This window comes from Moschus berezovskii, chromosome 16 (assembly GCF_049115385.1).
Source record: "Moschus berezovskii isolate FMDL1 chromosome 16, NW_MosBer_1.0, whole genome shotgun sequence".
In the NCBI taxonomy this organism is placed as follows: Eukaryota; Metazoa; Chordata; class Mammalia; order Artiodactyla; family Moschidae; genus Moschus; species Moschus berezovskii.
Genome location: NC_142475.1, coordinates 36,505,693 through 36,649,871, shown reverse-complemented (window position 1 = coordinate 36,649,871; position 144,179 = coordinate 36,505,693). Strand labels below are relative to the sequence as shown.

General features: G+C 40.7%; 1 protein-coding gene and 1 long non-coding RNA gene across 3 annotated transcripts; one reads left to right on the top strand and one right to left on the bottom strand.

The window, feature by feature from the left end:
• Positions 1-31,253: 31,253 nt before the first annotated feature.
• On the bottom strand, positions 31,254-62,763 carry MAL2 (mal, T cell differentiation protein 2). Its single transcript, XM_055431838.2, has 4 exons — positions 62,526-62,763; positions 47,586-47,756; positions 36,170-36,325; positions 31,254-33,535 (listed from the first exon to the last, which is right to left on the bottom strand). Exons 1-4 carry the CDS (start codon positions 62,655-62,657, stop codon positions 33,464-33,466), a joined length of 531 nt encoding a protein of 176 aa, XP_055287813.1. The 5' UTR covers positions 62,658-62,763; the 3' UTR covers positions 31,254-33,463.
• Positions 62,764-62,979: 216 nt separating this feature from the next.
• LOC129559918 (uncharacterized) lies at positions 62,980-97,771 on the top strand. Of its 2 annotated transcripts, XR_016039345.1 has the most exons (4): positions 62,980-63,113; positions 66,852-67,050; positions 83,616-83,670; positions 95,533-97,771. It is a non-coding gene; the product is annotated as an uncharacterized LOC129559918 (long non-coding RNA). The 2 variants fall into 2 exon arrangements; XR_008686683.2 differs by lacking the exons at positions 83,616-83,670; positions 95,533-97,771 and adding an exon at positions 67,265-69,529.
• The last annotated feature ends 46,408 nt before the right edge of the window (positions 97,772-144,179 follow it).

Here is a 144,179-nt window from a genome sequence, read left to right as displayed (position 1 = left end):
GCTTATGGGTATTTCTCACAGCAATCTTGATTCCAGCTTGTGCTTCATCCAGCCCGGCATATTGCATGATGTACTCTGCATATAAGTTAAATAAGCAGGATGACAATATTCAGCCTTGATGTATTCCTTTCCCAATTTGGAACCAACCTGTTGTTCCATGTCCAGTTCTAACTATTGTTTCTTGACTTGCATACAGATTTCTCAGGAGGCAGGTTAGGTAGTTTGGTCTTCCCATCTCTTTAAGAATTTCCCACAGTTTGTTATGATCCACACAAAGACTTTGGCATGGTCAATAAAGCAGAAGTAGATGTTTTTCTGGAACTCTCTCATTTTTATGATGATCCAGCGGATGTTGGCAATTTGATCTCTGGTTCTTCTGCTTTTTCTAAATCCTGCTTGAATATCTGGAAGTTCTTGGTTCATGTACTATTGAAGCCTGACTTGGAGAATTTTAAGCATTACTTTGCTAGCCTGTGAGATGAGTGTAATTGTGCGGTAGCTTGAGCATTCTTTGGCATTGCCTTTCTTTGTTAATATACAATATTTGTTTTTCTCTTTCTGACTTATTTCACCCTGTATGACAGAGTTTAGATTCATCCTCATCTCTAGCAATGACCCAATCTCATTCCTTTTTATGACTGAGTAATATTCCATTGTATACATGTACCACATCTTTTTTATCCATTCTGCTTTAGTATCCTTTGTAACCCAGTTCCTCTCCACCAAGGTAGACTTTTGCCCAAGTCAGTCCCTTTCCTGCAGAATGACACAATTTCCCCCTTTCACTGTGTTTATACTGAGACTTTACCCCTTAAACTTTTGTGTCTGAGTTGACTCTGTTGAGTTTAATATCTATCTTCTCCATGAAATGCTTTCATTTCCTACTCTAGCCTGGAGTTAGCACCCTATCATTCCCACCTCCTCCCAATTCCTTTAACACCAATGATTCAACTCCTTTGCTATAGTACACAATTATGTTTTATACTGCTATAAAATTTTGCTATGCATGCATCCCTGATCTTACCAACTAGGCTGTCAGTTCCTGGTCACGAAATTATTGTCTTAACATGTTCTTATATCACTCACCAAAGCCAGCATAAACTTTATACACAAAAATTACAAATTTTTAATTATATGAGAAATAGAAAGAATAACTCTTTTAGATTTTTCTTTTCAGTTGTCTTCCAGATATCATTAATATTATTAATTCCAGATATCATTAATATTCTGGCCTCTTAGCAATAAGCTTTTGTCATTTAGTCACTAAGTCATGTCCGACTCTCTGCAACCCAAGGACTATAGCCCACCAGGTTCCCCTGTCCATGGGATTTCCCAGGCAAGAGTACTGGACTGGGTTGCCGTTTCCTTCTCTAGTGGATTTTCCTAACCCAGGGATGGAACCTGTGTCTCCTGCTTGGCAGGTGGATTCTTTACCACTGAGCCACCTGGTAGCCCAGTCACTGTGGTATAAATCATGAGAATTCCTGGTTATACCTTGAGGTATTTGTTGTTGCTATTGCTCAGTCACTGAGTCATGTCCCACTCTTTGTGACCCCGTGGACTGCATTATACCCGGCTTCCCTGTCCTTCACCATCTCCCAGAGCTTGCTCACACTCAAGTCCATGGAGTTGGTGATGCCATCCAACCATCTTGTCCTCTGTCATCCCCTTCTCCTCCTGCCTCCAATCTTTCCCAACATCAGGTTCTTTTCTAATGAGTAATCTCTTCCCATCAGGTGGCCAAAGTACTGGAGCTTCAGCTTTAGCATCAGTTCTTCCAATGAATAGTCACGATTGATTTCCTTTAGGATTGACTGGTGTGATCTCTTTGCAGTCCAAGGGACTCTCAAGAGTCTTCTCCAACACCACAGTTCAAAAGCATCAATTCTTTGGTGCTCAGCTTTCTTTAGGGTCCAACTCTAACATCAATACATGACTACTGGAAAAACCATAGCTTTGACAATACGGACATTTGTTGGTAAAGACATGTCTCTGCTTTTTAATACACTGTCTAAGTTTGCCATAGTTTTTCTTCCAAGGAACAAGTATCTTTCAATTTCATGGCTGCAGCCATCATCTGCAGTGATTTGGGAACCCAAAAAAATAAAGTCTGTCACTGTTTCCATTGCTGTTTCCATTATACCTAGTGGTATAAGTCATCAGAATTCCTGGTTTGGGACCCTGGGAGAGGTTAGTTTCTCCCATAGAAAATGGGGATATGAAATATTATTACACCTGTCCTTTGAATTGTCAGAAAGTCAAATGAAACAATATATTGTGGTTTACACTGAATTTATTTTGTAAGTACATATAGATGGAGAAGTCACTTAATATGTTTTTTTTTTTTTAAATAATTGACTTCATCATGGACAATATCCAATCTGATACCCTTCCTGTTTTCCATTGCTACTGGGTCACTTTTCCTCTCGGCAATAGATATTTGTCCTTAAACCTGGGGTAACTTATACAACTGGTTCATCCCTAAATGAAAGTCCCAGGGAAAAATCATAGAACTCATTCCAGTAGAACTCTAGATACTAGAGTTTCCCTCATTTGTAGAGGTAATTGAAAAGTAAATGGTCATTGGTGAAACAATTCATTGTGATGTATTAATCTTTTTAGATTAAGCTGTGAGACACAAGTTCATGGTAGGTGCTGTGTTTCTTAATGGAACTTAGTGGAACTTAATAGAAGCTTAATAAGTAAAGAAATGTCTTCTTCCTTCTACTCTATATATGTTAGCTAATATTTAAGCACATTAACCTTCCCTCTCTACAAACAAGTCTTTAGGTGAAGGGGAAGTCTTCACCTAAAAGAGGCATATTTGTTCTATTTCATCTTTCGGTGAAGGGGAAGTCTTCACCTAAAAGAGGCATATTTGTTCTATTTCATCTTTCATTCCTTTACCCTGTCATTCACCCCACAAATATTTATTGTTTGTACATTACATGGAAGGCAATATTTGAGGCTTTGGAGATACAAAAGTGAACAAAAAGAAAATTATTTCTGCATTTTAGGTGTTTAAACTCTAAAAGCAGAGACAGTAAAACAAATAAATAAAATAGTACAATGGTTATAATAGCTATGTAGGATGTTAACAGGGTGATGTAAGAGAGAGAATAAACGGGTATGGGCTACATGAGATGGGATGAGCAGAGGTCATTCTGAGAATAGCATATGGACTAATTTGCAAAGAGTTGGGAAAAGAATCTTTGGGGGCAGAGAGAATGGTTAGTGCAAAGGCCCTAAGGTATGAGAGAGCTTGACAAGTTCAAGATACAGAAAGGGGGATGATATATAAGTAAATAGGAGTGAAAAGGTAGAGAGTGGCATGGATTCAAGTTGAAGAAGTAAGTGGCCAAAACCAGGAATGAGAACAGAAATGAGCAGGCAACTGATGAAAGAAGTAAAGTCCCTAAGTAACCCATGTCTTAGTCTCCAAAGCCTGAAACCAGCTTGGAACCTTTGGCTCACCTCATCTGAGCAGTGATATATGAATTGTCTTCTCTAATTCGGACTTTATTCTGTTGATTTTACTCAGGAAAACTCCTGGTTGGGCGGTCACGGGGAGACACTTTCCATATGCAAATAAAATAATTATTCAAGAAAAAATGGCCTAATGTAGTATAGACAAATAAGTGAAATATTATCCATCCTCCTACGGGGTTTCTTAGAAATCAACATGTTTCCCTTTGATTTATAAACTCACGGATTTGAAAGCAAGTTTAATTTGGAAAGTTCTCATTCATTTACATTCAGCATAATATTTGCTTACAGTGGTTTGAAGTTTAAAAGAAACCCCTTGAGACTTATTTATTTTAAAAAGCAGCCATTTAAATTTTAAAAGCCCTTTTAGCTCTCTTCATTCTTAAGAACAGGAAATTATGATTTTTATAAACACAAATAAACAGAAAAGTCTGATGCTAGAGTTCAGCTTGCAACATAAAAAATAATGGTGCCGGTGTCAGTTTCAAATTAGGCAAATAGATTCACACTTCCATGGTTTGATGAGAAAAATCAGACTTTGGTAAAATGAGGAATGGGTGTCTTTTATGTAGAGTAGCAAACTATAGCAGGATATCGAGAGTTTAACTCTGCTTATTTTCTCACTTCACCTCAGCTCAGTGAGTTACTGAATTTCAGAGATTCCAGAAATACCAAACCTTTAGGAAAAAATTATTCATAAATAAACTGACAGTATTTGAAGAGACTTTATAAAAGGTCATTTTATTGGTTAAGGCATTCTGAGTTGCTAGTGACAGATAGTCCACCCACACTGGGCTTAAACAAAAGAAGAAATTATCTTACGTGACTGAAGAAGTCAGAGGTAAAGGGGGTTTCAAGCAGGGGAGAAATTAAGAGAGAAACAATGTCATCAGAACTCCGGGTCCTTCTGCCTCTAAGCTTTGGCTTCCGCTTTCGGCTTCATGTAATAGCAAGGTGGCTTTAAGTAACCTGAATTCAGATATTCATTCTTGGTTTCCATTGAAATCCCATGGAGGATTGCCGAGACACTCTGGCGGGTTTCTCAGTAACCGTTTTAAGACTCCCCACATCTCGGATTGGGTCAGGAGTTCATTTCTGAGCCAATCACTGCGCTTGAGGAGTCTGATTCTCTGATTGGCCTGGCTCCAGAATTACGAGTTACCGATAGATCTAGGGATTTGAGTGAATTTTGCTTAAACCACAGGGATAGAGGTAGACAGGCGATATTCCAGAGGAAAAACTGGAGAGTCAAACAAATCATCCAACAGAGCCAAACAAAAATGTCCACCCTAGAACCTTCTGCACCCGTTCATCCGATGTTTGAGTCCCTTGAATTGGGAAGGTGGAATAGCAGCCTGGATCCAAGCCCTAGCTTTGCTGTAACTTACCTGGCTGATGGGGCTCCGTTGCTTCACTTCTCTGCACCTCAGGATCCTTGCTTCTAAAAGGCAGGGTTTGAACTTGATGCTGTCTCCGAGTTCTCTTCCAGCTCTGAAATGGTAATGATCCCAAGCTTGCCAAATGAGAATGGGAAGATTCTTTTGGCCTAAGATTTCATGGAAAAGCAAACGGAAGCAGCCCCAGGTGCAGGGCAGAAAAAGGAGCCAGCAGACCCCGAGCCATGGAGCGAAGGAAGCAAAGAGAATGCCCTGGGGAGCGGGGTCAACTCTGGGACAGGACATCTCTCTGCAAGCTAAGGAGCACCCTCCAGTCTCTGCTGAGTACTCTGGGAGTGAGTGTACTGGAGCAGCGGAGATAGTTGCCATAGAGAGGGATAAATAGACTGTTGTTTGGTGCAATAACTTGGTTTCTGCCAGGAAGTTTCACACTCAAAATAAATATTATATATGGCTCCCATCGGCAGTGCCTAATCCGGAAAGGAAAAAAAATGTATATTTTAGGAGGTGTTTTAATAAAGTGCTATGATTCTAGATGTTCATGACTTCCCATATAAAATCCTTGAAGTCATATATGTTTTGGAATCCAATTTTTTAGCTTTTGAAAAACAAATATGGAACATGTACCATATATTAGCAAAAGTGGGATATACTGTAGCAGCCTCTAGTCACCAAGTCAGTATTTCTACAGTAAAACTTACTAATATTCACATTGAGAGGTAAATAAAGACTAAAAATAGTCTCCTATTAGGTCAGGTCAGATGCCTGAGAAACAACAACACTGTTGTAAGGTTTCTTTGGATTTCAGAGTTATGGATAAAGCACTGCGGACTTATAAGTGCCAGAGCTGAGTAAGATTATTTTGGAAAAGATAAAAAGAGATGGAATACGGAATATTAGTTTAAAAATGAAATTGCTTTTATTTATTAATCAGGGACATAGAATTTACATCCTTGTCTTTTTCATCTGTGTTAGTCTCTAGTAGGTGTTCAGTAACTCTTTGTGAAATGAATATTGGCTGTGTTCTCACCATTACCCCAAATTCTCCACTGAATGTGTGTGTGCTCAGTCATGTCTGACTCTCAGGGGCCCTGTGGACTGTAGCCTGCCAGGCTCCTCTGTCCATGGGGATTTCCAGGCAAGAATACTGGGGGTGGGTTGCCATGCCCTACTTCAGGGGATCTTTCCGACCCTGGGATCAAATCCTCCTCTCTTGAATCTTCTGCTTTGGCAGGTGGATTCTGTACCATTGCCACCCGGGAAGCCCCACCCCAAACCTAGGAACTATTTATAGTTCTCCCAACATGCTCAAGCCATCGTACCTTGTTCCTTTGCCCATGGTGTCCTCACTCTTTAAAGTTGCCCATCCCCTCAAATGCCTCACTAACTTATTTGTGATTCAGATTCAGTTCAGACCCCTGCTCCTTTAGGAAGGTGTTCCGATCATGCCCAGCTGGGCCCTCCTCTGTACACCTATAGTGAGTACTCTGTTTATGATCCTATTACAACATAACTTTATAATGTCTATATTCTTGCATGGGATTGTTAGATTTCTATGAGCAGAGACCAAGAAATTCGTATCCTATTACCTAGAAAAACTCATAATATCCCGTAATAAATTTTTGGTGAAAGAATATACACCCACACACACATACACACAAACTCACACATCCCACATATTAAGGGATGAATATTGCTGAAGGAATACACACACACACATATATACACACACTCACATCCCACATAAAATTCAGTATGTCCTTTCACTTTTCCAAAATGTAAAATATTGGCCCTTGAAATCTAGGAAATGTTTTTTTGCTTTTTCATGACTCAGATGACTAGTATATCATTCAGCGTAGGCAGGGTTATCCTTCAGTAAAAACCAAACTGGAATCTTGGAGGCCACCTGGGCCCTAAGCACCTCAACCCCCTCATATGCGCAAGTCATGAAACATCTGGAATATGCGAGGACCAGCAGAATTTCAGCTATGAAGACGTTTAGTTTGCTGTCGACACTTAGAACCAGATTTATGAGTAAAAGCACACAGTTTATTATCACATGTTGATTTTTAAAAAGCAACTTCTAGATCAATATCAATTTGTTTTATTCTATTTCTTATACGTCAGCTTCTAAAGCCCTGATTCTCTCAGTCTTTACATCTTTTTTAAAAAATTTTATTTTATATAGGAGTGTTCTTGCCTGGAGAATCCCAGGGACGGGGGAGCCTGGTGGGGTGCCATCTCTGGGGTCTCATAGAGTCGGACATGACTGAAGCAATTTAGCAGCAGCAGCAGCAGAGTTGATTAATGATGTTGTACGAATTTCAGGTGTACAGTAAAGTGATTCAGTTTATACATATATATGTATCTTTTATTTATCAGATTCCTTTCCCATTTAGCTTGTTACAGAATTCTGAGCAAAGTTCCCTATGCTATACAGTAGGCTCTTGTTGATTACCTACTGTATGCTATATTTAAAATGGATAACCAACAAGGACCTACTGTATAGCACGGGGAACTCTGCTCAATGTTATGTGGCAGTTTGGATGGGAAGGGGGTTTGGAGGAGAATGGAAACATGTATATGTACGACTGAGTCTCTTTGCTGTTCACCTGGAACTATTGCAGCATTGTTAATGGACTATATCCCAGTACAAAACAGAAAGTTCAAAAGAAAAAAAGAATAAATAAATATAGCAGTGTGTGCATGTCCATCCCAGATCCCAATCTGTTGCTTCCTGGACAACCACATACCCAATCATCTAAGGAGTCCTTCCCTCCTTCCTCTTCCTACTCTTAACACCCTAACCATCACCTCTGTGTGTCGGGTTACAGCACTAGCTTCCTGAGTATCCTGTGTCTCCTACTTCAACACGTCTCTACCCCTTACAGCTAGAATAATCCTATTAGTACCTTCTTATGTGTGTCAGTGTTTCTCCAGAGTTTACAGAGTAAAATATTAGAGCTATAGCTTAGTATTCAAGGCCTGTTATCATTTGTCCCTGACCGCCACTATGACCTCATTTTCTCATTATCTCCTCTGAAAGCCTTTGGCTCATGTGCAGGGGCCCTCCTTGAGTCTCTGTGTCTTATCTAGCCTGGCTTAATGACAGTTCTTATCTTTTAGGGTTGTCATTAAGATTGAATGAAACAATGCATTATAAAGCTCCTAGCACACTGCCCTATGGTATGGTTGGCTCTTGATATTACTGTGGCATATGGTTAAAAATATAAATGACAGGGACTTCTCTGGCAGTCCAGTAGTTAAGACTTTGCCTTTGATTGCAGGGGCATTGGATTTGGTTCCTGGTTGGGGAGCTAAGATCCCCCATGACTTGTGTCCAGAAAACCAAAACAGAAACAATATTGTACCAAGTTAAAGACTTTAAAAACAGTCCACATCAAAAAACACTCTTTAAAAATACACGACACCTTTGTGACACTCATCTGCAATACCTTTTTAATTACCAGTGTCTGTGTCATGTGCCAGGGCATCCCTTACTCATTATTACCCTGAGCATAGAGAGCATTCTAACCAACACACACATGCCAATCATTCACATCTGAAAACCAGATAAACAGTTCTAACTTAGTGCTTTGTGGTGAATAATTCCAGTTCCCATCATTCAAATGATGGCATGACACTATAGTCCTCAGTCTTACGGAGTTTCACTGTGACTGCCAACAGTTAAGCAGCCACTCAAAAGAGTTATCATTTTGAAGATCAAAGAATTTGCTTTTTTAGCTGCCAGGGATGGAGTGTTATAAATCCACGACGCTGTGTAGTTTTTTTTTTAATTGAAGTATAGTTGATTCAATGTTTCAGGTACAGCAAAGTAATTCAGTTATACATATTAATATGCATATGTATATATTTATATATATATTAGTTTCTTTTCTATTACAGGTTATGAGAAGATATTGTGTATAGTTCTCTGTGCTAAACAGTAGGAACTGTTGTTTGTCTATTTTATATATAGTGATATTTATCTGTTAATACCAGACTCCTAATTTATGTCTACCCCTCCTTCCCACTTTGGTAACCGTAAGTTTGTTCTTTATGTCTGTGGGTCTGTTTTATAAATTAGTTCATTTGTATCATTTGTTTTAGATTCCACCTATAAGTTATATCATATGATATTCATCTTTGTCATACTTACTTCACTCTTCACTTAATATGATAATCTCTAGGTCCATCCATGTTGCTGCAAGTGATGTTATTTCATTCTTTTTCATAACTGAGCAATATTCATATATATATATATGAATTAAATATATATATAATATATAGTTATATATTTTATAATTATAAAATATATCTTCCCTGGTGGCTCAGATGGTAAAGAATCTGCCTGCAATGTGGGAGACCTGGGTTTGATTCCTGGGTTGGGAAGATCCCCTGGAGAAGAGCATGGCAACCCACTCCAGTATTCTTGTATGGAGAATCCCCATGGACAGAAGAGCCTGGTGGGCTACAGTACATGGGGTCACAAAGAGTCAGACATGATGGAGCGACTGAGCACAGCATATATATATATATATATATATATATATAGTACATGTCTTCTTTATATATATGTATATATGTATACATATATATCAGTTCAGTCACTCAGTCATGTCTGACTCTCTGTGACCCCATGGACTGCACCATGCCAGGCTTCCCTGTCCATTGCCAACTCCTGGAGCTTGCTCAAACTTATGTCCATTGAGTTGGTGATGCCATCCAACTATCTTGTCCTCTGTCGTCCCCTTCTCCTCCTGCCTTCAATCTTTCCCAGCATCAGGGTCTTTTCTAATGAATCAGTTTTTCACACCAGGTGGCCAAAGTACTGGAGCATTAATCCTTCCAATGAATATTCAGGATTGATTTCCTTGAGGATTGACTGGTTTGATCGATCTCCTTGCAGTCCAAGGGACTCTCAAGAGTCTTCTCCAACACCACAGTTCAAAAGCATCAATTCTTTGGTGCTCAGCTTTGTTTATAGACCAACTCTCACATCCATACATGACTACTGGAAAAACCATAGCTTTGACTAAAAGCTATATATGTATATATTATTATATATATATACCATCAGTCAGTCAGTTCAGTCGCTCAGTCGTGTCCGACTCTTTGCGACCCCATGAATCACAGCACTCCAGGCCTCCCTGTCCATCACCAACTCCCGGAGTTCACTCAGACTCATGTCCATCGAATCGGTGATGCCATCCAGCCATCTCATTCTCTGTCTTCCCCGTCTCCTCCCGCCCCCAATCCCTCCCAGCATCAGAGTCTTTTCCAGTGAGTCAACTCGTCGCATGAGGTGGCCAAAGTATTGGAGTTTCAGCTTTAGCATCAGTCCTTCCAATGAACACCCAGGATTGATCTCCTCTAGAATGGACTGGTTGGATCTCCTTGCAGTCCAAGGGACTCTCAAGAGTCTTCTCCAGCACCACAGTTCAAAAGCATCAATTCTTCGGCGATCAGATTACTTCACATATATATATATAAATTATATATATCTTCTGTGTCCATTTATCTGCTGATGGACACAGATTATTTCCATGTCTTGGTTATTGTAACTAGTGCTGCTATGAACATTGAGGTGCATGTATCTTTTCAAGTTAAAGTTTTCGTCTTTTCTAGATATATGCCCAGGAGTGGGATGGCTGGAGTACGCTGTATAGTATTAAGGTTGTCGAGGTTGTCATACCAGCCACTGGTTTACTTGTTGAGAACAGGGATCAGTCACTTGTTGGCTGTTTATAAATGTTCCCTTATTTAAATTGCCTGAAATCAGACTATAAAAAAAATGCTGTACTGAAGCAAGACTGCTGGACTAGAAATCTGAAAATCTGTCTACTGAGACCTATTTAGAACTAATGGTGTAATCCATTAGCATCCGTTTATTTCTCAGTAGAATGTGAATAATATCTGTCTTCTTAGAAGACTGTTGTGAATAACAAATTACACTTTTGAAAATGTCTTGTTTAAATTGATAGTTTGATTTCTGTCTGCAATTTGCATCTATAAAACATAGTGTAATATTCAAAGCATGTAAGAAAAGATTTTCATTAACTCTCTGGTATTTGCTGAAATCATTGTTTCTTTAGGACCAAATTTGGTTCCTTTCTCAGAGGTAAGTAACTATAACACTGAGTCAACTGCAAGTAAGTCTTGAGAAAGTTTCTCATTATTATTTCTTATGACTTTTGCTGTTGGTTTTCCTGAAGGGAAAGAAGGCATATGGAGGAAAGGAACTTAATAGAGGATAGGAAATTTGAGAAATATGATTATTTGGGAATGAATGAAAAGAAAATTTTCTCCTTAATATTGAAAACTGAGTTGTTTGATTAAAAAGAAAATGATTTATTTGGGCTAATATCTGTGTTACTAGAATAACGCAAAGACTCCACTACCCCCTGAAGGAATGTCATGGGTCAGTTCATAACAGCAACAAAAACAGCAGCAGCAGCAGCAGTTCCTGCTCCAATTCTTGCTATTGTTCAGTCGCCAAGTTGTGTCCAACTCTCTCTGACCCCATGAACTGCAGCACACCAGGCTTCCCTGTCCTTCACTATCTCCTGGAGCTTGCTCAAACTTGTGTCCATTGAGTCAGTGATACTATCCAGTCACCTCGCATCCTCTGAAACCCTTTTCTCCCCCGCCCTCAGTCTTTCCTAGCATCAGGGTCTTTTCCATTACCAGACTAGCCTTCAATCTCCCAGTTGAGTCAAAATATAAAACAAGTTCTACCTGGCTCTCAACTCTGTATTTCTTTTATGGCACCACCCCACCAAGCTTGTTGTGAAAATAACTGTGACTTCAATCACAGAGGCCAAAGACTGAAAAAGAGGTGACTACAAGATGTAGCATTTTTTTTTCTTTTTACTTTGATTATTACATGACAAGCATGATGGCCTTAAGTGCGTTGCTATTAACAATTCAATCACCGCTAAGGTTGTAAGTGAAGGCCGAGAGCAGTGCCCATCTTCAGTAGAAGGAGCTACCAAGTTTTGCAAACAGGGAGACCCGGGACTATGTTCCCAAATTGTATTTTGATTAACAGCAAAATATATTGAAAGGTGTTTGAAAAAATGACTTTTAATTGTAATGTAATGAATGTCTCAAGGACATGAAAGTGCTGATGTTTTTCGAGTCTCCCCTCACTCCTCCTGGTGGCTCAGACTGTAAAGAAACCGTCTACAATTCAGGGGACCCCAGTTCAATCCCTGGGTTGGGAGGAGTCCATGGAGAAGGGCATGGCAACCCACTCCAGTATTCTTGCTTGGGAAATTCCATGGACAGAGGAGCCTGGCAGGCTATAATCTATGGGGTCCCAAGGAGTCAGACATGACTGAGCACCTAACACTCTCACCCACCCACCCCCACCAAGTGGAAACAGGCATTATGATTACATTTATTGCTATCTGTGTTCTTAATGATTAAGTTTTGTCTTAGTGACTTAAAAGGAGCCAAACTCTCAGCCCTTACTTAGGACAGAATGTTACATACGGCCTTAAACTGTGAGTTTACACATAACCCTGAGGCAAGGGACTCAAGAGCAGATCATGTTAAAAAGGAAAACCTTTCTGTTGTTTCCTACTCTTGAACAGCTACCTATCAAGTCTCTAAACTGTGCTCATACTGCCCTCTCCTGGTTGGATGGAAGAACAGCTAAAAGAAAAGTGAATGTGGGTTTCAGCTTCCAATGCTCTTCGATTAATCTGAATTTAATAGAAATGGAAATTACCAAGTGGGCAAGAGAGAAAAACAATGGGACAGAAAAAGGATTCTCACTTGTGACTTTTCAGTGTGAGTACAAACCCAGACTAAACATATTTCATGAAAAAACACCCCAACCAAAGTCTAGCTTTAGGGTCATTTGATCAGTAGGGTTGTCCCACAGCTATCAACCGTGAGTGACCAGAGCTCGTCTGAGTTCCGGAGAGATTTGCCTCGGGTGCACTAAATTGTTGGACAGGATGCAGTGGAGACATGCAACCCATGTTGCGTTTGTTTTCATACACTTCATAGCTTGGTGCCCTTTGTTGAACCCTGATGGCAGATGAAAAGACTGATACCAGGCTGGCGTGCAAAAACAGAGGTAGCTGGAAATCTGTGGGAAATGTCTGTATCTTGTAAAACACTCTAGCATTTCTCCAGTGTTTATCAACCAAGCACATGGCCATGATAAAACCTAAAAGTATAAATTCACCTAACGCTTTGCACTTGGTTCAGAATTGTGAACTGTGTTAGTACTTCCTAGCTTCTTGGGCCATATCACTTGGGTTGGAAATGTCACATGACATTAAACAAATCCTCACATATCAATGACCTTAGTTTTCACATCTGGAAAATGGTGATCATAAGGTATGTCTGGGGGTTTGGGGAGGGTGTGATACATCTAACGTTCTTGGATCAGTAACTGTGTGTGCTCATTTGCTAAGTCGTATCTGACTTTTTTGTGACCTCATGGACTATAGCTTGCCAGGCTCCTCTGTCTATGGAATTTTCCAGGCAAGAATATTGGAGCAAGTTGCCATTTTCTACTCCAGGGGATCTTGCTGACCCAGGGATCAAACCTGTGTCTCTTGTGTTTCCTCCATTGGCAGGCAGATTCTTTACCACTGCACCACCTGGGAAGCCTGGATCAGTGACTAGCACCTAGTAAATGTTTAATAAATGTTAGGTGTCTGACTCTTTGCAACCCCATGGACTGCAGCATGTCAAGCCTCCCTGTACATCCCGGAGTTTACTCAAATGCATGTCCATTGAGTCAGTGATGCCATCCAACCGTCTCATCCTTTGTCGTCCCCTTCTCCTCCAGCCTTCAATCTTTCCCAGCATCAGGGTCTTTTCAAATGAGTCAGTTCTTCACATCAGGTGGCTGAAGTATTGGAGTTTCAGCTTCAACATCAGTCCTTCCAGTGAATATTCAGGACTGATTTTCTTTAGGATGGACTGGTTGGATCTCCTTGCTGTCCAAGGGACTCTCAAGAGTCTTCCCCAATACCACAGTTCAAAAGCATCAATTCTTTGGCACTCAGTTTTCTTTTCAGTCCAACTCTCACATCCATACATGACTACTGGAAAAACCATAGTTTTGACTAGACGGACCTTTGTTGGCAAGATAATGTCTCTGCTTTTTAATATGCTGCCTAGTTGGTCATAACTTTTCTTCCAAGGAGTAAGCTTGTAGTAAGGAGTGGTTTTAGAAAAGGTGGAGGAACCAGAGATCAAATTGCCAACATCCGCTGGATCACTGAAAAAGCAAGAGAGTTCCAGAAAAACGTCTATTTCTGCTTTATTGACTATGCCAAAGCCTTTCACTGTGTGGATCACAACAAACTGTGGAAAATTCTGAAAGAGATGGGAATCCCAGACCACCTGACCTGGCTTTTAAGAAATCTATATGCAGGTCAGAAAGCAACAGTTAGAACTGGACATGGAAAAACAGACTGGTTCCAAATAGGAAAAAGAGTACATCAAGGCTGTGTATTGTCACCCTGCTTATTTAACTTATATGCAGAGTACATCATGAGGAATGCTGGGCTGGAAGAAGCACAAGCTGGAATCAAGATTGCCGGGAGAAATATCAATAACCTCAGATATGGAGATGACACCACACTTATGGCAGAACAAGAAGAAGAACTAAAGAGCCCCTTAATGAAAGTGAAAAAGGAGAATGAAAAAGTTGGCTTAGAGTTCAACATTCAGAAAACTAGGATCATGGCATCTGGTCCCATCATTTCATGGCAAATAGATGGGGAAACAGTGGAAACAGTGGCAGACTTTATTTTAGGGGGCTCCAAAATCACTGCAGATAGTGTCTGCAGTCATGAAATTAAAAGACCCTTACTCCCTGAGATTAACATATCTAATATTCAGAAAATTTTAAAAAAGGAAAAATGCACATTCAAAATGGCCAGGCAATGATGAGTATACCTCAAGGGCTCTGCTCACTGCCTATGGACAGGAAGTCAACCTGTATTTGCTTCCCTTTCATTTTAACATCATTCCAGTAGTTTAAATTATAGAAGACTTGGTACCTGATTATACCACATGTCAGATGTACACCTTGATTCTTGAATCTTTTAGCAAAAATTGAAAAGGGAGAGAGATTCCTGGTCATTCTTCATTTCAGAAACAATATAAAGGATCTTTGTGGACTGAGGTTGCCACGTTAGAATACCAGGCCACCAGAAGCCAGCCACTGATCAGAGGGTTATGAGAGTGACTTGGTAGAAAGAGAAAAGGAGGTGGATTTTAAAAATAGGACCCATGTCTCTGATTGCAGGGGATGCACTGCTGTATGTTCCTGAAAGGAAACACTAAAATCTTCAGACTAAAGTGGTACAGCCAAGACTTTGGGACAAACTCACCAAGGGCAACTGGGAAAACTTCAAAGCTTGCTTGAGGCAGAAAAAAATTCTAGGGGTAAAGAAAGAGAAATTATGAGACGTTAGCTGGGCAGGTGCAATTTTTTGAGTGGACGTAAGCCTCTTGGGACAAAGCCCAAACTCCTTAGAGTGACACAGAAGGACCATCACAATGAGAGACTAAACCTAGACAGCGTATTAGAAAGCAGAGACATCACTTTGCTGACAAAGGTCCATTTAGTCAAAGTTTTGGTTTCAGTAGTCATGTACAGATTTGAGAGTTGGACCATAAAGAAGTCTGAGCACTGTATAATTGATGCTTTTGAAATGTGGTGTTGGAGAAGGCTCTTGAGAGTCCCTTGGACAGCAAGGAGATCAAAGTAGTCAGTCCTAAAGGAAATCAACCCTGAATTGGAAGGAAGAATGCTGAAACTGAAGTTCCAATACTTCAGCCACCTGATGCTCCACCAACTCATTAGAAAAGACCTTGATGCTGGGAAAGGTTGAAGGTAGGAAGAGAAGGGGATGGAAGACGATGAAATGGTTGAATGGCATCACCGACTGAATGGACATGAGTTTGAGCAAGCTTTGGGAGATAGTGATGGACAGGGAAGCCTGCCATGCTGCAGTCCATGGGGTCACAGAGAGTCAGACATGATTTAGTGACTGAACAATGAATACTAACAACTCCAGCAACATCCCTGAATCTGTCACCATCACACACTCCAAGTTGTCATCATCACACATTTCAAGCTGTTTCCACACAGAACCACTTTGCTTCCTGAACACAGCATCTCTTTTTCTGGGCCTTTACACAAGTGGGTCTGATACTGAGCAGTACCCTGTGGGGCTCCTGGGCACAAAAGCCTTTCTGTGTCCCCCATTTCTTAATGACAGGAAATAGGCTTCATTCAGCCTTCATGACCTTCCCTGAGTTCCAATGGGCAGGTTCAAACAGTTGTTAATTAGGGAAGGGAGGGGATGCAAAGACAAGAGAGGAACAGCCAAGGAACAATAGTGCAGCCTTGGGGCAGGGTCCTGGTTCCCCCTCAAGCAATATACATAACAATATCTTTGAGGTGTTTTGCAGATACTGAATCCTCCATCAGGTAATGGAAACCCACTCCAGTACTCTTGCCTGGAAAATCCCATGGACGGCAAGCCTGGTAGGCTACAGTCCATGGGGTCACAAAGAGTCGGACATGACTGAGCAACTTCACTTTCCTTTTCCTTTCCACCAGGTAGGAGAAGCTAAGGTTGTGCTGCCTACTAGCGCATAGATCCTAGCTACCAGGCTACCAGGAGGTTGATGATGCTGACTCACTTACCTCACCACCAACCAATCAGAAGACTGTTCCTGAGCTGATCATGCCCTCTTTGAACCATTACTATATCATTTCTCACTACCCTCTCCAGGGACATACAATTTTTGAGGGCATTAGCCCACTGTGACCCTCTTTGCCTGGCAAGGCAATAAAGCTATTCCTTTCTACTTCACTCGAAACTCTGTCTCTGAGATTTAGCTCAGTGTTGGGGTACAGAGCCTAGATTCAGTTTCAGGCCCCTCGGCCTGGAATGCCCGTCTCCTTACTGTCTTGATACTTTCTTGTGTGTGTGTTAATCGCTAAGTCCTGTCCAACTCTGTGACCCAACGGACTGTAGCCCGTCAGGCTCCTCTGTGCATGGAATTATCCAGGCAAGAATACTGGAATGGGTAGCCTTTTCCTTCTCCAGGGGATCTTCCCAACTGGCTCTAATTCATCCTGTAGATCCCTTATATATATCGTTCTACCAAGAAGCACACTTCTCCCCTCTACAACCTTCCCTCATGCTTCTATAGCACTCTAGGCTTATCTCTAAAATCAGCTTTTTCTATCTTTATTAGCTCAGTCAGTAAAGAATCTGCCTGCAATGCAGGAGACTCGGGTTCAATTACTGGGTCAGGAAGATCCCCTGGAGAAGGAAAGGGAAACCCACTCCAGTGTTATTGCCCGGAGAATCCCATGGACAGAGGAGCTTGGCAGGCTACAGTCCATGGGGTCACAACAGTCGGACACGACTTAGCAACTAAGAGAGAGAAAGAGAGAGAATTGTACATTAACTTACAGATCCCCTCCTTATGGACAGTTACTGCGTCTTATTCATCACCATGGTTTCATCTCTTCCACAATTCTTGTCCTAAAACAGGTTATCAGTACATATTTTGAATAATTAAAAAGACTCTCTTACTTTCCTTAGGAACAATCCAGAATTTCTACTTGAGAAGTTCTCACTCAGTTTCAGTTCAGTTCAGTCGCTCAGTCGTGTCCGACTCTCTGCGACCCCATGAATCACAGCACGCCAGGCCTCCCTGTCCATCACCAACTCCTGGAGTTCACTCAAACTCATGTCCACAGAGTTGGTGATGCCATCCAGCCATCTCATTGTCATCCCCGTCTCCTCCCACCCCCAATTCCTCCCAGCATCAGACTCTTTTCCAGTGAGTCAACTCATCGCATGAGGTAGTCAAAGTATTGGAGTTCCAGCTTTAGGATCAGTACTTCCAATGAACACCCAGGATCGATCTCCTCTAGAATAGACTGGTTGGATCTCCTTGCAGTCCAAGGGACTCTCAAGAGTCTTCTCCAGCACCACAATTCAAAAGCATCAATTCTTCGGCGATCAGCTTTCTTCACAGTCCAATCTCACATCCATACATGACCATGGGAAAAACCATAGCCTTGACTAGACGGACCTTTGTTGGCAAAGTAATGTCTCTGCTTTTTAATATGCTATCTAGGCTGGTCATAACTTTCCTTCCAAGGAGTAAGCGTCTTTTAATTTCATGGCTGCAGTCAGTATCTGCAGTGATTTTGGAGCCCAAAAAAATAAAGTCTGACACTGTTTCCACTGTTTCCCCATCTATTTCCCATGAAGTGATGGGACCAGATGCCATGATCTTCGTTTTCTGAATGTTGAGCTTCAAGCCAACATTTTCACTCTCCTCTTTCACTTTCATCAAGAGGCTTTTGAGTTCCTCTTCACGTTCTGCCATAAGGGTGGTGTCATATGCATATCTGAGGTTATTGATATTTTTCCCGGCAATCTTGATTCCAGCTGGTGCTTCTTCCAGCCCAGCGTTCCTCATGATGTACTCTGCATATAAGTTAAATAACCAGGGGGACAATATACAACCTTGACGTACACCTTTTCCTATTTGGAACCAGTCTGTTGTTCCATGTCCAGTTCTAACTGTTGCTTCCTGACCTGCATACAGGTTTCTCAAGAGGCAGGTCAGGTGGTCTGGGATTCCCATCTCTTTCAGAATGTTCCACAGTTTCTTGTGATCCACACAGTCAAAGGCTTTGGCATAGTCAATGAAGCAGAAATAGATGTTTTTCTGGAACTCTCTTGCTTTCTCCATGATCCAGCAGATGTTGGCAATTTGATCTCTGGTGCCTCTGCCTTTTCTAAAATCTGCTAGTTCACGGTTCACATATTGCTGAAGCCTGGCTTGGAGAATTTTGAGCATGACTTTACTAGCGTGTGAGATGAGTGCAATTGTGCGGTAGTTTGAGCATTCTTTGGCATTGCCTTTCTGTGGGATTGGAATGAAGACTGACCTTTTCCAGTCCTGTGGCCACTGCTGAGTTTTCCAAATTTGCTGGCATATTGAGTGCAGCACTTTCACAGCATCATCTTTCAGGATTTGAAATAGCTCAATTGGAATTCCATCACCTCCACTAGCTTTGTTTGTAGTGATGCTAAGGCCCACTTGACTTCACATTCCAAGATGTCTGGCTCCAGGTGAGTGATCACGCCATCGTGATTATCTTGGTTGTGAAGATCTTTTTTGTACAGTTCTTCTGTGTATTCTTGCCACCTCTTCTTAATATCTTCTGCTTCTGTTAGGTCCATACCATTTCTGTCCTTTATCGAGCTCATCTTTGCATGAAATGTTCCCTTGGAATCTCTAATTTTCTTGAAGGGATCTCTTGTTTTTCCTATTCTGTTGTTTTCCTCTATTTCTTTGCATTGATCACTGAGGAAGGCTTTCTTATCTCTCCTTGCTATTCTTTGGAACTCTGCATTCAGATGCTTATATCTTTCCTTTTCTCCTTTGATTTTCGCTTCTCTTCTTTTCACAGCTATTTATAAGGCCTCCTCAGACAGCCATTTTGCTTTTTTGCATTTCTTTTCCATGGGGATGGTCTTGGTCCTTGTCTCCTGTACAATGTCACGAACCTCCGTCCAGAGTTCATCAGGCATTCCATCTATCAGATCTAGTCCCTTAAATCTGTTTCTAACTTCCACTGTATAATCATAAGCTATTTGATTTAGGTCATATCTGAATGGTCTAGTGGTTTTCCCTACTTTCTTCAATTTAAGTCTGAATTTAGCAATAAGGAGTTCATGGTCTACGCCACAGCTCCTGGTCTTGTTTTTGCTGACTGTATAGAGCTTCTCCATCTTTGGCTGTAAAGAATATAATCAATCTGATTTCGGTGTTGACCATCTGGTGATGTCCATGTGTAGAGTCTTGTCTTGTGTTGTTGGAAAAGGGTGTTTGCTATGACCAGTGCGTTCTCTTGGCAAAACTCTATTAGCCTTTGCCCTGCTTCATTCCGTGCTCCAAGGCCAAATTTGCCTGTTACTCCAGGTGTTTCTTGACTTCCTACTTTTGCATTCCAGTCCCCTATTTGAAAAGGACATCTTTTTTGGGTGTTAGTGGGGCTGATTTTACCTTACTGGTAAGGTCACCCTTAGGGCACTGCTTAAGGGTATGGCAAGACTTTAAAAGCCCTGAAGTCAGCAACCACTCTAGAATTCTTTTATTTATTTTTTTCAGGTAATTAATTTATTTTTTATTGGAGGCAAATTATTTTACAATATTATATTGGTTGGTTTTGCCATACATTGATATGAATTTGCCCCGGGTTTACTTAAGTTCCCCCTCCTGAACCGCCCTCCCACCTCCCTCCTCCCTTTTTCCTCCCTCTGGGTCATCCCCGCATGCCAGCCCCGAGCATCCTATAACATGCATTGACCCTGAACTAGTGATTCGTTTCACATATGACAACATACGTGTTTCAATGCCATTCTCCCAAATCATCCCACCCTCACCCTCTCCCATAGAGTCCCAAAGACTGTTCTATACATCTGTGTCTCTTTTGCTGTCTCGTATACAGGGTTATTATTTGCATCTTTCTAAATTCCATATATATGTGTTAGTATACTGTATTGGTGTTTTTCTTTCTGGCTTACTTCACTCTGTATAATCGGCTCCAGTTTCATCCACCTCATTAGAACTGATTCAAATGTATTCTTTTTAATGGCTGAATAATACTCCATTGTGTATATGTACCAAAGCTTTCTTATCCATTCGTCTGCAGATGGACTTCTAGGTTGCTTCCATGTCCTGGCTATTATAAACAGTGCTGCAATGAACATTGGAGTACACGTGTCTCTTTCAATTCTGGTTTCCTCGGTGTGTATGCCCAGGAGTGCGATAGAGACTCTACCAGAAAACTACTAGAGCTAATCAATGATTATAGTAACGTTGCAGGATATAAAATCAACACACAGAAATCCCTTGCATTCCTATACACTAATAATGAGAAAATAGAAAGAGAAATTAAGGAAACTATTCCATTCACTGTTGCAACGAAAAGAATTAAATACTTAGGAATATATCTACCTAAGGAAACAAAAGACTTGTACATAGAATTCTTTTAAGAATCTCCACCAATGTATAATTTATCGTTATTTGTGTACAACAACTGCCCTGCAGCAAGCTGACATTTTAGCTTTAAATGCAACCAGCGATATAATAAAGCATGTTATATTCTGAAAATACGTGGTCTAAATACATGACAACCAAATGCAGAACTATCCGCCACATGAAGGCCTTTGAACGCTTTGCCTGGTGGTGCTTAAAACATCGTGGAGGTCTTCACACTCATTGTCCAACTAGACTCTCACAACAGTCCTTTACAGGCCAAGACTGTAATTTCCAGTCTTATAGAGAAAGAAATTATGATTGCTGTATAGTTTTCCCAGGTTTATTCAGTAAACAGGTGGATGCCAGAGTTCACAGTCCTACAATTTCTAACTTGGAGCTTGCATCTGAACTCTAGATTTGTACATACAATCGGTTCTCAACATGGACATGTAAGGAATCTTAACCTTAAAAACAAATTTGAAGAACTTTCCTTGGTGATGATTAAGATTCCATACTTCCAATGCAAGGGACCTAGGTTCGATCCCTGGTTGGGGAGGTAGATCCCATGTGCCGCAACTAAGAGTTTGTATACTGCACCTAAAGATCCCAAGTGCTGCAACTAAGGCCCAGTGCAGTCAAACTAATTAAAATTTAAAAAACAAAACAAAGTTCACATGTCTGTATGCATTGTGTCCCCTCACCCAAAAAAATTATGTTCAAGTTCTAACCTCCAGTACCTTGAATGTGACCTTATCACATTCAAGACTATTTGCAGATGCAATCACTGAAGCAAGGTCATTAAAGTGGGTCCTAATCTAATGTGATTGTGTCTTTTTAAGAGACAGACTCAGAGAGAATGCCATGAGATGACAGACGCAGAGACTGGAGTGATGCAGTTGTAAGGCAAGGAAACTCAAGGATTGCCAGTCACCGCCAGAAACTAGGGAGAGGCAAGAAAGAACTCTATCAGAGTCTCAGAGAGAGCAGGTTCCTGCCAACACCTTGATATCAAGTTTCTAGCCTCCAGAATGTGAGCAAATACATTTCTGCCGTTTTAAGCCACCACTTTGTGGTACTCTAATACAACAGCCTTAAAAAACGAATACAATATCTAAAGCCTAACTTTAGAATCTTTTCTAAACCACTTCCTCCCATCAGTTCAGTTCAGTTCAGCCACTCAGTCATGTCTGACTCTTTGCGACCCCATAGACTGCAGCACGCCAGGCTTCCCTGTCCATTGCCAACTCCTGAAGCCTACTCAAACTCATGTCCATCATGTCAGTGATGCCATGCAACCATCTCATCCTCTGACGTCCCTTTCTCCTTCCCCCTTCAATCTTTCCCAGCATCAGGGTCTTTTCCATTGAGTCAGTTCTTTGCATCAGGAGGCCAAAGTATTGGAGTTTCAGCTTCAACATCGGTCCTTCCAATGAATATTCAAGACTGATTTTTTTTAGGATGGACTGGTTGGACCTCCTTGCTGTCCAAGGGACTGTCAAGAGTCTTCCCCAAAACCACAGTTCAAAAGCATCAGTTCTTTGGCACTCAGCTTTCTTTATAGTCCAACTTCCTCCCACAGTGTCTTGTAAAGCAGTAAATGGCAACTCCATCCTTTATCTCAGCTTTTTTCCTCTTGCTCACACTCCAAACACAGTCCATCCACACACTCTGCTGTCTTTACCTTCACAGCATGCCTAGAGTCCAACCACTTATCACCACCTCCACTGCTGCCCTTCTGATCTGACCACCAGCATCTCTCTCACCTGGTTTATTGCAATAGCCTCTTAACAAGTACACATGCTTCTACCTTTGTTCCTCTACAGCTTGTTCTCAGCCCAGCAACCACCTTGATCTTGCTAAAACCTAAGTTAAATCATACCACCTTCTGCTCACGACCCTTCAATGGCTTCCCAACAAACACAGAAAAAGGTAGAGTCCTTTCATGTAAATACAAGACCCTACATGAGCTGCATCTGCCAGCACTGCTTCCTGCTTCATGTCACCAGACTCCTCCTGTTCACTTCTCTCTGGCTCTACTAGCCACTAGTTTGATCCTGGATCACACCAGGCATGTTCTGAACTCAGTCCTTTGGAGAGATTGTCCAAGTCCCTAAAGGCTTTTCTCTTAGCCACCTGCTTGCATCCATCCCCCAACTTCAGGATTCGGCTCCTTGCCTCTAAGCTCCCCTACCCAATTTATTTAAAATAACTCTACATCCAATGACTGTCCTATACCCTTTACCTTGTTTCCTTTATCTCATTAGCACTGACAAATATCTAACCTTTCATAAATGTGCTTTGCATCTGATTACGGCCTCTCTGCTCACATTACGATGTAAACCCTATGAGGATAACAGCATTGCTTTCTTCCTTGTCTCTGTAGCATCTAGAATCATAGCTGACATGTAAAGGAATTCAATAAATGTTTGTTGAATAAATGGATAATAAAGTCTCTTAAGTCAGTCTGCTACTTTTCCCATTTATTCAAATGACAGAAAAAGAAATCCAGTGTCAGTGACATAAATGACTAGATTGGCTTTTTAAAAAACTAGTGAATATACTCAACACACTAACAATTTATTTGCATTCCCCTGAATTAACCACCAGAAAATATTTAAACAATTTAAATACCTTGTCAGACTTACCTGAAATGACCAATAGATTGAAAAATGGAGGAGGAGAAAGAAAAGAGATAAGAAAGAGGCAGGGGGAGGACGTTCATAGGTTATCAAGATAAGAGTGTTCACTGCCAAAACAAAAAGAATGAATACTATTAGTAGATTTAAAACTGAATGGTTTCAGTGACATAGAATTGGCTGAAGGAGATCGATGCTAATTAAGGGAAGCCCTTACATCTTTCTGGGCTTCCCTGATAGCTCAGTTGGTAAAGAATCCTCCTGCAATGCAGGAGACCCCGGTTCAATTCCTGGGTTGGGAAGATCCCCTGGAGAAGGGATAGGCTACACACTCTAGTATTCTTGGGCTTCCCTGGTGGCTCAGCTGGTAGAGAATCTACCTGTAATGTGGGAGACCTGGGTTCGATCCCTGGGTTGAGAAAATCCACTGGAGAAGGGATAGGCTACCCACTCCAGTATTCTGGCCTAGAGAATTCCCAAAGAGAATGACTGAGCGACTTTCACTTTCCCTTTCCATCTTTCCTCTACTCTGTTTTACTGAGTCATCTGGATTTCTGTTCTGTTTGGAAACCAGATCTATTCAAATCTTTGGATAAAAAACATACTATGACTAGTTACTGGAATCTAAACAAATTTGGCAGTGATACTTCAGAGTGAAATAGTGCCTTTTTTTGGATTAGTGGCAAGCACATATTATATTTTATAAGAATAGTAACTGGTGCCAATAAAATTAAAATCATAGATTCCTTATTAGGAAGATATAATCTCCCTAACATAGGCGAATGTCTCCATGGAGACGAATACTCTGGGTGATGTGATAACTCAGGCCTTTGAAAACACAGAGAAAATAACATATGAAATTATAAACATCGTGAGAATAACACAACTAAAGAGCACACTCAAGATCTGACGGGTTTACTGAATTGCAAAGGATTCTCTACTAAGGCAAATCTGTAATGCTAAATTCAGCATCCAGGGGAGGAAAGCCTGGGCCCGTGAAACTTGGAATGGGGATGTTTGAATATGTGTGCATGCGTAGTTATGTCCAACTTTTTGCAAACCCGTGGACTGTAACCCATGAGTCTCCTCTGTCCACAGGGATTCTCAAGGCAAGAATCCTGGAGTAGGTTGCCATTTCCTACTTCAGGGGATCTTCCTGACTCAGGTATCAAACCCGGTATCCAGCTTCTCCTGCACTGACAGGAGGATTCTTTACCACTGTGCCACCTGGGAAGCCCAGATACTGCCAAAGACTGTGGCTCTCCAGAATGCCCTGAAACACTTGGAGCTTCAGAGACAGTTCATCGCTCATCCCTCCTTATTAAAAGTTAGTACTTTCCCCTGCAGAAAGGAAAGAGAGGGGAAATAAACTCTTCCCCAGGACATGTCTCCACCTTTCTACTGAACACCTCCCTCAGAATAGCCCTGCTGAATTCATGTTGGGTCTGATAAAAAAAAAAAAAAAGAGAGATCATACTCCAAGACAGTTGCAAAAATTGACTAGCATGTTATTCGCAGGAGCAGGGGGGTACCAATGGAATTGGATCTTAGGGATGCTTGATCAAGAAAAGAAGGACATAAGAGCGAATAAGAAAGAATTCCCTAACCCCAGGGGACAGTGCAGACCCCCTCAGAGATGAGGGTTTGGGTCACAACACCGGAGATGTGAAAGACCTGGAAAGGAAGGTGCAGAACTCAGGACAGATAATCCCAGAGAGATTACGAGTGTCAGTTATGGTTTCAAGTCCACCTGCAGTAATGAGGCTAGTAGTTTGGTATAACATCCCTGTTCTAATTCTTCTCTTAGAACCAGAGGCCACAGGAACCCTGGAGGAGTGGCGCCCATGACACACATGGAGAAGAGGATTTATATATACAGAGCAGCAAGTGGCAGTAACCAAGAGTGCTGTTCAGAACTCCAACAAAGAACCATCCATCGGGAGTGCAGCTACCTGACAACCTCCAGGTGCAGGTGCCTTCAATCTTCCTTTAGCTTTTCAGCCAGCAAGCTGAGGTCATAGTCTTTCTGGGCAACCCACAGCCAGTGATTGAGCATGGTGTAGGTACAAGGGCTCATCTCTTCTAGCTAGTGTGGGATACCTCTATGGTGCTGGAGCTCCCTGCTGAGTTGGTTGAGTCTTTCTCAGAGCTAGAACACAGTCTGGAACTCTTCCTGCCTAATTTTTCCCCCTTTCCTCTTGACCTTTCATAGGCACTCAGTTCACTTCAGTCGCTCAGTTGTGTCCGACTCTTTGCGACCCCATGAATCACAGCACGCCAGGCCTCCCTGTCCATCATCAACTCCCGGAGTTCACCCAAACTCATGTGCATCGGCTCCTGCCCCAAATCCCTCCCAGCATCAGGGTCTTTTCCAATGAGTCAACTCTTTGCATGAGGTGGCCAAAGTATTGGAGTTTCAGCCTCAGCATCAGTCCTTCCAATGAACACCCAGGACTGGTCTTCTTTAGGATGGGCTGGTTGGATCTCCTTGCAGTCCAAGGGACTCTCAACAGTCTTCTCCAACAACACAGTTCAAAAGCATCAATTCTTTGGCGATCAGCTTTCTTCACAGTCCAACTCTCACATCCATACATGACCACTGGAAAAATCATAGCCTTGACTAGACGGACCTTTGTTGACAAAGTAATGTCTCTGCTTTTTAATATGTTATCTAGGTTGGTCATAACTTTCCTTCCAAGGAGAAAGTGTCTTTCAATTTCCTGGCTGCAATCACCATCTGCAGTGATTTTGGAGCCCCCGAAATAAAGTCTGCCACTGTTTCCACTGTTTCCCCATCTACTTCCCATGAAGTGATGGGACCAGATGCTATGATCTTAGATTTCTGAATGTTGAGCTCTAAGCCAACTTTTTCACTCTCCTCTTTCACTTTCACCAAGAGGCTCTTTAGTTCCTCTTCACTTTCTGCCATAAGGGTGGTGTCATCTGCATATCTGAGGTTATTGATATTTCTCCCAGCAATCTTGATTCCAGTTTGTGTTTCCTCCAGCCCAGCGTTTCTCATGATGTACTCTGCATATAAGTTAAATAAGCAGGGTGACAATATACAGCCTTGACGTACTCCTTTTCCTATTTGGAACCAGCCTGTTGTTCCATGTCCAGTTCTAACTGTTGCTTCCTGACTTGCATATAGATTTCTCAAGAGGCAGGTCAGGTGGTCTGGTATTCCATCTCTTTCAGAATTTTCCACAGTTTTCCAATAAATTGCTTGAACTTTTAACTCTATCTTGGGTTCGTTTCCCAAGGAGCTACTGCCACAGGTTTGTAACTATGCTCACCATTGACAGATAAGGATATAGGTTTGGATAAATGGACTCACCTCAAATCATACAGCTCTTAATGGAATGTTATTTCTTATTTAAATGTTTATTTAGTTTCATGCTGAATAATCTCCATGAAACCATACCTTTTATATGCAAATTATACTTTCCTAATTCACACTGAGGGCTTCCCTGGTGGCTCAACTTCTGCTTGTGATACAGGAAACATAAGAGATGTGGGTTTGATCCCTGGGTTGGGAAGATCCCCTGGAGAAGGGAATGGCTATCCACTCCAGTATTCTTGCCTGGAGAATCTCCTGGACAGAGGAGCCTGGTGGGCTACAGTCCATGGGGTCTCAGAGTCCGACACAACTGAAGCAACTTAGGGCGCATGCATAATCCATGTTGAAAGTATACCTATATATTAGAAAAAAAACTGAGGCAACTCTTACTCATCTTACATTGGAAAAGAGCCTAATATATCCACATGCTGAGAATTTATTTGTTCTTAAAAGTTTGTTTGGCCAAGAGTTGATTTCTGAGATTTAGACAACATTTTTACTCAAAAGAAATGGAGGAGTTATCATCTCACCAGGAATCCAAAGCCAAGGTATTGTTAAAGTCAATGCCTGTGGCCACCAGACCCTAAAATAGACATCTTCTCTTACCAAAATGTGTGTCTAAATAAGACATTAACACTTCTGTCAAACAAAAGATAATATTTTAACTATTTTTTTTTAATTTAAAATTAAAATCCTTTGGGAATTTCCTGGGGGTCCAGTGATTAGGATTCTGTGCTTTCACTGCTGATGGCCAGTGTTTGATCTCTCTGGTCAGATCTCAGAAGTCACGAGGCAGCCAAAAAAAGAAAAAGATTAAAATGCTTTCAGTCAGTTCAGTTCAGTTCAGTCGCTCAGTCGTGTCTGACTCTCTGCGACCGCATGAATCACAGCACGCCAGGCCTCCCTGTCCATCACCAACTCCCGGAGTTCACTCAAACTCATGTCCACAGAGTTGGTGATGCCATCCAGCCATCTCATTCTCCGTCGTCCCCTTCTCCTCCCGCCCCCAACCTTTCCCAGCATCAGAGTCTTTTCCAGTGAGTCAACTCGTCGCATGAGGTGGCCAAAGTATTGCAGTCTCAGCTTTAGCATCAGTCCTTCCAATGAACACCCACACTAGTTCATACATTTTATATGCTAAATAGGGTATGTATGTTCAAAAATTGAGATAACTGTTAAACAGCCTAAAAGTATCAAATCTTTATTCAATTGCTGTTAAATACTTTATATACTTACGTATATAAATAAATGAGTTTACTCCACTTTAAAAAATTTCCATACAAAAACTGCAGTGTATTCAGCAAGATGGCATACTTAAAAATCAATAGCGAGTAGAATTTCATAAAAAGGCAACGCGGCCCAGGATACTGATGCATCAGAATATTATTGTGTCAGCTAAACTGTACCTTGACTCAGGATATCAGGCCTACTTATGATGGCACATTAAACTGAATACAGGCAATTCAACAACATCCTTCATATAGAATACCTCTCATAAATACATACCAAAGAATAAAGCCTGGAGTTGGGAGACATGAAAAATCAAAATGCCACATTATAGATATCTCCACCTCTTGTAAGGTTTACAACAGTAACTCTCATAATTTCTGGCCAAAACTACTAGTCAGAGCCCTCCACTCCAATCATTTATAGAAAAATGACAGTTTTTAACAATTAATTCTTAGTTCTCATGATGCTTTCAGGATTATCTAAGTCAGTTGAATGTACAGTTATATCTTTAGTCATGAAAATGTTGGAATAAGAATCTAATGAGCTTACATAAAATGCTAAATGTTTATTATTACAGTTTCTCTGCTATAGAAGACTGATTATACAACATTTTGGTAATATACATACATTTAATTAGTAGATGACCTGGGGGTTAGGCTTCACCTGAAATATATCAGAACTAGGTGAAAAACATACCAGAAATTTTCAAGTGCTGGTAAGATCAATTTTTATAGAACATATTGATAGAATACAAGAGTAAGTTGTTGTCATTAATATTCATTCTCTAACTCAGCATATAATTACCAAGTACCTGCTCTTTGCTATGCTCTATTCTAGGCACCAGAGATAAAGCTCTAAACAAAAATATTCCTCTCCATAAGTCTTACATTCCAGTGGAGAAGAGGACAAACAAAATAAACAAAATATGTGCTGTATATTGAAAGTCTATATCATAAGTGCCATGGAGAAAATGCAGGAAAGAACAGGAGTGCTGGTGTGAGACTCAAGCTTAAACTCATTTTTCAGGGAGGGCCTACAAAGGTGACAACTGACTTGAGACCCAAAGAGGGTGAGAAAGCAAGCCATGGAAGACTTGACAAAAGAAGGCTCCAGAGAGAGGAATTTTTATTTACCTGTTGCTCAGGGTACAGCCTAATACATGTTCACTCAAAAAAGCTGAACTTTCGAAATATTATATATAGATAATCACCTCTCTCCAAAACCCTGGACCCTTCTCCCAAGAATACATTAAGCTGCCACCTGAAAAGTTGGATTACTTAGTGACAAACTTGAAGCATGATGTTGAGGATAGAACCTTCCATGATGATGACTTAGAATTCCAGATTCTGGCATATGCTGCTGCTGCTGCTGCTGCTGCTAAGTCACTTCAGTCGTGTCCGACTCTGTGTGACCCCATAGACGGAAGCCCACCAGGCTCCTCCGTCCCTGGGATTCTCCAGGCAAGAACACTGGAGTGGGTTGCCATTGCCTTCTCCAATGTGTGAAAATGAAAAGTGAAAGTGAAGTCGCTCAGTCGTGTCCGACCCTTAGCGACCCCACGGACCGCAGCCTACCAGGCTGCTCCATCCATGGGATTTTCTAGGCAACAGTACTGGAGTGGCTTGCCATTGCCTTCTCCGGTCTGGCATATGCAGAGGTGCATATTCATACTTCCTGTGTAAAGGTTGAATGGTGTTATCTCAGACTAGAAAGCCTTTCTAATGTCAGTTCCAGGGGTGAGCAAAAAGCCAGGTCAATTTAGGACTTGATGAATGAAGGCTAAATCGATGTAAGGCAATGGAGTGACAGAAGCCCCTAGTCCAGAACCAGAATGAATGGACCAGAGCAATATTCAGGCAGTCTGGAGAACTTTGCAGACCACAGTCGCTTCACTTTTTCCCCATTATGCAAATTTGATCTAAGTTCTTACAGCTAAACTCATGAGCCCTTGGTTGTGACAAAAAAAAAAAGTTCTAGAAGGTATAATCTATCATAAGCAGTTTTGTGTGTTAAGCATCCTTCTAAAATCTTTGAAAGGCTGCTGCTACTGCTGCTAAGTTGCTTCAGTCGTGTCTGACTCTGTGCGACCCCATAGATGGCAGCCCACCAGGCTCCCCTGTTCCTGGGATTCTCCAGGCAAGAACACTGCATTTCGTTCTCCAATGCATGAAAGTGAAGAGTGAAAGTGAAGTCGCTCAGTCGTGTCCAACTTGCAGCAACCCCAGGGACTGCAGCCTACCAGGCTCCTCTGTCCATGGAATTTTCCAGGCAAGAGTACTGGAGTGGGGTGCCATTGCCTTCTCCGACATTTTGATATACTGGGTATTAGAACATATGAATCTGAGGGGAAAGAGCTATATTTTTGGTTATACAAAATTTGTAAAATCTGGGAGGACTAAGGGATCCACAACCATGATGAACCTGGACTTTGCAGCCAGACTGAGGTTTACATACCAGCTTTTCCACTTGATAGGGAAATGACCCTGGGTGTTTCTTATGGTCTGTGTTGTGGCTCCCTTGTCTTCGAAATGTGACAATAATATCTACTCCATAGAGTTGTTACAATGAGGATTAAATTAGTTAATATTTGAAAAAAAAGTTCAGAACACTGCCTGGCACATATTACGCCTATATAAATCCTTTTAAAATAAAATAAAGTATAATTTAAGCTTCCTTTATAATACTTCCCTAGTGGCTCAGACAGTAATGCATCTGCCTACAATGCAGGAGACCTGGGTTCAATCCCTGGGTCGGGAAGATCCCCTGGAGAAGGAAATGGCAACCCACTCCAGTACTCTTGCTTGGAAAATGCCATGGATGGAAGAGCCTGGTAGGCTACAGTCCACAGGGTCGTGAAGAGTCGGACATGACTGAGCAACTTCACTTCACTTATAATACTTTCAAAGAGTTACCTCTTAAATCTTCACCAAAAATAAAAATAAAAAAGACTTGCTGGCAAGGACTGTCTTTTACTTAGAAATGTTTAAAGCAGAACGATGATATATTATGAGTCTAGAAGCTCCAAATCTGTCAAGTTTATATCAAATCTTTAACTGAATTTCAAAGTGAATTGTATAAAAAATAGATGATCCCCAAAGATTATCAAATGAATACTTTATTAGAGTCATAACACTTATAAAATAAATTTATTTTCATCATGGACTTACCAGATTTTAAGACCAACCAACACTTTCTCATTTTTACAGCTAAGGTATACAAAGAAATTCTCAAATGCTATAATTTTTGTTCAGTGCTTTGTCAGTCAACTCCCAAATCTAGATCATGATTAATCTACAATTCTAAGTATTCACAGTTAAATGACTTCTAGGCTTGGTTCTTTATGATCGAGAAGCAATCCATTTATAAAGGTGCCACCAAGGCAGTTTCATGAAATCATTTAATTTAATGCCACCAAGCAGCATGGACCTGTTATACCATGGAAATAAAAATATAACCTCACGACTAAATCTAGCAGACTTTTAACAATTCCAGCTGGAATGGATGATATATCCTTATGGCACATTTATGACTTTGTAATAGACCATTTATAATACAGGTTTAAGTGTGTAGTATGGAACTGGAAAAACCAAGGAAGTTGGATTTTTATAGAAAAGCTATGATAAGTCATAAGACTGGTTTCCTCTTGCCACATATTAAATATACCTTTTATCTTTACAGTTACATCACAAACCAAACCCTAATAAGATTCTTCTTCCTAAGGGATTATTACATAAACAGCATTTGATCACTGAGCATTGATTATGCTGCTCATTCAGGATTGTTCCATGTTCCATGAAATCTAGCTGCTCAACTTATACATGGCACTTGTAGGGGATGATTCAACCAAAATACAAAGGGCTGAAAAGTATAAAATAATCAAAAGCCCTCTTTTCCCAGAAGTAGCCCTCTTGGGGCAAGAGATAAGTATCTCATTTGGACAGGCGGTGTGAGCTGGGGCCTAACTCTAACTTGTTCTCAAGCCATTTTGGCACTTTGCCATGACCAGGGTCTCCGAGGTGGGTTAAAATACTTTTCTGTGCTATTCACAGAGATAGCTTTTGTGACCACTGTTGCTTAAAAACTGATTCTATGTATTTCTCACCAGTGCAAAACAACATAGGACTATTCTCTAGATGAGAATCTACAACTTTAAGTTACATCTCATGTTCTGTTTGAATTTAACTTAGAGTCATGTAAAAGAATTAGAAGTAAAAAGTTTACCCTTTGGAGAGCTCTATTGGGTAAAGTCGAAGATATCCACATAAAAATACTTATCTATTCATGCACAGGACAAACAGCTGCTATTTGAAGCATAAATAAACCCAAAGTAAAACATTAGGCACTAGATACCCATTTCAGGAGTGGCTTAGGGGTCTCTGGGGCTCTCGTTTTAAGAATGCCAGGTAAGCATTTTGCTCAGTTGTTAGGAAAACACTTAGGTGGATTAAGCCACTAGGGTTCACTTCATAAATTACTTTTTCTTGTACTCAAGAGTCTGCTTGAATTAGCTTCAGAATCTATAGCTGCTTCAAGGGTACATGTTTGACCATTAACCCAAAGGCAATGTGATTATTGAATGAGACTAAATATTATGTGGCTTGTCAAATTCACTTTAGACCTTTGAGGATCAGTTCAATAAAATACAAAACCCATAACTAAGGTTTTAAACCAGAGGTCAGCAACGATAGCCTGTAGCCCACAGGTCAAGTTCAGCCTGCTGCTGGTTTTTGTAAATAAAGATTTATTGGAACACACAGCTACACTCACTCATTTCATATTGTCTGTGGCTGTTTTCATGGTAACAGCAGAGGTGAGTACTTCTGACAGAGACTGTGTGGCTCTCAAAACCTAAAATATTTACTATATCTGTTCCTTCAGAGAAAAAGAATGCTGATCTCTATTTTACACTCAGACACAGAGTTCAGTGGGAACCTTATTTTAAATTTGTTTTTCTTCGAGAGTTTTAGTTACCTATTAAAATTAAGGTTCAGGTGATTTGGCAACTAAACACAAGAGATACCCCTTTTTCATGAATGATATCTATATGTTTCATGGATGTAAAGGGAAATTTTCTTTAAAATGAGAAAAAAAAGAGACAGATAAATGTAAAACTAAAGGCCATTTCTCTGTTTAACATCATAATAAAATTTCCATCCATGAAATGAACCAAATTTATAGATTCTCTCCATATACCAAACAAATTACTTTGGGGATATTGTTACATCTGAACAAAACAGTACCCAAATTGATCAAGACATAAAAAGTACACAAATTAAACTAACACACAAGCACTTAGTTTTTAAGGAGTGTTACGGCCGCCATCTTCGTAAAGCCAGACCCAGACTGCAACCATAACAAGCTGTCGTCACAAAGGCAAAAATCTAAGAAAGAAGAAACAAAAATTCTTATCAGATTTATAACACTGACTTCAAGAAATCATTCGTCCAAAGGAACAACTGTCTGAAAACTGATCAGCCTACTTAAAGACACTTCAACACTTAAGAAAACTAAATCACTAAGATGATTTAGATTCATCTTTTTTTTTTTTTTGGATGATTTTATCCCCTCATACCATTAACCCCTTCTTTTAAACATTCTAGCCCCTAATAATGGGACATCATTTGTGGACAGCCTTAGGTTGAGCCTTTGTTCACACACTGGACTCACTTGTTAGGCACTGGTGAGACCCTTAACATGGTGCATATTCAAAACTTCATGATGAGATGTCTACCTGCACTGTGATCTCACAGCCACACAGAGTGCAGCTCTCAGGGCCCAAGGATGGAGCATATTATTTCTGTGACAATGGGAGTGACAACTTAGAGCTAAACAGAGAAAACCCACAGGAATGAATCATCACGTTGGTGTGGGAGATAGTTCTCAAATGTGCATGAGTTCTGAATCACTGTCCTTCATATTCAAAAAGGATTTTTTTTTAGCATCAACTATGTGTGCATCAGTACATTTGGTACATATAAACAAGTAACAGGTATTGTCCTCACCCTTCTGGGGTTTATAATCCATAGAAAACTCCCCAAATCATTCAATATGTGAAAACATTACGATGTTGCACAGGAATCCTTTTACCAGGAAACCAGAGCACTGAAAAGTAATATCAGATCCCCCTACAGAACATTTTTACAGTGTAATTACCGAGCTGCTACTTTCCCCACCCTTCTTCTGCTGGTTGTCTCTCAGGTACATCTCTCTTTTAAGAAAACTTTACTAGCGTACAGTTGCTTTCCCATGTTATGTTAGTTTCTAGAGCACAGCAAAGTGAATCAGGTATACATTTACATGTTTATCTTACATCTCTGATCTAGGCATTTCTTTTCTGTTGAAAGAGAATGACCACTTTATTTTAAAGTACAAACGTGAATATTTAATCAGAACATGAAAATAAATCACAACCCCCGCAAATTCTGAAAAGCTGACAAATGTCACAAATATTCCCAAATCTAAAACAACAGTTTTGTTTTACTACCTGCCTGTTAACATCTTACTTCTGAGGACCCACTTTCTCTGCTATCCTTTCACAAGACTATTTCAGGAGACAATAGCATGAGAGAGATTTTGTAATCTTGGATAAAATCCACTGTTGCTTCTTTGATGGTTGATTAAAATTTGTTTTGTTTCATTTCAATAACAAACAAAGTTTCTTTCGGCTTTATATGTATTTGTAGTAACATTCAAACTGTGCAGGTTTGTCAAATTTGGGAGACTCTCTATCATGTTTCATACATGATTTATAAAATTTCAGGATATTTCGAAATTTCTTGAGGAACGATACTCTTAAACCACAAATCTCAAAGTGTAAATCTTACCGCACTTTGAGTTGCTCACATGTAGTTACAATTGCCCTCCATGTCTTCCTTGTACTGGCAGATGATGAAATTTACATTCTCCCCATTGAATTCTGGGGGCCTTTATGCATGTGGCTCCCTTAGTTCTATTTATAATACTGCTCTAATGTTTGCACAGAATTTCTGATAAGTTCTATCTCAAGTGATTCTCATAAAAAAAGAAAGCCTGGTGCATTTTTTATTTTATGTCAAAGTTTACATCTGCCAGGAGGGAGTTTCTGCTTTGACCAGGAGTCCACTTACATTTTTGTGCATCATTTGATCTGATCTGCAAGGTGGTTCCCCGTGTTGTGAGTCAGTTCATCAGCTCAGCGGATTTCACTCACCACTCTGGGCTGACTGGTCCCTGCATGAATGATGACTTTTGATATCTATTACTAGTGAAAAGGAGTTCTCTCTCTGAGGCAGAGGTCGCCAACCTCCGGGATTTAATGCCTGATGATCTGAAGTGGAACTGATGTAATCATAATAGAAATAAACTGCACAATAAATGTAATGTGCTTGAGTCATCCTGAAACCATTCCCCTGCACCCCTGGTCTGTGAAAAAATTGTCTTCCACAGAACTAGTCCCTGGTGCCAGAAAGATTGGAGACCGACTGCTGCTCTAAGGTATACTGAAATGTAAAATGAGGGACTCAACAGAACATCACAAATGAATGGCTCATGCATTTAAGTGTTATTAAAACTCAGAAACTAAAGATTTACTTCTTTCAGAGTGTGTGGGTAAAATGGGGGTTAATGCAGAACTTAAAGCATGGAGAAGTTTACTAAGGCAGCTTCACTTAGGCAGAAAAAGGCAAAGACAAATCTGTGTCTGTGACAGAGACCATGTCTGAAGCTGCACGGAGTAGAAAGCACAATTCATTCTTTTCACAAGGTAGACTTTGCTGTGCAAGGCCCATCACTAGCACGCATGTAGGCATGGTCTTATATGAATGCCAGCCTCCCGGAGCTTCAGTGTCATCATCCACAGCACCAGGGTACTGACTGCACTTGGCTCAGCTCATAAGGTTAACTGTACAGATAAACAGCTATTATATGTCTAATGCTGATGGCTATTATTAAAGAAAACTACTGTTGCTGGAGGAGTTTCTTAGAGACCTTGATGGGGGAGGGGAAGCGTGGGTAAACAGTGTTCATCCCGCACTTACTGTGGCTGCCACGTTTATGTTATACTGGTTATCACTCAGGAGTAACTCCACAGTCGTGGTTCTATTGCAGCGGAGGTCGTGCAGCGACGTGGTGGCTGCCTCCAGCAAAAAGGCTCCAAAGTAGAATACAAAGACTGTAAAATGGTAAGCGAAGTCCTGAAAGAGGATGGAAAAGAGAGACATCTACCAGTAAAGAGAATAAGCTTTTCCAAGTGTTTCTTATTTCGAACCAAGTTTAGGTTCAGGAAAAACAGAACCTTTAATCAAACAGTCTTTAACCACATTGGCCATTTCTTTTGGCTCCCTTAGCAATGTCAAGCTGTTAGAATCCCAAGGAAAATCAACCAACTTGTTGTAATTGGCACAGTGGCAAACCTTTGGATAGACTGAATTTTATAAAATACATAATTCAGTTTAGATAAGGCACCATAGAATTCCTGTCCTTAAAATTCAAGTAAAACAGCATTTTAATTTTATCTTGTTAGAGTAATTATATAACTATATATAATAACATATACACAGATTTCATACATTATATAATAACATATATACAGAGTTCATAATTAAGCATTTTATTTTTGAGCAGTTTTTATTTTTATTCATTAGATTGTCATTCCATACACTGAAAAACATAGAATATCTATGAAATCATTGAATTCAATACCATATCTCTAGACATTTTAAAAAACAAAGTAAATATATAGTTCTACAAAAAGTAGAGGAAATTTTCATGCAAAACAACATTTATTAAGTTATTTTATCTGTCACTGGCATTAATGTGACACATAACTATTAAAATTCACATTGTCTAACCTGACTCAATGTACCATCAACACACTGCTATGTATTTTTGTTAACAATTTCTATAGCAGGCACTTCACATTTATTATTAATCACCCTTCCAACCACCATTTATTATTTCCATTTAACTAACAAGGAATTTCTTCTTTTTTTTTTTTGTGAAGTGATGAAATGACTGTCCTAAAGCCCAACAAAGCTGAACTTCTGAAGGGAGACCTCAAACCTACACCAGTCTGTCTGATTCCAAAGTCCACTTGCTTTCTTCTCTATGAAACTGCTCCTGAGACAGCTATAGTACAAAATAAAAAAAAAAAAAAGGAACACTGCATGGCTTTTGTGTAAATGCCCATTCAGCAAGCAAAACTGTCTAGGGAAATTGTTTTTATTCTCCCTAGAACAAAAAGGACAAAGTTAACTAACTAGGAATGAGAATTACCAATGGTACAGTGCTAAAAATGCTTTCTACTTAATGCTTCTAATTTATAAATGACCCACCAATGCCTCCAAAAGATGTAAGAAAAAAGTTATATACTAGTCACATGTCTAATCTATAGGAGAAATGCTTAAACATTTACATGTGGTTAGTCAATAAATGTTCATTGCTGAAGGTCACAAAATCCAGTGCCACTACTTTGAGAGATAAAATGCAAGAGTTGGGCCTTACTTAAGGTAGTAATAAAGACTGAGAGAAAAACATGTTTCAGACCATTCAGACTCATCTAATTTACCAAAGGAGACTCTCAGAAATGGCTCATTTCACCCCAGAAGGAATGGGACGAGGTGGGTGACAAGGCCTGAAACTCTTGGGATGATGTGGTCTTTGCTTGCTTTGCCAGCCTCATCTGATGTCACCTTCTTTCCTCTTTGAACAACAGCCACGCTGGTCTCATTTTGGTCCCAAGGAATCACTCTATTCCTCAAGATTGGTACTCTTTACACGTGGCGATCTCTCTGACTGAAAGAGTCTTCCCACAACCAATGCCATGTGCACCTACCCTCCAGCCCTCTACACACACACCCCCAAATACCACCGTTCCATTCCTGCCTAATTTTGCCTCCTCCCTCCTTGGGCTTCCCTGATGGCTCAGCAAGTAAAGAATTCACCTGCAATGTAAGAGGCACAGGAGACAGATTCATTCCCTGGGGTGGGAAGATCCCCTGGAGAAGGGTATGGTAACCCACTCCAATATTCTTGTCTGGAAAATTCCATGAACAGAGGAGCCTTGCAGTCTACAGTCCATGGGGTTTGCAAATAGTCCGACACAACTGAGCACATGGCACATACGCTCCTTTACAGGAGCATCAGAACTGAGCTGTGGCAAAGGCTTTCAGATCCAATCCTGTTTCCTCCCCCTGCATCTTTCATAGGCGTTACCATCCAATAAACTTCCTGCACGTTCAGCTTTGTGTGGCCTGGGTCATCCCATCCCATCCTTCACATTAGCCTTAGGGTCCCATGTACCACAAAGTATGGGTTTCCCAGGTGGTGCTAATGATAAAGAACCTGCCTGCCAATGCAGGAGACTTAAGAGACGTGGGTCCAACCCCTGGGTGGGGAAGATCCCCTGGAGAAGGAAATGGCAACCCATTCCAGGATTCTTGCTTAGAGAATCCCATGGACAGAGGAACCTAGTGGGCTACAATCCATGGGGTCACAAAGAGCTGGACACGACTGAAGAGATTCAGCATGAAAGCACCCTAAAATGTAAGAGGAACTCATGGTAACTGTGGTGAGAAAATCACTGTCAGCTCCTGGAGTTACAGAATCAGGCATATTACCTGTATTGGGGAATTACACATGTTGGAAAAGCATCTCCTGGTGTCCCCCTGGGCCCTTGTAGGGAAGGGACACTTGATCTTGAGATAAGAAAGGATGAAGTATCCAGAACTGCCCATGATGAATGGTATTCTCTCAAAGCCACCAAACTCATACAGTCACAACACTGCTTCTTTAGGTGGGAAGGGGGCATCAGAGTTCAAGCTGAGCTGGGATAGTGGGCCTGAGTCTGTTCTGTGAGCAGGTGGCCCAGGCCCCCAAGTCATCCACCAGGATGCCCTCCTTCCTCAGCCCAAGCCTATAGCCACGTGGGGGAGGAGATCCCCAGGGTCCAGATGAAGGGGAAGAAAAACACCTGAGCTTGTTTCTCGTGGCGTGATGGGCTGTCACAAGGTGAAAAGGGACAGCAGCTGTATTACACATGCTTTAGAGACACATTCAGAGCTGGCTGTGAAAGAGCAGTTAGGGAATATCTTCCTAATGGATGGAACTCTGAGTGGTGCAGCATGTCATACACTTTGTTAAGAAAGCAAAGTGGCCCAAGGTGAGAACACACAGAGTCTCATCCGCAGTGGGGAAAGGTCTGGCAAGCTGGTCAGGGCCCTGGAAAATAAAAGTTCAGAGACAAGGAAGTATGGAGCAGGGAGATGAACATATGGGATTAGGCATGAAATGTGAAGTGTGACCTTTCTTTTATGTGGTCATGCCCACTAGGAGATGGACATGGCACCCCACTCCAGTACTCTTGCCTGGAAAATCCCATGAATGGAGGGGACTAGTAGGCTATAGTCCATGGGGTTGCGAAGAGTTGGACATGACTGAGCGACTTTGCTTTCACTTTTCACTTTCATGCATTGGAGAAGGAAATGGCAACCCACTCCAGTGTTCTTGCCTGGAGAATCCCAGGGACGGAGGAGCCTGGTGGGCTGCCATCTATGGGGTCTCACAGAGTCAGACACAACTGAAGCGACTTAGCAGTAGCAGCAGCAGCCCACTAGAGTCATCCACATGGAAGATGACCTGGCCAGTTGATGCAGCCAATTAAACAGCAGAGACATTACTTAGCCAACCAACGTCCATCTAGTCAAAGCTATGGTTTTCTAGTAGTCACATATGGATGTGAGAGTTGAACTATAAAGAAAGCTGAGTGCCAAAGAACTGACGCTTTTGAACTGTGGTGTTGGAGAAGGCTCTTGAGAATCCCTTGGACTGCAAGGAGATCAAACCAGTCAATCCTCAAGGAAATTAATCCTGAACATTCTGTGGAAGGACTGATGTTGAAGCTGAAATTCCCATACTCTGGCCACCTGATGGGAAGAACTGACTCCTTAGAAATGACCCTGATGCTGGGGAAGCCTGAAGGCAGGAGAAGGGGATGATAGAGGATGAGATGGTTGGATGGCATCACCAACTCGATGGTAATGAGTTTGAACAAGCTCGAGGAGTTGGTAGCCCTAGCGTGCTGCAGTCTGTGGGATCGCAAGGAGTCAGACACGACTGAGCGACTGAACTCACTGATCTGGTTCCTGGCATGATGGGCACATGAACACAGTGGCCATGGCTGGGGAGGTGAGTCTACGTCACGGCCCAATAGTGCAGAATCCCAACAGCCAAAGCTGACAAGCCTCTTACCCGTATACATCAGAGGCCAGACGGAATGAAAACCACAATCACAGAAAACTAACCACACTGATCACGAGGATCACAGCCTTGTCTAACTCAATGAAACTATGAGCTATGCCATGTAGGGCCACCCAAGACAAATAGGTCACAGTGGAGAGTTCTGACAAAGCGTGGTCCACTGGAGAAGGGAATGGAAAACCACTTCAGCATTCTTTCCTTGAGAACCCCATGAACAGTGTGAAAAGCTGACCTACCTCTTGCCTTTTCTGAATGTTGGATGTGCCAGCAACAGAGACTGATTTTGAGACCCTGACACGGTGCCTTTCTCACCTGGTATCAAACTCAGTTCCCATCTTCCTGGGAGGCATAAAGGTTCATTCTCACAAAATGGACACTCACTGTGAATACGGATTTGCTTTACCTCTCTGCAGAACCTCTGCCACTACCACTGTCCAGGGACTTACAGAATATACCTGATTTATCAGCATCCACTCAATACATCTGACCAAGGGATTAACTTCTCAGCAGAGGATGAGTGGGAATGGGCCCACAACCCTGAGTTGTCTCCTATCCTGCACCATCTGGGAACCACTGGCTGGCCTGACAGCATGCTGGGATGGCTGGCTGAAGGCACGGCCTGGATGAACCACCCTGTGAGGATGTGTGGCCATACTTCAGGATCCAGTAGATAGAATGAAGAAGAGTTTTCAACCTGGCGTTGTGTCCCCATTGGAAGAGTGGGAACCAAGTGTGGAAGGAGTTTCTCCTCTTACTATCCTCACTCCCAGTGACCTCATGAAAGACTTTTTAACTGCTGTCCCTGCACTCTGGACTCTGCATGATCAGAGGTCCCACCCCGGGGGGTGTACTCTTGCTAGAGGATCCAGCAAGCAGCCCATTGACTGCAAGCTATGACTGCTACCTGTGTGCTTTGATTCTTTGAGCTCAGGGATCAAAAGGTGAGAGGAGGGGGTCACCATCTTGACAAGAGAAGGTGTGGCTGCTGATACCCAGGAGGGCGGGAAGGAGTTTATGTGGAACTTGGGTGCTCTACTCGGGGTCCTGTTAGAACCCTCTTGCCCAACTGTGAGTAAAATGGAGCAACACTGGCGTGAAAAGGATATAGTTACCAGAGGGCTTACAGTCCTTCAGGCGGAAGGGATTGGATTATACCACCAGGTAAACCGCAGAGACCAGCAGATGTGAAGTGCTCAGTAAGAGGAGTTTAAAATGGTCAGTGGAGCTGGGGAGGTGATCGAGACCTTGTGGCTCTGAGACCAGCTCCAGTCAGAGGGGCTGCAGTTTGTCTCTGTAGCTTCTCTAAGTTCTGCTTCAGGAAGAGAGGTACCCTGGGACCTTGGAGGAGCAATGCCCCCCACATATATGGCGGAGTGGATCCATGGCGTGCTGGAAGAAGTCTGGGGTGTCTTCAGATGCATGAGTGTCCCTTCTAGACATAACCTGACATTCCACTGTGAGGACCACAGTCAGCTGACAGCTTTGGCTTCAGTGGATTTGGAATCTGCTGCTGAGACTGGGCTAAGCCCCTGTTCTCCTCTGGCAGCCCACAGCCAGTGATGGTGCAGCGTGGACACTGGTACCTGGCCACTTTCACCCAACACAAGAGTCTGAAAGGGAAGGCTGTGCTCTGAAGCTTCATACTAGGCTGGCCAAGACTTTGTCACACTCTAAGACTTCTTTGCTTTATCTTACCTCTTCCTTCTTTTAAAGGTGTTGCCTCCTTCCCTTTCCCTCAAAAAAAAAAAACACAAAAAAACTTTTGTACTTCAAAATCCATCTTAGAATCCACATCCCAGTGGCCTGGAGATGACATATATATATATGCTATCCTCATTCCGTTCTTGGCCACTGACATAATTATAATTATTGCATCAGGCTTCCCAGGTGGCTCAGTGGTAAAGAATCCACTTGCCAATGCAAGAGATGCAGGTTTGATCCCTGGATTGGGAAGATCCTCTGGAACAGGAAACAGCACCCACTCCAATATTCTTGGGCTTCCCTGGTAGCTCAGCTGGTAAAGAATCCTCCTGCAATGCAGGAGACCAGGGTTTGATCCCTGGGTTGGGAAGATCCCCTGGAGAAGGGAAAGGCTACCCACTCCAGTATTCTATCCTGCAGAGTTCCATGGACTGTACAGTCCCTAGGGTCGCAAAGAGTTGGACACGACTGAATGACTTTCATTTTCCAGTATTATCACCAGGAAAATTTCATGGACAGAGGAGCCTGGCAGGCTGCAGTCTATGGGGTCGCAAAGGAGTTGGACATGACTGAGCAACTGAATACAGACCCAATTCTTACATCCGTTGTATAATCATTTCCTCCCTGATACTGTCCACTCCAACAAACTCTTGAGAGCCTCTGCCAGTCCTACCTTGCTCACCATCGTATTTCGAGAGCCTTAGGAAGGATCAGTCACATACTAGGTGCTCAGTATATCTCCCTCCACCCTTGTCTGCAGAGCCACACCCGTGTTTATATTTGGCCACTCTGGAGATCTTATTTCAGTTCCTGCTCTGTGTGGGATGTGTGCACGAAGGTCTTCCACAATTTCACTCATTGTTTTGGACAATGAAGGTTATTTATTCTAAGCCAGAGGGTCTCAAAGGTGCATGTACATCAGAAACACTTGAAAAGTTTGTTAAAACACAGACTACTGGGCCCCAGCCCCAGAATTTCTGACTTAGATGTCTGGGTGGAACCTGAGAATCTGTATTCCTAACAAGTTCCCAGGTAATGACAGTGCTGCGGGGCAGGGACCACCCTTTGTGGACCACCTGCTTGAAGCCCTTGGCACTCCTCCATTAGCAGAGGAGCCCATCTTCTTTCTGAGTTTTCTTCACACACTTTTGCTTCTCTGCCAATCTTCCCAACACTCACACACCCCAGAGTGTAGCTCATCTGCCTTCACCACCAGTAAACTCAGCCTCAACTACCTGAATCTTTTCAGCAGCAAGTTACTCTCTCCCACAGTCTTACCTCCAGACCAGTCATGTTTTGCTTCTTGGCTCAGGATCAAAGTTTCACTAACTATTAAAAAAGAAAAAAACTGCACTGTATATAGAGGGATCTTCTTTTACACAATGGCAGCATGAAAAAAGGATAATAGTCACTCTGAGCTTTAATTTTCTCATTTGTAAAAATGAGGACAACACTAGTTTCCCATAAGGTCAAAGAGGCAAATGAATGTGACAACAGAAAACAAAGCTCAGGACATTTTAAGATATCAAGTGATTTCCACACTAGGCAAACGATCACATGTGTTCCAGCTACATATTGAAGAATAAAGGGAAACCTCTTGAAAACTGTACAGGACCTTTCTTTTGGGGCATATCTTTTATTTCTCTAACATACATCTTTCCTTACCACTCCACTTCTCAAAAAAGGGAAATAAATGTGAGATCTCCTGTTTAAAGTTAGGTGAAATGATACCACCCTTATGGCAGAAAGTGAAGAGGAACTAAAGAGCCACTTGATGAAAGTGAAAGAGGAGAGAGAAAAACCTGGCTTAAAACACAACATTCAGAAAACTAAGATCATGGCATCTGGTCCCATCACTTCACGACAAATAGATGGGAAAACAATGGAAGCAGTGAGAGACTTTATTTTCTTGGGCTCCAAAATCATGGCAGATGGTGACTGCAGCCATGAAATTAAGACATTTGCTCCTTGGAAGAAAAGCTATGACCAACCTAGACAGCATGTTAAAAAGCAGAGACATGACTTTACCAACAAATGTCCGTCTAGTCAAAGCTATGATTTTTCCAGTAGTCATGTATGGATATGAGAGTTGGACTATAAAGAAAGCTGAGTGCTGAAGAATTTATGCTTTTGAACTATGGTGTTGGAGAAGACTCTGGAGAGTCCCTTGGACTGCAAAGAGATCTAACCAGTCAATCCTCAAGGAAATCAGTCCTGAATATTCATTGGAAGGACTGATGCTGAAGCTGAAGCTCCAATATTTTGGCCACCTGACACAAAGAACTGACTCCTTGGAAAAGACCCTGATGCTGGGAAAGATTGAAGGCAGGAGGAAAAGGGGATGACAGAGGATGAGAAGGTTGGATGGCATCACCAACTTGATGGACATGAGTTTGAGCAAGTTTGGGGAGTTGGTGATGGACAAAGAAGCCTGGTGTGCTGCAGTCCACAGGGTCGCAAAGGGTCGGATACGACTGAGCAACTGATCTGAACTGAACTGAAATGGTATTATTACTTCTGCATCATACACAATAAGAAAAACCATCTCAAAATTAAAATCTGCTTCCTTCCCCAAGTTAGTTTTTAGCACTTACTATATGTTACTCAGTGTGTGTGTGTATGTGTGTGTTCTCTGTCATGTCTGACTCTTTGTGACCCCCATGGACTATAGCCGGCCAGGCTCCTTTGTCCATGGGATTTTCCAGGCAGGAATACTGGAATGGATTGACATTTCCTCCTCCAGGGGATCTTCCTGATTCAGGGATTGAACCTGCATCTCCTTCACTGGCAGGCAGATTCTTTACCACTAGCACCACCTGGGAAGCCAGGTGGATATGTAACAGGATGTTATTACATATTATATTTTTATTTCACCATTTACACCAACACTAGAAAAAATACTGAAGATATCAGTCATGAATGCTAATTAAATCTCATATCAGTATAAACTAGAAGCTATACATATTGTAGGTAATATCCTACAATGAACAGTTCTAGAAAATAATTTCTCTATCAAAATGCATTCCTGCTTCCTTCATGCATGGCATACAGATGACAGACATTAAACAATTATCATGGGGGGAAGCAATAATTTTTTAAGCAATTAATGTTTAACAATTCCAGAAGGCAGCAATTAAAAATTGTTACCATCTGGTGACGACTGCATGATACTCATGGCTCAAAAATTCTCCTGGCTGAGTGTACAAAATAAATTACAAAACTTATCAAAAGCAACCACGTGGTCAGAAATGACTAACAATGCAGAAAATCACAAAAGAAGGGGGAAAGGATGCCCTTTCTAAATACTATGGAAGCATACAAGCAAATTTCTTGAAGGCAAGAGTTGGCTTTTTGGAACTATACCCTCTGTATGAAAAGACAGTACTAATAACCTCCACACTGGGTACTGTGTGTTGCTGTCCCCAGCTTTCTCTCAGTAAAAGTGGACTACTCTAACTAAAAACCCATAAGATGAACTCTGCAGCTGACCTATGGAACAGACTGGTCATTTCAACTGTGCCTTTAATAAAGTGGTTCAATTAAAAAAAAAAAAGCAACCAAAACATGTTTTATTGTATGAACATCAGATACAATGCAACAAAAACTGGGAAGAAATACAAGTTTAGAAAACCTAATTAAACCTAATAAATTTAGAAAAAATATTAATGCTTGGGCTCAATACCAAAGATAAGGCTCAATATGAGCAAAAGAGAAAAAGAGGATATGAATGTACATCTAATAAAACCAGGAGTGATATCAGAAACATATTTAAACACTGGTAAGACATGTGCCTCAACCAGTTAGGACGCTGAGCATTGCAGGATCCTGGAGACTCACTACTTTTCCAGATATTTACGCTTTATTTGCCGTGCTATTAGGAAGTCCAGGAAGGTCCCAAAGAAAGGGTCAGATTATGGGGATCAGGAAGAGGCAGTAGGTTAGGGCAAAATCTATATATTAACTAGTACCAAAGTACCAGTAGAGCTGTTCTGTTGGTACATACTGGCCAAGTACCATCTTTAAGTCTGATATTAAAAGAGCTTGGTAGCACTCTCCAACATGAAGGATTGACTGATTCATTCATGCGTTATTAAAAGAAAATCAGGCATTTAGAAAAAGGCAATTAAGCATCTATAATACTTATAACTTAAATAGGGATTTTTGATCTTCATCACTTGAACAATAATTAGAAATCTTTTCTCATCATTAATGAGAATCAAGACAAACATGAGAAATACATTGTGTCAGCAACCTAAGAAACAGGACTTTGTAAGTTTCAAACTGCAAGCCTCAACATATTCAAGGAGTTCGATGATTTACTGATTACTTACTATAAATCAGACACAAAGCTGAACACTTAATAATACACGGATTCCATTGCTCCTTAACAACATCTGGTGAGGTTGGTATTATTATTATCATTTTACAGAAGAAGAAATGAGGCTCAGTATTTTGCCCAAGGCTACTTGGTTAGTAGGTAGACCCAACTAATCTCAAAGCCTGGGCAGGATTATAACCACTGCACTACACATCCTCCTTAGCTGGCCCTGGCTAACTGAATGGGCAGTCACATTTGCTAGACTTCACTGCTGATAACATCTGAGATGATGCTCCTCAGTATGGTCTATCAGTTCAGTTCAGTTCAGTCGCTCAGGTTGCATAAGACAAAAACAGATATTTTTTCTTGCTGCTGAGTAAAACACTACCACACTCAAAAGAAACATAAACAAAGCCTGACTCAAGGTCTGACTTAAGTTTCTAACCGCCAAAGTGTGAAAGAAACCTACAGGTGGTTCTTCATGAACCTTAGTAAACTGATCACTGATGGACTGCCATTCATGCTCCACTGGGCCATTTATAGATAACCCCAGAGAACAAATGACCACAAGCATGAAAGAAATGTGACTACATGATATGAGGAAAAGGAAATGTAAGTTGACCCAATATAATGGTATCATAATTTTTAAAATGGTGGCAATTGCAAATTCATTTCTTAAAATGTATCTACTCTTGCTAATCTAGGACAGACATTGAAAATAAATATAAAATATCCCCTTGCCTTTTCTAAGTTATCTGGAGAGTACAATATAGAGCTACTTGTTTTCTGAAAAAAATATATGTATTTGGTATCTGAAGCAGGAATCAATGGAAAAGTTTAAGATATATAGCACAACATCCATCTCCCAAAAGCATCTGTTCAATAGTTCGATAACTGTAATGTGATTCATTTGTTGTGTGAAATAAAACCGTCTTTGCAGAAAGGTCATCTAACTCGTAAGGGAGTAACAGAGAGATGGTTGAGTTATGTCAATACCAGAATTGCACAAACCGGGACCCTGCTGTTCAGTTGGGCCGGCCACACAGCAGCCCCTGTGCTCTGACCTCTTCTCTCCTACTAGAGGCAATGGATAGAACCAGAGATCTGGCATCTCAGGACAGAACAAGATACTCGTAAGTTTCTCGCATTTTCTGGAAAGAGACATAAAGATCCCTTACCAGGAAATTCCAATTGGCATTAATCTGAGTCACCATGCCAGAGAGGAACACGCCCAGGAAGAGAAGGGAACAGACGAAAGCTGTCACAGACACGAACATGACCCATCCTTGCAACAGAGGTAGAGGAACATTGGAGGAGGCGACTAGGATCCACACGAGTCCTCCGAACACCTGCAGGGGAAAAGAAACACAGTGATAGATTTGGGCACAGAACTGGACATGCCTGCATTAGACTTCCGTGCTGCCTTAGTTCCTCCCCAGACCCCTGCATGTGTTCCTGCAACCCCACCAGTGACTTGTCTCCATCATTACTGGAGATGCCTTCTCTCAGCTGCAAGCAAGAGCTTCTGCTCTGGGGCCTGATCTGACTCCACACCTATTTCTGAACCTGCCTTTCTGTTGGACTCTTGTCCTCAACCTATGACCATGCTTTCACCATCTAAAAGTATTTTCTAAAAGTATTTTTGTTTAAAAGAATTTGAAAAAGAATAAATATATGTATGCGTATTATATAACCGAATCACTTCGCTATACACTGAAACACAACATTGTTAATCAACTATGCTAAAAAAAAAAATTATTTTCCTTTGACCTTGCTGCCTCTCTAGTTTCCTAAGGATTTCTTTTCAGTTCACCGTTTTTACAAATTTATCTCTCCACCTCCTCTCCTTATTACCATCTACTAGCTTCTGCTCTCGCCACCTTGCAGAGAGTCTACCAGCAAAGATCAGCCATAAATTTCTAACCGGTCACTTCTCATGGCCTTGCTTCAGTCCTTATCATGACCTATTTGTACAGGAAAGATTTGCCTATACATGGTGACTCAGATGGTAAAGAACCTGCCTACGATGCAGGAGACCTGGGTTTGATCCCTGGGTTGGGAAGATCCCCTGGAGGAGGGAACTGCTACTCACTCCAATATTCCTGCCTGGAGAATTCCATGGAGAGAGGAGCCTGGCGGGCTATAGTCAGTCCATGGCATCACAAAGAGTTGGACATGACTGAGCGACTAACGCTAACTAACTGAATAGCTGTAGCTACTGTACATGATTGGTGAAGGAAATGACAACCCACTCCAGGATTCCTGCCTGGAGAATCCCACGGACAGAGGAGCCTGGCGGGCTACAGTCCATGGGGTCCAAAGAGATGGACATGACTCAGCAACTAAACTACCACCACTGTACATGATAGAAAACAATAAAACCTCTTATCATCTATTGATGCTCTTCTATGTGTTGAACATGAGAATAAATACTTTAGGTATTTATACACCTAATATTCAATAAATACCTACTGTCTGGCACTGTGCTGGGTGAAAGGCATAAAATGGTAAATGATGGTCTCAGCCAGCACAGAGTTCATAAGAAAGAGGAAATTAAACAAGTCTCTCAAATGCTGCTTCACATGTGGCACAACTGGGCAAATGCTGGGCGCTAACTCCAGATGTGAGAAGTCAGAAAACACTGCCTAGAAGCAACAACTCAAAGGACAGTGCTAGGGAGAAGGGCAGAGGGCAGAGGAGGCTGTTTCAGGGCAGGAGGTAAATCTTGAGATGATCTGGGGCAGGGGGGCTGAGAAACAGCCTGGCAGAGCTGAGGGCAGAGCTCAGGGTGATGGAGCAGCAGGCTGGGACAGGACAGCAAAAGAGCGGATGAAGAAAATACCCAGATTTATGGCTGGGGGAGGCAGCAGTGAGTGAGCAAACAGAGGAGGAGGAGGAGTTAGCAGGTGAGACAGTTTGATGACTCTGACAGCAACAGCTCCTCCAAGCTACCACCGAAGAGATAAAGGCTAGGGGCTTTCCTGGTGGGCCAGTGGTTAAAACTCCTCCCTGGTTGGGAAACTAAGATCCCACATGTCATGCAGCCAACAAAAAGACAGAGTGTGAGATAAAGGCTACACATCCTTCACAGGGTTTTCCAGGCCCTTTATGAGCTAACCTGTCTTTTCCATACTTGTCTCTTGTCACTAAGCCCCTCACATCTTACATTATAGAAAAAGAAATGAATAGTCCAGAGACAAAGCTCGTTCACATTTGAGTGACCTGACTTATGTTGGCCCAGAATATTGTTCCTTCCCTATGTGTATCCGAGAAACTCCCATGCATAGTTCACCATGGATAGCACATCAACCAGAAGGCCTTTCCTGAGTTCCATCCCACGCTCAGGCCATCTTCCAGCCCTCTGGGCAAACTCCCCATTGTGGATTTGTTACATGGATGAGAAACACTGTATTAATAATTAATGCCCCTGGCTTTCAGTCCAACTGTACTACTAGACCTTCTTGGCAGCAGGCTGTCTTGTATGTCTCTGTATCTAATATCATTTATTTATCTTCAAGTCAATTCTTTCCTAACTCTCGGTCAGGCACTGCACCATATTTGGCAATGAAAACCTAGGTTTTAGAAGTATCCTGGAGACACAAACAGGTAAGTGGGAACCAGTCCCCAGCTCCACACACAATACAACAATATAGGTGACGTCATAGAAGCAGGTTCGGTCTGGCACTTAGATATTTGCTTCGTGAACAAACAAGCTCTTATTTCCCATGGGAGAACAATCGGAGCACGAAATATTAAAAAAACAATAATCATGTGTATCTTGCTAGATAATATCCAACTTGCTTATTAGAAGTTAAAAATACAAGTATTTTAATTCAAGTTTCTAAAAAAAAAAAAGAGGCCCACACAATTCATTAGTACTTTGAAAAACATATTGGAAAGCCTAAGTTATCACTTGAACAATAATAATGAAACAGCCAGTCTAATAAATTGATAATAATGTTATAGCTCAAGTCCTAATTCCAAACAAAACATGAACAATCAATCCAGAGAGCTTTATGAAGTAAATCTAAGTCATGAATATTAATACATATTTTTAAAAATGTAACCATAACCTTAGTAGCTATGAAAGAAACAGTGTTCCTGGTAAAAGATTCTCTGCTCTTTCTTACTGTTTAATACATATTTGAAGGTGATAAGATCTTCCATTTTTCCTTTTTTCTCAGCCTCTTCTTCTTTGTACATTTCTCTGACTCTCCCCCCACAAATAAGCAACATTATTTTAAATACTGTTTAAGAAATATACATCACTACTAAATATCTATTAATTCAAGAATCATTTCTTGAGACTCCAGGTGCCAAAATAAAGAATAATAAAGAACACCCTGCCACTGTCCACTGGGGACAGGCAGACTCAGAAGGATAAGCATCATTATATGATACAGAGATTATGATCACGTGACACCTCTAAAGAAGACACTGTATGATCTCTTGGAATTAAGCATAACATGTAATAAACCTGGACGGGACCTCAAACTGGCCAGCCTCAAATCTGCTGCCAAGCACTGTAGAAGGACACTGAGAAAAAAGGCAAAAACAAAAAAAGGCAAAGTTCTGTCTCCAGGAGCTCTAAATAAGGGAGAAATAAACACCATCAAATCTGATTCAGGAGCAGATTGTGGTGAGTGCTATAAAAAGAGCTCAACGCTGTGTGCTCCGGGAGATGAGGAGAGGGGAGAAGGAGCAGAAGGGGAGGAACCCAGAAGGCAGGCTGGGGAGGCAGGCTCTGAAGCAGGCTTTCAAGGCAGATGAGGGCTGTGGCCAGGGATGCTAACGTGACACAGCAGAGATGAACTGTTCTTGTCTCGAAACTACTGTCCTTCCCATACCTCAAAGGCCAGGAAAGGGAACTAAGTGTGTATATGAGAAGAGAACAGACTTGCGTTCCTATCTGAGAGTGGGTATGGCTGGAAAGAGGCGAGGGGAGGCAGGAAGATGTATGAATGCCTTACCCCCGCCCCCACAAATGCTTTTGCATGCGTGCGTGCGCACACCCCCACACACACACTCCACATCCTTAGATCAGAGATTCTGTGAAACCCAGATTTAAGTCTTGCTCACCACAGTAGATAGAGGATGGGCCAGAGAAGAGAATTAAGCCCATTCTGGAGATCCACCTTTCTCGTTGCAAGACTGTCACATTGGTAAACAGGTCCCTAGGGCCTTGACATGGTATTTCTCCTAAATCCACAATACACTACCTCTTCTTTTTGCCAAAAGCTACTTTTCTCCTGAGCATCCAAATCTGGCTCCAACTTTAAAAAAAAACTGAGTCTTTACTAACATTACCAATGTTGAGTATATTCTCTTCACCTGATTCTAGGCATTCCTAAGTTCAGAGTATTTACCAGCCACATTAATTATCAGCATCCTTGTTCAGGAGAGGTGACTCCAGAGGGAGCCTTGTTTTTAGAAGTGAAAAGCAGAACACAAAAATGGTTAAAATCTGAGGGAGAACAGTCGATAACATTTTGCAGCAACTGCAGAGTGCATACAGCCTGAAGAAGTGGGGAATACCGGTTCACAGGTGGTGTGTGTGTCTTGGATCTGAGTCCACTTCTGACCTCTTGTCTATTATGGCCTTCCACCGCTCTCTGGTGTCCTAAAAAGTCTGATAATTACATAGAAGACTACCTAAGGCACCACCTTTTGAAATTTCTTCCAGGAACATAGTCAGGGCTCATGACTTTGGATGTCAGCCCTGACAAGAAGACAATCTGACTTCTAGGTAATGCAAAAGTAAATACCTCTTCAAGCAGGCATCAGTCTTCCCCTCTTACCCCTTGTCTCCTGAGCTCAAATTTAAGTGTACTTGGCATGCACTTTAAGTGCTCAAATCTACCCCGAGTTGCTGCTGCTGCTGCTAAGTCACTTCAGTCGTGTACAACTCTGTGTGACCCCATAGACAGCAGCCCACCAGGCTCCGCCATCCCTGGGATTCTCCAGGCAAGAACACTAGAGTGGGTCGCTATTTCTTCCCATTCCTAAACCCGCGAGTCTCCTTTGTGGCTTAGTGCATGCTCATCACTTCAGTTTGGCTCCTGCAGGCCAGAGGGTGTGACCTGGCTGAAGCCTTGCCATAAGCAAACCGTGCAAGTATTAATCCACACATCACACCAAACTGAACCCTCACAGTTGGAGTTAAAACACGTTTTCACTAGAAACTGTGGACGGACAAAAATACATAACCCCACGGGAAACCACGGTCTTGAGTAACCGGTAATTCTGGCTGCATGGATTACAGACTCCTCCACTTGGCTCCTATTTGGATGGTCTTCCTATGTCTCCAAAGGATTCCTTTTGCAAACACCCTTTTTTTTTTTCAAATGTCACTTATTTCCTAACAGCGTGCTTTTAAACATGCCCTCCAACAACTTAGCTAATAATTTCCAAACCACTTTGACACCTTCATCTTAGTATACTCTTATTATTCACTAAACAAACAGGCCAATTCCTACGCTGACCTATTTTCAGTCAATATTTGGAATGAGACCAGGGAAAGGTAAGTGAAGCTGAAGGTATGAAGGGCTGGTCAGACTGCCCCTAGGGAGAAACACTTCAGTACTGCGAACTTTCTGTATGTAAAGCATAACCCTCTCTTTCCAATTTTCCTACTATTTACATTTTGGACATTTCATCACTTTATATCAGTGGAATAAAAAACCAGAATGCCTAGAGGAAAAAAAATGTCTCCCAACCTGGCTTACAGAGTTAGCTTGAGTATGAGGTTAAAGCTGATGAGGCTAAGAGAAATATGAGCTAGTATTTACCTAGCTCTTGAGTTCCAAGCACTGTTCTGAGGGTTTTATTTGTACCAACTTAAGCCTTACAAACCCTGAGAGATAAGCACTATTATTATTCCCATTTTATAGATAAGCTATTCAAGATAGAGTCATTAATTACTTGCTCTAAATTATACAGTTAATAAATGTTAGACTTGGGATCTGAACTTGTACTCTTAACATTATGCTATTCCAGCCCCCAAAAGTCTAATGGTTATTCCAGAGCAGATTTTTTTGTAATTTGGCCATGGATTGGCTTGGGGGAAAGGGCCAGATTGATTCTCCAAAATCATATCAAATTGGGTAGGTAAGTGCATATACATTTTTTCTGTATACAGTCTTCTGTATACAGTCATATATAGTCTTCAATGTCCATCAGAATCACAAGGGGGTTTGAAGGCCTCCAAAAGTTCAGAACACCTTATCTTCTTGATAATCTCTCCTATTTCAATGGATGCTGACTAATCGGGTTCCTGCACATGAAACAATATGGTTAAAGGACGTTTAACATGTTCGGACTATTTATCTTCTAGTGAATAGATCACCTATAACTCCGTTTTATATACAACATGTGTTCCAAAGAATGTTTTAGTGGAATATACTTCAGTCAACAGATACAATAACTGATAGATGTATTTACAAGGCAGCCCATAAGAGTGCAAAGTCATTCACGACGTAACTGCAGTCCAGTGGTGACAGCACGTGGGAGACTGCTGTCAGCCTCTCCAGGCTCACCCTCTCCCCTGCAGTCCTCCTTTCCTTGCCACCCTTTCTGCACTGCAGCCTCTGCCGCTCTTCCCCTGCATACGAAGAGGCCATCACACTGGTCCATGCTTTTGCCCAGCATGCTGCCTTGAGACATTTTGCTGGATAACAAAACTCTAATACCAAGTCTTAACAGAAAGACTTCCCTGACTGGTTGAAATCAGAGGCTTGCATGCATGTTTTGCCCACTGGATTGCGAGGTCAGACTCGGCCACATTGCCTAAACATCTCTGTATGCTCAGAACCCAGGCCAGCATATTATACTGAGGATGGTCAACTGTATTCTCTTTGCAATGAATGGAAACTCACCAGTGTGTGTACTAGATGGTTCTAGAGGACAATGCTCCAGAAGAGCAGCTTGAGACGCTGGGAACACACTGCTGTCTGGAGCTTGGCTCATTCCTTGGTACATGGTGGGTGTTCAAAAATAGGCATGAAGACTCGGGAAGCAGGAACATGTCCTTCTCAATTTTTAAGTTATTATTGGCAACACCCACAGCCTCGTACAAGATCTTAGGAGCCTAGGGTGGCAAGTTATGGGGAAGCTGGCACCTTCTGAAATCTAGCTCATGACACCTCTTTCAATCTTCTAATTCTTCATTTGAGCCTGATTTTATTCAGTTTACCTATTCTACTGCAGTGGTCATGGAACTAGTTACCAAAGTAGTGCTTGTCTTGTGCCTTGCCCCATCCACCCTGGCTCCTCTCCATCAATCACCATCTGCCTTCTCACCATGCTGATTTCCATTCAAACTGGTCCTGAACTAGCCCTGGTACAGTTCTCAGAAGCAAACATTGTCAAGGCATTTTGTTTGTTTTGTTTTTAATCGGGGAAAAAAAGGACAAATTCTACGAAGCAATGAGAAATGACATCTACAGAAAAGACCTAATGCAAATGAGGATTTGCTATTCCAATTTACATTTCAAAGATTTAAAAATGCATTTGACAATGTCATAAAGAATCAGACTTTTTCCTTGTCCATCTGACCTAAACTCCCATTTTGGTTTCTCAAATAGCTGTTCAGTTCAGTTCAGTTCAGTTGCTCAGTCATGTCCGACTCTCCGCGACCCCATGAATCACAGCACGCCAGGCCTCCCTGTCCATCATCAACTCCCAGAGTTCACTCAAACTCATGTCCATCGAGTCAGTGATGCCATCCAGCCATCTCATTCTCTGTCGTCCCCTTCTCCTCCTGCTCCCAATCCTTCCCAGCATCAGAGTCTTTTCCAGTGAGTCAACTCTTCACATGAGGTGTCCAAAGTATTGGAGTTTCAACTTTAGCATCATTCCTTCCAATGAACACCCAGGACTGACTAACCCTAAAATGGAAAGCCCATATTATAGGGGAGATGTATGTTCTGGCTCTTTTTTATTCTTATTTATAATTTCCCTTGATTTTTAAAATCTGTTTTTCATAGTTTATAGGTAGCAAGTTATCCTCCAGGTTAAAATGTTCATGCAAAAATACCAATGCTTCAGCATCAACAAGGACTGTACAAGTCATTGCCTCTTATCTTTCTTTTTATCCCCCTTCTTCTGAAAGCTATTATACAAAAGCTAGGAATGTCATCTGTGGTGACTATTCAAGGGCATGGCCCTTTTCATATAATATAGGACACAGGAAAGTCAAGTAAACTATAAGCTCCTGAAGAAGAGTCATGCCATTTTAGATGTTGGGCAATAATAAGTGCTGGAGAAGGTGTGGAGAAAAAGGAAAATGCCTACCTTGTTGTTGGGAATGTAAATTGGTACATCCACCATGGAGAACAGAATGGAGGTTCCTTAAAAAACTAAAAATAGTGATACCATATAATCTAGCCATCCTACTCCTGGACAAATATCCTGAGAAAACCATATTTTGAAAAGATAAATGCACCCCAATATTCATTGCAGCATTATCAACAATAGCTAAGACATGGAATCTGTGTTCATTGACAGATGAAAGGATAAAGAAGATGTGGTATATACACACAATGAACTCAGCCACAAAAAGAATAAAATAACGCCATCTGCAGCAACATGGATGGACCTAGAGATGATCATATTAAGTGAGGTAAGCCAGGAAGCGAAAGACAAGTATCATATGATACTGCTTATATGTGGAATCTAAAAAATGCTACAAAGGAACTTACTTACAAAACAGAAACAGACTCACAGGTGTAGAAAACAAACTCACGGTTACCAAACGGGGAAGTGTAGAGGGATAAATTAGGAGATTGGGATTAAAATATATACATTACTATACAAAACATAGAGCATCAATAAGGACTGTCTGTAGAGCATAGGGAACTATACTCAATACCTTGTAATAACCTATAATGAAAGAGAATGTAAAAAAAATATGTACACTTATATACAGAGAAGGACACGGCAACACACTCCACAATTCTTGCCTGGGAAATCTCATGGAAGCCTGATGGGCTATAGTCCATGGGGTCACAGAGAGTTGGTCACAGTGAGTGAACAACAGCAGCAATACTTATATATATATAACTGAATCACTTTGCTGTTTATATGAAACTAATACAACACTTTAAATCAACTATCTATATTTCAATAAAATTTTTTTTGTTTCCTCTCCAATGTTTTATTATATATAAAAAAAATCATACAGAAGACTGAATTTTACAGTGAATACCTACAGCAGCTAGATTTTTCCATTTAGCTTTTAATATTCTCTTATTTTATTTTTTAATTATGAAAGTATGATAACACATTTACAGGAGACTTGGAAGATACAGAACAAGGTTACATATAGTTCCACTATCACTATTATCACAATTATTTTTTAAGTAGATAAATTAAGATTTTTAGTTGGAATTTTAATATCAAACTCTCAAAAATTAATAGCAAGAATATACAGAGAAGCAGAAGAATATAACAGACCTAAAAAGCACTTTGAATGAATTCTACATGAAGTTATACAATTTTCACACGAGTATAAGTACAATTTTTTTAAATAAAATGTTTCCTTTCTTCTAGAAAGAAACTGGACAAGACTTTAAGCAGGCATACTTCAAAGCTGCCCTTCCCTGCTCCAGTCAAGTTTCTCTGAAATATTTTCATACACTTTACAGTTTGTCCTACAAAACAATCACACAGCTTGTTAAGTACTGCACATGCGTGATATTGGGACACCAGCCTGGCTCCTGTCCCCTGTCATCACACAGTCTTTCCTATTCAGTTGTATCAATGCAGACACACTCCGTCCATGGCTCCTACCACCAGGTACAACATTTCTATCGGACTCCACAAGACAAATCTCCTCTCCTTTACCTTTTCCTTTAGAGCTCAAGGTCAAGGTTTTCAGCAACTTGGTTTAAAGTTTCCCATATTTCAGTTCTTCATAGTTCTTACAGAGCTGCCAGTCAGGGCAGATGACTGCTGAAAATAATCTTTGGCAGGGGCTTTTTTTTTTTTCTCTTATGAAGTTTTAAAGACTCCTTTCTCATGGATAGAGATTCTCAACTCAGAAGCAAAGGAAAAATCTTACCTAAGAATGAAAATCCTTTTAACACAGGGAAATATACTCACAGATATCTCCATCTTCACCACTGCAGACACACAACGTCCCTATGCAACCATTAGCTATTTTCTGGGCAAAAGAGGAAAACTCTACACAGTCAAACATTTATGTGTTAGTCCATCTACAGTCAAAGCTGTGGATTGAAAATAACCTGAAATCCTTGCCATAGGTTTATCTGCGTGACTGCACATGCCTGCTGCGTAGCCCATCCCTCCCATCATCCTTTCATTAACATTTGTTTTTCTGGTATAGTTCCTCTGTGTTATATATTATACTCAAGTTTGGTCTAGGGTCATTTCAGGCCACATCAAAACTTTACATCATGGTTGACCTTCTAAACATCAAGTCTGTGCCTCTCCTCTGCTTCTTTTCTCTGTCATACTTCTGGTTTGCATTATCCCTCATCCAAATTACTGCAATAAGCCCCTTAGCTATCGTCCCTGCCTTCAATCTCTCTGTGTTATGACCAACCTTCACTACTCAAAGATTTCTACGACACAAGTCTGATCAAGTTTATCTCTGTCCTTCAGCAGCTCCCCATCACAGACAGAATGAATGTTATGCCTTGGTTGATCATTTCTCAGCAAACCACACCTTGAACTCTACCTGCCCTTTTTCCTCCCCTGCCACCTTTCCATGAGTCATGTAAAAACATACACATCAAAAAACACTAATTGTTGCCAGAACCTCTATGCCATGGGCTTTCTCGTCTCTGGGGTTTGCACATATTCTCGTTTCTACCTGGAATTCTCTTTTCCATTTTTTTTCTGTCTGTTGAAACTCTACTCATTTCAGGTTAAACTCAAATGTCACCATCCCATTGAAGCTGCCTGATATGACCTTCCCAGTGGCCAGATGTACTCCACCCTGTTTTTCAATAGTACTTTTCATAAACCAATTTTATCACTTCAAACATGGCATTATAATTCTTTCCTGGCTTTTACTTCACTGTATAGGAAATATTATTAAGAGCAGGAGTTATGTTAATTATCCTATTTTCAGGGCATAAAAGAAGGTGTGATACATAGCTGGTTCTTAATCATCTGTGGAATACATGAAAATTATTGTGGCATCCTAAACACTGCAGTTGGAAGCCTATGAATAAGAGTCCTAGACTATCTCACATAAAGAGAGATGTTCAGGATTATCCTGGGGGAATGCAGATGGTTTCCTAAACACTGAAACTGTGAAACACACTGAACACGATAATGACCTTTACTCTTTTCCATGTTTAATACATTCGTACTTCTGATCTTCTTGTGCGTTATATTAATACAAGACAAACTCATTAAGGACAAGGACTGAAAACAGCTTGCTCAGCCCAAAAGTTCAGATGCTCCAATGGCATCTTCCTAAACAGACCTGACTGGTGAGTGCTTAGGCTATAGTTCACTTTCCATGGTTGAGTCTTTATTCCCTGAATGGTAGTTATTTGGGGACATATCCTCTCAACTAGGTTATAAGCTCTTTCAGGTGAGGCAGGGTCTAAACATCTTTGTTCCCAGAATGATGTCTTGTGCACAATAGATATTCACTAATTACCTGGTGCATGATTTGGAAAACATTAATTCAGGAACCACTGAAGCAAAGCATTAGATTTTGAAAATGATAACTTTTGAAGGCTTCCCACCTTAAACTAAAAAGCTTTGCTTTGCAAAACTTAGTATTACACTCTTCATAGCAAGCACATGTTGCTAAGTACAGCTGAGTGCAAAATGCCAGAGGAGGACAACTTAGGTGTCTAGGAGTTGCACTGTCTCCACTTGGGAACCCAGCACTATAAACTACTTTACCTCGTGTTTGGAGGCTGACAATACCTGTATCTTTTGAGTTATCTCCCCAACAACTGCCTTACACTTGAGAGACTGCGAATATGGTACAATAAGGTGAATTGAAATCAAATTATCGGAGCAAAGTTACTGCTCAGTGTGAGACATGAACTCCAAGATCATGGTTTCATCAACGATTGGCAGCCCAGCCTGTCTTTGTCAGGTTAGGTTTTCAAGTGTTCAGTTTTGACAACACTAGGACAGAAAGAAATTGCAAGGACAAGTAGATTTGATAGAAGGTCAAAATTAAGGAGTCTGGGCATATTTAGAAACTTTGGCAGAGGCTCAAATAAGGGGTCCCCAGAAAGGAGATCATCAGTGTTTAGAACTACTTCTCACATTAATTTACAGAGAGAAATTTCTGAAGAGGAGCCATGGGAGACTCAACAATTTCAAGGGATCAGAACACTAGAGGGAAATTAAGAAATCAGGGACCAAAGGCTTTAAAAGTGTCTCCTTTGCTCATATCTGTGCACCTCCTCAGTGTGGCCTTTCTAGATAGGAAGAGAGGACCATGGTGGTCTCCATCTCCACTCTCTTAAAGCACATAATCCAAAAGCACTACGGGGTACATGATGAAGGCCAAGAAGGAGCTATAGTTTGGTTCCAGTGTGGTCTCCGCTTTCTCTAAGGTCACAAATTCCACTGAAGTATTTTGGTCCTTTTTGTTTTCGTGGGTTGGGTTGGGAAGGAGAGATGTTGATATCAAGTGAAAGGTAACAGGGGGCTCAGATTTAAACCTATCAAGATATTTGGCCATAACAAGTGAAAATTAAATGGAAGTGGCTTTTGGAAGTGATGCCGTTCTATCTAGATAAGGATCCTAGAAGTGCTTGTGGGATAAGAAGCCAGAGGAAATGAAGAGACAAGAGGAAAGAATATTTCAGTCCCAGAAATATCCAGAAGTCTGGGACTTCTTCTGGAATGGAGCAAGGCAAAAGTTCTAGCAGGGAAAGAGGCTTCTTGTCAACAGAGTCCCATAAAAGTCTCCCTTGGTGGTTCTCAGCCAAGACTGCATTAGTACCTCTGGGGAGATTTTGAAAAAACCTCATGGACTTGAGGTGCTCCCCTAGAGAGTCTGATTTAATTAGTCTGGCCTAGGGACTATTTTGAAAATCTGCCTGAGCAATTAAGTATGGCAGGAGTTGAGAACCACTGGGTTAGATAAATAAAGAGGATACTGGGGTGGGAGAGAGGTAATAGAATAAATCATTTTCCACTTTTTTCCCTCAGAATTAAGCAGAGTTTCTAGAAAGTGTCACATAAACACAGGTGGTTCTTGAGATGGCGTGTGATTTGATAGCACAGGGATAAGCCTTCTTTGCATATATATACATATATGAATGTCACGTATCATTACATATACATACACCTGCCATGGACCATAGCCTGCCAGGTTCCCCTGTTCATAGAATTCTTTGGCAAGAATACTGTAATGGGTTGCTGTGCCCTCCTCCAGGGGATCCTCCCAACCCACGGATCAAATTCACATATCCTACATTGGCAGGCAGGTTCTTTACCACTAGTGCCACCTGGGAAGTCCATATATACATACATACATACATATATATATATTTACAAGTATCTATTTGAATAAATATTAGAAAAATATAACCAGCATATCACATTTGCGAATTCATGTTTTTAATGCTTAGGATGAGGCTAAGATAAAGTACTGAAGTGCAGAAGGTAAATGCATTTAAGTGCACAATCTGTAAATTCTAGAACAAGTGGATATGGCAAAAACTTCTCACAGAAGTATGCAAACAACTGGACTTTGAAGAACAGCAAACTCAAGTGGCCCAGAATCTGTGAAATCTTTCTTGCCAGCCTTCACTGGTCTACACTGTCTCCCTTGGCCTACCTAGCGATGCAGACCGCACAAAGCCACCCTCTTCTGGCTCTTCTCACCTGGATGCTCACCCCTCATCCCAAGTATTCAGATACTTCCAAACTGGGCACAGACTCAAATCGCCCTCTTCCAGCCTCGCAGTCACGATCCAATTACTGATGTTAAAGCCTGGAACTTAACTTGCCTCCTTTTTCAGATTCAAAATCTGAGCTAAAACCTAACTTAGGGTGCCTTAGCACAATAGGGCGGAAAACCAATGCTCACCAGGCGTCCCAGCCCCGCAAGCACAAAAGTGAAACCGAAGAGACCCAAATCCAGGTTATGCAAACGCAAAGGAGGGGGTTGAAGGGACGAAAGGAAAACTCCAAAGCGAGCAAACAAAACCCGCCTGCAGAAAAGGCACCGACTCGCGAAAGTTTCCCTCTGTATTTGCCATTCTCAGGGCATGATGCAACCTCAGGTTGCCCAATTTATATTTGCACATTTTTCGAGCAAGCTTCAAAACCTACCCAACTCCATAAAATGCCATTTTAAAAGTTTAAGTCTGCAGCCCAAGAAGCCTGCACGACAGGCCGGATGACTCGACGGTCACCTAAGCCCAAGGAACTGGGCTGAGTCTCAAAGGTAGACGAGGAAGGGAGAGGCGCAAAGGCAGGGAGCGAGGAACTTGACAGCCACGGCTGTACCTTTCCCCTACCAGCCTCAGTTCACTGGATTAGCTACTGCCAAGGGCAACCTCTGTGCTTCACCTTTCCCCTGCTCTGCTTCTTGAGCCCTGCTCCTCTCCCCGATCCAAAGGGCGCTCAGAGTGGCAAAACGGGAAAACCAAAACCAAAAAAGAGTGCCCAGGTCTTTAGCCTTCCTCCCCGTCTTCCTGGTACCTTCCACAGACTGGCGGCCTCCCGGCTACACCTTGCACCACCCAATAAAATGGCAGGTAGCAACAGGCGAGGCCTCCAGCCCCGCGCGCCTCCCACCCCAGGCAAGTCTCCCGGGGTCTCCGACGGTACCCCCAAACCCAAACAGCCAGTCTCCTCTTCAAGTCCCCAATCCTCGGCCCCGCGGAGCCTCCTGATCGCTCTCCCGGGACCATTTCTGTCGCCAGCGGAGGAGCAGGTGGCCGCGTAACAGGTGCCAGGCGAAAGGGCCCGGGCGGTGGCGCCGCCGCCCAGATGCGGGCTGCGCTGGGCACCGGGAGGACCCCGGTGGGAGCGCCGGAGGAGGCCACGTCTGGGGGGACGGGAGCGCGGGTACCGCGCAGACGGAGACACGGCCGGGGGGTCAGGATGCGGCCGCCAGTCCTTGCCACCCAGGGCGCGACCCTCGCCCAGGCTGCCCCACTTACAATCTCCAGGCACACGAAGGCGCCCGAGTAGGTCCGCAGGATGTCGGGGCCGGCGGGCAGGGTGACCCGCGGCGCGGGGAAGGACATGGCGGGATTCGGGGGCGGCGGAACTGGTGCTCCGCCGGCCGACATGCTGCCGCTGCTGCGTCTCCGCGCGCCGCCGCCTCCCTCCGCCCGCCTCCGCCTCCCGGGCTCCCGCCGCCGCCGCCGCCGCTCGGGCCCGCCGGGTGCTGGCGCGCCGCTCGGGACGGAGGGGGCGTGGCCGCGCCGTCCTCGGCCAGGCCGGGCCCCGCCCCGTCACGTGGGCCCAGGTGAGCGCGCCTCCGCCACTGCGCCCGCGCGCGTCACGTGCACAGGTGCGGCGGCCCCCTGGCCCGATTCTTCCTGCGCCCGCTCTCCCGGTGCCCTGTGCCACCCAGCGGCCAGCGCTCCTGGCTCCACTTCCCTACTCTTTCTTTGTTCCCCTTAGTCTCCCTCCCCGTAGTTTCCACCTGTTCTCTTTCACCTGTCCTCCCCCAGCTCTCACAGCTTCCTTATCCCACTTTCCTCAATGTAACTACAAGCCAGGTCTTGGAGCTGTGACTCAAGGTAAAATCAAGGTCATCAGTCACACCTAAGAAGGGGAGTGGATCAATTTTAAATGGGACTTTTGTGGGATTTTAAAAACACCACTAGGACATTGTCGCCTGGTGGAGTCAGATGGGTCAGCGCCAACATCTATTGGCAGTGGATGTCAGGCGGGGGACCAGCTGCTTTGCATGCCAGTGGTGTGCTCATCTGTGGAATGGGATTGTCTGCTCCAAATGGATGTCTGAATTACATGATACAGCATGAAAATAGTTAACCCCAAGTAAGCGCTCTTTAAATGGTAGCTGGTAGGATGATGACTATTTTTCTAATTTTTACATATGCACACATCACACTGTTCTGTACACATGAAATTGCATAAGTTATATTTTCCACGTAAAGCTTTACTTATTGGTTTCACCTGACTGAAACTTATGAATTGCTGTTTTTTTAAAACCATTTATTTATTTGGCTGGACCAGGTCCCAGTTGGGGCACCCCGGATCTTTCCTGCATCATGCAGGAACTTTCCTTGTTTTGCGGGAACTCAGTAGTTGCCCCAGGAGGTCTTATTTGCTGCAGAGTCTTGTGGGATCTTATTTCCTCCACCAGGTATCAAACCTAGGCACCCTGTGTTACAAGGTGGCTTCTTAAACACTGGACCACCAGAGAAAACCCTGCTGTTTTCTTTTAAACACTTAGAAGGATTTTTTTTAATAAAGATTCTATGTATGGTTTGGATTCCCTGCCCCAATTTATCCCCATTTTATATTTGGTCTTAATGCCAATATTTTATAAGTAAAATGAGAGGAGATAAATTTTCTCAAAGATCAGCTGAAGATAAGCAAAGCTAAACACAGCAACATACAAACACATGTAGAGCAGGCTGAAAAAGTATTAGGCAAGATCATCAGACACTAATTGAATACTAATCTTGTCTGTCAGGTTTAGCCTTTGAGGAACCGTGTTTAGTTGTATGCGTTGGTCATAAGATTTTAGTCATTTTATCTCTTTATTATACTAATAAGCGAAACTCATAGGTGTGGTGGCAGCATCAGGGTAGAAACCATAAAACAGGGTGTGAGTGAAACCTTTTGTGTAGATCTTTTATCTTTCCCACCTCTTCATGTCATCACTTACTGATACTTAATGTGTGGCATTTATCTAATAGGAAATTTCATTGGTTTGATCAATGAACCCGCTTTGAGTTTTCAGGCTCAGACTGTCAGGAAATGATCTTTCATGACTGTTTTATTTTCTGCCAAATAGCTCTCAGTAAACACTTCAAAAGGAAGACCTCTTCAGATTATTCATCATGAGGATGTGCAGCTATAGTGATGGACCCCCAACATTTCAATGAATAAGCATAAAATTGGAAAAGACTCTGATGTTGGGAAAGATTGAGGGTAGGAGGAGAAGGCATCATTGACTCAATGGACATGAGTTTAAGCAGACTCCAGGAGATGGTGAAGAACAGGGAAACCTGGAGTGCTGCAGCCCATGGCGTCGCAAAGAGTCAGACACAAATGAGTGACTGAACAACAACAAAGCATAAAATGACTTTGAAGTTTCCAATATGCTCAGTGACTTCGAGGAGTTTAATTGTGCTTGTTTAAAATTACCACCAAGGGGAAAACTTCATTGTGTCCCTTCTAGCACCCTCCTTGCTGTTCCATGCATCCCCTACCATCTTGGACTATAGCTGCTTTCTTCCTGCTTCCACAATGACAAGCGGAATAAAAAATATATCATTGAGACCTCTTCTATTATTGTGACATCAGTTCAGTTCAGTTCAGTTCAGTCGCTCAGTCGTGTCCGACTCTCCGCGACTCCATGAATCACAGCACGCCGGGCCTCCCTGTCCATCACCACCTCCCGGAGTTCACTCGAACTCATGTCCATCGAGTCGGTGATGCCATCCAGCCATCTCATTCTCTGCCGTCCCCGTCTCCTCCTATATATTATTTGTTAAGAAATGGATTCCTCCTAAAGTGGTTTTCTTCCCTCATGACCACTACCGTGATCTGTTTACTCTTGATGGCAGCAGTTTCCTTCTAATGAAGGCAGCAGCTCTGGAAGCAAAGGAAAGCGCTCCTCTCACCCCGGCCCCTCAGCACTGCCTTCCTCCATTCAGTTGACTGTGAGCTCTGCACAACTTCACTTTTCTGTTTTTCCGCATCCTGTTTCCCTGGTTTACTGACCCTCAACATGGCCTTTACCTTCCTCACAGACTTCTTTTAGACTCCATGTTTTGGAATGTTATCCTTCACGTTCATGACATTTTCAACAAGTTTTTGCCTTACAACTTCTTGCTATCTTCAATGAGCTGAACCACACCTGAATCACACCTGGACCACCTTATTGCTTGGAATTTCACTCCTCTGTTTTCTTGAATGTTGACATCTTCTATCCATCTAAGTCTTCCTTGTTTCTCAGTCCACTGGCCTCCAGCCTTTCAGTTCAGTTCAGTTCAGTCGCTCAGTCATGTCCGACTCTCCGCGACCCCATGAATCACAGCACGCCAGGCCTCCCTGTCCATCACCAACTCCCAGAGTTCACTCAAACTCATGTCCACAGAGTCGGTGATGCCATTCAGCCATCTCATTCTCGGTCGTCCCCTTCTCCTCCCGCCCCCAACCTTTCCTAGCATCAGAGTCTTTTCCAGTGAACTCCCTCCTAATTCTCTCATTTCTGGCTTCCCTATCCAAATCGTGCTTATGGGAAAGTATTTTAGATATCCTGTGCTCGCCTCACATGTTGCCTCCCATTTTGTACTTCACTATAAATTTGTCCACACTGTCACATCAACCCATCAGTTGCATCTGCTCTCAGATTCTACTCTTAAGACTTTTGTTTCCATTATTAATTCATGTTCTCTAGTCAGGGATTCCGAGGTGTCAGTTTCTTCCACTGCCCCTCCCCCACTTCTCTCGCTTATTATCCCATAGCTTCTTTCACTGTCTCCCATCTCTGTGCTTGGCACAAGTAGACAATATGTTCAAAGTATGAAAACAAATTTAAGCCATTGCAACCTTCCCTACTTTCTCCTGCTTTACAAGGAGTTTTAGGATCTGTAACCAGTAATACTTGTTTCACAGGAAACAGGACGTTCCATCTATCCAGTTATCCAAGACAAACAGCAGGGTTTGTTTCCCTTGGTAGTCACATATTTAACCAGTTACAAGGTCTGGCAGTTCTACCGTCTTATTCTCCAAGATATATCCAGTTCTCTTCATTCCCATGTTCTCACCCTATCTTGGGACGCTCTCCGTTCTCTAATAGTCATCTTTCCCTCTTTTGCATTTTCTACAGTGCTCTCAGAATCATATCTAAACATGAAATTGATTGCAGTCACAACTCTACTTAAAACTCCTTCAGGATTCTCTACTGTCTCAGGGCCCATTTGAAATACCCCAGAATGCATTCAAGGTTTTTCTGGGATGTAGCTTCTGATGCATTCTCTGTCCTCCACCGGTTTTATTAATCCACCTACAGTCCCAGAAATTATCTTGCCACCAGATCTTTACACATTCTCTTCCTTCTAAAGGAACAGCCTTTCTTGTTCCCACTCCTCTACCCCATAACTATTTTCAGGATAGCTCCTTTGGGTCCTAAGAGCCAATTCATTATGGCAGCATTTCTCTGGCTATTGAATATTATATAGGATTGCCTCCCATCTGTGTTTCCCTAACCTGTTGTGCTTACTGCACTAAAAACTCTTGCTTCACTAAATAGATATTGCTTGTCTCATATTCTTTAGCTAGTGTTATGAAACAGGATACAAAACAATGAAAAGTTCAGTGGAAGCACCAAGAGACGAGGCACCCATCTCTCACTTCTATCAAGAATAAGAAGGCTCGGGAATGAGGATTTGGAAAGAGTGGTTTGGGGGATTCGTGCTGGGAGCCACACTGCACTCTGTCCCTCCTCCATCGCCTCTCCCACCACGCAGGAAGTAGGTAAGCTTTATTCACATTACATAATAGGGGCTCAAGTAATATCAGCTGACCAAGTGAACTCTGTGTCTACATTTCTCTGCTTCATAACCATTACTCTCCCCCTGTTTTCCTGTTTCAAAAGAAGCATTTCTATCTCTATCTCAGCTTTTCATTATTTCCCCTTTGTAGTTCATTTAGGGAATTAATCCATTAATTGTTTCTTCTTTCTCTTCAGTTTTCAGTTTCTACTTTACACTTGATCTTTCTCCATCTATGAAGATATACAAGTTTCCCTCATCAACAAAACAGCAATGCTTGACTTCTGCCCCTGAAAGAATAACCAGAACTGGATTTACCTTCCTGGCTGAAACAGCTAAATACCAAATAAAATACGTGAAACACAGATTTTCAGACGTGGCTTATCAAGTCATGCAGAATAGTGAGCCCGTAGAGATGGGAAAGAAATGACAGGAGCCCTGTAATTTTCTCAGCTTATAGACTTTCCAGCAAAGGGGAAGAAAGACCCTGGTGAAGCACAGCTGTCTCTATTATCTCTATGAGTTGAGGTGGTAAATCTGAGAATTTGAAGGGAGGGAAGTGCAGAGAGAACTAGAGTTCACAGAGCACCAAAGAGGAAAGAGTTGCGTACAGAAAACGCTTAGAAGGTCAGCAAAGGGTCCCCTTAAATCTTCAGACAAATATTTATCAGCAAATAAAGGCAACTAATCTGAGTTGAAGGAAGAAGCATTCCAAAGGAGCAGAGGAGTAATCTCAGGAATTTACACAGGGACAGGAATAGTTCATGTGTCCACAATCCGGAGTGTAAAGTTGCCTAATTAATGGCTCAATGGTATAGAATCCGCCTGCCAATGCAGGCAATACAGGTTCTATCCCTGGGTCGGGAAGATCCCCTGGAGAAGAAAATGGTAACCCACTCCATTATTCTTGCCTGGAGAATTCCATGCACAGAAGAGCTGGCAGGCTACAGTCATTGGGGTTTTAAAGAGTCAGACATGACTGCATGACTGAGCATGCATGGATAGAGTATTCTGATAAGCATTTCCTTAGTACTGGGGCAAAGTCAACCCTAGACAGCAGGCTGCTCTGGTCTTCCCTTACAGAGATTTTTAAAAAGCCTCAAAATGCTCAGACCATTTTCTATTAGCTGAATCACAGACCAAGCAAAAATATTGAGGAATACAGTATGTCCAGTACCCAATAAGATAAGGTTCACAATGTCTGGCATCCAATTAAAAATTACCAGGCATGCAAAGAAGCAGAAAATTTGAGTCATCATGAGGATAGCAATCAACCACAATCAACAGACCAAGAAACGATATAGATGACTGTATTGTAGAAAAAACATTGGCAGTTTTTATAAATGTATTCCATTTTTTTTTTTTAAATAGAGTGAGATTGAGCATGTCATGTAAAAAGGACCCAAGTTGAACCTCTAGACATGGTATCGATGTCTGAGATGAGAAAAAAATAAAGAAAAAATTCTGCAGAGGATTAGCACTGGGTTAGACACAGAGGAAAATATCAGTTAAAATGAAGACAGAAAATAAAATGGAAACATATAGAGCAGAAAAAGACTAAAAAAGTGAACAACATAGTGAGTAGTGGGATTTTTGCAAATGTTTCACTATCCCTGTAATTATAGTTTCAGAAGGAGGAGAGAGAAAAAAATTTTATAGAAACAATAGCTGAAATTTTTCCAAATTTTAGCTAAACTAAATCCACAGATCTAATTCATTCAGTGAACCTCAGGAGTTAAAAACATGAAAAAATCCACAAGAAAAACACATCTTAATCAAATTTCTTACAAACAATAATAAAATTTTCAAAGTAACCAGTATAAAAGACACATGACATACAGAGAAACAAAGAATGCAACAAACTTCTCATTGGAAACAATGCAAGCAAGGGGTAGAACAGCACTTATAAACTACTAGGAGAAAAAAAGAGAAAAAAGGAAAAACTGTCAACCGAAAATTCTATTTGCAGAAAAATACCATTCAATAATATAATAAACACATCATAATAAAAGCAATCAGAAGACAACCTGGGGGCTATATTAATATCATACTAAATAGGTTTCAATGCCAAATTTTTTTCACCAGAACTGTTATTTACCAGGGTGTTATTTAATAATGATAGAAGAGTCAGTTTATTATGAGGACTTAAAAACTCCTAGTATTTGTGCACTTTATAACAGAATTTTGAAAATAAGTGATGCAAAAATAATAGAATACAAGGAGAAATAGAGAAACCCACAATTAGAGTCAGCTATCTCATTACTCTTCTCTCAATAATAGATGGATACATTAAATTCTTGGAGAAGGAAATGGCAATCCACTCCAGTATTCTTGCCTGGAGAATCCCATAGACAGAGGAGCCTCACGGGCTACAGTCCATGGGGTTGCAAAGAGTCTGACACAACTGAGAGACTAACACACATATTAAATTCTAGGTAAAACACAAATTTCTCATAACTCTGATTATTCCAACCTCTGTGTCTTTGTTCATACTTCCAATTGTCTAGTCCCTTGAATAATCCCTCCTACAACCTTTGCATCTATATTTCAAGGTTTTTCCTGAAAGTCACATCTTTCACAATGCCTTCAGTTCTTCTTTTTTTGATCTAAATCATAAGGCTACTAAAAGCAAAAATGTCTTTTCAAGGTTTTAAATTGCAAGCAGCAGAAAATGAACCTGACTTAAACAGAAATGTAATTTACTACATTACACATGAAAAGACATGAGGTAGTTTATAGATTTGGCAGGACATTTGGGAAGCCAAGCTCAGAAACTGGATGGGAATAATGGTGGGTGGTTTCCCTGGTGACTCAGATGGTAAAGAATCCTCCTGCAATGCAGGAGATCGGTCCAATCTCTGGGTTGGGAAGATCCCCTGGAGGAGGGCATGGCAACCCACTCCAGTATTATTGCCTGGAGAATCCCATGGACTGAGGAGACAGTCGGGCTATGGTCCACACGGTCACAAAGAGTTGAACATGGTCACAGGGTCACAAAGTTGAACATGGCTAAAGTGACTTAGCATGCATGCACATGGCCCAAATTAAGCTACAAAACTATCTAATGGGGGGGCACTACTTGCAACTCCACCAATCACTGGAATCCATGACTTGGCACTGCTTACATTGGCAGAACTGGATCAAAGATTCTACATCAGCCCCAGTGCTCTTAATCCCTCAAAACTGAATGTCAGCCACTCTCACCACTTTGGAATAAACCTTTTAAAATAATATTTATTTATTTATTGGCTGTGCTGGGTCTTTGTTGCTACACAGGGACTTTTTCTAGCTGCAGAGAGCGGGAGCTACTCTCTTGTTGAGGTGCATGGGCTTCTTGTTGAGGGGGCTTCCCTTATTGTGAAGCACAGGTATGAGGCCTTCAGTAGTTGCAGTTTCTGGACTCTAAAGCACAGCCTCAGTAGTTGTGGCCCACGGATCTAGCTGCTCCGCAGCATGTGGAATCTTCCAAGACCAGGGATGGAACTGGTGTCCCTTGCATTGCAAGGCGAATTCTTAGCCACTGGACCACTAGAGAAGTCCTGGAATAAATCTTCTTTTGCTTATGCTTCTTTGAGTTATTAGCTTCTCATTTGAACCTGGAAGGTGTATCTAATTTGCTAAACCTAGCACATTCATCTGCACTGTAGATGAAAGGAAATCTGAGAACATGAGTGTCTTCTTTTAGCCCTCTACCATGGAAGTAAGCTTTCTTTCTCACTATAACTTGTACTTTGGGAAACTGACCAGATAAGGAATTGGTCCCTCCACAACACAGCAAAAAAGACCTTGATAAATGCTTTCTGTATATATTGAGCATACGTAAGATAATAACAAAGAGTCTTCTAATGAGAGAAGTTGGGGAAAGTTAAATGGCTTAATCATAAACCCAAATGATGAATAAAAGCTGGCTTGACCAAAGGGTAGAGAAGGAAAATGTTATAAATAAAGGGAAGAGCATGTATGAGGACCTTCATTCAAGAAGGAGCTTGGTGTTCAGAAATGGAGTGAAATCAGTGGACTTTGAAATGAAGCCAGGGAGTTAGGTAAAGGTTTGGTTTCTTTCTAGAGCCTTCTACATCATGCTTAAGCCTATGAACTTTATCCTAATGACCCGATAAGCACAGTGCAAGGTTAGGGTGTGAGACTAAACTTATGAAACACAAGCTTTAAAAAGATAACTCAGGTAAAGAATAAATTGACACTCAAATGCTGAAACCATCCAACAATGAATGAGAGAGCAGTGGGATAAGGGAGTAAAATTAGAAATTCCGAGCAAAGAGACTCACTTGTCTTGAACAAACCAATTAACTTTCCTGAGGCTCATTCCTCATCCATAAAATGGAGGTTATTTTCCTGTATTTCTCCACCTTCTAGGTTTTTGTGAGGTAAGATGAAATAGAAGATAAGATTTTGAATTGTAGAATGCTCACAAATATGATGTTCCGATAAATAGTTCAGTTCAGTTCAGTCGCTCAGTCATGTCCGACTCTCCGTGACCCCATGAATCACAGCACGCCAGGCCTCCCTGTCCATCAACCAAATCCCGGAGTTCACTCAAACTCATGTCCACAGAGTCGGTGATGCCATCTAGCCATCTCATTCTCTGTTGTCCCCTTCTCCTCCCGCCCCCAACCTTTCCTAGCATCAGAGTCTTTTCCAGTGAGTCAACTCGTCGCATGAGGTGGCCAAAGTATTGCAGTTTCAGCTTTAGCATCAGTCCCTCCAATGAACACCCAGGACTGATCTCCTTTAGAATGGACTGGTTGGATCTCCTTGCAGTACAAGGGACTCTCAAGTCTTCTCCAACACCACAGTTCAAAAGCATCAATTCTTCGGCGATCAGCTTTCTTCACAGTCCAACTCTCACATCCATACATGACCATGAGAAAAACCATAGCCTTGACTAGACGGACCTTGGTTGGCAAAGTAATGTCTCTGCTTTTTAATATACTATCAAGGTTGGTCATAACTTTCCTTCCAAGGAGTAAGCGTCTTTTAATTTCCTGGCTGCAATCAGCATCTGCAGTGATTTTGGAGCCCCCAAAAATAAAGTCTGACACTGTTTTCACTGTTTCCCCATCTATTTCCCATGAAGTGATGGGAATAGATGCCATGATCTTCGTTTTCTGAATGTTGAGCTTCAAGCCAACCTTTTCACTCTCCTCTTTCACTTTCATCAAGAGGCTTTTTAGTTCCTCTTCACCTTCTGCCATAAGGGTAGTGTCATCTGCTTATCTGAGGTTATTGATATTTCTCCCAGCAATCTTGATTCCAGCTTGTGCTGGAATATTTAGTGAGTGCTCAATTATTTTGCTAAGCATGGTGAAAGGTATACAAATTTATTAAACTTAGAGGAAAACATTTTAATTTTGCATTTTATAGATGTTTATTATCATTAATCCCTGGTCTCTATATTTTTAACTATACTTCTATAGGGAGGCAGTATTATTCTGCAGATTGGCTCATATACATGGATCATTTATTGTAGTACCTATCACAAAGTATCTGATAAGTATTAAACATCATTAATAATTCATCATAGAAATTATTCCTGAAAAGGATGTATGTATGTGTATTTATATACATATATGGGCTTCCCTCATGGCTCAGATAGTAAAGAATCTTGCGATGCAGGAGTCCCAGGTTTGATCCCTGAGTTGGGAAGATTCCCTGGTGAAGGGAATGGCTATCCACTCCAGTATTATTGCCTGAAGAATTCCATGGACAGAGGAGCCTGGCAGGCTACAGTCATGGGGTTGTAAAGAGTCAAAGACACTACTAAGTGACTAACACTAACACTTAAACACACACATATATATTTGATATTGGTTCTTCATTTTGATAATTGTTTAAAGTTATCCAATAGAAAATGACTTTACAATCCACAGAAAAAAGGATTGGTATTTATAAAGACAGAAAAGGGTAGTGTTGCCAATATTTTACAAAAAAAAAAAACAATAAAACCATTTTGGATAGCCAATTTTGCATTGAGTACCTCATCACACAGGAAAGGGAACGGAATCTTTCCCAGGTAATTTGTGCCTTCAATGTTCTTCAAATCTTAGACATAATCAGATCTGATTTTACTAAAAAGTTATCCAATGATAGATATCACCTGTTAAGCTAATTTTCCTCCAGTTACCACACATATGAAGGCATAGCCCTTTGAAAGCTTGTAGTAGAAATCAGTAGCTTGTGGTTTCTAAGGAGACAAACAGATATCTACAAAAATACATTTTTTGAAGTGAGAAAAAAATTGACAGAAAAGTTAGATAACATGACAAATATTTGGCATGTGTTGTACTTACTACCCAGCACTCATGACAGACGTCAACGATAAATCAGCCTTCTTTCCCTTGGAAAAGCTGGCACTCTGGGAAAAAAATAAATCTTTTGTTCTAGGTGTTGATAAAAGGGTATTAATTTGCTAATAACATTTCTGGTAGGAGGATGAGATATACCAGAATGATTAGGAAATAGGAAGCCAAAGACCTTTTTTCTTTAAAAAAATATCCTTGAATTTCCGTCCAACAGTGACTAATTGATGTGTTGATGAACTTATTTTTTACATTCCTAGAATCTCTCACATTCCAGGCTTATGTCAATGAGTTGTTGTTGTTGTTTAGTCATTAAGTTTTGTTCGACTCTTTGCGACCTCAAGGATTGCAACATGCCAGTCTTCCTTGTCCTTCACCATCTCCTGGAATTTGCACAAACTCATGTCCATTGAGTTGGTGATGCCATCCAACCATCTCATCCTCTGTTGTCCCCTTCTCCTCCTGCCTTCAATCTGTTCCTGCATCAGGGTCTTTTTCAATGAGTCAGTTCTTAATTGAGAAATAAAGATAAATCCCTGCCAACTAGCCTCCCAGAAAAGAATCTGACTGTCTGCAAACTGCCTGGTAGCTGGCCATGGTTCAGTTCTCCGGGTGAGCAAATCTAGTCAAAAGTAAGGCTTGGACATCAACCTTTGGTTGAAGGACTGATGCTTTTCCAGGCGTAAACCTTGATGTTGAAAGTCCTACTGCTAGTCTGGTGTATCATCTAACTGGAACTGTAAGGTCTGAACCCCAGCACCAAGGCAAATGGTAACCGGTGAGTCTGCAGAAGAAACCAGATGTGATCTAAACATCCCACATCTTGCGAATCCTAAATGGGTAGGATACAGTTGAAGTTCAGTTTCTGCCACACTGCATCACGGAATCATACCAGGAAAGAACCAGTACTTAAAAGTTTAAAATGTGTAAAAGCCAATGCTACCATGCAGCTTACAAGCTCATGGTTTAGGGTCATCAAAGTCATGTATCTGGACTTGTTAAATGAATAAACAACTGGGAACCTATATATTTGCTACTAATTCTATATCTAATAGTTTTTCCTAGTAAATCCTTTCTAGTTCACCTGTTGTGGGGAACATGTGAACAGAGAGGTGTGTATGTGTGTATATAAGATTTGCTCGAGTATTAAAAGTGTTAAGTGTACCTCTATGTACCCACTCCAGTACTCTTGCCTGGGAAATCCCATGGGCGGAGGAGCCTGGAAGGCTGCAGCCCACTGGGTCGCTAAGAGTCGGACACAACTGAACGACTTCACTTTCACTTTTCACTTTCATGCATTGGAGAAGGAAATGGCAACCCACTCCAGTGTTCTTGCCTGGAGAATCCCAGGGACGGGGAAGCCTGGTGGGCTACTGTCTATGGGGTCGCACAGAGTCGGACACGACTGAAGCGACTTAGCAGCAGCAGCAGCAGCAGCAGTACCTCTATGTAAATTTTTAAATTTGGCTACTTTCCTTTTTAATATGAGATCAAACATTGAAGGTTTAAAATCTAAGAATATAGAAAGAAGAGAGACTTTCAGGAAAAAACAGGGTTTTGTTTGAAGTGAGGTAGGGTAAATGCAGAGATCAGTATTCTGGCTTTAAACGCATCTTCCCTGTCCATGCCTAGGATCTGCCTTATAAAACCTTCTAATCTACTTACTTCAGTCCATTTCTGTAGTTTCAACCCCCACCCAATTCTTTACAGCTTCTTGCTTTGTTTGCTTTTCAAAGTTCTCATCTCAATAGCTCCTAGCCAAGATCTTGATTTTTCTCTAGCTTCTGTAGAGTGACAACCTATTTAGATCACATCTGGTTTCTTCTGCAGACTCACCGGTTACCACTTTGCTCTGCTCCACACAGTAGCTCAAGTGCCACCCTCCAAAAGTGGGCTTTTTAAAACATGACTCCATTTCCATCCAGGGCAGAGGGGCGCTTCGATTTATAGTGCATGTTGTTTTCCATGGTGCAAATATTTCCACCATGGTCAAACTACCAACATGAAATCACTGAAAGTGGAGTTATAAAGCGATGTATAGCAGTAGGTAGTATATTCTTTGTACACATATAGTAAGTGGAGATAACCCCAAGAACTTAGATAACAAAAGACTGCCAAATAATTAGGTATTGTTGAGTATTTGTTATCTGTATTTTGAGTATAATTTATCTACCTGTACGCTTATACAAGTTAAATTTTAATGATGGCTGTGTACAATAAGCGGCTTGCAAGTTTCTTAAAAATTTGAGTCAGCTCTGATGAGCAGGTATGGGCTGGCCCCAGCACACCCTTGCTTCCAGAACAATACTGCTTCTATCCTACCATTCAGAAAGAGGCAAGAGAAGCAGCTGGTTTCAGGACAGGAAATGCCCAGAATGAATTATGATGGATTATCCCCCACACTTAAATTTTCTCGAAGGTCTGTCTGATAACACTACCCATACTCACACGCACACTATTATATGCTCATAGGAATCAAGAGGCAAAATCAGTCACGTGTTTTGTAGCCCTGGAAGGAAACTCTCATTTCTACTCTCCTTTAGGTGCTTTAAGTACACCCTGTCCACTGTACCATCAGTGGTGCTGAAAATGTGCTTTTTACCTTATTCCTAAGTCCCACCACAAATTGGAGCTGTAAGGGCTTGGTTGAACTTTTCATTCTATGAATGGATGTAAGCGCCGATATCCTGAATGAGGACTTCCCCGGTGGCTCAGTGGTAAAGAATCCATCTGGAGATGCAGGTTCAATCCCTGGGTCAGGAATATCCCTTGGAGGAGGGCCTGGTAACCCACTCCAGTATTCTTGCCTGGAGAATCCCATGGACAGAGCCTGGCAGGCTACAGTCCATAGGGTCGCAAGAGTCAGACACAACTGAAGTGACTAAGCATGCATTCAGGCACATGTGTTTAGCATTTCACATTTTTCTACAAATGTGTATGAAAGTGTATTCTCTCCAAATTCATATTAAAATATATTAAAATGGTTTTTCTACAACTTTCTTCATTTCCGAGTAGTTTCTTCTCCATTGAGCTAAGCATTGCCTTAAAGAATCTGGAATACTATATTAAAAGAGCCTAGGAGACTTCCCTGATGATAGAGTAGTTAAGACTTCGAGCTTCCATTGCAGGGGGCATGGGTTCAATTCCTGGTTGGAGAACTAAGATCTCACATGCTGCACAGAGCAGCCAAAAGAGAAAAAATAAAAATAAGAAGAACCTAGGAGTGGTATAATGTTAACTTTAAACTACAGTGATAAACAAATATATTTACCCTCCTTGTGTAAATGTTCTCTACAGCCTTTATGTGTATTGTCTTTATCAACCTTCGGGGTTTTCTAAACTAGTTTACAGTCAGTAAAATCATTAGAAAGCAGACATCTTTTTAATTAAACATATTTCATTACAATAATTAGTCTGCTGTGTACTCATTAAGTAGAATTATCTATCATTTTGTTCTAAACATTGAATTTGTTTCACAGCTTTAAACTGTCTCAGGGATCCTCCCACACCAAGAACTTATTAACCTCAATTCTAAGGCATCCTCATTTGAACATTAATGAGCTCAGTCTTTTTTTTTTTTTCCTTTGGCGTCATCAGTAGTCACCAGTATTACCCTAAAAGCAGTTTCACTCACTCCTTTTTGTTTAAATGACAGTTTAGCTCTACAGTTTTATAGAAACTGATTTTTCAACTGTTGTTACTAATGGATGTCAAAATACCAAATGTATACTGTTGAGAAAATGTACATGTGTATATATGTTTTCAATTGCACACAAGTGACATTTTGATACCCACCAGTGAAAAGAGTTTAAAAATCAGTTTCTATGAAGTTTTGGAGCTAAATACTCTATATAATCTGACTATCTAGTAACTAGTATGTGGTTACATAGTTTGCATGTATCTGAAATATAATATTTGAAATTCACATTTTATGTTATATAAGCTATATAGTCTATATTTATATGTATATATGACGTATACTAGATGTTCATAATGGGCTTCCCTGGTGGCTCAGACAGTAAAGCATCTACCTGTAATGCGGGAGATCTGGGTTTGATCCCTGGGTTGGAAAGATCCCCTGGAGGAGAGCATGGCAACCCACTCCAGTATTCTTGCCTGGAGAATCCCATAGACAGAGGAGCCTGGTGGGCCCTAGTTCATGGGGTTGCAAAGAGCTGGACACAGCTGAGCAACTAACACACTCACTTTTCACTGCTTATCAGGAGTGTCACTTTGAGCAAGTACCTTTACCTCTTTGTGCCACAGTTTCTATTCCGGTTGAAAGGGAATAATAGCACTTTCCTCCTGATGTCAGAATGAGTGTTAGTGTTTAGTCAGGGAGTAGAACCCAATGAGTGTTGAATTGCATTGCAGGAACTCAACCTTATACACTGTGGGAAGAATCTGGGGAGTAAAGTTCAAGAAAAAGTTTTTAAACAGATTCCTGGGTCTGGGTGAATGAGCAGGAGATTTCCAGAAGCTAAGCACCTCCAACTGTGTAGAAGTCTATGGAGGTTGTTGGCTTTTGTGGCTGATGCCTCTGTGAGTTTTCAGGAGAGACCCTGGAGGTAGGCCTATATATTAAGAATTATAAAATGCAGAATGCTCAGTTAAATTTGAATTTCAGATAAACAACAAATAATTTGGGGTATACAAGTATGTCCCAAATAAACACCTTTTAAAAATTGCTGCTTATGTGAAATCCAAATTCAGCTCAATGTCTCTGTATCTTTATTTGCTGAATCTGGTAACCTTAGGCTGAGGTCACTTTTGGTCAGCAGGGGAAGCAGTTGGGATGGAGAGCTGGACTTGGAAGAGGGGGAATCAAGAATAAACTGGAAACTACCAGCACCTTTGCCCCTGCTCATCACTTCGAACCAATGATGACAGAGCACAGTGGCTGCTGCTTCACTTCAGCCTCACCAAATCGCACCCAAATCTTTCCTGTAACCAGTCTTGACCTGGAACTATACAAGGGAGGAACTCCAGGAAATCAAGATCCAGCTTAGCTAAAACTGACCCAAATTCCACATTGTGGAGTAAGTGAATTCTCAGGGCAGCGTCTACACATAATACACACAAAGACTTCCAGGAGGTGTTCTTACAGGTGCTGGTGTCTTAGCAAGACTGCCAGATGGCACCTTGGGCTGAGAAGGGACATGGAATTTGGTGAAGAGCTGTGAATAAGAAGGAAGATGTGGAGCTTACTATCAACCCACAAAAAGTTTCTTTACTGAGACAAAAGACGACTGCTTTATGAGGATAAAAAGGAACTCTTTCCAGGCAGTAGACAGCGTCTCCCAGATGGCCCAGAGTCTAAAGGGCAGGCCAGGGAAGAGTATGATAACTTTGGGCTCTTGTTGGCCACTGGTGCCTTTGATGCTGTCTTGATGATTGCTGTTGTAATGATTACTGGACACTTTAACCTTGGTTGTGCCTTATAATCCTTTCAGTGCAGACAATGTTTGAAAATGGGCTGTGAAGAGGTTGTGCAGCACTGTTTTACATACGTGCTCCTAGACATGTCGATTTCTGGCAGCCGGGCAAGAGACAGATGCTACCTGAGCACCTTACTACCTCGGTCCTTGAAGGACCATTTGGCATCCGTTGTCCTTCTTTCTAGTATCAGCAGCCTAATTTTGCTTTTAAGGAGCTGCCTTTCTGTCATCCATATAAAGACTGACGTTCCTTGGCTCAGGAGTGACCATGTGATCCATGATTGCCCAATCTGATGTGTGCTTCCTGGCTTAAAGACCACCACCAGTAACAACAGAAAGAAGGATTTGATTTTCATCAACAAAACTGTGACTAGATCATCATAATTTCTGCCACCTAGATCCTTTAAAAAGTGATTGTAGTATATCTAATTTACAATGTTGTGTTAATTTCTTCACAAAGTGACTCAGTTATACACTGCTCTTTTTGTTCAGTTGCTAAGTCGTGTCTGACTCTTTGAGACCCTGGGCGACAGCTCGCTAGGCTTCCCTGTTCTTCCCTATCTCCCAGAGTTTGCTCAAACTCATGTCCATTGAGTCGGTGAGGCTACCCAACCATCTCTTTCTCCATTGCCACCTTTTCCTGCCTTCAATCTTTTCCAGCATCAGGGTCTTTTCCAGTGAGTCTATTCTTCTCATCAGGTGGCCAAGGTATTGGAGTTCCAGTTTCAGCATCAGTTCTTCCAATGAATATTCAGGGTTGATTTCCTTTAGGATTGACCAGTTTGATCTCCTTACTGTTCAAGGAACTCTCAAGAGTCTTTTCTAGCACAACAGTTCAGAAGTATCAGTTCTTCAGTGCTCAGCCTTTATGGTCCAACTATCACATCTGTATGTGATGACTACTGGAAAAACCATTACTTTGAATATACAGACCTTTGTAGGCAAAGTAATGTATCTTCTTTTTCATATTCTTTCCCATTATGCTTTGTCACAGAAAATTGTTCCCTGTGCTATCCAGTATGACCTTGTTGTTTATCCATCTTATATATAATAGTTTGCCTCTGCTTATCCAAAACTCCCAATTCCTTCCCTCCCCTACTGCAACCATGGGTCTGTTCTCTATGGGGCTGCTGTTCTTTGTTTGTCTGTTCAAAATTTTATTTATTTATTTAATTTTTTAAATTGCACCGGGTGTTTGCTGCTATGCAGCAGTGTGCAGTTTTCTCATTACAGTTGCTTTTCTTGTTCCAAAGCATGGGCTCTAAGGATGTGGGTTCAGTAGTTGTTGCTCACAGGCTTTGTTACCTCAAGGCATGTGGGATCTTCCTGAAGCAGGGATTGAACCTGTGTCTCCTGCCTTGGCAGATGGATTCTCAACCACTGGACCACCAGGGAAGCCCTGAGGTTGTTTTTGTTTAATGGATATGTTGATTTGTATCTTAGATTCCATTTATAAGTGATATCACGTGATATTTCTCTTTCTCTGAGTTACCTCACTTGGTATGATAATCTCTGGGTCCATTCATTGTACCGCAAAAGTCATTATTTCATTCTTTTTCATGGCCATGTGGAAGCCTGGCATGCTACAGTCCATGGGGTTGCAAAGAGCCGGACACGACTGAGTGACTGAACTGAACTGAATGGCCAAATAATACCACCAGCACTTTATTTTTTTCTTTGCTGCATGACTTGTAGGATCTTAGTTCCTTGATCAGGGATTGAAATCATGCCCCCTGCAGTGGAAGCATGGAATCCTATTCACTGGACTGTGAGGGAAGTCCTGGAACAGCCCTACTTTTGATTATTTGGCTTGCCTTTTCCCCTTCTGGTGTTAGGTGATTACATTTTCTTTAATGAGGTATATGTCTGCAATCTCAGTCCATGTAGTTTGGGTGCGGATAATACTATTCTTACCTGCAATGGTAAAAATGTGGTGGAAGCTTAGCCAGTCTTCATATTTCATTCATACTTCAAATCAGCCCTTTGAGGTTCAATCTTGTGATTCCTATTGGAATGTATGGGAAAGAGAAAACCTGCTTTCACTGGATTATTACCTCTAAAGATCCTGTGAACCTGGATGCTCCTGGGCCCATCTTATGGAACTAGAAAGTGTGAAAGCAACACCAAACAAAGAAGTAAATGGTCTATAATGAGGAGAGAGAGAATGCATCATAATTTGAGCTTCTGGGTCCAGTTTTCAGTTAAAAGGGTCAATTCATTTCCTCCTGTTCGAGTAGGTTTGGGTTACGCACACATTTAGCACAAGGCAAAGCCAAGTCTGGTGCCTAAGTAATTTGACTCGTAAAGATAGAGTGAAGCACTTTTAGAATTAGACAGTTTATTACTTACACAGACAGCAATCAGAAGAGTAAGCCAAAACTCGTTATAAGAGAAAGCTACTCAGGTCTTTCTCCCACACACCAAAAAAATGTAAATGTTACTCTCTCAGTTGTGTCTGACTCTTTTGTAACCCAATGAACTGCAGCCCACCAGGTTCCTCTTTCCATGGGATTCTCCAGGCAAGAATACTGGAGTGGATTGCCATTTCCTTCTCCAGGGGATCTTCCTGACCCAGAGATCGAATTCAAGTCTCCTGTATTGCAGGCAGATTCTTTACCATCTGAGACACCAGGGAAGCCTCACACACAAAAAAGGATGACATCGAAACAAAAGGAGCCAGATGAATGAAACCCAAGTTGTGAAATACACTGTTGCTAAAGAGCCCATTCTAATTGGCAACTATTGAGTTTTCTATGCTGCATCTCGGTTCTTGAGGAGACTGGAGCAAAAGTCTTAAACTTCATCTGAAGCCCAGGAGGCAAGGAGGAAGATAGGAAGGCAGGTGGTCCATGGCCTCATTGCTGTTTCTTACAGACCTTTCATCCCCTCATGTACCTGGGGAACCACAAGTTCTTCTGCCAAGACTCAGATAAGCCGTGACTTGAGCCTTTGCCTCTGTGGATGCATGCTAGGTGTCCAGGGCACCAGGATGAACTGTTCCCTCAAATGTCCATCTTCTGTTGTGGACATTTGTCTTTGTTTTTGTCAACAGTACAGGAACCTCCTTCCTAAAGTTCAGGACTTCTTCCCTCCTTGAAAAAGAGCCCATCTCCCATTACGGAAGTTAACAATGTCAAATGCTTTCTAAAGTCCTTTGCAGTTGGGATTAAGCAAGTTACATACCATCTGTCCACCTATCACATGTTCTCATTTCCAACTTTGACAAAAAACAAGCGTCAAAATGAAGCTGAGACCCCACAGAATCTATCCTGATGAGAGTCACCATTTCTAAAGCATAAATATTGATCTTGCAGTGGCCACAGTGGAAGCTTTCATCGTGGGAAGCAAAGGGCAGTGACCCAGACCAATGGAGGCAGGAGAAGTGTCTTCATCACGTATTTAGAATGATTTTCACTGTCATTTTGGGTGCATCACTTGCCACCTTTATCTTTGGGCTCTCCTGGAGATTTAGTGAGCTACTCAGTATCCTTGAGGAAAACAATTTTGTGTTTAAAATAGTTAAAGTATTTTTTTCTCAACGGCATATAGGATCCTTAAATGATAATCCTCTAACACAAAATTTCTACAACTAACCTACCACCTACCACTTTCCATTGACAATACTCAGGCAGCCCATCCACCCATCCATCCCTCATTAAGCCATCTTAATATGCATCTTTGTTATCAAACACCTCAATATCTAAAGAAATGCAATTCTAATGATGGCATCTCCTGTTTCATGATTGAAAATGTGTTTGATTAAAAATGATGCTCATTCACTTGGAGGCAGTATGGAGCATACATTACGGAACACATATTAGAGCAGAAAAAAAATCATCCATAATCTTATCAAGCAATACTTTTATTTTTTTCTTTCAATTCCTTTTTTTTTCATACCAATCAAGGTAATTTAATGTGTCCTTTGAATTACATGCCACATAGAGGCTGTAGCAATTTTTTTAACACTCATAATTGAGTTTGTATTTCTTAACAAGGACAGCTACTTTGACTTATTCTCCAGCATTTTTCTATGCTGTTTGAGATTTTGCAAAGTTCTTTTGCTTAGTCCAGTCACTTTTTGATGCTTATTTTCACAGAACTGATAATAGCATCTCAAGAGCTTCTTTTTTCTTTTATAAAATATAACCATTTCTCATAGTATTTAGAAAACTCATTGGAGGTTACTATGCCTATTGTGGCTTTGTAGGCTGTTTTCAGTATTGCATTATTGTAAATACCTCATTTTTTGAATATATTTGTTCATAAAATATTTTTATGTTTCACGTGAATTTCTTAGCATGTATTCTTAAAAGTGATATGATAAAGCAAAAGAATATGAAACTGTCTTGATACAATAATCATATTTCTTCCCTAAGAGTTATGTACTCTCACCGATCTTGGATGAGAATGCCAGTTTCATTGTATGCTAACTGGTATTATATGATGCCATTTTTTAAAACTGCTAACTTGATAGTCAAAATGGTATTTTAAATAGATGAAAGGGTAAGGAGAGATGATTTCTAAAATAAGAACAAAAAGTCCAAAAATCAGATGAAATATTTTCACCCTTATTACTAAGTAGCAAAAATTAAAATTATACTGATTTTTAAACTACTTGGAGATCAAGGTTTTTAGAAACATTTACATTTCAGGCTGTATCTGCTTATGAGGAAGTTTGATACAGTTTTTAAGTGATTATTTAAGCTAAAGAAGGTATGTATTTAGCGCTGCACCTATTTGTATCACATGTATTCAGTCCAGACATAACTGCTCTTAACTTTTTCTTCTTCCAGTGACCTTGGGAGGTAGTGATGGATTTGCCCCTTACTTGCAGACAGCATGCCTGATGTAAGTAGGACAGGATTTTTACAACCAGATATTTATTCTTCCAGGTCACATTTATCTTTTCTGGAAGATGATGTCTCATCCCAACACCCTTGTCGGTAATGGTAGCCCAGCATTTTTGTTGCTGTTGTTTGTTATTGCAAAATGGCTTCCTCTTCTCTTTGCATCGTGGGTGGCATTACTTGATTTTCTTGTTGATGCGTATTTTATTGACTGCTTGTTTCTTAATGTGTGCACATTTCCCCTTTACACTGTACATTTAAAAATGCCACTTGTAGGCATATCAAACTTCTGACCTTATCAAGCTTCATACTTTGTATGAAGCTAAAGAAGTGATGTACTGGATGCCTTAGAAGTCTATTGGTCTCTTTAAATCAGGGGTCACACATTAGCTTATCATGAGTTGTAACTGGCCCATAGACATGTTTGCCATGAAATATGTAAACAAAAGCAAATCACCAACATTTAAAAAATGTGAGATTTTATTTACAAGTTCATATTTCAGCTTCCTCTTAAAAAAAATTTCTTATGATCTGGAAACACTGAGTCCACATTTTTAAAAATCATTTAGACTGTTGCCTGCCCATAATAGCTGCTTAAGACACATTAGGTGTCATTATTAACTGCCTGGTCCTGTAGACAGTTGAGTCTGCAACCTTGTTTTCAGTTCAGTTCAGTCGCTCAGTTGTGTCCGACTCTCCGCGATCCCATGAATCACAGCACGCCAGGCCTCCCTGTCCATCACCAACTCCTGGAGCTCACTCAGACTCAAGTCCACAGAGTCGGTGATGCCATCCAGCCATCTCATCCTCGGTCGTCCCCTTCTCCTCCCGCCCCCAACCCTTCCCAGAATCAGAGTCTTTTCCAGTGAGTCAACTCGTCGCATGAGGTGGCCAAAGTATTGCAGTCTCAGCTTTAGCATCAGTCCTTCCAATGAACACCCAGGATTGATCTCCTTTAGAATGGACTGGTTGGATCTCCTTGCAGTCCAAGGGACTCTCAAGAGTCTTCTCCAACACCACAGTTCAAAAGCATCGATTCTTCGGCGATCAGCTTTCTTCACAGTCCAACTCTCACATCCATAGAATCTCTAAATCTGGTTTGAGCATTCCTCACTGATGCAGTACCTTAAAAACAGAATGAAGATTTTACTTATGGGGATTTTCACTATCTTCTCAGTAGAACCTCATTGAGAAAGTTGGTCTTCCCCATCACCCACAGACAGACAGACACACACACACACTACCACCACCACACCAGGTGTCAAGATGGATAGTACTACAATACTGGAGACAGTTAGGGATCTCTGAGCAATGTCGTTTCAGCTAGACAGCCCAACAACTGCAGCCCTTAGATTAAGGGAAATCCAAAGGCAGAGCATTAATTTTTATTCTTCCTTCCTTCCCATAAAGTGGTGGTCTCTTATGGAAGGATAATGCCTTTTATTTCTCTAGATTCCACCTCCTCTTACACCTTCCTCAATTTTATTTATTTTTTTTTTTACCACAACCATTCTTTTGTATTTTCCCCTCCTATTATTTCATTTCCTTTAGCTCAAACTCCTCTGAGTTATATTGTGGGTGTTTTTTTTTTCCTCTTTACAGCTAGACTTTTTAAGAGAGAGATCTATACTCATTGTTTATACATTCCTTATTTTGGCTGTCTCCCAACTCAGATTGAAGTTGTTCAAGCCAAGGTCACTAGTTACCTCCTAGGTGTGAAATCTAATGCTGTTTTCCTTTCCATATTTTTTCAAATTACATTTATTTTTGTGTTTATTTTTTATTGTGCTGGGTCTTCTTTGCTGCATAGGCTTTTGTCTAGTTGCAGCAAATGGGGGCTACTCTCTAGTTGCAGTGTGCAGGCTTCTCATTGCAGTGGACTTTTTGTTGCTCAGCACAGACTCTTGGGCACTTGGGCTTCACTAGTTGTGGCTCCCAGGCTCTAGAGCACAGACTCAATAGCTGTGGTACATGGGCTTAGTTGCCCCGCGGCCTGTGGGATCTACCAGGATCAGGGATCGAACCTGTGTCTCCTTCATTGACAGATGGATTCTTTACCACTGAGCCACCAGGGAAGCGGCTCTATTTTTAATATAATACCTTTCTTAAGATATAAATCATATCTCTCACATTTTACCTAAAGTATACCATGGAATGATTCTTAGTATACTCAAAGAATCCTTCAATCATCACCACAATCACTTTTAGATCATGTTCATTGTCTCAAAAAATTTTCATACCCATAAGCTTCCATTCCCCACTTCCTGCCCAGCCCCAGACAACCACTAATCTATATTTTCTCATCTCTATGTATTTACCAATTCTGGACATTGGATGAAAATGGAATCATCAATATGACCTTTGCAACTGGCTTCTTTAATTTAGCATAACATAGCCAAGTTTTAAGCATGTAGAAGTATATAGAATCAGTGTGTGTGTGTGTGTGTGTGTGTGAGTACTCAGTTGTGTCTGGCTCTTTGCAGCCCTCATGGATTATAGTCCTCCAGGCTCCTCTGTCCATGGGATTTTCCAGGCAAGAATACTGGAGTTGGGTGGGGGGTGCATTTCCGACTCCAGGAGATCTTTTCCCCCCAGGGACTGAAACTGCATCTCCTGTGTCTCCTGCATTGGCAGGCAGATTCTTAACCACTAGCGCCATCTGGGAAGCCCACAGTATCAGTGGTTCATTTGTTTATATAACTGGTTGCTATTCCATTGAACGGAAATATACCACATATTGTGTATTTATTTATTAGATGATAAGCATTTGAATCGTTTCTACTCAATAAGTCTATTACGAATGAATCTATTAAGAACAATGTTCCTATGAACATTTGTATGCAGTTTTTCATGTGGATATATTTTTTAATTCTCTTGGGTTTTGGTGAATTTTTTATTTGTATCTTTCATCTCTAGAAATTCCATTCAGGGGTGGGACTGAAGGTGACTGCCTCTGATGACGATTTGCGAGTCTGACCATTGAGATTCCGTGATCTAAAGTACAGTCTTTGGGACTCTGTGGGAGAGGGTGAGGGCGGGATGGTTTGGGAGAATGGCATTGAAATATGTATGTTGTCATATGTGAAACGAATCGCCAGTTCAGCGTTGATGCATGTTACAGGATGCTCGGGGCTGGTGTGCGGGGATGACCCAGAGGGAGGATAAGGGGAGGAGGGAGGTGGGAGGGGGGTTCGGGAGGGGGAACTCATGTACACCCAGGGCGGATTCATGTCAATGTATGGCAAACCCAACCAATATAATATTGTAAAATAAAAAAAAAGAAAAGAAAAAAAATAATAAAGTACTGATGATAAGGTGCTAATAATCAAAAAAAAAAAAAAGAAATTCCATTCAGTTCTTTAATGTATTTTCAAGTTTTCTTCTTTCACATTTATGTTTTTACCTCAGGTCCTTGAGCATATTGAACAGATCTATAGTAGCTATTGTCTGCTAATGGCATCACCTTTATCATTTCTATGTTTCAGTTGATAGACGCCTGATCATAGGTCACATATTTCTGCTTCTTGGCATGGCTACTAATGTTTGCTGGGTGATGGACATTTTAAGTGTTATATCATTGTCTAGATTTTGTTTCATTTTCCTTTTCATGTGACAGGTAGTTCTTACTTGTAGTTGGATTTGATACTTTTCAGGCTTATTGGTAAATCTTGCTAGAGTGAGTTTAGAGTAGCTTTTACTAGTTGAACTTCAATCTTAACAACTCAAATACAACCCTCCTGGAGTCTCTGCTGAATGCCCTAGTTATTATCATAGTGTGGTTCTTTGAACCAGCAATGTGGGCATCATCTTATTAGTGATGCAAAGTCTTAGTCCCACTCTAGACCTACTGAATCAGAAGCTGTGGGATTGAGGCCCAGTTATCTGTGTTTTAACAGGTAAGGTAATTTGCCTCCAATAAAAAAAAAAAAAAAAAAAAACAGGTGCTCTGGTGCATTCTAAAGTCTGAGAACCATTTTACCAGAGCAATCCTTCTCAACGCAATTTCTGTTTCAGCAGTCCAGATAATGTCTGAGATTCTAAATTTTTGACAGGCTCTTAGATACCAGTGTTGCTGCTGAGCCTCTGACCTCAGTTTGAATAGCAAGGGCCTGGAAACCTTACTTTCAGCCAAGGAGTCCAATTTCAATGTCACAAGAGTGTTTCCTTTTTAAGTATCTACATAATGATAAGCAATCTATTCATGAATTTCTATATTGAGGTTACAAATAGGAGAGTTACTGGATAAGTGAAAGTGAAAGCCACTCGGTCGTGTCCAACTCTTTGTGACCCCATGGTCTATACAGTCTATGGAATTCTCCAGGTCAGAATGTTAAGGGAAGCACACTGATTGAAACTGCCCACACTGGCCAGGCACCATAGTAACCATTTGCATGAGTTGTTTTACAACAGGAGGTTCTGGTAAGGAACATGGAAGTAATAAACCACCACTAACCAGAAGAGTTCTGGAAAGGTCAAAAGGAGACACCACATGTCCGACCACCTCCCAGAATCCTTCTCTCTGGCATCCATCTTGGCTTAACAAGGCGTGCACCACCAGGAAAGACTCTGAGTCAGAATGATTGGCTAAGGACAACCCAGAAACTAATCCCATCACCATAAAACCCAAGACTGTGAGCCACGTGGCAGAGCTGTTCTCCTGGTTTCCATAACGCTACTGCTCTCCACCCGGGTGGGTGCCCTTTCCCAATAAAATCTCTTGCTTTGTCAGCAGATATGTCTCCTCACACAATTCATTTCTGAGTGTTAGACATGAGCCCAGTTTTGGGCCTTGGAAGGGGTCCCCTTTCCTGCAACAAGAATACTGGAGTTGGTAGCCTTTACCATCTCCAGGGGATCTTCCCAACCCAGGGATTGAATCCAGGTTTCCTGCATTGCGGGCAGATTCTTTACCAGTGGAGCCACAAGGGAAGCCCATTATTGGGTGTATCCAGTAATATGCACAAGTAGCATATTACTGGATGTGCTACCCACAAAAAATATATATTTTTAGATGAAAATAGAGTAGGTATTTCTTTTAATTCCTAAATCTAGGTGCAAATAGGATATAGACATTGAACTGGTAATAAGGATAAAATGTCATTTGCTAAAAATTTTTATATTCTAGACAATGCCTTATTCTTTAAATCCCGACATTAACCTAAAGAGGTCAATATCATTATTTTTACTTTTTTTATATTTCCTACTTTAATCTCTCCAATGGAGACTCAGATTAAACTACTCATTTGATATCATCCAGGGCTGTCAAGTTCAAATCCCAATACTACAGTGTTTTTTTTGTTGTTGTTGTTTTGCTTTAGTGTTTTAGTTTGAATGTAATATTAAAGAGAAAAAAAAGAACCAATGAACTTACTTTGTGTTAAATTATCGTGATTATTACAATAAATCTAAATTAAACATGGATTCCATGTAATGCCATCTGACAGACTGCGTGCACTGCTCTGAGTTCATGACAGCCAGTTTTAAACAAGATTTCCATTACCTCAAAAAGTCATGTACTGGCAAAAGTATTGTATTGTTTTCTGTATATTAATCAGCAGAACAGTGCCTCTGTTTTAATAAGAAGTAGGAGGTTAATCTTGGCAAATAAAGGAAAGACTTTGAAAGGATTGGCAAAAATTGGAGCTTTGTATACTGTGGTTCAGAACTGAACTGAACTGATACTGTGGTTCTGTGTCACCCCTGTTTCAAAGTCAGGGCACCATGGTCGGGAAATTGAAGTGGCTCAGTGAGGGCTCCAGGGAAGGGAGATGTGGCGTTACCCAGTGTGCACTGCGGCACACTCGCTCCCTTTTTCTCTTTCTCTCTGTCTTGTTTAAACACAGCAAAACTCTATTCTGAAACACAGATTTAAACTCTGTTCTCTGCAGCCATTATTCTGTAGCCTGAAGCATGAGATTTCATGATTAATATCTTGGCTCAGAAAACAAATTATTACTAGTTAAAAAGTTATCCATCTTGAAAAATAATAGTGAACCAGAACTATGCTTTCTAGTTTTGGCCGTTACATACTAAATTTTACATCTTGGGTAAATGCCACTGGAAAGACTTTCTCCCTTTATAAAAATCATTCAAACTAATTTTTCTTTTTCTTTTTTTTTTTTTGGTAACTGAAACTCTTTCTTAAATCTGGTTCCTTAAATCTCCAGTATGAATGGCTTGAGGAGAAGGATGTCCTAAATAGATGATCCCCTGAAGATGTTTTTGTAGAAATGTGATTCACATTCTCTTCCTCCCTCCCTGTCGCCCCACCCATAAACTTTAGCATGTTCTTACCTGAATATAAAAGCAGGCTAAATGGCGAGAGATCTCATAGCCTTGTGATACTGTAACTATCTTCTTGGGCCAAATTTACACATAAACCAGATTTTACTGTCTGGGTATTAAGCTTGTAAGAAGTAACTGGGTCTAATCATATCCTAAGTCCTTAATCAAAACAGAGGTCACATCACAAAGCTCTTTACAACTTAATTTAGAAAAATAAGGTGATATATTTTTCTACATGCTCAATGGTAGGAGCTGATGGAAAAAGAAACGTTTCTAAGGATGTCTCTTGTTAGGGGTAAGATGAAAAGGACTGGCAGGCCTTGGGTTGGAGAACCCTGTAGATGCTTGGTGACCTGGTGGAAACTGGGTTCTGCCTGGGTGGTGCTTGGCAGGTGGGGGTTTGAGGGGACAGAGAGGAGGGGAAACGCTGGAACATGGGTAGCCCAGAGTTGGGCATAACCCAAGGAGGAAACAAGGTATACCCAGGTGAGCAGTCAGGACTCAGGAGGCTAGATACCCGAGGGCAAATTAATAGGAGGACTCCAAAGTCTGAGTGGGCAGGTAGTCATAAACTGAGAATGCTACACGGAAGCAAAGCCAGGGAACCAGAAACTTGGCAAGCTGTGTGAGCACTGGCATCAGTAACTAAAGACCTCAATCACAGGAGTGGAGCCCTGTTTATGATGTAGTTGGAAAGGCAAGAGCAGAAAGAATCTGACCTCAAATCCCACCCCACCACACCCTGTGACCCTGAACTTCTAGCCCAGTGCCCCAGTATCCCGCACTGTGAAAGGAGAGATGAATCACCACGTAGTCCAATCTCTAACAAGCAGTTTAGGGACTTTACCTGCCTCACAGGGTTACTAAGAACAAAATGAATGTAGTGAAGGGATCAGGAAATACCTAACATGCCTTGAACAGGTGCTCCGTGAATACCAGTCCCTCTTTCTTCTTTTCAGTGATGATCTTCCATATTTACTTTCCTCTGGGGCTGGTGACAAGGGATGAAAGATGAGAGCAAGTAAAGGCTAGTGATTCATGCAGCGTGAAAGGGAATGAGAAGCAGGAGAGACAGACTAATGCTGACACAGGACTGGGGATGCTCGGGGGAGGTGGTGTATTTAAATTGTTGATAACTTTCAGAAGCAAGTTTCAGCTGGAAAGTCCTGTTAGGACAGGATGATGGAGGGATATTTTCTATTTTGAATTAAAATAGCTTTCTGCTTAAAAAAGAATCCTGATCTGTTTCTGCTTGTGGTCATTTGACTTTATCTCGATGGTCGATGAACTTTCTTCTAGGAGGAGATGACTGGTGGGAACTGTGTATGTATCCATGTGCAGTGGCTGGGATCATCTTGAAAATGTTTTTGCAAAGCAAATCTACTGTCTTTACTTACATAGTGTGTTGTTGAGGGTGGTTTTTCAAAGGGCGGGGAGAGTTTGAAGAAGATAACTTTCCACTACAAAAAGTTGTTCTAAAATTAAATTCTGATGATGCTATTCCCTTGGTTATAACCCTCAGTGACCCAGCCTCCCCTCCTTCCCACACTGGTGCCCCAAGGATAAACTCCAAACTCTTTAATATGACGGATAAACCTTCACGATCTGTCCTTATCATGCTCTGTGGCCTCATCAGTCACTTCTCCACCTTCCGCCCTCTAGCCGAAAGCTGAACTAAACTATTTAAGATTCCAATAGTATCCCATGTTCTCTCCGCATCCTTCTTTTTTTTTTTTTTCCTGGGCACTCCCTTTATTCCCTCCAATTTCTTCTTTTTTTTTTTATTTTTTTTATTTCTAAAAAAGAATTTTATTAAAAAAGCACAAATGCAAAGAAATGAGCAGAGGAAAATGTATGCGTCGAACCTGGACTGGTCACTTATGATAATATACATGCTACAATTCCATTCTCCCCAATCATTCCACCTTCACCCTCTCCCACAGAGTCCCAAAGACTGTTCTAAATGCCTATGTCTCTTTTGCAGTCTCTTATACAGGGTTCAGGTTACCATTTTTCTAAATTCCATATATATGCGTTAATATACAGTATTGATGTTCTTCTTTCTGGCTTACTTCACTCTGTATAATTGGCTCCAATTTCATCCACCTCATTAAAACTGATTCAAATGCATTCTTTTTGATGGCTGAGAAATACTCCATTGTGTATATGTACCAAACTATTTAAGATTCCAATAGTATCCCATGTTCTCTCCGCATCCTTCTAAGTGGTATTCAAACTACATGGAATATCTCTCTGCTTTACTCTATTTATCTTTAAACTCCTGCTTGAGCTCTACATCCTAATTTGAAAGTCACTTCTTCCAGAGAGTCACCCCGATTCCCCTAAGACTAAACCAACTGTTCTCTTGTTTATTCCTATTGCAGTAATAAATAAATCAATCACATTGTGTGGTAATTACCTGAACACTAATTTTTCTCTCTCACACAGCTGTGGATGTTTAAGGGACAAGAACTGCCTGGTCAACCCCATACCAGGAGCACCTGAAAGATAGGAGATATTCAGTAAACGCTTGTTATATAAATGAAAGAACGAACTGAACGTAAACAAAAAATTTCCCAACAACAAAAATAATCCAAAGCAATTTTAGTGCTAATGAAGCACATACCGGAATATCAGTGGCTCTTGAGGAAAACTGATTTAAAGTGTGCAATGGCACATGAAATGATGCTCAACATACTAACTGTCATGCTTCATGCATGCTTAGTTGCTCAGTCATGCCCAACTCTTTGTGACTCGGCGGCCTGCCAGGTTCCTCTGTCCATGGAATTTTCCAGGCAAGAATACAGGAGTAAGTTGCCATTTCCTCCTCCAGGGAATCTTCCCAGTCCAGGGATAGAACCCATGTATCCCATGTCTCCTGCATTGGGAGGTAGATTCTTTACCACTGAGCCACTAATTATCAGAGAAATGCAAATCATGTGATCCAACCTAATAGGCTCTTAATAAAGATGGCTGAATTTACACATTAAGGAAAAGAGGTTTTTTTAAGTCTCAGTGGCTGGGCCTGAGTCCAGTTGCCCTCTCTTGCTGTTCCCTAATCAGAAAAGCCAGAAAGATCACATGAGTGAGGGAGTCCCCCTGATAGAAGTCACTTTTCCTGTATTTCCTTGCTCTGTAAATTTAAAAGCTACAATCAATTATGAAATGTGAGCAAACGCATAAGACAAAGACGAGAAGCTGGATCTCATAAAGTGTTCTGCAGGAATTTACTAAGCAATCCTGGCAATAGCCCTGCAAGTAGGTGCTATTTTATTCTCACTTTACAGGCAAGGAAATTGAGACAGAGTTGAAGTAACTTGCCCAGAGTCGTGTTTCTTGCGAGTGGCAGTGCAGGGATCCAAGCTCAGTGTGACTCCAAACCCCACCCTCCATTGCCTTTGAGAAGCACCAGGTGGTGGAAATATTGGTAGCACAAGGTAACATATGAGAAACATATGTGTGACCTCCTGCCCTTGCTGGGATGGGTGTCTCTGAGTCCTGGCCTGCTAGGAAGGGGTAAGGTCTTAAAGTTCATGAAAGGATTACCTAGTATACCTGAGCACAGTGAGCCCATTATTGGTGAAAAAGACATAATTCTGCTGATAACTTCCTCCTGCAAAATAGTGAGTTCAAGCTTTCTGCAAGCATAGGAGCTAATATTTATTGCCATAAAACTGACATTTTATAAACCTATAAGTTTAAACAGTTTAGAAAGTTCACAGAAAAGAGGAGGCAAAGAGAACGGGTCTGTTTGAAAATAAAATAATTGTATACAAAACTCCTTGAAGTACTCATCTATTAGGGTGAAACTAAGAGATGTAAATGAGCAAACTCCTGGAGACAGTGAAGGACAAGGAAACCTGGTGTCCTATAGTCCACAGGGTCACAAAGAGTCAGACACGACTTAGCAACTGAACAACAACATCAACAAAAAGAAATGTAAACTATTATTGTGTCAACATCAAGAATTTTTTGGGATAATTTTACTTGATGTGTTTATTTGTATCCCAGACTTATTAAGGTATAATTGACAAATAAAATTACACATATTGAAGGTGTACCATGTGGTGATTTGATATATGTATAATTGTGAAATGATTATCACAATCAAATTAATTAACACATCCATCACTTCATAGAGTTACCTTTTTTATTTTCATGGTGGGAACATTTAAGATCAAGTCTCTTAGCAAATTTCAAGTGTACAGTACAGTATTATTAACTCTAGGTACCATGTTATACGTTAGATCTCAAGAGCCTATTCATTGTAGTCAAAATTTTCTACTGTTTGACTAACATCTTTCCATTCCCCCCTACCCTCGGCCCCTGGTGACTACAATTCTAGCTTGTTTCTATGCTATTGACTTTTTAGAGTCCGCAAATAAGTGATACTATATAGTATATGTCTTTCTTTGTCTGACTTACATAAATTTTCATATTTTTATATTGCAGACAATTTCCTGAGAGTTATCACTTTGCAAAATCAAACAAGGTCTAGCAAAAATATAATCAATGGGTTTTAAATAGTAATAATGGTAGATATATCATTGTCTTACTGGCAGCTTGGGTGTGCTAATTCAGAACTCGTGGGTTTTGTTATAAAAAGACTGTTAATCTAGTCTTCTGAAAACGTGATGCTTCTATGTGTCTCATTGCAAATCTTTGAAGATATAGATGTCTAAGATTTTTTTTCTGTTGTATTTAGTTGACTTTCTAAATATCAAGAGAAAAAGTTTACAAGGCAAGTGAATGACGCCTAAGGTAAAGGAATCCGCTGTGTTTCATCTCATGGTGTGCTTTACCAAGGAGTAATATCCTTTTTATGATTGAGGAAGCACTAGTGTTCAAACTCTCATTGCAGTGTCCACTTGCAATTTCCTTCTTTATCATTCCAGAAATGAGACAGACAGTGAGGGGCACTCAGGACCCTCATTTACTCTATGTGTAACACCACAGGTTAAATGGAACTTTTGATTCAATTTTGTCAGATATGGTATTTGTTGAAAGCCATCTATTTATGAAACAGATTGAGAGTTGCTGCAAACAGCTAGAGCTGTTGATTGATTGCTATTATTCAACCTCTTCTCCTGGAGCCCATCAAAAGTCAAAAGGACTGGCTGTGAACTTGTATACCTGGAGGCTGGGTGAATAGAACTTAGTCAGAGGTGTGCTTCTATGGACCCAAGTCGCTGCTCAGGAATTCACTCGAATGAATGACTTTGGTAAATATGTATTGTGTAACTATTCTGTGCCTGTCTCAAAACACAAGTGCCAAATAATTCATTCAGCAGGCATGCTATGTGTATTTATAGAACTCCTGTCATATGCCAGGCACTGTTGAGTGTAGGCCATTCAACATACAGCAATAGAATTTGCTTCAAAAGATCCACAAGATAACAAGTGCAACAAAGAGGTAACAGCAAAATGAAGTCAACAACAGGGGCAAATAGCAGACAGCAGAGCCTTGGTCAGTTCAGTGTTCAGCAGGAGTTATTTTCTTAAGCTCTGAGACACATCAGTATTTTGGGAGTTCCCCTCACCCATCTTATAAATTGTTCTTCTCTTCATCTGTTCTTAGATGTCTCCCTGTGTGCTGCTGACACCCAGATGGTACAGTCCTAAAATTACCAGGTGAAGTGGAGTCTTCTGCTGACCTAAAATCAACTGTCGTTGGCTTATGCCTCTGAAGTTTGGAGGTTAATTGACAGCATCGCTGTGCTTAATACAGCCACTAACTGGACTGAGGCCATGTGTGAAGTTCTGAAATACCATCCAAGTCTACAGGATTAGAAAAGAGTATCCCATCAGTGTGGCTTTCTCAAAAATAAAAGAATATGTTTTGGAAGGGAATGAAGTATGTAAACAGGCTCCATGCTTGAAGGGTAATCGGAATTTGACATACCTGGCGGCTGAAAACAGAATTTGAAGCAAGATGCCTCTCTTCAATAGCCCTTTGAAGAGCTGGGCACAGTCAGGCCCTAGACTTTGATATTTCTTCTTCTGATCCCCTTCAGGTGGTTTCTGCCAGATATGCTGTGGGGATATGGCCCTGACATTCTCCCAAATAGGAATATAAAAAAAGTGTGGGAAGCACTGCTTATCTTCCTTTCCTATTGTTTTCCTTCAGTGGAGAGTTGAAGCTCACTAGAATATAAAGCAGTTTAATTCAAATAGAAGAGTTCAACTTTTGCCAGGTATTTGGCTTAAGTCACTTGAATCCACATGGATATTTACACAAATCCACAAACTATTAAAGCAAAACTGCCAGGCTTTGAATTACCTTAGGCAGGAACAATTATTTATTTTTTGTTTCATCTTCAGCACACAGCTCAGACCCTCATACAGAAACTCATTATTTAATGAATGAGCAAATTCAGGACTAAAAGAATAAGAATACAGACAAAAGTGAATTAGAATAAATTTCTTTGTATTTCTGCATATTTTTTAAAGTAGATATAGGTGGCTCAGACGGTATAGAATCTGCCTCCAATGTGGGAGACCTGGGATTGATCCAAGCTGGGAAGATCCCGTGGAGAAGGAAATGGCATCCCTACTCCAGTGTTCTTGCCTGGAGAACCCCATGTACAGAGGAACCTGACAGACTACAGTCCATGGGGTCCCAAAGAGTCTGACACAGCTGAGTGATCAAGGCTTTCACTTTCACAAGAAAGTAGCAGGTTAAAAAGTGTTTTCCCTTAAAGTAATTGCCTTCGGGTCACAGTGTTCAGTTCAGTTCAGTTCATTTCAGTCACTCAGTCATGTCCGACTCTTTGCGACCCCATGAATCACAGCACGCCAGGCCACCCTGTCCATCACCAACTCCCGGAGTTCACTCAAACTCATGTCCATCGAGTCGGTGATGCCACCCAGCGATCTCATTCTCTGTCGCCCCCTTCTCCTCCCGCCCACAATCCCTTCCAGCATCAGAGTCTTTTCCAGTGAGTCAACTCTTCGCATGAGGTAACCAAAGTATTGGAGTTTCAGCTTCGGCATCAGTCCTTCCAATGAACACCCAGGGTTGATCTCCTTTAGAATGGACTGGTTGGATTTCCTTGCAGTCCAAGTGACTCTCAAGAGTCTTCTCCAGCACCACAGTTCAAAAGCATCAATTCTTTGATGGTCAGCTTTTTTCACAGTCTAACTCTCACATCCATACATGATCACTGGAAAAACCATAGCCTTGACTAGACGGACCTTGGTTGACAAAGTAAAGTTTCTGCTTTTTAATATGCTATCTAGGTTAGTGATAACTTTCCTTCCAAGGAGCAAGCGTCTTTTAATTTCATGGCTGCAATCAGCATCCACAGTGATTTTGGAGCCCAAAAATATAAAGGTAGTAGGCAAAGACATTTCAACAGTGCTACTGGCGAAGTGGTAAAGAATCTGCCTGCCAATGCAGGAGACACAAGAGATCTGAGTTCGATCCCTGGGAATAGGAAATGGCCACCCACTACACACACACACACACACACACACACACACATTGCTGTTTGTATACCAATTTTAAAGTCAGTCACCCATTCTCTTGTGGCTGCTGCTGTTGTTTAGTCGTGTCTGATCCTTTGCAATGCTATGGATTATAGCCTGCCAGGCTCCTCTGTCCATGGGATTTTCCAGTCCAGAATACTGGAGCGGGTTGTTATTTCCTTCTTCAAGAGATCTTCCCCACTCGGGCATCAAACCTGGATCTCCTGCACTGGCAGGCATATTCTTTACCACTGAGATGCCTGGGAAGCCCACACAGGCACTCCTAGAGAGTGGCAAATCTTCATCATTTGGGAAAAGATTTAATTTTTTTTGAAGCTGGTAAAAGTTATACAGAGTCACGTCTTGTATGTAAGATGAATAATCAAAGTAGGTTGTACTATATATATATGTATATATTTTATGCCTATATATGTATCTACTTATAAATATACACACTATATATATATATATACACATATATATATAAACAAAGTGTGAATACAAAGTAATGAAATATCTTTTTATTTTTGTTTTTCTTGATGAAACTCAAATATTCTTGGAAATCATCAGATTTCAAAGTATGGCAATTCCACAAATATTCTGAGCAATGACAACTTGAAAAAATGAGTATGTATTTTCCCAACATGATTACTCTAAAGAATTAACAGTCTTTTGAATATTTAGTTTCTGTGCTGTTCACTGAAGAAGCGGCACTGTACAAGGCCTGATACTTGGTGAGCATTCAATATGAACTAGTTGCATGAAATGTAAGTATCATTTCCTCATAACTGTACCTCAGTTTTCCCTCCCTATCTCTCCCTTCCTTCCTCCCTTCCGTCCCTCTCTGGATCTTTTGCACAGTTCATGGTACCCTCTCATTGCTGGTCTATGGGAGAATTTACTTTTTAAAAGTATTATTTTAACATTTTCCCATTATTTCTGATCTCCACTAATATTTCCTACCCATCCTGTTTTGTACATTTTTCGAGTACATTAGCTTATATTTTCAGATATATTTGTGTCTATGAAACTGCTTAGTGTTGTTTGGTGAGATACATTTTTTTCCTCTATTTTTTACTCAACATTATGTTTTTAACATACTTTCCTTTTGCCAGATATGTCTCCCAGGCATTGCTTTTAACTCTTGCACGCCATCCCTTTGTACCTGGTGATGGATACCCAAGTTGCCTTCAATTCCCTGCTACATGTTCCCTTATGGAACTATAGATGACTTTTGTCTCTGGGGAAGGTACCAACAAATTAGGTTACAAATTCAATTCCACAGTGCTGTCAGATTTCCCTTCAAACTATACTGCAATGTACTCGAACAAATAGGGTCTGTGGTTCCCTGTTTCCTTTCTTGAGTCGGTAGCTTCATTTGGAATTATCTAACTTTTTCATTTTCACCAACCCAGTGGATGTAAAATAGTTCCTATTAGCATTTTAAGTTGCATTACTCATAGTACCGTGAGCTAAAGCATGTCTTCAGATGCTTATGGTCCACTTGGGGCTCCTCTTCTGAATATTGTGTGTTTTTATTTTTGCCTTCCCCCACCACTTGGAACCATGCCTATCATCTTGTTTATTTACCAGAGTTCCATATACATTCTAAGTTTTTTCCTAATAATCTCAATCTATATTTTTTCTAAGTAATTCAAACCCTGTAACCTTCTGGTTTTCCCTAGACTATTGGATTATTTGAGATCAATGGTGCTAATTAACAATATATCATAAGTGTTTTCATGCATCAAGACCTTTGAGTCTCATCCTTTTTAATATGTGTTACCAATAAGACTATTCTGTAGGGAACTTCTGCCATTGATGTAGATTTCTTTCTGATCTAGCCATCACTAAATTCTGTTTTCTGATTATAGATCTCATCAAAGGTACTAATAAATTTAGGACTGGATAGCAGATGAATCCTTCAGTCCTAAAGACTGAAGGGGGGAATACCAAATAAATCACAATACCTAAAGCAAACAATCCCAATGTGTGTTGAGTTTAGATTATTCTCTGTTTACATACATATTTTTCTAGCATCATATATTAAAAACTGCTTTTTATTTCAAAGTAAGATTACATCTAAGCAGCTAGTAATACAAAAAGAAATTTCTTCCAAGAGTACCTTGTCCTTATCTCTTAAAATAAACAAAGAATTGAAGATTAACTGATTGCAACAAAAGGCTTAGATCATCTCTAGGTAAGTAATGATGAGGATATTTCATGAAAAATAAGTGTCAGTGTAGCAGTAGCTCCTTATACCGATTTCCTTTTTTATTTTTATGCTTTTTAGCCAACAGATTATTCTAAATTCAGTAACCTTGGCTGCACATAGCAGTGCTCATGAAGAATGAATTTGTCAATTTAGTTAACATAGAACATATGTGTCCCAACCGTGGACTGGAGTTAAGACTTAGACTGGAATTTCAGCCCCTTATTTTCTGGTTTATAATTCAGTCTTTGGATTTTACCTTTCACAATCTTCTTATGCATTCCAAATTGAACTGAACATTTCACAATTTGTTGAACGCTCCAGTACATTCCCACTTTTTTGCTCTTGATCCTGTAACATCGTCTTCTGGCAGTCCCACTCTTTCATGCTGAAGTCGTCCCCATCCCTGAGGGATCAAAAAGCTGCCCAGTGGCCAGCTCTCAGTGATGTCATCTCACTGCCGCCTACACGTATCCTCCCTTTCCTGTTAAATCCCATCACATTTAAAACATGCCTCTCACGTGGTATTTTAAAAATAATCTATTTCCCGAAATTCTACATGTTGGGGTGTTTGATTCTGTTACCAGACTAGAGTTTAAACTCCACAAGGGTAGAGCTTGGGTCTTGTTGATCTCCAGCCCCAGCAATGCCTGGCTTAGTGCCTTTCATAATTAATTGTTATTGTTCAGTCACTAAGTCGTGTCCGACTCTGTGATCCCATGAACTGCAGCATGTCAGGTTTCTCTATCCTTCACAGTCTCCCTCATTTTGATCAAACTCATGTCCATTGAATTGATGGTGCCATCCAACTATCTCATCCTCTATTGCTATCATCTCCTCATGCCCTCAATCTTTCCCAACATCAGGGTCTTTTCCAATGAGTGGGCTCTTCGCATCAGGTGGTCAAAGTATTGGAGCTTCAGGTTCAGCATCAGTCCTTCCAATGAATATTCAGGGTTTACTTTCCTTTAGGGTTGACTGGTTTGATGTCCTTGCTGTCCAAGGGGCTCTCAAGAGTCTTCTCCAGCATCACAGTTTGAAAGCATCAATTCTATGGTTGTTCAACCTTCTTTGGCTACTTGATGAGAAGAACTGATTCATTTGAAAAGACCCTGATGCTGGGAAAGATTGAAGGTGGGAGGAGAAGGGGATGACAGAGAATGAGATGGTTGGATGGTATCACCGACTCAATGGACATGAGTTTGAGTGAACTTCAGGAGCTGGTGATAGACAGGGAGGCCTGGCATGCTGTAGTCCATGGGGTTGCAAAGAGTCTGACATGACTGAGCGACTGAACTGAACTGAACTGAACAACCTTTTTTATGGTCCAACTCTCATATCTGTTTGTGACTATTGGGAAAACCATAATGTTGACTATATGGACCTTGGTTGACAAAGTATTGTCTCTGCATTTTAATATGCTGTCTAGGTTTGTCATAGATTTTTTCCTAATTAATTTTCTTTATAATTTATTACTAAATATTAAATGAATGTCTAGGAGATCAATGAACTGTTAAAAATATTGCACAGAGGGTGAGGAAGAAATTGCTTCATATTTACGATGGATCAAGGATGAGTGGCAGTGAATTCAATGAAGCCTGGAAAAGCCAAGACAAACCTTGTCAGTTCACATCCCTGCTCCACCGTTTAGAAGGTTGCCTTCCTCGGTCAGATGGTTCAACCACTTCATTTCCTCATTTGTATAACAGAGATAATAATATCAGCTGCTAAGATGGTCTCAGGATTAAATAAGTTAATAATTTAAGCATAAAATCAAAGAGTTTCCCTGAATGTCCATACATTCACTTACATGTTAGTTAAGTAAATGTTATTTTCATTCGGATTTTCCTGTGGGTTTAGACTATAACTAAAATGATATTGGTTGTAGATGGCATTTTGCCTGACTAAATGATAGTCAGAGATTTGAAGTATGTAATAAAAAACATTGGAAGGTAAAATGAAAATTTAGTCAATGTAATTTGAGAAGTTCTATGTTAAAATAGAATGTACTCAAATTCAAGAATAAAATTAAGAAATTGTTCATATCAGAGCCATTTCTTTGCATATTACTGTTTAACTGAGCAATATTTTTCCATTTAAGAGCTCTTTTAATAAACAAATTGACTCTTTAGATTTGGTTGGAACTGTAGGCTTGGAAACTAGGTAGGGAAAAACTTTCCAATGTTCCAAGGCATGCCTTTTTACAATTTTATCATAAATTAAATATGCATTTGAAAGAATACAGAGTGCAATGTCAAGAGCAAGTTAACTCTGTTGGAGTCACCAGGGAAGCCCATGTGTATAGTTAAAAGGAGTGTAAAGTCCAGTCAGAATGGCTGCTATCCAAAAGTCTACAACACCAATGCATATATATGGAATTTAGAAAGATACAAATGATAACCCTGTATATGAGACAGCAAAAGAGACACAGATGTATAGAACAGTCTTTGGGACTCTATGGGAGAGGGTGAGGGTGGGATGATTTGGGAGAATGGCATTGAAACACGTATGTTGTCATGTGTGAAACGAATCACTAGTTCAGGGTCAATGCATGTTATAGGATGCTCGGGGCTGGCATGCGGGGATGACCCAGAGGGAGGATAAAGGGAGGAGGGAGGTGGGAGGGGGGTTCAGGAGGGGGAACTTATGTAAGCCCGGGGCGAATTCATGTCAATGTATGGCAAAACCAACCAATATAATATTGTAAAATAATTTGCCTCCAATAAAAAATAAATTAATTACCAAAAAAAAAAAAACAAAAGTCTACATGCAATAAATGCTGGAGAGGGTGAGGAGAGAAGGGAACCCTCTTACGCTGTTGGTGGAAATGCAAACTAGTACAACCACTATGGAGAACAGTGTGGAGATTCCTCAAAAAACTGGAAATAGAACTGCCATATGATCCAGCAATCGCACTCCTGGGCATGCACACCAAGGAAACCACAATTGAAAGAGACACATGTACTCCAATGTTCATTGCAGCACTGTTTATAATAGCCAGGACATGGAAGCAACCTAGATGTCCATCTGCAGACAAGTGGATAAGAAAGCTTTGGTACATATACACAGTGGAGTATTACTCAGCCATTAAAAAGAATGCATTTGAATCAGTTCTAATGAGGTGGATGAAACTGGAGCCTATTATACAGAGTGAAGTAAGCCAGAAAGAAAAACACCAATACAGTATACTAACACATATATATGGAATTTCAGTTCAGTTCAGTTCAGTTCAGTCGCTCAGTCGTGTCTGACTCTCTGCGACCCCATGAATCACAGCACGCCAGGCCTACCTGTCCATCACCAACTCCTGGAGATCACCCAAACTCATGTCCACAGAGTCGGTGATGCCATCCAGCCATCTCATTCTCGGTCGTCCCCTTCTCCTCCCGCCCCCAACCTTTCCCAGCATCAGAGTCTTTTCCAGTGAGTCAACTCGTCGCATGAGATGGCCAAAGTATTGGAGTTTCAGCTTTAGCATCAGTCCTTCCAATGAACACCCAGGATTGATCTCTTTTAGAATGGACTGGTTGGATCTCCTTGCAGTCCAAGGGACTCTCAAGAGTCTTCTCCAACAACACAGTTCAAAAGCATCAATTCTTCGGCGATCAGCTTTCTTCACAGTCCAACTCTCACATCCATACACGACCACGGGAAAAACCATAGCCTTGACTAGACGGACCGTGGTTGGCAAAGTAATGTCTCCGCTTTTTAATATACTATCAAGGTTGGTCATAACTTTCCTTCCAAGGAGTAAGTGTCTTTTAATTTCATGGCTGCAATCAGCATCTGCAGTGATTTTGGAGCCCAAAAAAATAAAGTCTGACACTGTTTCCACTGTTTCCCCATCTATTTCCCATGAAGTGATGGGACCACATGCCATGATCTTTGTTTTCTGAATGTTGAGCTTTAAGCCAACCTTTTCACTCTCCTCTTTCACTTTCATCAAGAGGCTTTTTAGTTCCTCTTCATTTTCTGCCATAAGGGTAGTGTCATCTGCATATCTGAGGTTATTGATATTTCTCCCAGCAATCTTGATTCCAGCTTGTGCTTCTTCCAGCCCAGTGTTCCTCATGATGTACTCTGCATATAAGTTAAATAAGCAAGATGACAATATACAGCCTTGACGTACTCCTTTTCCTATTTGGAACCAGTCTGTTGTTTCATGTACAGTTATGACTGTTGCTTCTTGATCTGCATACAGGTTTCTCAAGAGGCAGGTCAGGTGGTCTGGTATTCCCATCTCTTTCAGAATGTTCCAGAGTTTATTGTGATCCACACAGTCAAAGGCTTTGGCTTAGTCAATGAAGCAGAAATAGATGTTTTTCTGGAACTCTCTTGCTTTCTCCATGATCCAGTGGATGTTGGCAATTTGATCTCTGGTGCCTCTGCCTTTTCTAAAACCTGCTTGAACATCTGGGAGTTCATGGTTCACATATTGCTGAAGCAAAGATGCAAATGATAATCCTATATACGAAACAGCAAAAGAGACACAGATATATAGAACTGTCTTTGGGACTCTGTGGGAGAGGGTGAGGGTGGGATGATTTGGGAGAATGGCATTGAAACATGTATATTATCATATGTGAAACGAATCGCCAGTTCAGGGTCGATGCATGTTACAGGATGCTCGGGGCTGGTGTGCAGGGATGACCCAGAGGGAGGATAAAGGGAGGAGGGAGCTGGGAGGGAGGTTCAGGAAGGGGAACTCATGTACACCCAGGGCGGATTCATGTCAGTGTATGGCAAAACTAACCAATATAATATTGTAAAATAATTAGCCTCCAATAAAAAATTAAAAAAAAAAAAAAGGAGTGTAAAGTGAAAGTCACTCAGTCGTGTCTGACTCTTTGTGACCCCATGAACTATAAAATCCATGGAATTTTCCAGGCCAGAATGCTGGATTGGGTAGCCTTTCCCTTCTCCAGGGCATCTTCCCAACCCAGGGATCGAACTCAGATCTCCCACATTGCAGGCAGATTCTTTACCAGCTGAGTCACAAGGGAAGCCCTGATTGGGATTTGATGGCATTTGATAAGAACCCAAGATCTAGGAATCCTCCAAGAGCAGGCTAACACCTCCATAGATTCAAGAAAACATTATGCCAAAGGGATATTCTAGGGTAAAAAAGCATTGTTTATCTTGTAAAGACTTTCTGCCAAGTCCCAGTAGAGTTTTCTTATCAGGCAATGCCTGATAAGTGAGAAAGTCTTTAGCATGAGCTATCATCAGCAGAAAACAAAGATTATGGCATCTGGTCCCATCACTTCATGGGAAATAGATGGAGAAACAGTGGAAACAGTGTCAGACTTTGTTTTTTTGGCTTCTAAAATCACTGCGGATGCTGATTGCAGCCATGAAATTAAAAGACGCTTACTCCTTGGAAGGAAAGTTATGACCAACCTAGATATTATATTAAAAAGCAGAGACATTACTTTGCCAACCAAGGTCCGTCTAGTCAAGGCTATGGTTTTTCCAGTGATCATGTATGGATGTGAGAGTTGGACTGTGAAGAAAGCTGATCGTCGAAGAATTGATGCTTTTGAACTGTGGTGTTAGAGAGACTCTTGAGAGTCCCTTGGACTGCAAGGAGATCCAACCAGTCCATTCTAAAGGAGATCAATCCTGGGTGTTCATTGGAAGGACTGATGCTAAAGCTGAAACTCCAATTCTTTGGCCATCTCATGCGATGAGTTGACTCACTGGAAAAGACTCTGATGCTGGGAAGGATTGGGGGCAGGAGGAGAAGGGGACGACCGAGAATGAGATGGCTGGATGGCATCACCGACTCGATGGACATGAGTTTGAGTGAACTCCGGGAGTTGGTGATGGACAGGGAGGCCTGGCGTGCTGTATTTAATGGGGTCGCAAAGAGTCGGTCACGACTGAGCGACTGAACTGATCATCAGCAGGACAGCAGCTCCTTTAGGCCTCATTTCTCTAGGTCTACACCCTGCTCTCAACTTTCCATCTTAATGCTGGGATGATGAGTAAATCAGATCTCAAAGAAAAGAAAGAAGAGCAATTATTTGTTTATACTTCTTGTACATGTAACATGTACATGTACATAACATGCACGTGATCCAGTAACATGGCCTGAGTTGTTCTTGGACTTAACCCATGTAAAACAACAATTCTTTTGTGTAAAAAGAATTTACAGATATGTAAAAAGATGAGCCTTGAACACCAAATGCTAATTCCTTGCAAATATCACCATGAGTTGAATCTACAGCAGCCCCTCTGTTTTCCCTTTTCCAACTGAATATATACCATGCTGTTGTGCTAAGTCACTTCAGTTGTGTCCTACTCTTTGTGACCCTATGGACTACAGTCCACCAGGCTCCTCTGACCTTGGGATTCTCCAGGCAAGAATACTGGAGTGGGTTGTGTGCCCTCCTTCAAGGGACCTTTCTCACCCATGTATAGAACCTGCCTCTCCTGTGTTGGGGCAGGTGGGTTCTTTACCACTAGCACCACCTGGGAAGTCCAACTGAATATTTATAGGTCTTCAATTCCAGTTTAGGCCTTACTAGTTTTGTTATCTTGAAGCAGCTCTATTACCCTTGAGTATTAATCTATTTGTCTGGGAATGGAGAATGGAGATGCCTCACTTTAGGATTTGTTGGGGAAGAAATGAAAATTATAGAAGACATTTTTGGAACTTAGCTGGTACTCAAAAAGTGTTAATTCTTCTACAAATTTTTTTCAGATTAATTTTCTTTTCCTATAGGCATCTTAACCTTAAGAAACTTTTGATACAAGCTAACAACAAGGGTTCGGAGAAGGCAATGGCACCCTACTCCAGTACTCTTGCCTGGAAAATCCCATAGACAGAGGAGCCTCGTGGGCTGCCCGTCTGGGGTCGCTAAGAGTCAGACACGACCGAGCGACTTCACTTTCACTTTTCACTTTCATGCATTGGAGAAGGAAATAGCAACCCACTCCAGTGTTCTGGCCTGGAGAATCCCAGCGTCGGGGGAGCCTGGTGGGCTGCCGTCTATGGGGTCACACAGAGTCGGACACGACTGAAACAACTTAGCAGGAGCAGCAGCAGCAACAGCAGGGGTTAATGGGTAATACAGGAAAACCAATAGATCTGAAGATAACATGCAGAATAGATATCTACCCTAATGAATTATCATTGCCTTGTCTGTCCAGTCATCTTTTCTTCCTTCTGGAAATTATTTCTCCTTCTTTATTCCTTCCTGTGAGATAATATTTATCTATTTTTAGCCATCTAGTTGGAATGATAGCTGCCACTCCCAGCCACACAGAATGATCAAGATGAGTCAATAAACCATGAGGGACAACACTCATAGATAGACTGATCTTAGCTGATTGGTCTGGGAGTGAGGGCTTCCCAGGTGGTGCAGTGGTGAAGAATCCACCTACCAAAGCAGGAGAAGCAGGCTCATTCCATGGGTGGGGAAGATGCCCTGGAGAAAGAAATGGCAACCCATGCCAGTATTCATGCCTAGAAGATACCATGGACAGAGGAGCCTAGGGAACTACAGTCCATGGGGTCGCAAAAGAGACTAAACAATAGAGAAGCAATATTTATTACACAGATACTGAGGCTCAGATACAGATACAAAGATACTGCAATCAAAGGTGACTGGGACTCCACTTTGGAAGGAAGGAGTGCTTGCTGTTAAATTGATGAAGTGGATATGGACAGAATGTTATCCCACCTAAGCCAATAATTTCATTGAGAAGAGACAATACTCAAATGACAGAGTTCTAATTCTCCATGTGTATTGTCTCTTGGTTCAGTGTAGTTCCTTCTAGATCATCGGAGAGGCTCTCAAGTCAAGGGAAAAAGTCATAGTGAAGTTATATTCCCACTTTTAGAATATTAGGTATGTAAAAGCCTAAATTTACAAGACCATCATTTTTCTACAGTGAAGGGATTCTTTATTCTGCAAAAGATTTACCACAGCATTTCTTTAATCAATAAAATCTCTTTCCAAAATAGTTAAATATGTAACGTTTCAGGATATGCACATCTTACATGAAGAAAGACAAAACTATAAGCACAATAAATTGTCCAATGTATTTAATCTTGCAAAGTTTAGCCTAATGTAGATGATACCTGAGAGTTCAAAGGTTGGACCCAAACCCATCCCATTGCAGATAAGATAAATACACTTTATTATTTTAACAGTTCTAAGATTCTCTCATACCTACCATCAAGAGGAAAATACTGTAAGCTCTTTAGAACTCAACATAAAAAGTCATAGATTCATTAATACTATAGCAAGGATTACTGTATGGAAAATAATAATTACCATTCTTAGATGAATGTCCTTTATAACAGAAAGCATATTCTCATTTATAATCTTATAGGAATCTTACTGCAAATCGTTTGAAGCAGGTATCATAGCCTTTTTAAGAATCACAAAATTGAGACTAGAACATTAAATGACTTGTCCAAGATTACACATGGAAGTGGTATATGAGAGAGACAGGATCCTCGTCCTTTTTTTAAGAAAAAGTTAAAGTATAGCTGGCATATAATTTTATGTTAGTTTCAGATGTATAACATAGTGATTCAACATTTAAATACATTATAAAATTGTCGGATAAGTCTAGTAATCATCTCTCCTCACACAAATTTAGTTCAGTATTATCAATAAGTGTGAGGGAATGCTCAGTCGCATCTGAATCCTTGCTGCTGTATGGATTGTAGCCTGCCATTCTCCTCTGTCAACGGGATTTCCCAGGTGAGAATCCTGTAGCAGGCTGTCATTTCCTTTTCCAATTGACCACATCTTTAATGTTGTCTATTACATCCTGTGACTTATTTATTTAAAACAGGAAGTTTGTACCTCTTGATCCCGTTTACTTATCTCCCTCAACCTCCCAAGGCCCTCTCCTCTAGCACCACCAGGTTGTTTTCTGTATCTAAGAGTCTGTTTTTCATTTTGTTGTGTTTCTTCTTTTTTTAAAATTAATTTATTTTTTATTGAAGGACAATTGCTTTACAGAATTGTGCTGTTTTCTGTCAAACCTCAACATGAATCAGCCATAGGCATACATATATCCCCTCCCTTTTGAACCTCCCCCCCATCTCCCTCCCCATCCCACCCCTCTAGGTTGATACAGAGCCCCTGTTTGAGCTTCCTGAGCCCCACAGCAAATTCCCACTGTCTATCTATTTTACATATGGTAATGTAAGTTTCCATGTTGCTCTTTCCATACGTCTCACCCTCTCCTACCTTCTCCCCACGTCCAAAAGTTCTCTATGTCCCATATTCTCTATGTCTGTTTCTCCATTGTTGCCCCGTAAATAAATTCTTCAGTACCATTTTTCTAGATTCCGTATATATGTGTTAGAATACGGTATTTATCTTTCTCCTTCTGACTCACTTCACTCTGTATAATAGGTTCTAGGTTCAACCACCTCATTAGAACTGACTCAAATGTGTTCCTTTTTATGGCTGAGTAACATTCCATTGTGTACATATATCACAACTTCTTCATCCATTCATCTGTCAATGGACATCTAGGTTGCCTCCACGTTCTAGCTATTGTAAATAGTGTTGCAGTAAACAATGGGATACATGTGCTTCTTTCAATTTTGGTTTCCTCAGGGTATATGCCTAGGAGTGGGATTGATGGGTCATATGGTAGTTTTATTCCTAGTTTTCTAATATTCATTTGTTTTTGTTTCTTGTCACCATTTCTCTTTCCAGTTCGATACATCTGCTTCACAGCAAAAGACCTTATCTGTCCTTGAATGCGGAGAAGGCAATGGCAACCCACTCCGGTACTCTTGACTGGAAAATCCCATGGATGGAGGAGCCTTGTAGGCTGCAGTCCATGTGGTTGCACAGAATCAGACACAACTGAAGCAACTTAGCAGCAGCAGCAGTCCTTGAATGAACTGTCTAAGGTATCTTACAAATGACAGTAACAACTTCTTAAGGAAGTTTCCTGTTTTCCAAGCATGATACTGCATAATTGGCAGAGGACTGAAATTCTTGAAAATTGTTCAGAAATCAAATGCCAAAATCCATTCAGGCAGTTTCTCTATGACCTGGCACTAAACTTTTGTTGGCTCTTATTCTGCTGTCAAGTAACTGACAGACATGCCCCAGTTTTTAACTACTATTATTTGTCTGTGTTAAACTGATTTAGCAAAATCTATTTATTCAACAAACAGCTGAACTGTGCTAAAGAAGAACTTTTGGTTGTTAGTTTTGTACAAATAGGTTAAAGGATGTAATGTCAACCTTCCATAAAGTGATCCAGAGTCAGAACCATCCCAATTAGAGTCATGGTAGGATCATTTGAAAAGAAATTTACAAGCTGATTTGTAAAGATTATGTGAAATTGCAAAGGACAGAGAATCGTTAAAATGAGCTTGAAAAGGATAAATTAACAATTTAATTTGTATTTAAATATTTGGATAGTTTCACATTTTAAAGTGGTTTTATTACATTTTAGAGGTTTATATATGTATATATTCATAGTGAATATGTATTTTTGTGAATCTGAGAGATATGTAGCCATTATTTTTATTGCAATATGTTTGCTCTATTGAGCACATCCTAGGTTAAAAATTCATTTGAGAGAAAGGATAATCGCATAGGATAATGAGATTGTTTTGTTTTAATTGATGAATAAATTTGGGAAAGTACAAAATATTACACCCTTCGTTGAACTAAAGCACTTTTCTGGATCAATCAAAAGTATTAAGGAAAGCTTACATGTGCTTATAATTTCAGGCAAGAAAAATAGTTGATTATCTGGGTTCTATAATAAACAACTATAAAAAATTCTTCTCTAGTCAACCAGTTCAGCATATCACTTCTTTTCTCCAAATGGAAAGTTTTAATTATGTGTTAAAACACTGTTTGTATCAGGAGTGACTAACATTAGGTTTAACATTTTCTCATTATGGTTTTATATACAAATTTACAAGTGGAAAAAATAAAAGGAAGGAGTCACTTTACACTAGGAATTTTTGAAGGGCCCACTTTAAGCAGCTTCCCAAGTGGCTCAGAGGTAAAGAATCTACCAGCCAATGCAGAAGACACAGAAGACATGGGTTTGAGCCCTGGGTTGGGAAGATTCCCCTGGAGGAGGAAATGGCAACCCACTCCAGTATTCCTGCTGGGATAATCCCATGGACAGAGGAGACTGGTGGGCTACAGTCCATGAGGTGGCAGAGAGTCAGACAGGACTGAGCAACTGAGCACACACAAAGCGTTGAGCAGCTGTTATTAATCTTCAAAATCTATATTAACTCAATCATATTAATAATGGTGACATTCAGAGAATCCCTTAGTACGTATGTTCAATCTTCAGTTAATTTGAATCTGTGAAAAGGTAATAGGTTTTCTGAATAATCCTGTTGCAATCGTAGCTTCCATCTTAAAATCAGATAATGTCAGTTGAGGCCTTTTTCTTCAAGTATATATGCACAAGACATTTAATTTTTTTCTTCATTTAAATTTGTTATTTACAAGACAAATTTTGCAGCAAGAATTTCATGCTTGGAAAAGTCCTCTTGAAATAACTGCTTATTTTGCTTAATTTACAATGTTGCAATATGCAGTCAACTTTTCAATAAATACCATATTAACAGGATAATTATTCACATGTGGACTCAGCTTAAAGTAGGAAAATCCAAGCCTTTCATATATTATACCAAACACTGTGTCACAAAATTAAGTCAATAAAGCATCATACCTGTGCATACTCGAAGTATAGGTATTTATAAAAAAAAATTTTTTCCCCAGACATCTGGCCTGTATTCATGGCCTTAGGAAAAGTTTCTCTCAAGGGAAACCAACCAGGATTGGCACTTTATCCCATCTTGGAATAAGATATTTGTGGGTTGGATTCCAAATGTTATTTAAGTTGCCTAGCTACCACATCTCAACAAAAGGAGAAACTGAACATTTTTACAGAACTGACCATGAAGCAAATTACCAGGGCCTTTTTTGATGTACAGGTGATAGGAAGTTTTCCATTTTCACCTACCATATCTCCTTTTATTGAGACTGACCATGGGCAAATGCTGAGGTTAATAGTCTTCCACTGCTCCTGAATCATATCAAGTTTCAGTAGCTTTCAGGTGCTCATGAACTGGAAGAGAATTACAAAGTCAAATATTTTTGAGCCCTGATAGGATATGTTGTAGGCGTATATAGAATCTGATCTGAGGAGGTGGTGATGGTGAGGAAGAATTTCCCTAAGGAGGCAATCATTAATCTGGAACCAGATGAGTGTGTTGGCACAGAAAAGGGCAAGTGCCCCAAGCAACTGGCTGTGTGATGACTCAAGGACAAATGCTTCATGTATTCAAGGGTCTCAAGAAAGCTTAATTGAGCTGAAAAGAAGACGACTGTATGAGAAAAGCAAGAAGTAAGTCTAGGCCAATTATTACAAGATCTTAAAAGAATATTAAGGAGTTTGGGCTTTATCCCAAAGACAATAGAAAGTTAATAAAGGACCTTAACAGAGGAACTTAATGAGTTATAATTATGGTTTTCAAGAGATCCTACTACTATGATGATAATGGATCATGGATCCTGCAATATTAGATGTAGGAGACCAATTAGAAAACAACTGTGCATTTATTGTAATTTCAGACAAAAGATAATGAAGATATATATTAGGGTGGTGCCACCAGAGATGGAAGGAAGGAGGTGGATTCAGGGGGCTATTTTAGAGGTAGAAATGGATAATTGGCTGTGCGATGTGATAAAGAGAAGGTAGGCGTCAAGGATGAGTACATATTCTCATGCATGTTCATGAAAAACAGAGGAGGAGTAGGAATATTTTTCTGGGAAAGTAGAGCTTTGGATGCTGTAAGATGTCTCAACAGAAATGTTGCGTGTGATCAGAGAAATAGAAGAAAAAATAAAAAACAGAGGTATCAGGGAAGCCAAAGGAAATGATGGTTTCAAGAAAGACAAAATGCCTCTGTTGAATGAGGCTAATAGATAAGAGGAAATGAGGACTGAAAAGTATACTTTAGTAATGTTTACTTTTAAAAGTATACTTTTAAGTAATGTTTAAATTATTAGTGACAATTTAAGAACAATTTTAGTGAAATGGTAAAAGAAGAAGATTAAGTAGGGAATGAAAAGAGAAACCAAAGAGAATGAATATAGACAACTCTGAAATTTTGTTGTGGAAAAGAATTAGGACAGTAACTAGAAGGGTTGTTAGTCTTGATGGTGGAATACATACATACTACATGCATACATGTATAGAACAAGTGCATATATTTGACAAATGATGGAGATGACTAAACATGCTAGGTTCCTAAGAAGGTCATTAATATGATTAAAGGAGAACAATTGTGGAGTGAACTAGTATTTTTATAGATTTCTAGACTGGAAGTTGAGACAAATTTCATCTGATGGCTTCTCATTTTTGGATAATTTGGAAGATTACTTGAGATCATCTGCTGAGAGGGAGTGGGGATAAGGAGGCAAGAAATGCTTGAAAAGAATAGAAAAAGAATTATTGTAAGGTGTGCACAATGAATATCATAATAGGGTAGAGATTTCAATCCATACTAAGGGCTCAGTTGAGAATGCTGAGTATATATTGATAAGGATGTCAGTTTGCCCAGTAATGGGATTTCCCCCAGGAATCACATCAACCTAATTTGTTTTTGTTGTTGTTTCGTTGCTAAGTTGTGTCTGACTCTTTGGGACCCCATGGACTGTAGCCTGCCAGGCTTCCCTGTCCGTGGGACCTCCCAGGCAAGAATACTGGAGTGGGTTGCCATTTCTTCCTCCAGGGGATCTTCCCGACCCAGGGATTGAACTTGTGTCTCCTGCCTTGGCTGGCAGATTCTTTACTGCTGAGCCACCAGAGAGGACCCTCATCACCCTAAGTGTAGTCACAAGATAACACTAGGAAAGGTGGCATACTTGATTTATTTCCCATCACAACACACACAATCTTTATCTTGTTTATTCTCCTTTAATATTGATGATACTTGCCTTTCAATATGCATCAGTTCCTCTGTGTGTTATGAAACATTAATAAATTCCTTTTATTTTTCTTATTCCACACCCCTCCTCTTGAAGTATAATATTCTTTAGGGCAGGGGATTTTAAATTTTTATCCGATTGTACACTATTGCAGTTCATTATTTTCCTAGACCATAGCAGTCTGTGAGGTGTGAATGCGGTCACATTAACTGTGAAAAAACAAACATATTTTCTTGTGTCCCATTCCCCTTTCAGGACTTTGAACTTTCCCATCTTTTCTTGGAGTCCCTAAGGGTATTTTACATATTCTCATAGTCACTTTGGCCAAAGGTTCCATCCATTCAGGAAAAGAAAACAAATACCAAGTATGCTATTTCCTGTTTCTTTGAGAACAATAATGCTACCTCTATATCTTGGTCCTCCCTCCTTCAGATTTTGTAGTCTTGGTTCTGAATACAATAAGGGCTCCCCTCTGGATACTAATTTACTCAAGGCAGTAAGAAAGGGGCTGGAACCTTAAGGGTAAAAAAACTTCATTAGATTTTGTGTACCATGGGAAAATTCAGTGTTGTATGCTGAGAAAGCTTTCTCTCTAGAGATAACACCAAGTAGCTGTCTCTGCTTGGCATGTGGCTCAATTCTCTTTTTTTATTACCATAACTTGTTCCCTAGCAGATTGTTCTTGTTATGCAAAGAATTTGTATTCAGTACATCAACCAATGTAGACCTATGAAAGAACTGGTCCCCGTGCTAAAAATTCCATAATCAAAACCTAGGATTTCCCTACGTATCTCTTTCTATTTACCCATCAGCCAGGAGAATCAACATTTCCCTTGTATTCTCAGTTCTTTATAAGCAAATCTATGAAAAGTCCCCTTATATGCAGACACCAATCCCAAACCAATGTTAGTGACAGCCATTTGTCTGTACTTCTCTCTGAATCTTGAAATTTTCTTTTCTTTTCTTCTTTTGCTATTGCTCCTCTTCTCTATCCTGAGTGATCTCTGATTTTAACTGGCTCTCCGTGATCCATGGCTTATAGCCAATTGGCTCATCTGGATTTTTGGTGGAGCTGTCTTTATGTTCATTGCTTGGCTGTGTCTTTTTATAGTTAATTTGTGAATATGATGGGTTTCTCTAGTTGCTCAGACAGTAAAGAATCTGTCTGCAATGCAGGAGACCCAGGTTCAATCCCTGGGTCAGTAAGACACCCTGGAGAAGAAAATGGCTAACCACTCTAGTATTCTTGCCTGGAGAATTCCAAGGACAGAGGATCCTCTCGGGCTACAGTCTATGGGTTTGTAAAAAGTCTGACATGACTGAATGAGTAACACATTTACTTTTCATGGACAGGATAATAAGAGTTAGATGAGAAAGAAATCTCTCCCTTATTTGTTTCTCAATAATATTGTCCACAGATTCATTTTTTGAGACCATCCAGAAAAGTTATGAAGAATAGAGTGGAAGGTTGTGTGGGTGAATGGATGTGTGAATCACTTTTAGTGTCTTGGGAAGGTTTAGCTTGTAGGGTTTCTACCCATGATTGCTAAAATCACATTAAATCCGTCATTCCTAAGACTTAAACATGAAAATGTATGATATTTTAATATAACAGCTCTGTAGGGAATTTTTTAAGATCTGTGCCTTTTGCTAATAGAAAATGCATGATCTCTCTTGATACTGAGCTTGTGAGATTGTTGTAGCCACGCGTTCCAGGAAACAAACTCACTCAGAAGGGCAATGCAGATAGAGGAGTGCAGTTCATTACACCCGCGTGCCCAAGGCAGAGTCTCCTCTTAGTCAAGGAACCCGACCAGTTTTTGTGAAAACCTTATATACCCTAAATGTACGTGGACAAACCCGCCTCCCCAAATTCTTTGAAAATAGTCTGAACAAAGGAAAAAGAAAGATACAATAAAAGTTAACCCATGATTCATATGCCTTAAGCCTAGTTATTTAACAGTGTATGATTATCAGTAGGCCTGTGGTCATACCCCATTCTGGAGAAGGCAATGACAATCCACTCCAGTCCTCTTGCCTGGAAAATCCCATGGATGGAGGAGCCTGGTAGGCTGCAGTCCACGGGGTTGCTAAGGGTCGGACATGACTGAGCGACTTCATTTTCACTTTTCACTTTCATGCATTGGAGAAGGAAATGGCAACCCACTTCAGTGTTCCTGCCTGGAGAATCCCAGTGACGGAGGAGCCTGGTAGGCTGCTGTCTATGGAGTTGCACAGATCCGACACGACCGAAGCAACTTAGTTCAGTCGCTCAGTCATGTCCAACTCTTTGCGACCCCATGAACCACAGCACGCCAGGCCTCCCTGTCCATCACCAACTCCCAGAGTTCACCCAAATTCATGTCCATTGAGTCAGTGATGCCATCCAACCATCTCATCTTCTGACGTCCCCTTCTCCTCCTGCCCTCAATCTTTTCCAGCATCAGGGTCTTTTCCAATAAGTCAGCTCTTCGCATCAGGTGGCCAAAGTACTGGAGTTTCAGCCTCAGCATCGGTCCTTCCAATGAACACCTGGGACTAATCTCCTTTAGGATGGACTGGTTAAATCTCCTTGCAGTCCAAGGGACTCTCAAGAGTCTTCTCCAACACCACAGTTCAAAAGCATCAATTCTTCGGTGCTCAGTTTTCTTTATGGTCCAACTCTCACATCCATACATGACCACTGGAAAAACCATAGCCTTGACTAGACGGACCTTTGTTGACAGAGTAATGTCTCTGCTTTTTAATATGCTGTCTAGTTTGGTCATAACTTTCCTTCAAAGGAGTAAGCGTCTTTTAATTTCATGGCTGCATTCACCATCTGCAGTGATTTTGGAACCCAAAAAAATAGTCAGCCACTGTTGCCACTGTTTCCCATGAAGTGATGATTTGCCATGAAGTGATGGGACCGGATGCCATGATCTTAGTTTTCTGAATGTTGAAATTTAAGCCAACTTTTTCACTCTCCTCTTTCACTTTCATCAAGGGGCTCTTTAGTTCTTCTTCACTTTCTGCCAGAAGGGTGGTGTTATCTGCATATCTGAGGTTATTGATATTTCTCCCAGCAATCTTGATTCCAGCTTGTGCTTCTTCCAGCCTAGCGTTTCTCATGATGTACTCTGCGTATAAGTTAAGTAAGCAGAGTGACAATATACAGCCTTGACGTACTCCTTTTCCTATTTGGAACCAGTCTGTTGTTCCATGTCCAGTTCTAACTGTTGCTTCCTGACCTGCATACAGGTTTCTCAGGAGGCAGGTCAGGTGGTCTGGTATTCTCATCTCTTTCAGAATTTTCCACCATTTATTGTGATCCACACAGTCAAAGGATTTGGCATAGTCAATAAAGCAGAGATAGATGTTTTTTTCTGGAGCTCGCTTGCTTTTTAGATGATCCAGTGGATGTTGGCGATTTGATCTCTGGTTCCTCTGTCTTTTCGAAAACCAGCTTGAACATCTGGAAGTTAATGGTTCACATATTGCTGAAGCATGGCTTGGAGGATTTTGAGCATTACTTTACTAGCGTGTGAGATGAGTGCAATTTTGCAGTAGTTTGAACATTCCCTGTCATTGCCTTTCTTTGGGATTGGAATGAAAACTAACCTTTTCCAGTCCTGTGGCCACTGCTGAGTTATCCAAATTTGCTGGCATATTGAGTGCAGCACTTTCACAGCATCATCTTTCAGGATTTGAAATAGATCAACTGGAATTTCATCACCTCCAATAGCTTTGTTTGTAGTGATGCTTCCTAAGGCCCACTTGACTTCACATTCCAGGATATCTGGCTCTAGGTGAGTGATCACACCATCGTGATTATCTGGGTCGTGAAGATCTTTTTTGTACAGTTCTTATGTGTATTCTTGCCACCCCAATAAGCATAATAAAATGTATGATTCTATACGGTTACACAGATAATTAAGATATTCTTTTAGGTGATGGCGAGTCTAGGTACGAGCCCTGGGGTTCTTCCTTCTGGGGACCTAGTTTTCCAGTTGGTATGTCGTTTCCATAGATACTGGGCATATAGCTCAAAGTCCACAGTCTGGCCCAAGATGGAGTCCTGCTTTCATGATAGAGCTTGTCCTGTTTCCTCCTTCAAGATGATATGAATTGCTCTATTGCCTAGGAAAGAGTCCTGACAAACAATGGCAGGGAGGGAAATCAGGAGAATCCATTTCCCCCCTCTGTTATATTCAGAACAGTTTTTGTTAAGTGTGTTCAAAAGTCCTATCTAAGTTTCAGAATCCACATTGTTTAGTAATTTCAATTACTCACAACAAGATATATATGAAACATATGTAATCTTAAGCTCCCTTTGTAATGGAAGAATTCCAGCTAAGAAATGTAGAGAGAATGGGAAAATAATAGAAATCACAATTTTTATAATTCTTAATTAGGTAGAGAGTCTTTAGGGCTCACATTTGATTTGCTTCAGCTCCTCAGAACCGGTAGTTCTCACAGAGTCTCAGGGCCAGGAATAACCTGGTTAACTGAATAGACTGAGGTGGCTTGATTTCTGATGTCACCATTTTCTACCCACGTGACCATCCAGGAAAGAAACACCACCAGAAAGTTTAGTTTTCAGTTTTCTTATCTGTAAAATATTGCTATGAATAGTATTGATCTCTCAGTAGGATGAAATTATCTATGACCTAAAGTGTGTAAACTTCATTAACAAAAAAATCACCTACTCTGCAACAGACACTAATTTGACACTCACTTTGTCATAGACCTCACTCTAGGTGCTAGAAATAGAAAGTGGACAAGACACCACCCTCTGGCTTCATGCAGCTTACCTTCTGACGGTGGGAAGACACAAAACACAGTGCAGAGGCAAATTAGCAACTGATTACAAGTTATAATAATTGGCGGGAATAAAGTAACTCTCCCATTCTCGTAACCTGGAAAGGTTAATTTTGAATTATACTGGATCTGCTTCTGTGACTTTAACTCTTTTTGTTATTATAAGCATGCATAATGGTCATCTGATGCGAACAGATGACTCATTGGAAAAGTCCCTGATGCTGGGGAAGGTTGAGGGCAGAAGGAGAAGAGGGTGTTAGAGGATGAGATGGCTCCTTGGCATCACCAATGCAATGAACATGAACTTGGACAAACTCCAGGAGATGGTGAGGGACAGGGTGGCCTGGCGTGCTGCAGTCCACGGGTTCGCAAAATGTAGGACATGACTGGGTGACTGAGCAACAGGAACAGCAATGGCCTGCCTCAGGGATAAAGCCTGACCCTGCCTACCTGTGACAGAATGTGACATTCATGAATCCTCTGCGTGACGATGGTGCATTGCCCTTCCTCTCCTCAGCAGCTTACCAGCGCTACCCAGAAATTCACATATGGGGAAGTCAGAATGACAACTTTGTTTGTTGATATGACAGGGAATATTTCATTTCATATCACCCATGAGATGACTGAAAGGAAGTGGAATTAACATATCCCCCTACCTGAGGCTTGTCACTCTAGAAGATGATTGCAGGAATTAAATGGTTTTTAAAATTTTGTTTCCTTACCTCCCCACATACCTCTCCGATACATATAAGAATCAGACATGTAGGCTGCAACAAGATGGTTATTTTGAAGTGCTAGCATGCCATCTTTTTGGTCAGCTGGCTCCAGAATAAAGTCCCTTCCTGATCGCAACACCTCATCTCTGAGTCATTGACTTACCTTGTGGTGAGCAGAGCAAGCTTGGACTTGGTAATAGTCTGAGTAGAGTGGTCAGGGAAGGCCCCTCGGAGGAGATGACATTTCAACAATGCAAAAAGATGGGGAATCTTTGGCAGAAGATGGAATGTTTGTGTGAGGATCCTGAAGTTTAAAGCTTCTTCGTGAAACCTGCTGTAGATTGAATATATCTGTCCCTAAATTCATATATTGACACCTGACCCTCAATGTGATGATATTAAGAGGCAGGGAACCTTTGGAAGGTGATTAGGTCATAAGGGTGGAGCCCTCATGAATGAAATTGGACACTTAACAAAGACCCCAGGGATTTTACTCATCCCTCTGCCATATAAGGACATGGTGAAAACACAGCTGTATTTGAATAAGGAAGTGGACTCTCACCAGACACAGACTCTGTGGGGGCCTTGATACTGGACTTTCCAGCCTCCAGTACTGGGAGAAATAAATTTCTGCTGTTCACATGTTACCCAATCCATGGTGTTTTTGTTATAACAGCCTGAATAGACTAGAATAGTCAATCCTTTAGAAAATCAATCCTGAATGTTCTTTGGAAGGACTGATGCTGAAGCTGAAACTCCAATACTTTGACTACCTGATGCAAAGAGCTGACTCATTGGAAAAGACCCCAATACTGGGGAAGATCGAAGGCAGGAGAAGGGGACGACAGAGGACGAGACTGGATGACATCAACAACTCAATGGACATGAGTTTGAGCAAACTCTGGGAGATAGAGAAGGACAAGGAAATCTGGAAGTCTGGCATGCTGCAGACAATGGTGTCACAAAGAATCAGACACAACTTAGCAGCTGAACAACAAAGAACCCATGGAGATAAAGCCAGCCATGAGTCAATGAGCAGCAGAAAATGAGTCTGAAAGGATAGGCAAAGCCAGATCAGTCGGGGTATTTCAGGGCCAGGGTTAGAAATTCAGATTGTGTTCCAAGTGCCACAGGAAGCTATTGCTGGGTTTTGAAACAGATAAGTGACCCCAAGGTGTGTTTCAAGTATACTTTCAATGTTGAATGGATTTAGAGTGAGTAAGAGTGAGAGGATCTGGTTAGGGGGCTGTTGAGTGATCCAGGAAAGAAGCAATGGTGGTCTGGGCTGACAGGTGGAGTGAAGATGAAGAGAAAGACATGGATTCCACACGTACTTATGACAGGATAAAGAGGACTTGGTGGAGTGAAATAAAAAGGACTCATGCTTACAACCTAGGATCGTGGCTGATTCACTGGTAGGGTGGTCACACCATTTACAGAGTTGAGGAGACAGAGGAGGAAGGGGGACAGATTTGGGAAATAACCACATCAAGTAAGCAATCTTTTCTTTATGTTCTTCAATTATGATTTTGTTCTCCACCCCTCCCCCCACCTTTGACTGTGACTTGCAGGTATGCAGAATCTTAGTTCCCTGATCAGGGATCAACCCATACCCCCTGTAGAGGGAAGTTTGAAGTTCAAACTTCTGGTCCACCAGGGAATTCTCCTCAAGTCGACAATTCCTTTTAAGACATACTAAATTTGAGATGTCTCGGAGATAATCAAGCACAGCTACTCTATCCCAGCCTGGCAATAAACAAATATCATTTTATTTTTTAATAATAACTTTGATATCTTAGTGAATAAAATTGTTTTGCATGGAGTTTTTCCTTAGCAATTCTTAATTGAGAACCTACGATAATCATAAGTGACTATTCAAAGATTTGAGGATTCTATTTTGGCTAATATAATTTTATCTTGATTAAATTCAGTGTACTAAATAATCTCAAAATCTGTTAACTTTTGAAAAGCATGATTTAAAAAATATATATATATATATAAGTATAAAAAATATATGAATATGAAATCTTTTGTGGCCAAATTGAAATAGAGATCTTGGGTAGCCAAATGCAAACAGAGACTCATTTAGTTAGCAGTGTCAGTGAATAAAATTGTTCAACTTTGACAGCCAAATGATGGCTTCCCAGTTTTCGTCTTAGTTATATAAATGGAAAACATACCATTCTTGGATTCAGTTAACGTGTTTGTTTTAGGTTCTGAATTACTTTAACGGTAGCATTTTTGAAAAAGCAAATGGTATAATATCTTTCCCTCATGTCCTGAAGAATTTAATCTAAATCAGTTTAAAAACAGGTATTCATTCACACTGTCACTTAAAAATATAGATATAAGGCCCCAACGTGAAATAACTCAAAGTAATGTTTCCCTCAGCAATTATAAATTGTTTCTGTTCACTGACGTTTCTAGTACAGTTAGGCTAGAATGTGATGCTACAAAGTGAAATGATTGCTGGAGGGATTGTAACTGAGAACTGAAAGATTTGAAGGTTTGCTTTTCTTTATTATTTAAATAATATAAGGCATCAAACTTTCTTGTTGCTTTTTCAAATAGTGAGATAAATAAAATGTATTACTTAACTCCTTGTCAAAAGATCAAACTCTTGGTTTGAGCACTAATTAGTTCATATACTATTCCTAGCAGAGTGCTGGGCATACATGAGAAAAACAAGGCGTATTTTTTAAAATTTGGCTAACTTGAACCTGGTCATGCATAAGAAGCGTGACCACCTGTCTCAGCTGGCTTGGGACTGACAGGGATTTTCAGCATATAGCATTTCAATTTTAAAACTGAAGTTTCCTTGGGAAAACCTGGAAGAGTTGTTCACCCTTTAAGGAATCTGGTTAAGTATGGCCTTTGAAGTAGGAGGTGAGGTGAGGGGGGAGTGTTGTCTTTGCTATTGTTTTGTTTAGTCGCTAAGTCATGACCAACTCTTTGGTGACCCCACGGACTGCAGCCCGCTAGGCACCTCTGTCCATGGGATTTCCCAGGCAAGAATACTGGAGTAGGTTGCCCTTTCCTTCTTCAGGGGATCTTCCTGACCCAGGGATCGAATCTGAATCTCCTGTATTGGCAGGTGTGTTCTTTACCACTGAGCCACCAGGGAAGCCCCAGTGTTATTTTTACATATATATACATATATATATATTTTAATTTATAATTCCCCAGCAATAACCAAAAATCACTAAAAGTAATTAAAATTGAATCTGCTGATCTTGAGACTAAAAAAAAGTAGATCTTAAAAAATTTCTAATAGATTTTTATTTGTCCTTTGAAAGGCATGTTTCAAGCTGGAACTGTGTCTTATTCACTTTATTCTTGACATTTAATATTAATGTCCACAATAGGTACTTTATATACATTGATTTAACTTAGTAGTGATTTGTCTAGAAAATAAGAGACGAGTGACACCACAATGTAAGCTGCCTTTCTTTCTCCAGGTCCCTGACTCTGATTCCCATGAAAAGGGAAAATGACTATGATTCATGCTTTATAAAATTTATCTTGGGGGGAATGTGAGAAATTTCTAGTTCCAAGGCTGACACAGAAAATTTTATGAACCAGGATGCAATCGCTTGGTAATAAAACTAAATTTTTAGAGCCAGAGTTTTATGTGTTGCTATAACAAAGTCAAATTTTAAACCCACTTTTTTCCTATTGAATCATTCTTGAATGTATTTTTCAATGTTTAACTGAAGCATTTGATATGTAGATTTTAATGAAACCCAAAATTAAAGAAAACGTTTGCTTCCTGCTTCTTTTCATTAAATGTTTTAAAAATAAATAAAACCAATCAAACCAGTTCATCTACATTCTTGGTAAAGCATTACCTGTTTCTTGACATGAGGAAGTAAAAATACACAATATATATATAAAGAAGTCTTGGATGAAGGCCATGTACCTTACTGCTTGTGTTGGCCTTGAGATCAAAGATCAGAAACCTCTTTTAATCTAATGTATGACCAATCATGCTGTTGATTCCATGGAAATGTTAATTACACGTAGGCACACAGGTAAAGTTTGAGTGTAAATGGGAAAAGGAACAATGAAGAGATGTTTGTGGGTAATCTCTTCATGGCATTTAAGAGTGGGAATGAATGAAAACTGTCACATGAGAGAATTAGGTGTGGGGTGCCAAGTAACAGGTGCGGTGTTTAGTATCAGCAGAAGGTGGAGCTTCCAGTGCTGCTCAGATTTCTCTGAAGAGTGGTGAATGAGCAATTTCTAACCATGTCAGTTGTATCCTAACTTTTACAAAATTGAACACATTTCATAGTGGCAGATATTCTTGAATTATTGGAAATAGTTGTGTCAATAATAGGTGTCTTGTTAAGACAGAAATATACTTGCTAGTAGTTTTTCATGCCTGTCTCCCAGCATACATACATATACACATCTTTTTTGCCCTTTTATATAAGAACTCTGGATTTTAAGACATGTCTGACTCAAGGTACTCAAATTTTGGAATTTTAATTAAATTAATCTGAGTTTTTAGGGGCAGTCTGGAATGCATTTAGAGAGGTTTAGATGTGCTATGGGCTGTTCAGTTCAGTTCAGTCGCTCAGTAGTGTCCGACTCTTTGCGACCCCATGAATCACAGCATACCAGGCCTCCCTGTCCAACTCCCGGAGTTCACTCAAACTCATGTCCGTTGAGTCGGTGATGCCAGCCAGCCGTCTAATTCTCGGTCGTCCCCTTCTCCTCCCGCCCCCAATCCTTCCCAGCATCAGAGTCTTTTCCAGTGAGTCAACTCATCGCATGAGGTGGCCAAAGTATTGGAGTTTCAGCTTTAGCATCAGTCCTTCCAATGAACACCCAGGATTGATCTCCTTTAGAATGGACTGGTTGGATCCCCTTTCAGTCCAAGGGACTCTCAAGAGTCTTCTCCAGCACCACAGTTCAAAAGCGATCAGCTTTCTTCACAGTCCAACTCTCACATCCATACATGACCACTGGAAAAATCATAGCCTGACTAGACGGACCTTTGTTGGCAAAGTAATGTCTCTGCTTTTTAATATACTATCTAGGTTGGTCATAACTTTCCTTCCAAGGAGTAAGCGTCTTTTAATTTTAGAATAAGCCAATTCTGAAAATATGTAAAATAAAAAGTACTAATTGCTAATGCTTTTGTAACAAATTAAATTTGGTGCCAAGAAGCAACATAAATTTATTATTTTAGAGTTCTGAAAAGCAGAAGTGAAAACATACGTTCATGAAATTTTTAAAACATGATCAGAGAAGATTTTTTCCATAATAACCTCAACCTAAAAACACTTTCTCCAGTACTCTTGCCTAGAAAATCCCATGGACGGAGGAGCCTGGTGGGCAGAAGTCCATCGGGTCGCTACAAGTCAGACATGACTGAGCGACTTCACTTTCACTTTTCACTTTCACACATTGGAGAAGGAAATGGCAACCCACTCCAGTGTTCTTGCCTGGAGAATCCCAGGGACAGGGGAGCCTGGTGGGCTACCATCTATGGGGTCACACAGAGTCAGACACAACTGAAGTGACTTAGCAGCAGCAGCAGCAGCAAAAACACTTTGAATATTTATCAGTAGTTGAATGGATAAGCAAATTGTGATATTACTCAGTAATGTAACCTATTTATATACACAGCTACATGGGTAAGTCACCAAAATATTATGGTATCAAAAGAAGTGGGACGAAAAAGAATACATTATGCAGGCGTCCATTTATAGAAAGTTCTAGAGTAGGCAAAACTAATCCATGGCCATAAAAATCAAAACAGAGCTTGCCATGAGTTGAAGGCATTGATTGGAAAGAAACATGAGGAAGGCTTCTGGGGTGACAGAGCCATTCCATACCTTATTGGGTATGTGGGTATACTCACTAGCCAAAACTCAATGAATTGTGCTTTTAAATGAGTGAATTTTATTGTATCATAGTTTTACATTAATAAGCAAATCAAATTAACAACACAAAGTAAATATACAGCATTATTCTAATTTTATTTTAAATACTGTGAGCATAGTTTATGCTTTCCACAAATAAATTACTAGAAGTAAATAAGCTGATTTATAAACAAAGGTGATTGTCAACTGGTAAAATCATTGATTTTTTTTGTTTCTTTACACTTCCAATATTTTCTCTATTCATTTTTTATAATAAAGTCATTTGATAAGTAGTGCAATCACACAAACAGCAGATCTACAGTTACACTGTCATTTTGCGGTCCTATTTTATATTTATTTTATTTATGTGTTATTTATTGATAGCACTAATTATATTAAATTTATTTATTTATATTATCTTATATGTCTATAATATATTGTGCTTTATTTTGTTGTATTTATATTTTAATTATTTATATAATATAGTTTTACTTTAAAATTTTTATTGTATTTAGTTACTATTTTATTCAAATAATGTTTATTGGAATACAAACATAATTTATTAGCATGGAAATTGTTCAGTAATTAAAATTAAATATTAAAGAGTCTCTTGAAAAAGTCAAGCCCTGGTCTTGGGAAGCATGATGGAACTTTTTAAATCTGATTATTTCTAGGCTTCCTCTCTTTGATTTCCTATCTATTTTTTCTACTCTGTGTATCATTTTGAGTGTTTAATCACTTTCAATAACTGCCTTACCTGCAAGCTAACAATTCCCAATATCTTTTTCTATAGGGTTAATCTTTCTGAGTTTCACTCCTACATGTTTATCTGCCTTCTGAGTATCTCCAACTGAAGGCAGTTACTTCAAATTCAACATTTTCCTACTAGACATAATTAATAAACCACTTTCCTAAATCTTCATGCATTTGGGGGGCACGCTTTCTCATCACTTAACCAGGAACCTAAGGATTCTCTTCTTTGTCCCTTTACCATTACATCTAAAGGATGCTAAGTTCTGGCCAAGCAGTCTCCTAAATAGCTTTCACCTCTGCCTCTTCCTTTTCAGACCCATGGTCACAGCCTCAGTCTGGCCTCTTACTAGCTCAAGCCTGACCAATGTCAGTAGTAACCTGCTGACGTATTTCTCTGCTTCCACCTCAAGATTTACAGTAATTGCATTTGGGCCAATTGCTCGTGTGCCCTTATCAAATGCAACCTGGCTTCCAAAGAGTTTGGGTTTCCCAAGTAGCTCAAACAGTAAAGAGTCCGCCTATGATGCAGGAGATCTGGATTAGATGTTTAGGTAAGGAAGATCCCTTGGAGAAGGGCATGGCAACACACTCCTTGCAGTATTCTTGCCTGCAGAATACCATGGACAGAAGAGCCTAGTGGGCTACAGTCCATGGGGTCGCAAAGAGTCGGACACGGTTGAGCGACTAACACTTCCAAAAAGTTTACAGAGCACTGAAACCGTATGGGTGCTAGAGTCAACCACCTGTGTTCAGATGAAGCTCTAGCACTTGCTCCCTGTAACCTGTGATAGGTTATTAACTTCCCCTTTCTCACCCTCCTGGTGAGGAAGTAATAATACCATCAAAGAACAGTTAGGAACAGTACATGGGATAATTCAATGAAAAGTACTCTCTGTGATACCTGGCTTATGTAAAGAGATCAATAAATTATATTTTACATAAATATGAATTTTTAATATAAATACACATTTAAATATATATGTATAAACTACATTTTTTATGAAGTATAATTGCTTTACAATGTTGTGTTAGTTTGTGCTATACAATGAAACGAATTAGCCATACAAAAGCTGATCACCGAAGAATTGATGCTTTTGAACTGTGGTGTTGGAGAAGACTCTTGAGAGTCCCTTGTACTGCAAGGAGATCCAACCAGTCCATTCTAAAGGAGATCAATTCTGGGTGTTCATTGGAAGAACTGATGCTAAAGCTGAAACGCCAATACTTTGGCCACCTCATGAGAAGAGCTGACTCACCGGAAAAGACTCTGATGCTGGGAGGGATTGGGGGCAGGAGGAGAAGGGGACAACAGAGAATGAGATGGCTGGATGGCATCACCGACTCGATGGACATGAGTTTGAGTGAACTCTGGGAGTTGGGGATAGACAGGGAGGCCTGGCATGCTGTGATTCATGGGGTCGCAAAGAGTCAGACACGACTGAGCAACTGAAATGAACTGAACTGAACTGATACATATTTTGAACTGTGGTGTTGGAGAAGACTGTTGAAAGTTCCTTGAGCCACAAGGAGATCCAAATAGTCCATCCTAAAGGAGATCAGTCCTGAATATTCATTGGGAGGACTGATGCTAAAGCTGAAACTCCAATACTTTGGCAACCTGATGCGACAAACTGACTCATTTGAAAAGACCCTGATGCTGGGAAAGATTGAAGGTGGGAGGAGAAGGGGCCAACAGAGGATGATGAGATGGTTAGATGGCATCACCAATGCGATGGACATGAGTTTGAGTAAACTCCAGGAGTTGGTGATGGACAGGGAAGCCTGGCGTGCTGCAGTCCATGGGGTCACAAAGAGTCAGACACGACTGAGCAACTGAACTGATACATATATCCGAGGAGGGCATGGCAACCCACTCCTGTGTTCTTGCCAGGAGAATCCCCATGGACAGCCTGGTGGGCTACAGTCCATGGGGTTGCAAAGAGACACAACTGAGCGACTAAGGACAGCATACACATATCTCCCCTCCCTCCTTTGCTCCCTCTGTAACCTCCTTCCCACCACCCCCATCCCACCTTTCTAGGTCATCACAGAGCCCTGAGTTGAGCTCCCTCTGCTGTAAGGCAGCTTCCCACTAGCTATCTGTTTTACACATTGTAGTGTAAACATGTCAGTCCTAATCTCCCAAGTTGTCTTACCTTCCCCTTCCTCCCCTGTCATACAGAGTAAAGTAAGTCAGAAAGAGAAATATATCGTATTTGAACAAATATGTATGGAATCTAGAAAGATGGTACAGATGAGCCTGTTTGCAGAGCAGGAATAGAAATGCAGAGATAAATTACATTCACTATCTAAATGTTACTCTCTCTACAAGCTGCATACAAAGCTGTGCAGACAGACTTGCAGCATTGATAAAACTTCTTCAGCTTGTATGTTAGGCATCTCAGGACATAATTTCAATTTTACATCAAGATAAACTTAGTTTCCACTTCATAAAGAGCAATGGAAAGATCCACCTTGCATTATCTTGCCCTGTGATAAGAACTTTTATTTCCACCTGTTCTGGGCTCCAAAATCACTGAAGATGGTGATTGCTGCCATGAAATTAAAAGATGCTTACTCTTTGGAAGGAAAGTTATGACCAATCTAGATAGCATATTAAAAAGCAGAGACATTACTTTGTCAACAAAGGTCCGTCTATTCTAGGCTATGGTTTTTCCAGTAGTCATGTATGGATGTGAGAGTTGGACTGTGAAGAAAGCTGAGCACCGAAGAATTGATGCTTTTGAACTGTGGTGCTGGAGAAGACTCTTGAGAGTCCCTTGGACTGCAAGGAGATCCAACCAGTCCATCCTAAAGGAGATCAGTCCTGGTTGTTCATTGGTAGGACTGATGCTGAAGTTGAAATTCCAATACTTTGGCCACCTGATGCGAAGAGCTGACTCATTTGGAAAGTTCCTGATGCTGAGAAAGATTGAGGGCAGGAGGAGAAGGGGACGACAGAGGATGAGATGGTTAGATGGCATCACCGACTCAGTGAACATCGGTTTGGGTGGACTCTGGGAGTTGGTGATGGACAGGGAGGCCTGGCTTGCTGCGGTTCATGGGGTCACAAAGTGTTGGACATGACTGAGCGACTAAACTGAACTGAACTGATGGCTAAATTTAGCTTGATTCTGTGGAATCCTTAGTATACACAAAGTCTCAGAATAACTTAGTGCTGTTTGCCATTTTCTGTTTACTTAGTCATTCTGTTTGCTCTGTCTATTCTGTGCAATACAAAAAGCAAGCCTGAAGTGAAAAAGGATGAGTGACCTATGGAACATATTGCAGTGTATATACTGCACAACTTCACCCAATTAAACTGCTTTTTCTTCCTGCATTAGGTGACATAACCTAATTTCTGGCTGAGTGGTCTTTATTGATGTGTACTTAATAGGTTTGATCAGGAACTAATTAACTACCTTTCTTTCTTCTCTCTCCTTTCCACCCCACTGTGGTCATATGAGAAGCTGGTCAAACTGTAAAGATAATGTTGTTTTCCATTTATTTTATAGTGCCTGTAGAATTAGACTGTTTCTTTCTCTGTAAAAGGTGATAAAATTATACTTACCTAGTAAAGCAGTTGTGAGGATTAAATGAATTCATACATGTCAAGGACATAGCTTCTGGTACATAGTAAAGGCTTGATAAATGTTTATCTATATTATTATCGCTATTATTTTTATTACATTCTCAGCATTCAAAGTCTATGACAATCTAGAAATGACGTCAAAACAGACACATGCACATACATACTTATATATCAATATCAAAATCAAACACAACACATGTATTAAATATATGAAAGATTTTAGTTAATTTCCTTTGATGTAGTTTTAATTTCCCTTGCATGGTGAAATGTCTCACTATACTTTAAATAAGTGGTTGGAAGAACTTCTGTGTGACTTTACCTTTCCATTCTGTTCTTTTCAACTGATATTTATTGGGTCATTATTTGGCAGATGCTTTTGTGTGCGTTGAACATCAAATGGAAGACAGTGCTAATACATCCCTACTCTGATAGGGTTTAGAGTCTAGCAGTGAGTATATTTATTAAACAAAAGATTCCAAGTTCGGTTAATTGTGTTTAATACTATGGGAAGGTATAACTGTCATCCACTGATTTTTTAGTTTTCAGGCAATGAATAAAGTAAGCTATTTAATTCATTTTAATAATCGTTTCTCAGACTATATATCCTAAATAAGTAAACTTTTGCTCATTTTGCCTATTTTAAAACCAGACCTTTGTGAGCAGTGAACTTATCCTGGTAGTCAGACATTTAATATCTTAGAATAAATAAACAAAGATTTTGAACCAAGTTATCCACAAAATCAGAGTGTACAAAGTTGATGAAAGAAATTTAGACACAAATTCCTCAGGAGTAGATAATACTCTGGAACGATCAGTGCATTGAATGAATGAATAAATGAATTTAGCAAACAGGACAGAAATTTAGTTCTGAATGTAAAATTCTGAAACATATTCTTTAATTTCAGATTGATTCCACAAACTGACTATAAATTTTGGCAGGTCATATTTTATCTCTTTTAAAGACAAAGATTTTTGCCCTTTTAAAACAGAAAATAATTAAGAGAAGTAAAATTGTGTACTTTAAGTTTACAAACTACATTAACTCTTTTAAATTAAAGTAAGTAATAAATGTGATGTTATAAAATTTTATGTTTCAGTTTTATATGATATTTAAAAGAGCTATGTTGATCAATACTGCACACATAAACAAGCCTTAGATATCATAATGTGTATTGTATTCTTCAAAGAAACTACGTCCCTCTTCAAGACAGAGACTATTTTTTTAACCCAATTAAAGACACTAAACATCTTTGTGAAGAACAAAGGTTTCTATCTATAATTAAACAGCCAGTGAATAATTGTTTCCTGGTATATTTATCTATATATTCATGCATAGGTGTACCTCTATAGCCAGGCAACCAGTCATATAAGTTTTTGCAAGGGTAACAGTCATTCTTTCAATAAGCCTTTTTTTGAGCATCTGCTATGTGCAATGCTGGGATAGACGTTGAAAAAAGACAAAAGTAAACAAAGTTGGTTCCTGGCTTTGTATAGGTCATGATTATTATCTAAAGATCATTCTGCAAATATAAATTTTCTTAGTCATTTGTTTGCTTGAAGGCACTAATTGTCTTTACAGAAACCATTCGGTTATGTAACTTGGAAGTACCATAGAATATAGTGTGACCTGAATATTTCTTGAAATAATTTTCAGCCTTCACATTGAAATTCTTTTACAGTTGAAATTTCAGAATTTGAAGTTTAGGACTTCCATCAGTCTAAAATTTTTGTGTCAAAGTTTTGGTCTTGATCTCTTGCTTACTCTCACTCACTTTGCTTCATTCTCAAGTATACAAATATAGTTAGAATTTTCTATTTTTAAATCATTTACCAACAACCCCCTTCCTTCTTTATACCATATACTTTCTTATTCTCTGTATGTTTGCACATGTGTGTGTTTACATATCCACATTATTATTACTTTAACATCAAACATGAGTCTACTGCTGTATGTCGGGCAGAGTGAGATACATAAAAATGAGAAAGAGAGAAAGAGTGAGTGGGGTGGGTTGGGAAGATAATCTACTTGTTGAGAGTCCAAAATAACTGGCAAATAAAGCACAGCTTAGAGAGCCAATGAATCTACTGTCAGGTTCATCTATTTTAATTCTTTAAGAAACCACCAAGTTTGATCACAATTTGGTTTTCAATCTAGATGTCTGCTTGCTTATAGCTTATAATTTTATTTTTCCCCTTTTTTGTTTCTTCCTGGTCATTCACATTCATTCCTCTTTCTTCTGTTAACCCCAATTTTCATCCTTTATAGAAGGCAGTATTTTGGGGATTTATCAGATTTCTCTGATCTTCCTAAGCCAAAAGGGATCTAAAGTCTCAAAGACTGAAATCCAAATTAGCATAAATGAGTCATATTGGAATTCAGGAATATTCTAGCTTTTATACTTTATATCAGAGAAAGAATTGGTAATAATGTATTTTTACGTGCTAAATTAAGTGATTATCTTTATGAGTTATTCCCACTCTTTCCCAGTGTAGGTGGTTTCCTCCATTAGAAAAGGAAAGATGTCTGTGACAACTTCAGTTTCCATCACCTTTATTATTTGTAATCCCATAGGAAGAAAGATACTTCATATCTTCCATTATCCATATGTTAAATCTCAACAAAACGTGGTTGGCTTGTGCTTGAGCCACATTCTTGAATCAATCACAGTGGTTAGGAAAAGAAGCTTATTTGCTTGGCCAGCTTAGAGCAAGTTCCCACCCACAGAGGGACACAGGTAGAGTAACATGTTTACCAATCCCCCTACAGCCACTTGGAAAAAGAAATATTGAGCAAATAACTAATATCCATTATAGGGAGCATTCCAGGGCACTATTTTCTTATAGACCTGGCTTTATTTGTCATATTAGACACAAAAATTCTACATTAAAGAAGTGCTATCATGTGTCAAAAGCCCATTGTTTAGACGTGTAATTTTATCTAAATGATATATGGTAAAGTGTTACCCTGAGTGTAGGGTGACTTTTTTTTTAAGCATGTCTGTTATTAGTGCCTAACAATGACAAGTTGCAACACACAAACAAGGAACATGAAAATCTAGATCACGTAAGAGCAGAATCATGTTAACAGCAGTGCAGTCTATTTTAAATCCATTAGAAAAGCTTCAGTAGGTACCAGTAATGAGTTTTAAAGTACCCAGGTCAGAAATACCAAGCAAGCTGCTAGTTCACCACACAGGATTCATTAATCATTGACATTGCCTGCAAAACTGGGCTGTAAAAATGGACCAAACGGGCAGCTGGAGGAGATGCTGATCCATGAAATTTTCAGACATGAGGATTGCACAGAAATTAACCATCATTGACAGCTTTGATAATAAATTGAAGATTGTTGATATTATAAGAAAAGATTGGAAAAAATGACTTGAAATATTCTAGCCAGACAAATGTTTCTCCATTTAAGATATCAAAGTAAAACAACCAGAAGCTTAGCAACTACAAGCTCTCTTCCTTGCCTTTTCAATCCTATTTGCTGGTTTCACTGATGTACTTCATCACTTGATAAATTACAATGACCCATTGCACTGAATTCTTGCAGCGAGTGGACATCTGGGTTAGCCTGCCCGCTTCAATTACCACCTGTTAATATGTGTGCTTACTCAGAGGCAAATGTGTTTGTTTCCAAACTTGTTTCGCCAGGTCACATTACTATAATAAAATAATTCAATATTAAAGAGCAGAGGTAATGTTTACACTAAAAGAGGGCTGTTTCTATGAAGATTAAGTTAAATCCACTGTAAATTCTTGACTAACATAACCTCCCAGAAAAATTGCTGTATAAATAGGCGAGTGTACCATTTATGAAAGTGGCTGTGGTGACTACCTTGGTTGCCACTTCAGAATCATTTTCCTTCATTTTCCACTTGGGGTATCTTCATATGCTCCCTTCTAATTCGCTCTCTTTCTTCTTTTTCCAACTTCTTATTTTCTCTCAGAGGCTGAACAGCCTCTCTCCAGCTTCCAAGTGCTTTGGGCAAATTAGAAACACTGGCAGGAGATCCAAGGGAGGGAGATGTTGAGTATTTATGGCCCTTGACCCTTCCCTGTGGGGTCACATTGGGTTTCATACGTCCCTGGACCTAAGTTCTCATTTTTTAAAATTTTAATTTCTTGGGCATATAGTTGATTCACGATGTTGTGTTAGTTTCAGTTGTACAGCAAAGTGATTCAGTTATATATATATATATATATATATATATATATATTCATTCTTTTTTGGATTCTTTTCTCATATAGGTTATCACAGAATATTGAGTAGAGTTTCCTGTGCTATACAGCACGTCTTTGTTGGTTATTCATCTTATATATATTAGTGTGCCTGTGTTCATTCCAAGCTCCTGGTTTATCCTTCCTCTTACATTTTTCCCTTCCTCTGACTTACTTCACTTAGTATGATAATCTCTAGTCCATTCATACTGCTGCAAATGGCATTATGTCGTTCTTTTTTACGGCTGAGTAATATTCCATTTTAAACACATACATCTTCTTTATCCATTCATCTGATGATGGACCTAAGTTCTTATTTTCTTATAGGTAGGCTCCTCTCTCTCACTTCCCATAGTTATTTTTTATTCTTTCCATTCAGACCTGAAGGTGGGAACTGTGCTCAATTTTTACCAGCCCTAGTGTACTCTGTTATCCCTTCGTTTCCCCACACTTTGCCCACAATTTTGTTAGTAGTTCTTTTCTTTCTGCACATTTAAAAAAATATTTATTTTTAAATCTTTGGCTGCACTGGGTCCTCATTCCTGCATGTGGGCTTTTCTCTAGTTGCAGAGAGTGGGGGCTGCTCTTGACTATGGTGTGCAGGCTTCTCATTGTGGTGGCTTCTCTTATGGTTGAGTACAGGCTCTAGGCACGCAGGCTTCAGTAGTTGTTGACTATAGGCTTAGTTGCCCTGCCACATGAGATCTTAATTCCTGGACCAGGGATCAAACCTGTGTCCTCTGCATTCGCAGGCAGATTCTTAATCACTGGGCCACCAGGGAAGTCCCTATAGTCCCTTTTTAAAACTCACCTTGACTTATCCATTTTGAGTGTACCAACGGTTTCCTGCCAGCACCCTGACTGATATGCTGGAGAAGGATATAGAATCTGGGTGCTGGCATAAGATCTCCTAGATGCAGATATTCATCATTTCCTGTGTTAGAGAAGAAAAATAGAGCATCTATAGCACCTTTTCAAACTCCAATTTCTTATTTATTAAAATGTAGATAATAATGAATTCTACTCCACAGGCACACAATCTTCTTCTACCACCAGGTGGAAAATCAATTATTTAGAGCTTTTTTGTTTAACTCCATATCTGACACATAAGAAGTGCTTATTAACTTTTGGTGAATAAACTGTTTTATAAATAAAAGACAATATTTTCTCATTCACATTCGATTCCTGGTGACTTTGGCAGTCATTAATCAGATAATTCCTCTACAGACTTCAGGAGGAGTATTTCTTACGTGAGTATCAAATTAGGCCTATCTGAAGAATTTTCACTATTGTCTCATCCTGTTGGCTCAACACACAATCCAAAACAAATCCTGCAAAATTGAAATGAGCTAAAATAATAGGATACAGAATAAGAGGCATGCGTTATTTTGGCCTTAGAGCCACATGGGCTGGGATTTTTAAATATCTGTCTTTCTAGTGAAATCAACTTATTATGAAATGGCTCCTTTGCTAATTATCTTGGTGTGCTCTGTACTGACATTTCAACAACTTGCTGTGTAACACGTATATAACCTTACATAGCACTTACTGTGTGCCAGGCTTGCTCTAATTACTTTATGTATATAAACCTATGACCCTCTGATGTAGTTACCCTTTCACAATCCCCATTTTACATGGAAAGAAACTGAAGCACATGGAGGTTAAGTAACTTGCTTAATGTCCCATGACCAATACACAGTAAAATCAGGGTCATTATACTTAACTATCAGTTTGTATTCGCAGGCAGCAGAGAAAATGGTATGTATTTACTACATTTTCCTCTTCCAACACACAGAAAGGCTTCATTTGCTAGATTGCCTTGCAACTAGACAGGGCAAAATGACTGAATTCTAGCTAGAAGAATGTAGGCAATAATGATATGAATTTCCTCCCAGGCATGGCCTTTAAAATAATTTTCTGCAGTCTTTCAGATATCTCTCTCCTTTGTGGAAACTAGGAAGCTAGTGGTTCTACATAGGGCCAGCAAGAGATGGAGAAGTACTCCCCAGTCTATTTTTAAGGGTCATATGAACAAGAAATAAACATTTGTTGCATTAAACCCCTAAGATTTGAGAGTGCATTTACTCAGACATACCTCGATGTATACTGACCAGTAAAGGAATTGGTATTTTGAATCAGACCGCTTTAAATAAGTTATAATATGTGACATTGGCTTCATTATTAGGCATCAAGAAGATCCATGTCACAGGCTGGGATTATGAGAAACTAGCTCTTCTGTTTATACTGTAGAAGAGCAGCTGGAAAAAACTGGGCTTCGAGTAACTCCAGAGACAGAATAAGCGCCTTTAACTTGTTAGCTTTAGGAGAAATGGATGCTTGATGTTTTTGAACTGTGGTGTTGGAGAAGACTCTTGAGAGTCCCTTGTACCGCAAGGAGATCCAACCAGTCCATTCTAAGGGAGATCGATCCTGGCTGTTCATTGGAAGGATTGATGCTAAAGCTGAAACTGCAATACTTTGGCCACCTCATGCGACGAGTTGACTCACTGGAAAAGACTCTGATGCTGGGAAGGGTTGGGGGCAGGAGGAGAAAGGGACGACCGAGAATGAGATGGCTGGATGGCATCACCAACTCTGTGGACATGAGTTTGAGTGAACTCCGGGAGTTGGTGATGGACAGGGAGGCCTGGCGTGCTGTGATTCATGGGGTCGCGGAGAGTTGGACATGACTGAGCGACTGAACTGAACTTGTTAGCTTTAGGAGAAATGGATGCTTAAGATGAGAACACTAGTGTCTATTGGCTATTACTGGCTGCCTCTGGCAAGGTTATTATGCAAAAATATCTGACAGGAACTAGCCAGTATGTAAGTAGAATTGAAAGGGAGTAGCATGCAGAAATTGAGTTCTTGCTATGTTAGAAGGCATCCAAAAATTAAAGAAGATGCTCCTTTTTTAAGTTTCTTTTCAGAACTGCCATCTTTTAGTAGTTTGCCAAAATGACCAACACAAAGGGAAAGGTGATCCCACTAGACGTTCTCTAGGTCTTTTAGAAAACTTGGAGTTGTTCCTTTGGCTACACACAGGTGAATCTATAAGAAAGGTGATATTGTAGATATCATGGACACTTTTCAAAAAGGAATGTCCCACAACTGTTACTGTGGCAAAACTAGAAGAGTCTACAGTGTCACCCAGCATGCTGCTGACATTATTGTAAACAAACAAGTTAAGGTCAAGTTTCCTGCCAAGAGAATTAATGTGCCTTTCAAGGGTATTAAGCACTCTAAGAGTGGAGACATTACTTTGCCAACAAAGGTCCATCTAGTCAAGGTTATGATTTTTCCAGTGGTCATGTATGGATGTGAGAGTTGGACTGTGAAGAAAGCTGATCACCAAAGAATTAATGCTTTTGAACTGTGGTGCTGGAGAAGACTCTTGAGAGTCCCTTGGACTGCAAGGAGATCCAACCAGTCCATCCTAAAAGAGATCAGTCCTGGGTGTTCATTTGGAAGGACTGATGCTAAAGCTGAAACTGCAATACTTTGGCCACCTCATGCGATGAGTCGACTCACTGGAAAAGACTCTGATGCTGGGAAGGATTGGGGAGGAGAAGGGGATGACAGAGAATTAGATGGCTGGCTGGCATCACCGACTCAATGGACATGAGTTTGAGTGAACTCCGGGAGTTGGTGATGGACAGGGAGGCCTGGCGTGCTGTGATACACGGGGTCGCAAAGAGTTGGACATGACTGAGCCACTGAACTGAACTGAACTGAACTGAAGAGTGGAGAAAACTTCCTGAAATGTATGAAGGTAAATGATAAGAAAAAGAAGGAAGCTAAAGAGAAAGGTACTTTGGTTCAACTGAAGCACCAGTCTGCCCTACCCAGAGAAGCACACTTCATGAGAACCAATGGAAACGAACTTGAGTTCAAGTTGAAGACTATCCATATGAATTCATGGCGTGATGGGTATAAAAAAGATAGCAGACCTGGACTGTTAAAAAAAATGTGATATTAGAAGACTTTCAATAAAAGTTTTAATAAAACTTCTCAGTTGAAATAAAGTAATCTGGGCAAAGACAGATGAAGACTGTAGACTTTCCAAGCACTGCCCCACAGAGTCTCCAAGAGAGGGAATGGGACAGGCACAGAGCAAGGAAGCAGAGAAATACATCAGGTTTGAAAATTCTTCCTATTAGAGAATTTGTGTGTGTGGTTGCTGGCACTTGGAACCTAGAGCAAGAAGAGGAGAAGATTACCGATTTTTAAAGGAATTGCATTCCTGAAAAGATCACAACTCTGGCCTTAAAAATTCCTTTGGATGAGACCTAAAACAATCCTTTGGTCCCAAACTTTGGAAAAAGAGTCAAACTTCAAAGGGGCTTCCCAGATGGTGCTAGTGGTAAAGAACCCACCTGACAAAGCAGGAGACATAAGAGATGCAGGTTCAATCCCTAGGTCAGGAAGATCACCTGGAGGAGGGCATGGAAACCCACTCCAGTATTCTTGCCTGGAGAATCCCATGGACAGAGAAACCTACAGAGGCTACAGTCCATAGGACAGCAAAGAGTGGGACATGACTGAAGCGACTTAGCCTGAACACGCATGCAAGTTTCAAAAGCTGCTGCTGCTGCTGAGTCGCTTCAGTCATGTCCGATTCTGTGCAACCCCATAGACGGCAGCCCACTAGGCTCCGCTATTCAACCCTAAAAGAAGGCATGGTCTTTAACACCCGCATAACTTCCCCGGTGATAGAAACAGGGTTGCTAAAGATCAATGGTCAAATATATTCCCTGTTGGACCAGAAAGAGTGGTAGGTCAGCAGAATAAAAGAGCACACATGCACTTATTCTTGTAGCTGGAACAACTTTAGATTCTCAAATTGACTGATGGCGCTGTCAAATTGCCAGGTATGTGTCAACTTAGCAGCCATATGTTTTTTTAAATCACAGAAAAAGCCTTTCTCACCTTGAAAATGTCAACTTGATAAAAAAAAATAGATTAAATAGGATCACCATGAACATCATAAAAACCTGAAATACCTCATGGTCATTGCCATAATTGCTAGTTCTTCATCTAGGAAATGTCTCATAAAAATACTTAGGGCAATTAAAATTTCAGTGAGTGTGAAAGTGATGCTGCACAATCAAACTGATTTCCAGCTGGCAATCACACCCCCATGGTCTTACCCAAGTTTGATTTCTGTGTGAGGCAGTAACACACCCCTGTTTTTTGGACCAAGATGTTTCAAGCAGTGTGCCAAAGAGGTCCAGTGCAAAGGAGAAATATGGTCTGTGTTTCTCTACTGCCTGAAACAACCAGTAGGCACATTGTTTTATATTAAAATAAACATACTGTATTGTAGATGAGATTGCAGCATTGAGCTGAATTTTTGAGATGAGATATGGAAGTGCAAATAAATTTATTTTTGCAGCATTGGCAAACTTCAGCTTCCATGGGCTGAATCACTTGGCAGAGACAAGCCTGCCTGCCTTAGTTAACTGAGAAACTGGGTGGTGAGGATGAACAGAAGGGGAGAATGGCTGTAGGAGGTAATTTACAATTTAGCAGGATGGATATTGGTGCCTCCTTAGATATTTATATCAAAAATCCCACTGGTCTTAACTCACTGGATACGAGAGCAAAATTCAGGTCTAGGACTTTCAAGGATGCATGTTCCTTACAAGTAATTGGGGTTGATTGTGATGGATGATGTCTCCTGGGCAAAATGAAGGTGGAGTAATGGCACACCTAGGTCCTTTATCCCTCTTCATTTCTTTCCCTTCTTCCTATGCAGGCCTTCAATTCTAATCAACACAATTCAAAACAGTATTACTCCATACAAAGATAGATGCATTTCTAGATAGGTAGATGATTAGATAAATCAAAATATAGAAAGAAAAAAGAGAGACATAGAAAGAGAGAGATTCCATGAGTTACTGGAATTGTTACTTGCTCCTTCCCCATCCCACCTGTTCTCCTGCCTTAGTGCCGGGACAGACCAAAACCGAGCTATGTGGGGACAACACCAGGATCTTGTGTCGCAGCCAGCAGGACACACTGTATTTTCGCTGAGGTTGGTGAAGAGGAAGAATGAGAGTCTCCATGAGGCTGACAAGTGACCAGCATTCCATCAAGGCATGAGAGTCTGTAAGGACATAGAGATAAGAACCCAGAAAAGGCAGAGTCCTTTTAGGACTTGGATCCAGATGAATCACAATCTAGCAACAGCCCTGTGTTTCCCACTTTCTTCCCCCACTTCAGTCGGTCTGAGTTGAGTTGCTCTTTCTTGCTGTTAAAATATTCTGGCCTTGGCATTCACATGTACACACTGCTGTGTTTAAAATGGATAACCAAGAGGGATCTACTGTACAGCAAAGGGAACTCTGCTCAATGCTACATGGCAGCATAGCATGTGGATGGGAGAGGAGTTTGGGGGAGAAAGGATACATGTATGTGTGTGTGCTCAGTCGCTCAGTCATGTCTGACTCTTTGCAATCTCATGGACTGTATGTAGCCTGTCAGGCTCCTCCGTCCATGGGATTTTCCAGGCAGCAATACTGGAGTAGTTTTCCATTTCCCTCTCCAGGAGATCTTCCTGACCTAGGAATTGAACCTGTGTCTTCTGCATTGCCAGGCTGATTCTGTACCACTGTGCCACCTGGGAAACCCGTGTATGTGTATGGCTGGGTCACTTTGCAGTGCACTTGAAACTCTCACAACATTGCTAATTGAGTATACTCCAATATAAAACAAAAAATCAAAAAAATATTCTGGCCTGTAGCAGTACAAAGGGAGAGCTCTAAGCCCAGAAGTAGTGGTGCAGAGGGAATGGGGAAACACACTCTTTGCACAAATGACTTTTGCTTGACTGAGTTGACTCTGATTGAGAATAAACTTTGAGTCTTACTTTATGTGTTGCTATGATTAGAATTAAAATAGACTCATGATAACCAATTTATTGGTAACTTTTTGAAGAATTTAAACATAAAACTGTATATACACATTTTCAAGTATGATGCCCATGATAGCAAAGAATTTCAGGGTCTTGTGGAAACTTTTTTTTTAAGTTCTCAAGGATTAGGGATCACAAAAGAGTGCTTAAAGACATGAGATGATAGAATATGCAGATATGGATGGCACACTTGAATTCCATCTGACCCTTTTACATTGGCGATTTAGAAACTCCTAAAGTTAGGAATATCTTTTAGTCCCCTTTGCATCTGCCAAAACCAGTTCTGTAGACTTAGTAGTTCTTTCTTCTCCTAAAAATAAATCTGTAAACATTTTGTGAAAACTCCCTATAACCAACTCTACTACTTTAGAGAGTGTCTCCTAGCCTCACCTTCTAACTTTCACTGAAACTTTCCCGTTTCACCCTGGGTTCAAGTCCCATTGCCTCACATCTGGTATCTACCATTCTACTCATCTCTTTATTCTGATTCTTTGTCAGAACTATCTCTATTAATCTTGGCTGTCCATTGCTTGATGCCTTTCTAATTTTAATGGCCTTCCAAATTCCTTATCATATCCTAGTTTCTAAATGCCTTAATAGGCATTGTCAGCCTCCACTTGCTAAAGAAGAGAGCTTGGACGCTGGTCTCTCTGATGGATTATTTTGTTTGCCCTTCAACTCCATCTTTACTTGGCTCCACCATGATTCGAGTCTAGAGAGGTTGAATTTTTTAGCCTACAACAGCTGATCCTTTACCCTGGTTTCTGGTTGGGATTAGCAATGGGAAGCACTTGTGGGTCAGTAGGGAGCAGTGGGAGATGCTAGTCAGCTAATGATCTGTTGGCTTCCCTCCCCACCCGGCGGAAGGTTGCTTTCCTACCTCTAAGCCACAGTTCCTCGTGGATCACTCTCCCATGAGCTCTCTGCAGGTCTGGTAACCCAGTCCGCACACTGGCCCTACAGGCACAGCGGTTACTGCCCCCCATGTGTCATCACCTCTTGGTGGTTTCTCTTAACTGCCCATGTGCGTGCATGCTCAGTCACTTCAGTCTTAACTCTGCCTACACTTTTGCAAAATTCTCCTTTTCAAGTCTTCTCAATTACCTCATTTACATGTTCCATCTCTTTCCCATGAGGACGCTGAATAAAATACTTCTTGTTCCTAAAATACTGCTTTGAACATAGTAGGACCAAAGTACACCAAGAGACCTTGATCTCTCTTCCTGAACTGGCCCTTTATAAAGTAGCTATTGAGCAAACGTGTTGTTGTTGCTTAGTCGCTAAGGCACGTCCAGCTCTTGAAAACCCATGGGCTGTAGTCTTCCAGGCTCCTCTGTCCATGGGATTTCCCAGGTAAGAATACTGGAGTGGGTTGCCATTTCTTTCTCCAGGGGATCTTCTCAATCCAAGTATCAGACTCACATCTCTTGCATTGGCAGGCAGATTCTTTACCACTGAACCTGTCCCACTGTATACATCACAGTAATAAAAAAGGAAGTCAGGGAATAGGTTTTTCCAAGCTAGAATACTATTTCTACAACAGTGGGAACTGAATGCTTTCAGAATCCCCCAAAATGACTAGACATCCTCACTAGGGGGGACCCACATGCCCATGCTTCCCTCCAGCGGCACTCACAGTGTCCTTTAAGGTGACCCCTGAGCACTCCATCTTCCTGCCACACTGCATCCCACAGTCACATCATTCCAGCCCAGGGAACCCTAGTTATGTCATTTTCCCTCCTCTAGGTCAAAGCAGTTGCTTCTTAAGGTTCTTTCAGGAACTTCATCATGTTTGACTTTTAAGTGTTTCCACCAGTGTTCCCCCTGGAACGCTCTGTCTCTATTAGAGTCACTTCCTTTATGTGAGGCTGTAATTTTCCTCGCCTTCTGAGGGACAGAAAAAAAGAGTAGTCTCCAAAACTCTTGAAATATCCATTTGTTCTTTTTGAGGTACAGACAATATGTTCCTAAGTTCCAAACCAATTCATGACTAATGGAGTTGTTGTAAAACAAGAGTATTTTTGTACAGTTTTTCCTCTTCTTCACACATCCATCAATACGTGTGCTGTATACACTGACAACATGCCCAGAAAAACTGATTTGTGAAGGTTTTATCTAGAACCTAACTAGCAAAGCCATAGCAGAAACTGGACTTTCCAAATATGACAATTACATGGTAAGATGGAACAGTGCAGTGATTTAGCAATGAAAGCACTGGACTGAATTGCCTGCAATGAAATCCGAGTGGGGTGACCTTAGGGATGCCCTGTAATCTCTGGGCCTCTATTTGCTCATAGGTAAAATGGAGATGGAAACAGTGTGTGCCATATAGGGTTGATTTGTGGATTAAATTGAAACTACATGTAAAATGCTTAACATAGCATTCAAATTACTTTAGTTAGTACTGTACTATTATTTTGAAAATGTCCAGTTTCCATTTTTGATTTGATTGTTTCAACTCTTTTCTACTGGAAAACTTCCTGAAAAATATTACCTATATATACCATCTCTGGGGCTTCTCAGGTAGTACTAGTGGTAAAGAACCCACCTGCCAATGCAGGAGACATAGGAGATGAAGGTTAGATTCCTCGGTCAGGAAGATCCCCTAGAGGAGGAAAGGGCAACCCACTCCAGTCTTCTTGCCTGGAGAATCCCATGGACAGAGGAGCCTGGCAGGTTACAGTCCACGGGGTCACAAACAATTGGACACTACTGGAGCGATTTAGCACGCACACACGCATATCATCTTTACTTCTTTGCTGTCCACCCTAAACCCAGCTCTACTTTATCTCCTGATTCTCTTGATCTATTGAGATTTCTTTTGATAAGTTCTTTTAGGACTTCTTGTGGACAAGTCCAATAGGTACTTATTAATGGTTTGTCTTTTTTTTTAATTTTTTTTTTTAATTGGAGGCTAATTGCTTTACAATATTGTATTGGTTTTGCCATACATTGACATGAATCCACCACAGGTGTACATGAGTTCCCCATTTTGAACCCACCTCCCACCTCCCTCCCCATCCCATCCCTCTGGGTCATCCCAGTGCACTAGCCCCGAGTATCCTGCATCATGCATTGAACCTGAACTGTCAATTTGTTTCACATATGATAATATACATGTTTCAATGCCATTCTCCCAAATCATCCCACCCTCCCCCTCTCCCACAGAGTCCAAAAGACTGTTCTATACATCAGTGTCTCTTTTGCTGTCTGGTATACAGGGTTATCATTACCATCTTTCTAAATTCCATATATATGAATTAGTGTACTGTATTAGTGTTTTTCTTTCTGGCTTACTTCACTCTGTATAATAGGCTCCAGTTTCATCCACCTCATTAGAACTGATTCAAATGTATTCTTTTTAATTGCTGAGTAATACTCCATTGTGTTTTTGTACCACAACTTTCTTATCCTTTCATCTGCTGATGGACATCTAGGTTGCTTCCATGTCCTGGCTATTGTAAACAGTGCTGTGATGAACATTGGGGTACATGTGTCTCTTTCAATTCTGGTTTCCTTGGTGAGTATGCCCAGCAGTGGGATTGCTAGGTCATATGGCAGTTCTATTTCCAGTTTTTTGAGGAATCTCCACACTGTTCTCTATAGTGGCTGTACTAGTTTGCATTCCCACCAACAGTGTAAGAGGGTTCCCTTTTCTCCACACCCTCTCCAGCATTTATTGTTTGTAGACTTTTGGATAGCAGCCATTCTGAC

Bases quoted from the DNA above. Each gene is read 5' to 3' on its own strand.
- MAL2 (XM_055431838.2), bottom strand. From the start codon at position 62,657: ATGTCGGCCGGCGGAGCACCAGTTCCGCCGCCCCCGAATCCCGCCATG. The intron at 47,757-62,525 runs GTAAGTGGGGCA...TTTCCCCTGCAG, and splicing joins CCTTCGTGTGCCTGGAGATT to GTGTTCGGAGGACTCGTGTG. The intron at 36,326-47,585 runs GTAAGGGATCTT...ATCCTCTTTCAG, and splicing joins ATGCCAATTGGAATTTCCTG to GACTTCGCTTACCATTTTAC.